The sequence below is a fragment of the Hemiscyllium ocellatum genome, chromosome 29 (genome assembly GCF_020745735.1).
Source record: "Hemiscyllium ocellatum isolate sHemOce1 chromosome 29, sHemOce1.pat.X.cur, whole genome shotgun sequence".
NCBI classification, from domain to species: domain Eukaryota; kingdom Metazoa; phylum Chordata; class Chondrichthyes; order Orectolobiformes; family Hemiscylliidae; genus Hemiscyllium; species Hemiscyllium ocellatum.
Window position 1 is genome coordinate 50582980 of NC_083429.1, and position 144179 is coordinate 50727158.

At 43.2% G+C, this 144179-nt stretch overlaps 2 protein-coding genes across 3 annotated transcripts in view; both read left to right on the forward strand.

Annotated features, from left to right (window-relative positions):
• The first annotated feature begins 23123 nt into the window (after nt 1-23123).
• On the forward strand, nt 23124-77431 carry tmprss13a (transmembrane serine protease 13a). Of its 2 annotated transcripts, XM_060846988.1 has the most exons (13): nt 23124-23320; nt 40062-40287; nt 43080-43190; nt 45421-45534; nt 45681-45810; nt 51351-51449; nt 52768-52811; nt 57131-57296; nt 61368-61546; nt 63381-63479; nt 70876-71018; nt 71940-72092; nt 76434-77431. In XM_060846988.1, exons 1-13 carry the CDS (start codon nt 23306-23308, stop codon nt 76446-76448), a joined length of 1494 nt encoding a protein of 497 aa, XP_060702971.1. In that variant the 5' UTR covers nt 23124-23305; the 3' UTR covers nt 76449-77431. The 2 variants fall into 2 exon arrangements, with proteins under 2 accessions (XP_060702971.1, XP_060702972.1); XM_060846989.1 differs by lacking the exon at nt 51351-51449.
• Nucleotides 77432-97361: 19930 nt separating this feature from the next.
• fxyd6 (FXYD domain containing ion transport regulator 6) overlaps nt 97362-144179 on the forward strand; it is a 69564-nt gene continuing 22746 nt past the window's right edge. The window contains exons 1-9 of the mRNA XM_060847016.1: nt 97362-97554; nt 122405-122458; nt 124081-124104; nt 126076-126096; nt 127210-127284; nt 127390-127426; nt 128804-128853; nt 131731-131753; nt 133246-133438. Coding sequence (XP_060702999.1) covers nt 122410-122458; nt 124081-124104; nt 126076-126096; nt 127210-127284; nt 127390-127426; nt 128804-128853; nt 131731-131753; nt 133246-133438 — 472 coding nt within the window. The 5' untranslated portion in view covers nt 97362-97554; nt 122405-122409. The remainder of the gene's footprint in view (nt 97555-122404; nt 122459-124080; nt 124105-126075; nt 126097-127209; nt 127285-127389; nt 127427-128803; nt 128854-131730; nt 131754-133245; nt 133439-144179) is intronic.

Below are 144179 nucleotides of genomic sequence, written 5' to 3' on the forward strand. Positions count from 1 at the left end.
CATTAGTGCTGTTGGAGCCTCGTGTGAAGCGCTGCTTTGATGTTTCTTCCGGTATTTATATTGGTTTGTTCTTGCCGCTTCCGGGTGTCAGTTTCAGCTGCAGTGATTTGTATGTGGGGTCCAGGTCGATGTGTCTGTTGATGGATGTTCTTGCCGTTTCCGGGTGTCAGTTTCAGCTGTAGTGGTTTGTATATGGTGTCCAGGTCAATGTGTCTGTTGATGGAGTTTGGGGATGAATGCCATGCTTCTAGGAATTGCTAGGAACAGACACATTGACCTGGACACCATATACAAACCACTACAGCTGAAACTGACACCCGGAAACGGCAAGAACATCCATCAACAGACACATCGACCTGGACCCCACATACAAATCACTGCAGCTGAAACTGACACCCAGAAGCGGCAAGAACAAACCAATATAAATACCGGAAGAAACATCAAAGCAGCGCTTCACACGAGGCTCCAACAGCACTGATGATGTTCCCTAGCCAGGGAATGAAACGTTTGCAGCAAAAACTTCCAGCTCGGCGAGCAGAACCACAACAACAAAGTTCAGAAGTGTCACATTTTCTAAAGATATTCTGCTTTCAGTTTGAATTGCCAATGTGAATAACCTCACATTTCCACCCATTAGTCTTTATCTGCTGCTTTGTTGCCCATTCACTTAACCTGTCTATTAATCTGTCTCTGATTCTTCGCAGCTTCTTTCTGACTTCAACACTTAGGTTAAACCTAGTTTTGTATTAGCTGTAAACCTACGTATGTTAGTCTTGCCACCTCTTTCTAAGTAATTGTCATAGATTGTCCCAGTTCCAGTTCCAACCTTCTGGCTCAGCACCACCCTCATGACCTGTCCTACCTGTCCATCTTAATTCCCACTTATCTGCTCCACCCTCATCTCTGACCTATCACCATTACCTGCCACCTCCATCCACCTATCGCACTCTCCTCCCAAGCCCCACCCTGCTCCCATTTATCTCTCCACTCCCTAGGGTCCCAGCCTCATTCCTGATGAAGGGCTTTTGCCTGAAACATCGATTCTCCTGCTCCTCGGATGCTGCCTGACCTGCTGTTCTTTTTCCAGCATCACACCTTCGACTCTGATCTCCAGCATCTGCAGTCCTCACTTTTGCCTCATAGATTGTAAACAGTTGAGACTTCAGCCCTTAACCTAGCAGTAGTCTGTTAGTTACTGTTTTCCAGTATGAAAATACCCCTCATCTCCTAACTAACCCCATATACTTCTCACCCCATGAGGCTGCACTTTCCCATTAAAGCTTTGTGTGGTATCTTATTGACCTTATATTGACATTGCCCAAGACACCATTGGCCAATTCAGGGATACCCCTCAAAACACACATCAACAAAGGGAAACTCCTCCAGCTCAAACCCAGGATGCCACTTTCTAATCTTGTCTTCTACTGCAGTGAATTGTAAAATAATGGGATTCACATCATGCCATTTGCAAACCCATCCTGTCTTGTGCCAAATTTCTGAGGAGACTGAGGTAGGAAGTACATGAGGCTTGGCTCACACTGACAATTACAGTTCACTTCGTTAACACTTTGTCATTTTTGTGACCTTGTTCCTGAGGCTTTCATCGCACTGAGAGTATAGGATGTTCAAAATCATTTCTCTGTTTCTTGATAAGAATATTTTACCAAGCAAAAACAAAAAGACATCACATTTGTGGGAAGTGTCAGTGTTAAGCTGCATGGGTGAAACTTTATTCCTTTAGTGTGTGTGTATACGTGTCTCAACATTGGGGAAGTGGATTCCACAAGAACTCACCCACTACTTCCAAAACTGAACAACATCTGTTGCTCACTGTCTAGACTCACAATGGGGACTGATTCCTTAGATAAAATAGTGATGAGTAGTCCATGACTGCAAATCTTGCTCCTCATTAGTCATTTCTAAGGAACAGAGAGAGAGCAGAATGATGGAGGGAGAAGAAATTGTCCACAGCATCTTTCCCCCACTGAAATATTAAAAGCTGATTTTAAAAATAGGTTCCAATCTAGAAAAAAATCTTTCATTTTATTCCGTCTTCTGGTCTCCATATACTACCTGAAACCATTGGTGACCTCATCCTTGATCTTCACCCACTTTGTTTAGAAGGGCTTTGAGGCAGAAATCTAAATGTCTTCAGGTGACAAGTCATTTTCATTGGGGTGAGCAGATCATGGTGAGAGATGGTTAAAAGATATCTAGGTTTTAGTTTATTCAAAATGATTTCAGGAGTTACATGTCATTCTAGAAAACAACAACAAAGCTGGGTATATTTATCTGGTGAAAAATCTTCTGCAAAGTTGCATTCTCCAAAATCACTTTCCATTGTTTCATTTCTCTGCAATTTTGACAGAAACAGACATTTCCTGTATTTTATACAAAAAGAGGAATTCACCTCAACCAGGCAGAGTTCCCCACTGTTCTTCACACACTGTGGAAAGTTCCAGAATTCCTCAAAGCCCAACAAGTCACATCAACATGGTGAGAGAGAAGTATATTGTTCTTGGGGCTATTAGCAGGATTAATCTCAACACCCTCAGAATCATTGACTGTCAGTGAAGTTGTTGAGTGAGCGAGACAATGGTCACATAGCTGATTTGATAGAGTAGGACTATTTACAGTCTTAATAATCATAAGATCTACAATGGCAATTCAGGACACATGAGTTTAAATACAACTTGTGTTTAGTTTTGATAAAAATCTGGGTATAAAAAGGCAGTTTCAGTAGAAGTGGCCATGAAGATATTCGATTGTTGTAAAATTCCAACTGTTTATGAATGTCCCTCCAGTGAAGGAATCCTGCCAGCTTTAACTAGACAATCATTCATGGTGCTCAATCTCATTCACAGCCACAAGGAAATTTGTAACCTAGTGGAGAACAGGAGTCCTTTGTAGGACTCATCTGATTTTCACTGCAGTCCAAAAACAAAATTCAAATCAGCCTTGAAGTTCATGGTTAGATCAACTCTGATCTAATTGGTTGGCAGACCAAGCTTGATGGGCTGAGTGGTCTACTCCAATTCTCACAGGGACTGTCTTACACCTTGTGCAGCCTCCATTGGCATAGCAATGATTGGGAACTTTGTCCAGACAGAAGATTGTGATCTCTGCTGCTTGTGTCACCAGCACAGTTTGGTGTCAGCCATTACTCAGTTGATAGAACTCTTGGCTTGGAGTCACTCTGTGGACATAAAGACCTCACCTAGACCAATACTTTCATGCCACATTGTTGGAAGTGCTTTCTTTATAATGAAATAGTAAAACAAAGTCAGAATGACATCAACAACACCATCACACCTTGAAGAAGAGTACACCCTAGCATCTTTTTCCTATCTGTTTTTTTAGATTACTTACAGTGTGGAATCAGGCCCTTCAGCCCAACAAGTCCACACCGACCCATCGAAGCGCAACCCACCCATACCCTTACATTTACCCCTTACCTAACACTAGGGGCAATTTAGCATGGCCAATTCACCTGACCTGCACATCTTTGGACTGTGGGGGGAAACCGGAGCACCCGGAGGAAACCCACGCAGACACAGGGAGAACGTACAAACTCCACACAGTCAGTCACCTGAGGCGGGAATTGAACCCGGATCTCAGGCGCTGTGAGGCAGCAATGCTAACCACTGTGCCACCGTGCCACCCACAGTGTTGGAGCTCACTGTGTGCAAATTGAGCCATTTCTTACTTTACAAAAATGATTTCATTTCAAAAGTACTTTTCTTGGCAGTAAAATGCCATGGGATGTTCTGCAGTGATGGAAAATGAAAAATAAATTAAAGTTTTTCTTTTTGGATTTGCAAAAAATCAGAGTAACAGTTCTATTAGGAGCTTGGCTATGAATCAGAAATGGATTGAAAGAGAATGCAGTCGGGAAGTGAGGAGCAACAGAAATCTTTTTAAATGTGTGTGCTCTAAAATTACAGTGAACAGCAGGTGTCTAACTTATAGCCAGTCCAGAATTTGAAGCCTGCTATCCAACACAGTCACGTGGCAACTAAAATTATCCACAGTTGGATTGAGAAGTGTCAGCAAATGTTGTTTGAATTCATTGTTGCCCTGGAGACAAAGCTTTCTGACCCTGCACAGAGCTGGCAAAAGAAACATATCAACATGACCAGGCTGATGAGTGGCCTCACGCACCCACTCCCCTCCTCTCACTTAAATGGCTCCCTGTTGCACTGAGCTCATGTTGTAACTGTCTCCTGCTCAGCCTCCAATCTGCACCCTCTACAAACCCAAGCTCATCCAAAACTCTGCTGCCCATATCTCAATTTGCAGGAAATCTTGCTCCCCTATCAAGTTTGTGCTCGCTCTTTGCTTCCAGTCTAAAAGCTCTTTGAGCTTTTAAAAATCTCCATCCTGTTTTCAAATCTCTCCATGGTCTCTCCCAGTTCCCCAATTTCTGTTGCATCTTCCACTCTCTGAACCTTGGGAACAGTTAAAATTCTGACCTCTTGCACGTCCCCAATTTTAATTGCTACATTCTTGGCAACCCTCTTTTCAGCTGCCAAAGCCCTCAGCTCTGGAAATAGCTTTCTAACACTTTCAGTTCCCTCTCTTCCTTTACGATGCCCCATAAAATCAACCCCTTTGACACAGTTTTTATTAACCTGCCCTTATATTTCCATTTGCGGCTCCTATCAAATTTTGTTTGATAAAGTTCCTTAGAAATGTCTGGGTTTTTTTTAACTACTCCAAAGGCACTATATAAATGTAGATTATTTTTGTTGTCTTGCTTTTCAAACATGAGAGCACCTCAGTATTGTCTTCCAACCTGGCAATGACTTCACTTTCAACAATACACACTGCTCCGGAATGCCTCCATTAGCGAACACAGGAGCTGTTTTTTCAGCCTGGCCATTTGAACTCAACTAATACTTAATTTAATATTCAATTTCATTTCAACTCATTCGCAATACAAGTACAATTCCAGAAGTTCAGTATTCTCCAACTCTATTCTATTCTTTCTCTGAAAACCTCCTGAAATCATCCCCATCCAACTCCTTCCAATGCCATCCTTACCATTCTCTACCATGCTATTTGCCCCAACTCTACCCACTGCATCGAGCTCATAAAGCCCCCAACCAGATACCCTCAGTGACATTTTCCCACACCAGGCTACCCTCCCTTCTTTCAATGCCAACCGCTCTCCTTTGTAAATAATCAACTTGTACCCCCAATCCGTCTCCCCACCATCCTCAGAACCTCCAGCCAGGGTAAATTAGTTGCTGAATACTATTTTTTTCCACTTTTATTCTCTCCCAATTCCCTTCCCCTCCACCCCCAGCACCAGCAATCATTGGCAGCTGCACATGAATCCACACGACAAATAATCTTTCTACTTGCAATTCTTGCCCACCAAATCAACCAGCAGGCAGACAAAAGCTGTGTATCACTATTACTACAGGTGAAATACTTGAATTTCTTCCATCTAGAATGCCAAAGACAGCAGATACATGGAAACATGCAAGTTCACCTCTATGCCAGTTACCATCCTGAGTTTGAAATATATCATCATTCCTTCACCGTTGCTGTGTCAAAATCGTTTAGGAATTCCCTCCTTAAGAGTATTATGGGTCCACCCACAGCAGGTGGATGCAGTGATTCAAGAAGGCAGCTCACCCCCACCAATTAGGGACAGGCAATAGATGTAGCCTTGGTGAAATTGAGGACTGCAGATGCTGGAGATCAGAGTCAAGATTAGAGTGGTGCTGGAAAAGCACAGCAGGTCAGGCAGCATCCGAGGAGCAGGGAAATTGACATTTCGGGCAGGAGTCCTTCATCAGGATAGATGTAGCCTGCCAGTGACATCCACATTCCACAAGTAAATTTTTTAAACATTAATCCGATCTTGTCATCCTAACATGGCACCCGACAAGGTAATTTTCGGGGCCACTGCTTTTAACATACGAACATAAGGAACGAGGAACAGGACCTCGCCATTCAGCCCTTTGAGCCTATTCTGATCCAATTGCAACCTCAAATCTACATTCCCATCTACCCCTGCTAACCTTTCACCCCCTTTCTTAATGACAATCTATCCACATCTGCCTGAAAAATATTTAAAGTCTCTGTATGCATCATCTTTTTCGGAAGAGAGACACAACTCTTTGGGAGATTTCTTTTGCTGAATCTCTCATTTAAATGGATACCCCTGCATTTTAAACCATGTTTCCAAGTTCTAAGTACCCCCATATGCTGAAACATCCTTTCCACCTAAATGCAGAAATATTATTGTTCATGAATGATGTCTTTCCACATCACGTACACTCACACAGTGAGCCCTGGCTCTGGTGACAACATTCATTGACAAAGTTGGCTTGTGATCAGATATGATCAGTCCCAACATGAACAGTAATTCAGAACATTACCTAGATTCAGGAGAAGCTGGTTCAACACTTACACTTATAAAATGGCTTAATTTGAATAAGGGTGGCCCAGTGTAATTGTGGGTACAGGCATGGATTAGTCTGCTGTGAATTTCAAGTAAACAAATATTAGCACAGTGGCTCAGTGGTTAGCACTGCTGTCTCACAGCGCCAGAGACCCGGATTTGATTCTACCCTCGGGTGACTGTCTGTGTGGAGTTTGCACCTTCTCCCTGTGTCTGCTCTGGTTTCCTCCCACAATCCAAACCTGTTCAGGTTAGGTGAATTGGCCAGGCTAAATTGCCCATAGTGCTCAGGGATGTGTTGGTTAGGTGCATTAGTTAGGGGAAATGTCGAGGAACCCCAGGTCAGGGAATGGGTTTGGGTGGTTTTCTCTTCGGTGGATTGGTGTGGACTTCTTGGGCCAAATGGCCGGTTTTCACACTGTAGAGATTCTATGAGAAATAAGACTAGTCATCGTTGGGGTTGGTTCTTGCAAATTGGCACTTTTATGGGTAATTAGATCACAGTAAATGGACAATCCAGGATCAAACTCTGTCCTGAAGTAGCAGGGTTAGACAGCGCAAGAAACAAGTCCCAACACCAAGTATGGGACAAGATACTGCTGAATTTAAGCATAATCTGTGTGTCGCTGGTGAAGAAAATTAATGTTGAAGGTAGTGCATGGGGTACCAATGATGTGGAGTGTGTTGGCCTGGATGGTGCTGAACATTGAGAGTTATTAGAACAGCACTTATCCAGGCAAGTGGTAAGTACATAAGGGAGGCAAAAGCCTTGTGGTATTATCACTGCGACTATTAATCCAGAGACCCAGGTAATGTTCTGGGACTTGAGTTCAATTTGTTATAGACCAGGTCAGATCCCTCCAAAACATTTCAAGAAAGTAGCCCAGACCTTGACTTTGCTAGTTGTTTTAAGCAGGTGTACAGTAGATATTCCAGGAGGGATGCAGCTGGTCAAACCACTTAATCTCAAACACAATAGAACTTATTTACAAGACTACCAACTGAAACACAAACAAAACAGAACAGAATATCGAATAACTTAATCTATCCGAAAACCCAACACATTATCCCAACTTAATAATGCTGTTCCCAGTACTTGCAATAATTCCCATAATCACCCCTTGGCACAAAAGATAAAATCAAACACAGGGTCTTACAGGAGAGAAGCCAGAGAAAAGCTGAGCTGGGAGAACTGGCCACTCCCCTTTCATTGTACAAGTTTTATTTTAATGGTGAAAGCTTTTTGCCTGAGGCAGTATCTGTTAGGTATTATCAAATTGGCCCTGAAACCCTTCAGCTTAACTTTCAGAGTCTGTGTGTGTTATGACTTCTCTGAAAACAATACCAAGGACAACATAACCTTGTTAAAGGAGCAGCATAATCACAAAATCCTACCACAGCAGGTGGTAGAATTTGGATTCAGTAAACAAAATCTGGAAATAAGAGTCTAATGACTGTGAATCCATTGCTAGTTTTTGGGGGAAAACCCATCTGATTCACTAATCTCCCTTTTGGAAAGAAACTGCCACCCTTACCTGTCCTGGTCTACATGTGACTCCAGACTCACAGCAATGTGGTTAACTCTTAACTGCCCTCTGGGCAATAAATGCTGCCCAGCTAGTGATGCCCTCATCCTGTGAAAGAATTTTTTTAAAGATTCCATCGCACTCTTGATTTGTATCTTGTCAGTGATGAACAAACTTTGGTGAAGCTCAGAAAGTTAGCTAAACTCCACAGAATTCCTAGTTTCGGGCCTGCTTCTGTAGCTATAGAATGTTCTGTTAAATGCCAAGTTCTGTTTTTTGGGTCTCTGTGGGTTTGGGGTTTGTGCCTGTGCTCTGGGATTATCCTGACCTTTACAGATCTTGTAACCAGCTCTCCACAGCTGATGCAGAAATATATGCAGTCTTCTCCCATCCCAGACTGCTTTATAACAAAAGAGCAAAGCATTTAAAATACGTTGAAAGAAAACAGAATCAATGACTATTCATATTAACTTTGTCCTGGGCTTTACCCACAACAGTTCCCTAGAGGTTAAATTTTAATTATTGGAGACTTCAAGGCAACCCTGATTAAACCTTCGCTCCCTTGCATTTTGTCATGGAGTCATAAAGCATGGAAGCAGACCTTTTGGTCCAACCAGTCCACGCTGACCAAGTTCCCAAACTAAACTGGTCCTATCTATCTGCACATGGCCCATATACCTCTAAATCTTCCTCTTCATGAACTTAACCAAATGTCTTATAAATAATGTAACTGAACCCGCATCCTCTACTTTCTTTGGCAGTTCATTCCATATAAGAACCAATCTCTATGTAAAAAAGTTACCCATGTCCTTGTTAAATCTTTCTACTCTCACCTTAAAAAAACTCCCCCATCTTGAACCCCCCTAGCCGAGGGAAAAGACCCTTGTCATACACCTTATCTATGCCCCTCACGATTTTAAAAACTTCGATAAGGTCACCCTTCAACTCCTATGCTTCAGTTAAAAAAGTCCCAGTCTTCTGAGTCCAGTTTTATCTCTCAAACCCTCCATTCCTGGTAATGTCCTGGTAAATCTTTTCTGAACCTTCTCCAGTTTAATCATATTCTTCCGATAACTGGGTGACCAGAACTGCACAAAGTACTCCAGCAGAGGCCTCACCAATGTCCTGTACAACCTCAACATGATGTTGTAACTCCTGTACTTAAAGGTCTGAACAATGAAAGCAAGCATACAAAATGTCTTCTTAACCATCACCACCTGTGATGCAAATTTTAAAGAATTATGTACCTGAACCCCTAGGTGTCTGTATTCTACAACACTAGCCTGGGGCCCTACCAATAATTATGAAGTCCTGTCCTTGTTTGTATTCCCAAAATACAATACCTCACATTCATCCACAAAAACCTCCATTATCACTCCTCAGCTCATTGACCCAATTGGTCAAGATTGCTTTGTAATCTTTGATAATTCGCTTCACTGTCCACTATTCCACCAATTTTGGTGTAATCTGCAACCTTACTAATCATGCCTCCTACATTCTCATCCAAATTATTTATATAATTGACAAACAAAAGTGGAACCAGCACTGACCCCTGTGGAACATCAGAGGTCTCCAGTCTGAAAAGCAACCTTCCACCACCACCCTCTGTCTCCTACCATCAAGCTAATTTTGTAAACAGCAAGGAAGCTCACCCTGAAGCCCATGTGATCCAACTTTATTAATTAGTCTAGCATGCAAAACTTTTCAAAGGCTTTTCTAAAGTCTAAGTAAACAATGTTTACCACTCTGTGATCATCAATCTTTTTGTTTGCTTCATTGAAAAAGTCAACCAAGTTTGTAAGACACTATTTTCCTCATACAAAGCCATGCTGAGTATCTTGAATCATTCTTTGTCTCTCCAAATGCATGTAAATCCTATCTTTCAGAATCACCTCCAACAATTTCCCCACCAGCAATGTCAGACTCATAGGTCTGTAATTTCCAGGATTTTCCTTATAGTCTTTCTTAAACAATGGCACAACATTAGCCATCCTCTGGACCTCCAGTACTTCACTGTGTTTATAGATGATACAAATGTTTCTGCTAATGACCCCGCAATTTCCTCCATAATTTCCCACCATTTCTTGGGACACACTTGATCAGGTCCTGGAGATTTACCTACGTTTATGCTTTTTAAGACCTCTTCCTCTTCTGCAACGTGAACTGTTTTCAAAACATCAATATTTATTTCCCTGAGTTCGCTAGTCTCCACTTTTCTCTCAACAGTAAAAACTGATACAAAGTATTCATTTAATATTGCACCCATCTCCTGAGGTTCAGCACAAACACAACCACATTGATGTTTAAGGGATCCTACTCTCTCTTCAGTTGCTTACTTGCTCCTAATGTATTTGTAGAATCTGTTTGGATTATCTTCAATCTTATCTAACAAGGCTATCTGATATTCTCTTTTTGCCCTCCTGATTATCTTCTTAAGATTGCCTCTGCACACTTCATACTCTGCAAAATAGTCAGTTGTGAATGCTCTTTGTTTGAATAGAATTTCCCCACATTCTGAAAGGGGAATTTGACAGTGGATCCCAAGTAAGTGGGGAATTTTGTCAGCTTCTTATGAATAAAACAGATTTCCTTTTAGAAACAGTAGAATCACTGGGACCTTACCATGGCAAATAGTTTCAGGAAAGCACCTCTGGAGTTGGTGGCTGCATTGACAGGGCCCCACTATTGACAGCTGTTTGTTCAGCTGTCCCACATTCTACAGTTCACTCCAGGAACCCCTTGGCCTCTCTCCTCATAAAACCGAAAACTTTCACCAAGTTCTATGTGGCGAAGGAGTCCAACTTTGATTAACATTGTTTTTTGTGAAACACTTTGAGACATTTTACTTTTTAAGATGCAATATAACTGGTGTAATTGTGACAGAACCAAGCTTGAATACAGTCTCATTCTGTGAGGTATAAGCATATAAAGAACATTACTCTGTATCTAATTCCGTGCTGTCCCTGTCCTGAGAGTGTTCGATGGAGATAGTGGGTGGAGAGTTTTACATTCAATGTAATAGAGTAAAGAAAGCTTTACTTACAGTTTAAAATAGTAGAGAGAGCTTTACTCTGTATTTGACTCCTGTGTTGCCCATGTCTTGAGAGTATTTGATGGAGTCAGTGTAGCAGGAGTTTTACTTTCAGTTGAGAAGAGCAGAGGGAGAGTTACTCGGTATCAAACTCTGTGCTGTCCCTGCCCTGGGAGTATTTGAAGGGACAGTGTAATGGGAGCTTTAATCATTTCCTGTATTTGGCCTGAACATGCTTAACATTTTATTTGGAAAACCTCATATTCTGCATTGCAGAAACAAATTGGAAGACACCTACCTGGAGGATCTAAATTAATTTGCGTGGCAAGATGCTGACCCAGTTCTATCTGTGGTCACTGACCGAAAATGCTATTTGGGATTTCCTACTGCAATTATTCCAGTAATAATACAGGGAGACTTTTTACTGGGTAGAGTGTGGGTGGTGTCCTTTTGAATTCTTCATACACTTGGCCCCCACCAGAGTGCATGCAGCAAGTACAACTCCACATGGCCCATACAGAGAAAATATACAGATCAGACCCTGAACTCTCAGTTGTTATCTGTGCCATGTCTGGACTCTGCATATTATGGGAGCATGCCATGCTCAAACTGGCTGACACATTTTGTAAATTAGAACAGTGACTTCCCTCCATAAAGTACTTACTGGCTGTAAACCGCTTTGTAACATTCTGAGGTGCAACATAAATACTGCTTCTTTCTCTTCTTTTTGCCAATACCCTATTCAGAGGTAATGCCCCATGTCTAAATCATGGGCAGATAATGAGTGGTGGAAACTGCATATCCAGGACATGAAACACTGTTGTGTCCTTATTTGTTATCCCATCCCCTTCCAACCAGGATCACCACACAACGATCAAGATCAAGAATTCACAATAATTTATTCATCACCTTTTTCACTGAATAGCAGAGCAGGCTGGAGAGTTGAATGGCCTGCTACTCTGTTCCTGTTTCTATGTACTTATGTTCATCCCACTAGGCCACCAACTGAGGCTCCTTGAACTATGGTCCCAAGTCAGACCAGTTTTGCAAATCCAGTTATAAATATCATCCTCTTCCACATCCCACCTTCATGTTGGGTTTGATTCACTTATTTCTCACTGTTATCACTTCTCTAAGTCCACAGCTCATTCCAAATCAGCTTAGGCTGGATGGAAGTCTGTGAGGTTGTTATGTGATTGCCTTCATTTAATAATGGGCTCCAAGCCCCCCTCTGCCACATATATCCCATTGGCCAACTGACATAATACCACTCAAGGGAGTCATGGTGGTCATAATACCCACAATACTTTGCACCTATGAAACCATTCTAATCCATTGGCTTTAACTTTGCACTAAAGCTACACTGTATCCTGACACCATTGCATATTTAAGATAGAAATAGAGTTATTTTTAATCAATCTGTTCAGACTGCTGATGTTAGAATCTGAAATACCTAGGCACTGGAACATCAGACTGAGGGGGTGACCTTATAGAGGGTTATACAATCATGAGGGATGTAGATAGGGTAACTAGACAAGGTCTTTTCCCTGGGGAGTCCTGAACTAGAGGACATAGGTCTAAGGTGAGAGGGGAAAGATTTAAAAGGGACCTAAGGAACAATGTTTTCATGCAGAAGGTGGTATGTGTATAGAACGAGGTGCCTGAGGAAGTGGTAGAGGCTGGTACGATTACAACATTTAAAAAGCATCTGGATGGGTATATGAATAGGAAGGGTTTGGAGGGATATGGGCCAATTCCGGGCAAATGGGAACTAGACAAATTTAGGATATCTGGTCAGCATGGATGAATTGGACCTGAGGGTCTGTTTTTGTGCCATACATCTTGACTTTATGACTTGCTAGGCCCAAGACAAAGCAAAACCAAAGGAGGACTGGTGACATAAAACTACTTTAAGCAACCCTTATCAAGTCCCACATACTGGCAAATACTACAAAGGTATCAGGATCATTTGTTGAAATACCCCAGGACTGGAACTAGCTAAACTATTCTTGTAGAGAGCCAGCATAGACACAATGGACCAAATGCTCATTTTATAGGCTGTAACCAATTTAATTAGTTCTGGGTCTTCTTGGTGACATGTGCCACCTGGTGGAGAGGATGGTGACTAACAATTACCAAAGCATTTTTTTCAACATTAAACCAAGAAAACCCACAACTGACAGCAGCTGCAAATGAATATCCCCAACCTTAAAACATTTTAAAAACTCAACAGCACTGTCAAAAGATTAGATATGACACACTAAAAAACCTAACAGAAATTAATTACCAAACAACTCTGCTGGTTAACAATGTCTTTTACTAAGATATCTTTTTTTTAATCTTGTGTCTCATATTTGTGAAATGTTTACAATAACAAGAAAAAAAAGAGGGATTTAATCATGCATTGCAATGATAATATGCTGATATGTTCAAGACAGGAATTATAATCGATGTTGTTTTCATGTAAATATTTTATTGCATTTCTACTCTATCAAAGGCCCCAGAACAGTTTGAAGAAACAATGCACCTGAGACTGTCCTTTATTTCCCTTAATCATCTTGATATTAACCCTATGAAATCAGTGTCCAGTGATATAGAAACCAATAGATGATATAACACTGAGAGGAATACTCAATTTTTGTTCTTATTTATATTACTTGACAGGGGAGGGAGTTTCATAACTTCAAGGAGTGCTGCTCTGAGTGAGGGGCTAATACATATATACACAAATGCGAGGTCCTAAAAAATATCTAAATTGGTGAGACATTGGCATATGTCATGTTCATGAGAGGGCTGTTAATTTCTGTTCAGGTGAAAGAACAGCACTATCTGTACAAGTGAGAGATCTATTAGAGGGGAATTATGTTCATACCTCAACAGGGAAGTGGTGTGTTCATATCTACAGTTGAGGGTGTATGCTTATACCTGTACAGGTGGGAGGTGTTTTCATCTCTGCATATCCCTGTAGAGGTGGGAGAATTCCATTGCCAGTGAGAAAAATGTTAATGTTGGATAATTGCACACATTATGGTCTTGCCCAAATTGATTCACAACTCAAATGTCAAACTGAGCAAACCTTTCCACTGTTTGATGTCTCCCTTTTCTACTTTTCAGTCAAGGCTCTTCTCTCCATGTATCACTAACTGATAGAATTGATGCTTACTGGGAATTAGAGTCTTCTTGTCTCATTCCATAACAGTCCTGCAAGCACAAGCACTGAACTGCAGTTCCCAGATTGGCTGACCTACTGATGCTGATTGTCAACTCCCTGACCTAGTCCCAGACCCAGACCCATTCCCCTAAGTACCTTCCCACCCCAGGCCAGTCCAATCCAAATGTGTGGACACTGGTGTTAGGTAGATTTGTTATAGTTTCTGTGGTCAAATAGTAATCCCACAATTCCTACCTAAACTCTGACATGAAATACATTTGGAAAGGATGCTGGGGTCCATCCAGCTTCTCTACACCATTGGTAATTGATGTCTTTAATATGATGAATCTCATATACACTGAAGGTGGTGTTGGTTGCGGCGGGGAGCGTTGGTGGTGGTTGTATATTTGTTCATCTGCAGATGGATATGCTCACCGTAAAGTATGTACCCCATTACACAGTTATGTTACAAACTGCACACAACAGCTGACAGCAGCAAATTGACCTTGTTCTGATTCTAGTCCCCATATCAGTTAAGCTGTAAAATCCAATCAATTCTCTGACACCAAGGGAAAGGATAAAAAAACACATTTCCGAGCCCTCATCTACAATCCCTGTCCCCCCCGAACCCCAAATTTCTGGACAGGTTCAATTTTTTATTTAGTTTGTGGTTACAATGAGGAAATTCATTCAATTTCAAGTCGGGGCTGACCTTTAGAAAATTAGTGTCCTGAAAATCTTTATAGGACACCCTTTCTTTGAATTAACATGTGCAGTTATATTAACAAAAGAACTGTAAACTTATTACTGTCTAAACCAAGTCATGCCCACTCGAGTCACTCTGCACATAGGTTTATATCTTTAGGTAAGTCTAACCTGCAACTGATGCTGAACACTGGCTGTAATCTGTTACAGATCCTGCTGTGAGATTCAGTTGCTATGGCAGTAAGTATATTTATCTGCATGTTGCAGTTTGGAGCCATGGAATTTCATAGAAGAAATTAAAATACTTTTCTCATCACATAACTGACCAGAAATCTCTGTTACCTACTTCCTCCCTCTAGTGTGTGTCAAAGGATTTACAGGTTTGGCTGCACCACCATGAATGCACTTTCTATGGCCTTCACACCCTGGGTCTAGACTTTACCTGCCCCTGCTAGGTGTGTTTCTGGTAGGGTAGGATGTAACATTTAAAATAGGGCAGGTGCCCACACTCCCATGATTTGGAAAGTGGGCACATGCCAAGATTGGCAGCCCTCCTGCCAAATGTCAACAAATAGTTAAGGGCCGGTTAAACTTGTTGAGAATTATAACAGTGCAGAAGGAGTCCATTCAGCCCATCGAGACTGCACCAGGTTTTCAAATGAGCATCATTATCGATTCAAATCGTTTGCTTGTTCCCCAAGCCCTTGCATGCTGTAAGTGACAATCCAATCCCTCATGAATGCCTCAATGGAACCTGCCTCCACCACATTTGCAGTCCATTCCATACCCCAACCACTTGCTGGGAGATAAAGCTTGATCTCATTGATTTTCATCAATGCTTCAAAATCAGGTTAAACCTACGTTTCGCTTGTTTTTTGTTTATTTTATGAGCAGCAACAATTTCTCCCTAAGTCCAGCTACTCATGGTTTTGAAAACTTCTATCAGATGTTTCCTCAGCCTTCTTCGCTCCAAAGAAAACGGTCTCAACTTCTTCAATCCACCCTTATAACTGAAGTTCCTCATCCCTGGAGCCATGCTCGTAAACTACTTCTGCATTCTCTCCAATGAGTTCACATCTTTCCTGTAATGGGGTGCACAGAACCATACAATACACCAGCTGAGGTCTAACAAGCGTCTTGTACAGGTTTAGCATTACCTCCCTGCTCTTGTACTCTCTGCCCCTATTAATAAAGCTGAGAAAACTGAACACTTTATTAAATGCTCTCTCCACCTGGTCCTGCCACCTTCACTGCACAGCTTTTTTGGAAATTGAACTGGCAGAATGGAAGGGTCTGTGTTGCCCCATTCCCCCCTTCACCCAGAGGACAGTAACCAGCTTTCCCTCCTCCTGTCAGGACCCTAAAAGCTAGACAGTTGCACCCCTCCTGGATCAGTGCTCCCTAACACCTGGGTCTGGGGATCTACTGAGGCCTTCACCCTGGGACTGAGGATCTACTGGGGCCTTCACCCTGGGTCTGGAGATCTACTGGGGCTTTTGTCCCGGGGCTGGTGATCTAATGGGGCCTTCACCATGGGGTTGGGGATCTACTGGGGCCTTCACCCTGGGACTGGGGATCTACTGGGGCTTTCACCCTGGGACTGGGGATCTACTGGGGGCCTTCACCCTGGGGATCTACTGGGACCTTTACCCTGGGACTGGGGATCTACTGGGGCTTTCACCCTTGGGCTGGGAATCTACTGGGGGCTTCACTCTTGGGCTGGGGATCTACTGGGGCCTTCACGCTGGGGATCTAATGGGGCCTTCATGCTGGGGATCTACTGGGGCCTTCGCGCTGGGGATCTACTGGGGCTTTCACCCCAGGGCTCGGGATCTACTGGGGCGTTCACCCTGGGGCTGGGGATCTACTGGGGCCTTCACCCTGGGGATCTACTGGGGCCTTTACCCTGGGACTGGGGATCTACTGGGGCTTTCACCCTTGGGCTGGGGATCTACTGGGGACTTCACTCTGGGGCTGGGGATCTACTGGGGCCTTCACGCTGGGGATCTAATGGGGCCTTCATACTGAGGATCTACTGGGGCCTTCATACTGAGGATCTACTGGGGCCTTCACACTGGGGATCTACTGGGGCTTTCACCCCAGGTCTGGGAATCCACTAGGGCCTTCACCCAGGGGCTTGGGATCTACTGGGGCCTTCACCCTGGGGCTGGGGATCTACTGGGGCCTTCACCCTAGCCACTTGCTGGTTGTAGTTCCGACAATGTCCACTACCAACACTTGCGTTGCCAGGACTATTGGAGATTTTGGCCAATTAGACTTGCTGGCAGCTCCAGTGGGTGGGAGTGCTGAGTCTGAGGGGCAGCTCCCACTCGGCAGGACTTCAGTCCCCACAGGGTGTTACAGCTGTGGAGTGCAGGCAAGCTTCTCATCAGCCTATCAGTCCACCTCCAACCCTGCAGAAGGACCTGGATCTACAGCTTTTGCCTCAATGCAGGGACACTACCCAAAGGAAGAGCAGGTACTAACTTTGGAGGCTTCCCTTTGTGCCTCCCTTCCAAAAGGATAGTAACTACGCTGTTCCTGCCTTGGCTTTAAAATCTATGTTTCAATCCCCTTGTACCTCTCTCTGAGGTGTTGAACCCTCTCTCCCCTACTACCCAAGCCAATAGATTAATAAGATACTGTCTCCCCTGCCACCCACAACCCTAACATACTGTGGAAACTAAACTCCTGCTGAGTGACACCTGCCAATCAGACACAGACCATCCAATAACCTTTAGTTTCTTCATCAATGACCTTCCCTCCATTGTAAGGTCAGAAGTAGGAATATTTGCCAATGACTGCACAATGTTTAGCACCATTTGTGACTCCTCAGGTACTGAAGCTGTCCATGTTCAAATGCAGCAAGTTCTGGGTAATCGAGATGATGGATGACAAGAAACATTCACAACACACAAATGCCAAGCAATGACCATTTCCAACAAGAGAGAATCCAATCATTGCCCCTTGATATTCAATGATATTATCAGCACTGAATCCTCCTCTATTAACATCCTGGGCTACCATTGATTCAGAACAGAATTGAAACAGAAATATTGCTCTTACAAAAGCAGATCAGAGGCTGAGAATTGTACAGCAAGTAACTCACCTCCTGACTCCCCCAAAGCCTGTCCACTATCCACAAGGCACAACAGGAGTGTGATGTAATACTTGTCTGGAAGTGTGCAGCTCCAACAACACTCAAGAAGCTTGACACGATCTAGGACAAAGCAGCCTTCTGAACTGGCACACCAACTAACACCTTGAATGCTCATTCTCTTCACCATCTACACTCAGAAGCGACATTGTGTACCATCCACAAGATGCACTGCAACAACTCACTAAGGGTTTTTGGACAGCTGCAAATGTGTTGCTGGTCAAAGCACAGCAGGCCAGGCAGCATCTATTCCTGAGATGCTGCCTGGCCTGCTGTGCTTTGACCAGCAACACATTTGCAGCTGTGATCTCCAGCATCTGCAGACCTCATTTTTTACTCGAAGTTTTTGGACAGCACCTTCCAAACCCATGACAACTTTGATCTAGAAGGACAAGGGCAGCAGATACATAGGAACACTGCCACCTGCAAATTCCCCTCCAAGCCACTCACCACCCTGACTTGAAAATATATTACCTGTTCCTCCATTGTTGCTGAGTCAAACTCCTGGAACTCTTCCCCCTAACAGCATTATGGGTGCACTCACACCACCAGATCTGCAGCAGTTCAAGATGATGCCTCACCACCATCCTCTCCCAGGCAACGGGAGATGGGCAATGAAAGCTGACCCAGCCAGCAACACCCTCGGTTAATCAATGAACGAAAAAAAGCAGAGTGACTCACTCCCACATTTAGATACATTTGAAAGACTTCTGTCCTTTAGACACGGTTCAGGGATCGTGTATTAAACACACAGTTCCATTTATTTGCTGTGTGAATTCATTTAGTTTCTTTAACAACCTCACTGGATTCACCTAAAGTCCACGGCATGCTTGTGAATTGTGGGCCTTGCTGATATTCTTGCTGGTCAGTGGTGCTGCACCCTTGGCTGGGAGGGGCTGTACACTCTACTCTGTGCATGTTGTAATCACACTCTGCTCCTACCTTGAGGTTACTCACCGCCCCACATTCCCAACATATTCCGCCCACTCACAGCTCTCCATGCAAATGCCTCCAGCACATTTCACAAGTATTTAGATGAGCCATAGCCTGCAAAGTTATAGATCTAGTGCTAGAAATTGGGGTTAGGATAGATAGATGCTTGATGACCAACGCAGACACAATGTGCCAAAGCATCCTTTCCCATGCTGCATAATCTCCATGACTCGTTATGGCCGCAGGATGCCATTCTGCCCCTCATATCCATGTCAGTCCTAAAGAAAGAGCAATCCAGCCAAATTGCACAGCTCTTTCTTGGTTTATGACAGTCAAGTACCTTTTAAAGTACTTTTTAAATGTAATGAGGGCAGCTGTAAGCATCACATTTTCACACAGTGAGCACCAGACACCCACCCACCACTGGGTGGAATGATTTCACTTCCGTTATCCACAGGCCTTTCCACCAATTACTTTAAAATCTATGACTGCAGGTTTAGACTCCCCTGCAAATGGTGATAGGTCTTTCCTACCCACTCTATCTAAGTCTCTCACTGTTTTAGATGACTCAATTAAATCACCCATCAGTCACTTCTGGTCTGAAGCAAAACCCCCAACTTGTCCAAATTGTTGTGAGTTTGAGAAGATTTGTAGCTCAGGTTGAGGTTCTGGATAGAGGTTTGCTCACTGAGCTGGATGGCTCATTTTCAGATGTTTCGTCACCATACCAGGTAACATCATCAGTGAGCCTCCAGATGAAGTTTCATTCAGAGGCTCACTCAAGATGTTACTTGGTACGGTGACGAAACGTCTGAAAATGAACCTGTTCAGGCTCTTCTCAGACCTAAACCTCTCCATTCCTGGTCACATCTTGTGTCAATCTCTTTTATATACTCACAGGTCATATCCTGCCTGTAATCTGTGACCAGAACTATATGAAATACAGTACTGTAGCTGCAGAGTTGGTAAGTGTAGTGCTGGAAAAACACAGCAGGTCAGGCAGCATCCAAAGAGCAAGAGAGTAACATTTTGGGAATAAACCCTTCATCAGGAATGTGCCCAACCATTGACTCTCCTGCTCCACAGATGCTGCCTGACCTGCTGCGCTTTTCCAGCAGCACACGATTCAACTCTGATGCTCCAGCACCTGCAATCCTCACCTTCTCCCAATGCTGTAGCTGCAGCCTAACTGATGTTTCCTACAGTGCAATCTCCCTTCTCCAGTGTTATGTGTCTTGTATGATGATAACTCACAAAGGCAGAATACTGGGGAGGTTGGAAATCTGATGGAAAGACAGAGAATGCTGGACAAACTCAGCAGGTCTGGCAGCAACTGTGGAGAGAGAAACAGAGTTAATGTTTCGAGTCCAGTATGACCCTGCTGAACCAATTCTAAAGAAACATTATACCGCACTTGAGATATTAACAAATAATAAAACTTGCAACCCAGACTTGGAATTCCGTGTTGAGAAGATGAGAGTCAACGCCACTTGCCAAGGTATTTGCTGCTCCCCTATCATTTACCATCTGTCTGAAATTAAATTACTCACTTCGCTTTCTTTTAATTTGTCTTTTATTACCCCACAATAATTTTTTTATGCAGCCTCCCCCTCCCCACTTATTGGCACCCTGCATGTCAGTTGGAACAGAAGTACTGCACCTATAAAAGCAGGTCAGAGGCTAAGAATTCTATAATAACTCACCTCTTACCTCCCCGAAACCTGTCCAGCATCTACAAGGCACAGGTTAGGGGTGTGTTGGAAAACTCCCCACTTGCCTGAATGAGTGCAGCTCCAACAACACTCAAGAAGCTTGACACATCCAGGACAAAGCAGCCACCTCAATTGACAGCCCATCTAAAACCTTGAATGTTACCCACATCACCAAACCATTAGGTCAGTCCAGTCTGAGAAACAAAAAGAGTTTCCGTTTTCAAGAATGAATCAGTTTCTGGTCTGCATTTGTTGAGGGCTCCATTGGCAATCCGAGGATAGACCAACCAGCAGCAACCATGAGCCTGTCCCTGAGCCAGTCCAGTGACACTTTACCTGATCCCGTCACATTGAGCCATTCCCTCCAGTTGTAGCTGTGACAAACAGCAGCCAGCCATAACTGCCTCTCAGTCAGTTGTATGAGGGCAGGGGGAAGGACATTGATGTGAAGGCATTACACATGCAGAGAAAATGTTTCCACTTCTGTGGGGAGATCAGAAAGGATCATAAGTATTGGTCAGTTGCTGATACATCCAATGGGATCTTCAGGAGAGATTCTTTTTTAACCTAGAAAGTGATGAGATTGCAGAACACAGCCAATGGTTGAGTTGAATGGTGCTGTTGCTTTTAAGATGCAGCAGAAAGTAAAATGAATTGTTGAAAGGGAAAGGTGCTGATGATAGGTCATTGAACTGAAATATTAACTTGCTTTTTCTCTCCACAGATACAGTGAAACCTGATGAGTTTTGCCAGTACATTCTGCTTTTTTTATTTCAGATTTCCAGCTGCAGCAATATTTTGCTTTTGCGTTATTGTCAAAGATTCATTTTTAGTGAAGGGGCTGAGGCTTTAGCTGAGCTGAGCTACCAGTCTAATATTCTCTCCATCTTCTGTGGTATCAAATAAAAACAGAAAATGCTGGAGAAACTGAGCAGGGCTTGTGGCATCTGCAGAGAGAGAAACAGTTCACAATTCAGATCAATGACCTTTCATCAGAAACACTAACTCGGTTTCTCTACACAGTTACTGCCAGACCTGCTGAGGTTCTCCAGCACTTTTTTGTTTTTATTCCAGACCTCCAGCATCTGAGGTATGTTGCATTAGCATCTGGATAAAATTGTCGGACTCCTTAGATGCCTCAGCCCAACCTGCTAATAATATCCTTGTCCACTGTGCTATTGCCTCCAGACTGGATTATTCCAACATGGATCCTGGATAATAATAGATTTCCACCCTCCATAAACTGGAGCTTATCTAAAATGCTGCTGGCTACGTATGCTAATTCACATCAAGTTATCTTCAGCTCTGTTTCCAACAATGCTTTGGGTTTAGAGGTGTCTTCCTCATGTTCAAATCTCTCGGCGGTCTCCTCTAATATCCCCCTTTCCCTCCACAATCCAATCCCCTACATTAACGACCTCCTCCTGCCCTTCAAGAACTCAGAGTCCCTGCAATTCTGGCCTCTTGAGTGTCTTTAATTTCCTTCTGTCAACACTTCCTGTCTTCGCTCAGCCAGCCTCCCACACCACCACCACTGTACCCTGGTTATGGCCTTGTCTTCAGCTGCCTGGGTCTTTTACAGTAAAATTTTCAGCCTATCCCTTTCTTTCTGGTCTCACTTAGAATTGGAAAGTTCCTTACTGCTACCACGACCTTGTAATGGCAGGGGCTGGGCTGAACAGAATGGTGTAACTGAGAAGTGTTGGGTAAATTCATTGCCACTAGTCTCCCTTATTGGGATAAATCAACACTACTGATTGCAAAAGGGGCAGGATCCCCACATGAAGTCTTCAGTAGATGAATAATCTTATCAATCTTGATAAGCAGGATAAGTTTATTCTTTGGTACTTAATAGCTAGTAACATTACATTGAGATCTCTTGTGGAGCCATCAAGCTTAACTTAAGTGTAAGTGAATATTACTGTTAGAGCTACACTGACTTAGAACTTGAACAGCTTAAATTGAACTGAATACTGCAATACGCTACTTCGACACTGGATTCACTCATTCCAATAATAGTCCTTTATACATATTCTACTCAATCTGTTTATAGATATTGTTACACTGGAACAGGTGGGACTTGAACCCAGGCTTTATGACTCAGAGGTAGAACCCTTATGGACGGAAGTTATTTTGTGATGTTGGTTACTCCCTTCAGGCATTAACTCCCTTATAAACTCGCTGTCTGCTTTCAGATACTCCCAAAAATGTTTCTCTTAATCTGTCTTCCCATGCAATTCATTGCCAGACTCTGTTAGGAAGTACTCCTGTGAAAAAATGCACAGGACTATTTCTTTACTGCTTTTTATATAAATATAAATATAATTTGTTATCATCATTTAAATTGTCTGTTAAACCTTGAATGTGCATACTAATTATCCTTTCCCTGCTGCAGCCACTCACAGGTAGATATTGAATAGGTGTGGCAGGATGTTCATTATACAAAAGCAAACTTTTCACGTCAAACTAGTTCATCAACTTTGATTCCGCTGAAGCCCAGGATAGCAGCCACCTCTTTCCTCAGGCAGAGCACATTCTACAACTCGGACAATGCGGGACAAGACTCTGCAGTTCCTGAGTTTTACGTGAACCCTTAGAAGAGTTCGAGTTGCTGGGACTGACTCTGAAGCTGTACTCTCAGGTTCAACAGACAACACAACCTCAGGACTTCAGGAATGACTTCATACCCAGTAGGTGACTGTGCTTGATCTGGGGTCTGACCACAGCGATCGTAATATTCTGTTTTTGAAAACAATGCTTTACTGTGAAATTCAGGAAGGCTTTGAAATGCATAATTTCTGGATTAAGAATTCATGGGGAGATTCCTACTAACAGGAGAAGTGTTCAGTCTGTCAGAGGTCAATAAAGCAGGAACTGGTGTAAAAAATGTAGGCGAATAGGGTTAAATGTAACAGAGTTTGGACACGGTCAGTGTCTGTGAGAGAGAAGAGAGTTTCTTATTCCTGTGTGGAATGTGGCTGATGTTGGTTAGGCTAGCATTTGTTTCATTTACCTAATCGCCTTGAACCGACTACCTCAATCAGCTCTTTTCAGAGGGCTTTATTAATAGTCAAATATATTGCTGAAGGTCTGGAGTCGCATGTTAGCCAGAACGGGGGAGGATAGCAGATTTCCTTCCCTAAAGGATTTAAGTGAATCAGATTTTTAAAAAATATATATTCATTAATGGGATATGGGTATTGCTGGCTAGGCCAGCATCTTTTGATCATCTGTCATTTTCCTGCAGAAAGCGATGGTGAGCTGCCTTCTTGAGATACCACAGTTCTTGAATTATGTATAATTCACGATGCTGTTAGTGAAGGCGATCCAGATGTTTGACCCAATAACAGTGAAGGAACAGCAAACTTCACCAAAGATCCTCAGACAGCACCATCCAAACCCACGACCACTTCCATCTAGAAGATAAGGGCAGCAGGTACATGGGAACACCACCCCCTGCAAGTTCCCTTCCAAGCCCCCCACCATTCTGACTTGGAAATATATCGCCGTTCCTTCTCTGTCACTGGGTCAAAATCCTGGAATTCCCTCCCTAATGGCATTGTAGGTCAACCCACGGAAGGTGGACTGCAGCAGTTCATGAAGGCAGCTCATCATCACCTTCTCAAGGGGCAACTAGGGATGGGCGATAAATGCTGACCCTCAAATATTTTAAAAAGTCATGGCCAGATCTGAATGGTGTGTGGGTCAGAGAGGAACTTGTAGGTAATGGTGTTCTGCTGTCCTTGTTCTAGGTGTTGGAGCTGGCAGTAAAGAAGATGCTGGAAAAGCACAGCAGGTCAGGCAGCATCCAAGGAGCAGGAAAATTGTCGTTTCTTCCTGATGCTGCCTGACCTGCTGTGCTTTTCCAGCATCACTCTGATCTAAACTCTGGTTTCCAGCATCTGCAATCCTCACTTTTGCCAACTCACAGATTTGACAACTCACTGAATGAGAGAATTGTTACATTGCAAAAGGATGACATTCAACCGATCATGTCTGCAAGGGAATAAAAATCACAAGCTGCAGTGCTGCTTCTGGTCTGGACCTCCAGCCCCCCTAGAGTCTCGCACACCAGTCATTGGATCCTGATAGAAACCTTGGCACCCTGGGCTCAGCCATCCTCACCTTCCCTCAGTGTCATTCTCCTGTCCTTTCCCATAATACTGCACATTGATTTGAATTAAATAACTAGCTAATGCCCTCTTCAATGTCTCACCACACGTCCAGGCAATGTAGACAAGACCCAACCCACATCTTGTTTGAAAATGTTTCTTCTCACACCTGCTTCTTATCCAGGATCTGTCCTCATGCTCTGTTTATGAGCAAAATAGTTGCTCCCTGACCGGTAGTTTTAAGGTCACCAAACTTGAGACTAGCTCATTCCTGGCATATTCATTAAATTCAAAATCTATTAGTTGCTATGGTGGGATTTGAGCTCACACTCCCGGGGCATCATCATCATTATTGTCGGTGGTCCCTCGCCGATGAGCATGACGCTCTTCCACTCTCAGGGTGAGTCCATAGGTGGCTGTACAAACCAAAAAAGGCTACTGCAGGCTCTGTTGCACTTGGGGCAGGTGGTGGTCATGGGAACGGGGTGGCTGGGACATTGGTGTGGCAGCATGTTCCTTTTGCTGTTTTCAACTGGGCTTGGGCTCTGGCCCGAAATGTCGAATTTCCTGTTCCTTGGATGCTGCCTAACCTGCTGTGCTTTAACCAGCAACACATTTTCAGCTTCCATTTTTTCCCAATGATACAGTTTGAGGTGTCCCGTGCTCTCCCGAATACTCCTCCTCTACTTTAGTTGGTCTTGGGCCAGTGATTCCCAGGTGACTGTGGGAATGTTGCACCCCTAGGGCATCATTCTGGGTGTCACAGGAATGCTAGTCCATTGACATAACCACTACATTGCGTGGTAGAGAAGGACTGTGCTCTTAAGAATGTCTGTGCTCAGGAGAGTGATTGCGCACATAGATTGGGTCCCTAAGCTCCACCAGATTTATACATCACTGTTGGGAATTTTACTTTAAATCCGTTGTTTGGGCTTTCACTTAAAATATTGGATGGGACACCATGACTTGTTCTTAACATGGGGCCCACTGGCTCCAGGACAGACCTTACCGCCTGCATATTTAAATCGCAATAATAAAGATCAAGAGATTTGGTCTCCTCATTTCAATTATTCCCCATGATCTCAAACCTTCAGCCTTCGTTTCTGACGGACTGAGATGGGGATGGCGAAGAGAGGAGTTAAAAATTGAGGCCAGTACACAGACTAACTAAAATAAACCTTACCCTAGATGTGCCTTGCTTTTGGGGAATTTGTGACATTTTGATAAACAAACAGCAAACTTGATCACCCGAAGACCTCAGTTGTTTAGTTTTGCCAAAGATAAAGCTGGGGAAACAGCTGCTAAATCAAACTTTTCAAATGTTGTCGATCAGCTCCCTCCTGTTTTGAATCCTAGCTTCAACCAGTTGCCAATCTGGATTAGATTAGATTTCCTACAGTGTAGAAACAGGCCCTTTAGCCCAACCAGTCCACACTGACCCTCCAAAAAGTAACCCAGCCAGATCTATTTATTTATTCCTGACTAATGCACCTAACACTAGGGGCAATTTATCATGACCAATTCAGGTAATCTGCACATCTTTGGAGTATGGGGTGAAACCGGAGCACCCGGAGGAATGCCACACCAACACAGGGAGAATGTGCAAGCCCCATACAGACAGTGACCTGAGGCAGGAATCAAACCTGGGTTCCTGGTGCTGTGAGGTAGCAGTGCTAACCACTGAGCCACTGTGCCACCCTAGTCTTCTTCACTGTCTGAAATAACTCATCAAAGTTCAACTGAGGTATTCAAGAAGGTTTTAGAAGATCATTTAGATTGAAATAAGGTGTAGGGTTATTGGGGAGAAAGCAGAAAATTGGCACTAGATAGTGTTTCTTATTTGAAGGAGAAAGTGAGGACTGCAGATGCTGGAGATCAGAGTTGAAAAATGTGTTGCTGGAAAAGCGCAGCAGGTCAGGCAGCATCCAAGGAGCAGGAGAATCGACGTTTTGGGCATGAGCCCTTCCCGAAGAAGGGGTCATGCCCGAAACGTTGATTCTCCTGCTCTTTGGATGCTGCCTGACCTGCTGCGCTTTTCCAGCAACACATTTTTCGTTTCTTATTTGAAGGGCTGGCACAGTATAACAGACTGAATAGACTCATTCAGCACCATACCACATCTGGAGTTCTGTAAAACAGAAAGAACAGTCAGACCTTCACAACCCATGGGACATCACGAAGTGCTTTCTGGCCCAACCAAATAGTTTGTTTTGAAGTGGTGTCACAGTTTAATGTAAGAAATATATCAGGAAACTCCTTGTATAGCTTTATTGTAATGGCCAGCCACCTTCATTCCGTGATGTTCATTGGGGGATAAATGTTGGCAAGACCAGATTCCCTGTTCTTCTCTGAATTGGTGTCGTGTGCTCTTTTACATCTGCCTGAGAATGCAGATGGAAGCTTAGTTAATATCCCATCTGAAAGATGGTATTGTATCTCAAACAGTGCACCCTCCTTTAATACTGCACTCGTGTGGCAGCTGTGAGTCTTGTGACCAAGTCCTGTTGTGGGATTTAAACCCAATCTCCACTGAAGTGAGTTTGGCGCATAGGAGCAGGAGACTATTCAGTATCTCAAACCAATTCCACCATTCACTGAGTTCATAAAAAGACTTAATTTGATGATCCCAGTATTAGACAAATTTTAATCACTCTTCATTGTTGGCCTTGTCTACAGTGGCCTATTTTATTCCCTGAACCTTTCCATCTCTGCTCTCTTCTTTTAAGACACTCATTAAAATCTACCCCTTTGGCCAAGAACTTGGTCATCTGTCTCAACATCTTTTCACTTATCTTGTTTGATCATGCTCCTTTGAATTATCTAACTACTACATGAATGCAAACTGTTAGCTTACAATGAAATTCAGAAGAAGTCATTAGGACAGAGTTTTAAGGAGGGCCTTAAAGATCATTGGGAGGAGGGGAGGGGGAAGAGAGAGAAAGAGAGAGAGCGAGAGAGAGAGAGAGAGAGAGAGAGAGAGAGATTGGGATGGTATTCCAGAGTATGGCCACCAATGGTGGAACAATGTATATTGGAACGTTCAAGGGGTCAGATTGGGACAAATATGGAATTTTCTGTGGGTTGTAGGTGTAGAGAGGGTGATGACGATTTAGAGGACCCACATATCTCAGGACAGAAACCTGTTTTATACAACTGACTACTAGTGTTTTCCTCATCCTTGCCATGATGAAAAGCTGGCTTCTGAACAATGGAGACTGAGACACTATTTTTATTATTGGTTCTGGAGTCTTTAGTTTTCCATCAATTCTATGTAGAATCTTTATTGATTTGCAATTTCCAGGAGGAACATTTAGTTCCTTTTTTTTCTTTCACCATCACAAATGTCTACAAAGATTATAGAACTTCAGGGGTGTCCAGTGTAAGACGTGAGTGAAGCAGATGAGCTTTTCATGACAATTGCAATGGTTGCCATTAGGCAAATGTTTGATGCAAACATTTTATTGAATTCCAACTTCACCACCTGCCATTGTGGGATTAAAGCATGTGCCTGAGAACACAATGTGAGTCTGAGATTCTGCATCTCTGGTCTGGTGATGTTAACACCACATCACTGCCTCTGTAAATTGGCTACAAAGTGCTTCAGACAATTGTGCAGCAACACATTGTTGTAGAAATGTAGGTCTTACCTATTTGTCATGAATGAAGCTGAAAGTGTGGGTTCTGAGATTAGGATCAGCATTCTGAGAGATATATTCAGTTGCCCTTGGGGCACCCTCTTTTTTCTGTGGTTTTGTTTTGCTTCCTTCCAATCCCTATATTAGTGCTGCAGAGTCCATGACTGAGTAAATGCCAGAGGATTTGAGAGCGGTTACATGTATTATAACATTCCCTTAGTTTATATAACCTCCAACAATTTATCAAAGCCAAAACGCAGCTTAAACAGTCTTAACAGTGTTTAATTAAGGAGTATAGAATTAAGGAGAGGATAGAGATTTGGATTATAAACTGATTAAAAGAGAAGACAGAAAATTGGAATTAAGTATCTAAGGTTTGGAAACTGGGTCTCATAGGATTCAATTTGAGACCACCTGTGTGGGTTGTTTATATCAAAAAGTTGGATACAGTAGCTGAAGGGTGTAGTTCCCAACTTGTAAGTTATACCAAAATAAGAGGCACAGTAAATCATTCTGAAAGATAAAATGGTTGTTGATCAGGTGAAATGTGACAAATATGTGATAGATGAAATTAAATGTCAGTAAATGTGATTGATACATTTTGTTTTTAAAATCAATAATTAATTATAACAAAAACAGAGTGCTGGAAAAACTCAGCAGGTCTGGCAACATCTTTGAGAGACAGAGAGCAGAGTTAATGATCAAAGTCTGGTGACTCTGCTTCAGAACTGTCATTCGGTGCAGATACTGCTAGGCTTGCTGAGTTTCTCCAGCGTTTTCTGTTCATGTTCCAGATTTCCAGTATTTTAGTCAGGAAGTATACTTTGCTTGGAGGGGGGTATTAAAAGAGGAGAGCAAAAACAATATATAAGGCAGCTGGTTTAAAGGAATATCAAATTGGGTCAGGAATTGCACAACTTCTTAATTTGCAACAAATGCAGCAGAACTGGCCATTGTCAGAGTGGGTCTTCAATATTAACGCTAGACCAATATTTGATACAGACCTGACCAGCAACGTACAAACCTCATCCAACAGATAAAAAACTCCCATTTCAGGGGAGGTTCCTTCAAGTGGAAGATCACAGAGATTAAAGAATCGAGTTCATAGAATATTAAAAGTATCACCAAATCAAATAGATACAACCAGTAAATTAAACAGGAAAAATTTTGGATGTTTCTGCAAAGGGAATAAAATATGGAATTGAGGAAGCAATGACAAATCCACATAAAATCTTCATAGGACACACTTGGAGGACTGTGAACAGGTTTGGGTTCATATTAGATGGTGAATGTTAAGGAATTAAGTGGCTGCAGTGTGGTGCTGCACCCATTTACAAGGGCAGTGCCTGGCCTGTGGAAATTCCAACACAGACATAGCAAATTAAAGAGAATTCGGGAAGAGTTTGATCAAGTGTCTGGATTGCTTGTCGCATGACATTACCACTCCATCACCACATCTGTCAACTCCACACTGAATCTGCAGAAGCCACATGTAGCTGCTTTGTAGTCTGATTAGATTAGATTAGATTAGATTACTTACAGTGCGGAAACAGGCCCTTCGGCCCAACAAGTCCACACCGACCCGCCGAAGTGCAACCCACCCATACCTCTACATTTACCCCTTCCCTAACATTACAGGCACTTTAGCATGGCCAATTGACCTGACCCACACATCTTTGGACTGTAGGAGGAAACCGGAGCACCCGGAGTAAACCCACGCAGACACGGGGAGAACGTGCAAACTCCACACAGTCAGTCGCCTGAGAATTGAACCCGGGTCTCTGGCGCTATGAGGCAGCAGTGCTAACCACTGTGCCACCATGCCGCCCACTGTCCTTAGCATACAGTCAATAATTATTTGGGAGTACCTTTAAAATAGGAAAATATCACATCGGAGCATTATCAAATGAAATTTGACACAAAGCCAAATAAAGAAATATTAGGGCAGTTGACTAAAGACTTAATCAAAGAGGTTGGTGTTAAGTGGGGGATCCAAAAGGAGGAAAGAGGTAAAACATGGGGATTTGGTGACTATACTCGAAACATAGGCAGCTCAGGCAGGGACCCTTGCCTCTCCCTGTAGCTATAACTTTCTCCAGGCCTACAGCACCTTCCAAAGCCACAATCTTGAAGGTAACAGATGCATGGGAACACCATCACCTCAAGGTCTCCTCCAATCCACACCACGTCTGGACTTGGAAATTAGATTAGCTCTATATCCCAGATATTGATCGGCTTCAAAATTCACCATCTATCACAATGGGACTTGAAGTAATATCCCCTGAAGATTGATACACTAGAAGAGAAATCGCTGGAGAAACTCAGCAGGTCAGGCAGCATCTGTGAAAGAAGAGTTTTTGTTTTGAGTTCAGTGATCCTTCTTCAGAACACCATCACCTGTAATTTTCCCTCGCCACTACCTGATTTGGAAACACATTGCTGTTCCTTCAGTGTCACTAAGACAAGATCCTGGAATTCCCTCTCTAACAGCACTGTCAGTCCACCTGCACCAAATGGACTGCAGCAGTTCAAGAAGGCACTCACTACCACCTACCCCAAGGTCAGTTAGGAATAGTTATTTATTGGCGTACTAATCAGCGATACTTACATCCAGTTTGGACTTTCAAAGAACCTGCAATGTTTATTCCTGATTTCCTTTTCTGCATCATTGTGACACCACCTTCAGCTGCCTGTGATCTCAGCTCTGAAATTCCTTTCCTAAACCTTGCCACTTCTCTACCTCTCTCACCTGCTAAACCACTCTGCTTAAAACCTACCTTTTTGACCAAATTTCTTATACACCTGTTCTAACATCGCCAAGGTTAGTGTGTCAAGGTTTATTTCATCACCCAGCTATGCAGGTTCAACTTGCAGGTGCTAGATAATGTAAGAGCAGGTTGTTATTTGAGTGTCATATTTGCATAACCTCTTTGTATGTTGCATAAGAAGCATGGCCAATTTTGCTGTCATTAGGTGAATCATACCTTGGTGTTGCCAACTGTAGTTAATTTTATTTCAGGTGGTTTAATTTCATGAACTCCCAATTCCAAATAGGCACACCCAAACCTCCCACCATCAGACTCACAAGGTATTAATACTCACAGCAATATGAGGAAACAACAAACTTATCTGTTAACTGATAGAATGTTTACTGATTGCAGATGAAATAAAAATTATTTGAAAACCCCAATCTCAATGACTGCTTTACCTCCCCTTCTGCCTTTTGCTCAGAGTAGTGTCCTCGAAATTAACCCTTCATTCTTTGGAGAAGCATCTCCAGGCAGCGTAGATGGGGAGAATCCTTTCCTCTTAGAAGCGTCTATCACCAGGGGACACAGGTAGGGAGTAGAAATTTATAAGGGATTTGAGTGAAACAAAAATCACCCATACGGATATGGGCCTGAAAGATTTGGGGAGGTAAGAATTCTCAAAATATTAAAAAAAAGTATTTAGGCAAAACATTTAAAATAGCATAACATACAAGGTTATAGGCCAAGGACTGGAAAATGGGATTAGAACAGAAGGGTGCCTGATGACTAGCACAGACATGATGGGCCAAAGGGCCTCCTTCCATGCTGTAAAATCTCTGAGACTCTCAGATCTGAGGCAACCTGGGACAGTTGTAGCCAGATTATATTCATGTAATGAAAGACTGCAACATGACAAGGTTTATTACATAAATATCTGCATTTTAACGATGATGCACAGAACAGGGTGTGCCTACATGAGACAATGGGAGGTATCACTTTGTAGCTACGTTGTAGAAAGGTCATCTGCACATGGAAGGTTGTGAATTGTTTGTCAGTGTTGTGGGTGTTCTGCTTTGTTTAAAGTTACTAATGTTACGCTGAGGATCTCTGGGGAGTTTGAACTCCTGGTCAAATAGCAGCAGGTGTAACCTTCTATATACCTGAGATTTTTGGAAACGTTTTACAGGAATGAACAAAACTGATGAACTGCAAGACAAGTGCTGCTCATTGACATCTGGCCTGGTTTGTTTTGTTTGAACCTACTTTGCTTTGGCAGTTATGCATGGGACCTGGCACAGGATGTGAGGATCATCTAGTAAAAGGTCAAACTTCTTCATCTACTGTCAGAACTGCTCATTGCTGGTTTACTAGTGAACTCTATCAGTTTGACTCAATAACACACCCTGCACTGAATCAGGAGATTATGAAGTTCACATCCCTCTTCTGTGATTTGAGCGTGTAATCCAGGCTAACTTGGCAAGTGCAGTAATATAGACATATTGGAGATTCCATCTCAAATGATGTTAAACTGAGATCCCGTCTCTCCTTCAAATGTCAGGGCACCCATTGACGAAGAGGATTCCTGGTAACCTGGCCAATATTTACCCCTCAATCAACATCTTTTCAAAATAAAAATGATTTGGTTGTTATCACCATGTTGTTTCCGGGAGCTTGCTATGTTCCAATTGGCTGCTACATTTCCTACATAACAACAACAACGTCATTAGCTGTAAGCTGTTTTGTGAAATGCACAATGTCAATTCTATGGTGTGGGATATTGGATGGACTTGGGGCTTGCAGAGAATGCAGGATGAGAGATGTCCAGTTGAGATGATAGTGACCTTTAGAGATGGGCACATGCCATCATTCCTTGGTCTGGTCAAAATGGGACTCCAGACCCATAGCTGTGCACTTCACTCTGAGTTGCCTTCTGAAATGGTCTGTCAGGTTACTCAGGTTAAGGGTAATTCAGGATGGAAAATAAATACTGGCTTTGACAGTGATGTTGCCACCCTCCCAAATAAAGAAAGAAAAAAAACACAGCTGCAGTTTTTCATTTTGGGATGGAAGTGGAACTGGATGTCTATTGTTCATAGAATCCCTACAGTGTGGAAGCAGACCATTTGGCCCATCGAGTCCACACCAATGCTCTGAAGAGCAGCCCACCCAGACCCACACCCTTATCCTATCCCTGCCTTTCCCATGGCTAATCCACCTAGCCTGCACACATTGTTTTTTTTAGTCTGGCCAATCCACCCAACCTACGCATCTTTCGGCCATGGGCAGAAACCAGAACACTCAGAAGAAACCCACCGGGGGGAGGGGGGCATCATGCAAACTCCACCCAGACAGACACCCGAGGCTGGAATCACACCTGAGTCCCTGCCACAGTGGCTAACCACTGAGCCACCATGCCACCCTTACTGGGTGTTTAATGTGAGAGGTATTGGTGTTGAATGTGATAGATATTGGGTGTTTAATGTGATCGGTATTGGGTGTTTAATGTGATAGGTATAGAATGCTTATTCCATCTGAACTTCAAGTCAGGGTAGAATGAAAGAAAAAGTGCATGCATTAACATAGCATCTTTCCCAACCACAGCTGCTTTACCACCTGTGAAGTGCTTCTGAAATGCAGTCATGAGTTGCAATGCCATAAGATATAGCAGACAATTTGTAACAAGCCCCCACAAAGAACAAGGGGTTAAACGCTCAGTTAATCTAGTGACATTGTTTGAGGGATTGACCAGAACACCAGGGACAATTTGCCTACTCTGTTTCAAAATGATACCATGGTATCTCTGATGGTTCAGTATCTCAATCAGTGAACAGCACTCTCTGCAATTCAACACTCCCACAGTGTTGCACACTCAATCTTCACCGAAATTTTCATGCTATAATTCCAGGAGTGAATCTTAAACTCATCCCCTGACCTTCAAACTCGGAGAGGCAGAATGTGTACAGGATGCATATGTATTGATTAATGACAGTGTGAGTTCCCTAACACAGTGAGCAGCAGTATTAAAGTGACCACCAGAGTCTTGAGCAACAGTATTCAAAATAAACACAATTCCATTCTATAGAAACTTGACAAACACTCCCAATTTGTTTCTAAGGTCAAACTCAGAACAGCTAAATGTCCAACGTACGTCAAATCACACCTTGTATAATAACTGGTACCTCCCTCCTCACTCTTACTCAGACCAGTGTTACTTGCTATAAATGGTTGACCTGTCATGGGTGTCACCGTGGAGACACTGTTTTAAGCAATTCATTTTAATGTGAAAAGCATCTCGCGCAGTATTCAAGATTAGATTTCACCTGATTATGAACTATTCAAAAATGAGGACTGAGGTTGCAAATCATTGCATGATCAGCAATAGTATCCATTCTTAATTTCTCTAATTCCTAATCAGAATGCACTGAACTAGATCTGGATTCACAATTAACCACATGTTGAATAATGTTCCAGACGACCCTGCACTGGACTGCAAATTTGCCCTCTCATATACAGAATTAGATTAAGTCAATACTACTGGGAAATGTTGCTGAACAAAGAGACCTTGGAGTGCAGGTTCATAGTTCCTTGAAAACTGAGTCACAGGTATACAGGATAGGTAAGAAGGCATTTGCTATGCTTTCCTTCATTGGTCAGAGTACTGAGTACAGGAGTTGGGAGGTCATGTTGTCACTGTACAGAATATTGGTTAGGCCACTGTTGGAATATCATGTGCAATACTGGTTTTCCTCCTATACGAAGGATGTTGTAAAACATGAAAGGGTTCAGAAAAGATTTTCAAGGATATTGCCGGGTTTGAGCTATAGGGAGAGGCTCAATAGGGTGGGGTTATTTTCCCTAGAACGTCAGAGGCTCAGGGGTAACCTTATAGAGATTTATAAAATCATGAGGGGCATGGGTGTGGTAAATAGACATGGTTGTGTCTCATCTAAAAGACAACACGTTTGCCAATGCAGCCTTGTCTCAGTATTTTACTGGCTGTCAGCTTGGATTTTGTGCTCTGTAGCGATTGGAACTACGTGGATCTTGTTGACCACCAGATCCTTGATTGGGATTATTAGCCCCAGTCAATCAGGATGTCCTGGCTGACCAATTTAGACAGGATATTGATTGCCTGCCCCTCTTCCGTGGTTACATCCTAGCCCTGGTGTCTCTGTACAAGAAGGACGTAGTGTCCACTAACACCCTTAAACTGTTCAGGGAGAGGTGGGCACCGCAGGGAGTGGAGTGTATTATTTACCCCTCTGACTCTATTTTGATTTAACCCCTGCCCTCCTCTTAACTGTTTGATCATGCAGCATATCCCTTCGATGAGAAGGACCCTGCTTGTCACTGGCCACCCTGGTGTTACCTTCCATCCTCATGAATAAAGTTTTATGCACTCATTGTTTATTCACTGTGTCTTGCACCTACACACACACACAAAAAGAAAAAACTATATGAACAGGGTATTTTGGAACCTCCTTACTTCAGGGACTGACCCTGAGCTGACTGGTCACAGCAGTGTACTGTGAACAACTAAATAAAGGATGACATGGCGAGGGGATACTGGCCTCTGTGCAGTTATTTTGTGCCCACTGTTTGGGGTAAGGAGAGAACCCTTTGACCCAATGAACAGCTGCCCACCAATTCATGCCTGGCACCAGGGCCTGTGTGGGGCCATGCTCACAGTCAGCCATGTTAACGAGCAATAGTGTGTTCATCTAGCCTCTGCGATTAAAATTATAGTTGTGTCCATTTGTAACCAATCTCCTGTAGTCACTGAATGAAGATTCACAGACTATGGTTGTGATTGGCCTTTCTGAAAACACCACTTACACTAACTGATTGTTAGTGCTTAATGAGACGCGTGTATTAATTGTTGTTCGTTACTCTAAGTTGCTGGTTTCCAGGGCAGCCAGAGGTAGGCAGATATTTACAGAGTAGTTTCATTGCTGTTAAATGTCAGTGCATTCCTATCATGCTGATTAGGCTCTAATCTTGAATGTTGCCTAGTCACTGCAGCAGTCATATCACCGGTTAAACATACCCCGATTTCAAGTTCTCCTCATTTTCTGTAATCTTCTGTAAACCTTCATGGCTAGATTGTGGAGCAAGTCTTATGTGTGCAAAAATAATTTGAGTCATAAAATTTGTTGTAGTACATTACAAATATTTTGACTTGAAATTTACAGGAAGTGTACTGAACAGCGTTTTCCACTTTTAGGTGTCTTAACACAATAGTAATGTTGTTAATATTTAAAATATGCATTCCATGTCCAATATACAGCCAATGGGTACATCATTTCAAATTTAAAAAGACAGAAAATGCATGAGAAATAGACTTTTCTCTATAGACCATGATCCACGCTATAGTGCCCTAATATCATTTCAATAGTCTCTATGTTCAACATTGTATATTCATTGTTAGGCATACAGCTCAAAGAGTTCTACAGAACCCTTCCCTCTGTACACAATGTTTGAAAGGCCTGAGACTGCAATTTTTCTCCATTGTATCTATGAGGCATCTGTCCTAAGCTTGAGTGCGTCTGTCAGCATGTTGTCCTGTAAATTGGAATGTGCCAAAATGCAACTCGTGGTCAAGGGTAATGCTTGCTCTGGAAGACTAGACATTTTGGGCAGAGCAAAGAGTATCTTTCATTGAGTTGACAGTCCCCCAATTGCAGGTGATTTTTATTTCAGTGTGTGTCCTTGGGAACAGCCTGAGCATTCCAGAGTCCTGTGTCACAGAATGTGGGAATCTCCAATGGTCATGAGCCCCACCAGTCATCAGTGTGAGTGTATCGTTATAGAATCTATCAGTGTGAGGTTAATGAATGCTGTTCACTTGTGTTGATTCTCTTTGGGAATACTATTTTGTTCACAATGTATATAAATGATTTAGCTGAGGAAACTAAATGTATAATCACCAAGTTTTCAGATGACACAAAGCTGGGTGGGAGAATGAGCTGTGAGGAGGATGCAGGAGGCTTCACTGTGATTTGAACCATGAGTGAGTGGGCAAATCTACAGCAAATGAGGCATAATGTGGATAAATGTGAGTTTATTCACTTTGACAGCAAAAACAGGAAAGCAGATTATTATCGGAATGATGATGGATTGGGAGAGAGAGAGGCACAATGAAACCTGGGTGTCCTTAAACACACTCGCTGAAAGTAAACATGCAGGTCAGCAGTGAAGAAGGTAGATGTTGGTTTGGTCTTTATAGTGAGGGGATCTGAGTATAAGAGCAAGGATATGTTGCTGCAATTATACAGGGCCTTTGTGAGACCACACCTGGAATACTGTGTGCAATTTTGGTCTCCTTACCTGAGGAAGGATGGTCCCTTTTTGGGAAATGCAACAAAGCTTTACCAGGCTGATTCCTGAGACTGCAGGACTAAACTAACTAAGGGAGGCTGAATTGGTTAGGATTATATTTACTGAAGTTTAGAAAAATGAGGGCTGTTTCCTAGAAACCTAGAAAATTCTAACAGGACAAGAAGGGTAAACACAGGAAAGATATTCCTGATGACTGAGGTGCCCAGAACCAGTGGTCACAATCTAAGTACAGGGGTAAGCCATTTAGAAATGAGATAAGGAGAATTTTCTTCACCCAGAGAGCGGTGAGCCTCTGGAATTCTCCATCAACATCTTGAATATTTCCAAGAAGGAGTTAGATGTAGTTCTTAGGGTTAAAGAGATGGGGTATGGGGAGAAAATGGGAGTGTACTGAGTTGGATGAAAGGCCAATTAGCAAACTCCTGCTCCTTTTATTATGTTTCTGTAAATTAATTTGACCTACTCTTTGATATTGGACCTGCACATCTCAAACTCTGGAATTTGCCATTAACAAAAACTGATCTCAAATATCTCCATGATCACGTCAAACAAAATCCTTTGCCATGAGTGTACAAGAAAAATATTTTACGTTTTTCAAAATTCCAAACAAGGGTGCACTCTGAAGCTGCGGGTGCTGAATTCAGGATCCACCCAAAAAGACGTCATTAATGCTACCTCTCTTTCTCTGCTGAGAATCATCAGCCCACAGCAACAAACTGTTTTAATTTAGTTGTGAAACAGTTTACCAGCCTCACCGAGGCTGAATTGGAGCATGGAGAGATATCATTTTTCAAGGAGTAGAAGAAAGTTTATATTTTTAATCAACTTGTTATACCACGTGTTCAAGGGAGATCTGCACCTCGTGGCTCAGAGGTAGGGATGCAACCATGACATCACGAGAGCTCTGGGCTGTGTTCTATGTGACTACTTCCAAGATCCCAAATGGTTTCACAACCAGTTAAATCTTCTTGAAGTGTCATCATTGATGTGATGTAAGAAAGGTAAGGGTCAAATTAGATCTCACAAAACACATAAAGTGTCAGATTATTTCATGTTGGTTTATTGGTTAGGACATTGGCATTAGTGGGCTAAAGCCCCTTGCTGTTCTTTGAAACCTTGCAATGGGGCCTTCCTACATTCACTGAAAAGGTCAGAAGGCCTCTGGCTGAATGTTTTTTCCAAAACACATCACTCCTGAGAGTTCAGAACTCCCTCAGCACAGCCCTGGGAATGAGCTGGAGACACTGCAATGGGATGTGAAATCACAGCTTGGAAACCTTAGGAACTAACCAAATGATTTTAACCAGCTCAAGTTCCATTTACTTTCACTTGATGAGTGTTTGTTTTTCCATTGTAACCTTTCCCATCTCTGTTAAATCTAGCTGTGATCGGCTTTAAGGAGGTGACTTATCGAAACCACACTGTACCTGACCAGCAGCAAGTGGTTGATGTTGAGGCTGTCCGTCCACAATTGAATAATGTTCGATTTTGTCATTAACATTACTCACCTTGCCATTTAAAAATATGCACAATTACTTACCAATATTTGCCAAGAACTATTTTAATCCTGACAAGTTTATTTGCATCTTTCCATCAACAAGTTATAATGCTAACAAAAGGCTTTGTCCAGAGGCTCACTGAAGATGTTACCTAAGGTTGTGACAAAACATCTGAAAATGAACCTTCCAGTTCAGCGAGCAAACCTATATCCACAAATTCATGATTTGGAGATGCCGGTGTTGGACTGGGGTGTACAAAGTTAAAAATCACACAACACCAGGTTATAGTCCAAAAGGTTTAATTGGAAGCACACTGGCTTTCAGAGCGACGCTCCTTCATCAGGTGATTGTCTGATGAAGGCACAATTACCTGATGAAGGAACGTCGCTCCGAAAGCTAGTGTGCTTCCAATTAAACCTGTTGGACTATAACCTGGTGTTGTGTGATTTTTAACTTTGTATATCCACAAAGGCTTGAATGTAGGCCATTGTCCTGGTGTTTATTTGCAACCTCAATATTTTCCTTTTGCTACTGGGGAACTTACAATGAGTTGAATTATAACAACCAACTGCAATTTATATGGCACTTTTGATATCAGTAAACCACCCAATGTTCCTTTCAGCAGATGTTTCCAAGCAAAACCACATAAAGCTTTAAAAAAAGGAGGACAGAGAGAAATGAGAAGAGGTTTAGCAAGGCAATAACTAAAGATTAAAGGTAACGCCACCATAGTCCAACACTTTCATTAGAAAGAGATAACCGATGGGGAGTTCAGGCTCAGGGTTACCATGCCTCTAGCGAGGGCAAGGTTAAGAAGGCAGGACCTCATGGTGACCTTAGCTGATGTGAGAATTAAACCTGCACTTACTCTGCATCACAGACCAGCAATGCAACCCAAATTCCCTGTCCAGACCTCCTCTGTAATGCCCAGGCATCAACACCTTACATTGGGCAATGAGATGGATATCAGTGTGAGATATCATTCTGACAGGCAACACATTCTGGCACAATGTGTTTCTGTCTCGCAAACAAGGGCCCAATAAGGAGACATTGAGAAAGATATCTTTTAAAGTCTAATATCATTCTTTCATTGCAGAATGTTTATGAGAATTACTTGCCTGAGAATGTTCAACCACCTGCAAACAGTAACACACCAGGACCATATCCTCCGCCACCTTATCCCAACGCAGGAGGATACCAGATCCCACCTTATCCTTACCCAACACAGCCATACCCCAATGCAGGAGCGGGGACATACCAACCCTATTACATCCCTTCTGCGGGCCCCAAGCATCCTCCAACTCAAGTCATCCAGAGTAATGGTAGGTTATTGAATATGCATGTGGAAGCACCATCAGTCTATTTGTGTGTATGTTAATCTCTGTGTTTACTTATCTACTGGACATTGGTGAGGCCACTTTCGAAATACTGCATTCAATTCTGGTCTCCCTGCTATGTTGTGAAACTTGAAAGAGTTCAGAAAAGATTTACAAGGATGTTGCCAGGGGTAGAGGGTTTGAGCTGCAAAGAAAGAGTGAATAGGCTGGGACTGTTTTCCCTGGAGCATTGGAGGCTGAGGAGTCACCTTATAGAAGTGTATAAAATCATGAGGGGCATGGATAGGGTGAATAGTCAAGGTCTTTTCCCCAGAGTAGGGGAGTCCAAAACCAATGGGTAATGGTTTAAGGTGAGGGGGGGGGGAAATTTAAAAGCAAGCTAACAGGAAAATGTTTCACACAGAGGGTGGTGGGTGTATGGAATGAGCTGCCAGAGGAGGTGGTGGAGGCTGGTACAATTGCAACATTTAAAAGGCATCTGGACAAGTATATGAATAGAAAGAGTTTAGAGGGATATGGGCCAAGTACTGGCAAATGGGACTAGATTAATTTAGGCATGGACGAGTTGGACCGAAGGGTCTGTTTCTGTGCTGTCATCTCTGTGACTTTATGGTTAGTGCGGGTGTGTGAGTGCATGTTAGCTTGCTAATATAAGTGCATTAGTCTGTACATGAATAATTCAGTCTGTGAGTTTTAATTCTTTCATTATCATTCATTGCTTTAGACTACAAAGCAGGTAAAAATCTACCTTGCCACAGAAGATCCAGATTTGCAGAGTAAACCGTAACATATCACGACATCTGTGAGTGTGTAACTGATTGTGTGTGCACAGAAGTGAACGCTGTGCTTAGTGAAGTAAAAGCTGGCAACTGTGATTACCAATGCATTTTTCTAAGCAAGCACATCACAAAACCCATACAGAGCCTGGTGACTCCAAATGCATCACCCCACTCTAATAGCCCACTGTTTTCTGCAGGTTGCGTCTTTGTTTCCCACTTTAGTATGTGTGGGAGTTACAGAATCTTCTTGATGAAGATCACCCTTCGGAAGCTGTGCTCATGAATGAAGTGTCCTATTTCTGGGATTTGCAAACCGAGATGTTCAGTGTGGGCATGAGTTTGTGGCTGGGAGACATTAAATGTCAGAAACGTTATAACTCAAAACCAATCTTTCAGTCTCCCAGTGAATTAATGCCACATACATTGTATCTTGCACTACTATCAAAAATTGACAGGTTCTCATTCCCCTGATGCACTCAGTGCCTAAGATGCAAAACAGATGATAATTATCAGGGAAAGTTGAACAAACTGGCGTGTTTTGGGGGCTCTTGAGGGGCAGTGCCCCTATCTCTAGACCAGGAGATCTAGGTTCAATACCTATCTGCTCTGGAGGTGTGTCATAACACCAATGAAGAGGTTGATTTGAAGATATTCAAACTGGGTTCACTTCTTTTGAGATACAAAACTGACTAGCTAATAAAAACAGAGAATGCTGGAAAACTCAGCAGGTCTGTGGAAAGAGAAAGAATGACCATTCTGAGTCCAACAGGACTCTTCTCTGATGTGATCAGACTTGCCACGTCTCTCCAGCACTTTCTTTAGTATATGACTTTGCTTTTAGAAGAGTAACAGCTTATCTAGTAAGATCCTTAAAGGTTTGAGAGAGTTCAATCGATTAGATAGAGAGAAAATGTTTCACTTTTAGGTGAGGCCAAAATGATCATAAATATAAAACAACCAATAATAACTCCACTTGCGGATTCAGGAGCAATTCCTTACCTGGAGAGTAGGGGAAAACATGGAACTTACTGTGACAGGAAGTAATAAAAACTGCATAACACATTTAATGGAAAGCTGGACAAATACCTGAAGAGGAAAGGAATTTCTTAAAAGTGGAATCTCAAAGATAATAAACTGGAGATAATTGTCTGCCCGTGAACGTGCCATGGGCAGCACGGTGGCACAGTGGTTAGCACTGCTGTCTCACAGCGCCAGAGACCAGGGTTCAATTCCCGCCTCAGGCAACTGCCTGTGTAGAGTTTGCACGTTCTCCCTGTGTCTGTGTGGGTTTCCTCCGGGTGCTCCGGTTTCCTCCCACAGTCCAAAAATGTGCAGGTTAGATGAATTGGCCATGCTAAATTGCCCGTAGTGTTAGGGGAATGGGTCTGGGTGAGTTGCTCCTCTTTGGACGGTCAGTGTGGACATGTTGGGCCGAAGGGCCTGTTTCCGCACTGTAAGTAATCTAAATAGCCTTAGGGTAAACACGACTGGAGAGATGAATGTACACCTCAAAGGCTGGTGTTGAGGAAATGTGTTTTGACTCCTGGGGCACTGGCACCGGTACTGGGGTAAATACTGGGCTGTAATGTTTGGATGGCCTGAACTCTGCTGAGACCAGATTTTTGGATGAATTGTATAACTACAGCAGGAGAGAAGAACAAAACAAATCCTGTTCCTATGTTCCTATGAGTAGGCAGATTTAGGCGAAGTAAGATGGAAGAGCAAAGAAGCTGGGGGACAAATTGATTTCTTCTGTGAAGTAAATTCTGCTTGATGACTTGGAGTTACCCTCCACAGACATTATGGGTGAATTTCTGTGGTAATCTCCCCTCTTGTCCACCGCAACTTTATGATGTTTCCCAGGGTTTCTGTCCCTCTTATGTCAAATATACACTACAGACTTGGGAAAAGAGGTTTGACCAATTGTGTTTTCAATGGATTGGGAATGGTGTGATTCCTTGCTGCGTCACCATAATCATTGCTCCTTTTTTTTGTCAGTCCCACACAGAAAACCCGAAAGCGTCTGTAATCCAAAGAGGAAGACTTACTGTTGTATCATTTCTCTCTTCTTGATTTTATCTGTGCTGGGAATTGGAGCTTGGATCATTTGTAAGTAACCATGGTAACTTGACCTGTTGGTGAGAAGTGCAACTGTCAGTAGATGGCAAAGCTGCTAATGATGGTGGGGGCATTTGGGAAGGAGTTGGGTGTCAAAGATAAAGTTTAAACACTCGATGAAAACTCAACCGTCACACAGATGCATTTAACAGGTACAGGGCGTCCGTGATTTGTGAATGCTCGTAGTTACGATGACAATCCCATACAGGGATGTAACTTTAAAGATCCGATATCCACCTGTTTCCTCTATATTATCCTGCACTGTGTTCTGACTTGTGTATAAATCAAGCTAAGAATGAACTCAAGAATGGAACCTGTTTTCAACATGGCACTGCCTGTACCCTATAATGGCAGAGAGGGATGGACTATAACCGTACTAACGGGTGTGATAAAATGTGCTTTTAACAGGGATTTGTTCTGTCCTGTTTATCTAGCAGATGGGTCTTGTAAACCTGGTGCTGAGATGTCTGCTCCATGGAAAGCAGAGTAAGAGAGCTTGGGGATTTTTAAAGTAGACAGAAGACAATGAGTGGCTCACACAGACCCAGGGATTTAGTTTTTCCTTTCGGTTGTTGAGTTGGGGTTTTGGGGTTGAAGCTGCTAAATGCAGCTTCCTCTCTGCTGCTGCAAAAAGTTTGAGCAAAAAGTATGGGCGGCACGGTGGCACGGTGGCACAGTGGTTAGCATTGCTGCCTCACAGCGCCTGAGACCCAGGTTCAATTCCTGACTCAGGTGACTGACTGTGTGGAGTTTGCACGTTCTCCCTGTGTCTGTGTGGGTTTCCTCTGGGTGCTCCGGTTTCCTCCCACAGTCCAAAGATGTGTGGGTCAGGTGAATTGGCCATGCTAAATTGCCTGTAGTGTTAGGTTAGGGGTATGAGTGGGTTGCGGGTTGGTGTGGACTTGTTGGGCCGAAGGGCCTGTTTCCACACTGTAAGTAATCTAGTCTCTCTGCTGCTAGACCCATCTAATTGGTGTTCTTTCTCCTGGAAATCTGTTTTGCTGAATTTGCCTTTGGCAAGGGTGTGATTATGGAATGCTGCTGTATTGGAAACATTGATGAGTTAAATAAAACATTATTTTGTTGAGTACTTTGACAGAGTCAAAGTTAAACTGTCTTTTCCTTTTGTATTCTAACCTCAGTGTAAGGATGAAGTGCATTTTGCTTAAAGCCTAGTAGTTTAATCAATCAAATCATATCTGGAACACAGCGCCTTACAATTTCCCGTAAACAAGATAAAAGTAAGGGTCTAGGCTACCTCCTGGATATATTTTGAGGGAGTTTGGTCTGGTCCAATACACAAGGGCCTTAAGTCTGTTCTACAATTCAAATGATCATACCTGATCAAAATTGCACTGACAACACCATTCATTTGAGCTCCCATGAGCTGCCTGTTATAATTGTTTATGTGCAATTGCACTGCGTAAAGTACTTGTATACATTATTTTATGCCTCTTTTGGGAATCATATGATGCTTGCTGTGAGAAATAAATTGACAAGGTGTCATCTGTACGTGTTAAGAGAGGTTTCAGAAACTCACGTCACGGTGGCAGCTGTAATCTGAAGAATTCCCTCCCCAAGGGCAATGTGGGCTAACCCACAGCAGGTGATGGAAGAAGGCAGCTCACCACCACCTCCTTGAGGCCAGCTAGAGACAGACAATAAATGCTGGCCCAACCAGAGACTCCCACATCCCACAAATGAATATAGAAAAAACAACACTCTCATGCCAGACGGATATATTTACAGATAGGAGGAGGCCATTCAGCCATTCAAGCCCATTCTGCCATTCAGTTCCATCATCTTATCCGTGTTTATCTGCCTCTGATCTATAACCTTTACTGACCTCACCTAAAAATCAATCTCAGTTTGAAATGTTCAGTTGATTCTCAGCTTTAACAAATGTTTTGGGAAGAGGGTTCCAGATTTCTGTTATGTTTGTGTGAAGATGATGTCACCCCTGAATGGCCCAACTCTCAGGTTAAAGTTATCTAACTGCTTGGTCTGGTCTCTCCCACTCCAGGAAACAGTTTGTTTCTATGAATCCTCTAGTTATGTGACGGAAGATCACCTTCTGTCTGTCTATGTTTTTGGGGAATCCTAGCTTAGTCAGTTCAACCTAAACTGATGATTTAATCTTTTCTCACCCTGTTCTTTGTATAATCTCCAAGAGTCTCCAACTTTGTTATTGATGCCAATTGACGTTGTTTCCTTCCACCAGTTAAATTTGTGAAGGACATTCCAACTACCAACGTTAGCCATTCCTGTTCATCCAGAGTGACCAGGTGTGATGGAGTCCGTGAGTGTACAGACAACAGCGATGAAGTGGGCTGTGGTAATGTTTCTCAACCATCAATAAAAATCTCCCACTTTAATGAAATTAAATGGATGTATTAATTTCCACCTGATTTTGTCTCTCCCCCCTCCCTCCCCCTGCCCCCACCACCTTCCCCTCCACCTCCTGCAAACTCCACTATACAGTGAGATTCCAAGGGTCCAGCTCACAACTCGAGGTCTATGCGTGGAAATCCAAGCAATGGTTACCTGTTTGTTACACAGCCTGGAACACATCTTTGGCAAGCAAGACATGTCAACAACTGGGGTTCAGGAGGTATGGCCATTCAGGGATTAAGGATGAGGTTTGGGATGTTACTGGCTTGAAAATTGGGTGCGGGTGGTATGTACATTAAGAATCTGTAAGTGGTAGATGGTAAAGGAAGACGTTCTTTTGATCAGATTGGAGTATAGAAGTGGATCGATTGTTCAGTCTTCATCTCTGCCCAATCGCCAATCATCGCTGCCGTGAAGAGACAGTCACTGTGCAGCGCCTCCTGCTGGAGAGTGTGTTTGCACACAGCCAATCAAGCCGTCTCAATTCTACCACTCTAACAATATCGACTGTGTCAGTTTACACGTGACAATTATGTGTGTGGTAGACACCATGTGGTCTGAACCCCAGCAAGGGTCTGTATAAGTTCTAATGACCCAGATTTCCTTAAAGAATTGATTTTGTTACCAAATAAACACCGAGGACGTTGAAATGCAGCGGGTGTGGCAGCATCGGTTAACAGAAGTAGCATTAATGGTTCAAGTGATTAAGACACCCTTAATCAGCAAAATATTAACTCCACAGATGCTTCCAGCCCTGCTGAGTTTCTCCAGCATTCGCTATACCTGTGTTAGATTTCCAGCTTCTGCAGTATTTTGCTTTTATTCAAATGAGTCACTTCCCAATGTTGTCAAAGGACAGAGCCGGGGCAGGACAAAGATTTTGAACTGCAAATGAACCCATGAGATCATGGATGATCTTCATCCTAACTCCATTCTCCCAACTTACATTGATGTCACTGAAAATCCCTGAACAGCAAAGGTCTATCGGCCATAGATTGAATATTATTTATTGAAATACAGCACCTGCTGCTTTCTGAGGCAGACAGCCCACACATCTACTGTTCTTTATGTGAAGAAATGTTTTCAAACTCATAGAGTAATAGAGTCATACAGCACAGAAACAGACCCTTTGGACCAATCCATTCATGCCAACCAGACATCCCAATCTGACCTCGTCCCATTTGCCAGCATTTAGTCCATATCCCTCTAAACCCTTCCTATTCATATATCCATCCAGGTGCCTTTTAGATGTTGTAATTGTACCAGCCTCCACCACTTCCTCTGGCAGCTCATTCCACACACACACCACTCTCTGCATGAAGAAGCTACTCCTTAGGTCCCTTTTAGATCTTTCCCTCTCACCCTCAACCTATACTCTCTAGCTTTGGACCCTCTAACCCCAGGATGGAAACCTTGGCTATTCATCCTATCCGAGTTCATTATTTTGTAAACCTCTGTAAGGTCACCCCTTAGCCTTCAATGCTCCAAGGAGAAAAGCCTCAGCCTGACCAGCCTATCTCTCAAACCATCCAGTCCTGGCAACATCCATTTAAATCTTTTCTGTACTTTTTCATTTTTAACAATATTCTTCCTATAGCAGGATGACCAGAATTGTACACAGTATTTCAAAAGTGGTCTCACCGATGTCCTGTACAGTCACAACATGGCATCCCAACTCCTATAACTCAATGTTCTGACCAATGACCACATTCCTGATGAAGGGCTTATGCCTGAAACATCGACTCTCCTACTCCTCGGATGCTGCCTGACCTGTTGTGCCTTTTCTAGCTCCACCCTTTTTGACTCTAATCTCCAGCATGTACAGCCCTCACTTTCTCCCTCTGACCAATGAAGGCAAGCATTCCAAATGCCTTCTTCACCACCCTTTCTACCTGCGATTCCACTTTCAAGGAACTATACACCTGCACTCATGGATCTCTTTGATCAATAACACTCTACAGGGCTCTACCATTAGCTGTATACTCTCTGCCCTGGTTTGCCTTACCAAAATGCAGCACCTCACAATTATCTAAATTAAACTCTATCTACCACTCTTTGACCCATGAGGGCATCTGATCAAGGTCTCAATTTACTCTGTGATAGTCTTCTTCACTGTCTACTAAACAACATACTTTGGTGTCATCTGCAAACTTACTAAACATGCCTCCTATATTCAAATCCAAATCATTTATGTAAATGACAAAAAGCAGTGGACCAAGCACCGATCCTTCTCTCACACTGCTGGTCACAGGCCTCCAGTCTGAAAAGCAACCCTCTACCACCATCCTCTGTCTCACTCCTTTAAGCCAGTTTTGTATCCAATCTGCTAGCCCCTTCTGGAACCCATGTGAACTAACCTTACTAACCAATCTACCACGCAGAATCTTGTCAAACGCTTTGCTGAAGTCCATACAGACAATGTCCAAGGCTCTGCCTACATCAATCTTCTTTGTCATCTCTTCAAAAAATTCAATCAAGTTAGTGAGCGATTTCCTATGCACAAAGCCATGCTGACTATTCCTAATCAGTCCCTACCTTTCCAAATGCATGTACCTCAGAATTTCTTCCAGCAACTTATCCACCACTGACATGAGGCTCACTGGTCTATAGTTCTCTGCTTTTCTCTTACCCCCTTTCTTAAATGATGGCACCTCATCAGCCACCCTCCAGTCCTCTGGCATCTCACTTGTGGCTGTCAGTGATACAAATATCTTAGTAAGGGAGCAACAATCTTTTAACTAAACTAAAGGAGTTGCCATGGGCACCCGCATGGGCCCCAGCTATGCCTGCCTCTTCGTAGGATATGTGGAACAGTCCAACTTCCGCAACTACACTGGCACCACCCCCCACCTTTTCCTCCGCTACATCGATGATTGTATCGGCGCTGCCTCGTGCTCCCACGAGGAGGTTGAACAGTTCATCAACTTTACTAACACCTTCCATCCCGACCTGAAATTCACCTGGACTGTCTCAGACTCCTCCCTCCCCTTCCTAGACCTTTCCATCTCTATCTCGGGCGACCGACTCAACACAGACATCTATTATAAACCGACTGACTCCCACAGCTACCTGGACTACACCTCCTCCCACCCTGCCCCCTGCAAAAACGCCATCCCATATTCCCAATTCCTTCGTCTCCGCCGCATCTGCTCCCAGGAGGACCAGTTCCAACACCGCACAGCCCATGATGGCTTCCTTCTTCAAGGACCGCAGATTCCCCCCAGACGTGATCGACGATGCCCTCCACCGCATCTCCTCCACTTCCCGCTCCTCCACCCTTGAGCCCCGCTCCTCCAACCGCCACCAAGACAGAACCCCACTGGTTCTCACCTACCACCCCACCAACCTCCGCATACAACGTATCATCCGCCGTAATTTCCGCCACCTCCAAACGGACCCCACCACCAAGGATATATTTCCCTCCCCTCCCCTATCAGCGTTCCTCAAGGACCACTCCCTTCGTGACTCCCTCGTCAGATCCACATCCCCCACCAACCCAACCTCCACCCCCGGCACCTTCCCCTGCAACCGCAGGAAATGTAAAACTTGCGCCCACACCTCCACACTCACTTCCCTCCAAGGCCCCAAGGGATCCTTCCATATCCGCCACAAGTTCACCTGTACCTCCACACACATCATCTATTGCATCCGCTGCACCCGATGTGGCCTCCTCTATATTGGTGAGACAGGCCGCTTACTTGCGGAACGCTTCAGAGAACACCTCAGGGACGCCCGGACCAACCAACCCAACCAGCCCGTGGCTCAACACTTTAACTCTCCCTCCCACTCCACCGAGGACATGCAGGTCCTTGGACTCCTCCACCGGCAGAACATAACAACACGACGGCTGGAGGAGGAGCGCCTCATCTTCCGCCTGGGAACCCTCCAACCACAAGGTATGAATTCAGATTTCTCCAGTTTCCTCATTTCCCCTCCCCCCACCTTGTCTCAGTCGGTTCCCTCAACTCAGCACCGCCCTCCTAACATGCAATCTTCTTCCTGACCTCTCCGCTCCCACCCCACTCTGGCCTATCACCCTCACCTTGACCTCCTTCCACCTGTCCCACCTCCATCGCCCCTCCCCCAAGTCCCTCCTCCCTACCTTTTATCTTAGCCTGCTTGGCTACTCTCTCTCATTCCTGATGAAGGGCTTATGCTCGAAACGTCGAATTCTCTATTCCTGAGATGCTGCCTGACCTGCTGTGCTTTGACCAGCAACACATTTTCGGCAACAATCTTTTCTCTAGCTTCCCACAAAGTTCTGGGAAACACTTGATCAGGTCCCAGGAATTTATCTACCATTATGTGTTTTAAGACCTCCAGTAGCTCCTCATCTGTAAATGAACTCCTTTCAAAACATCACTATTTATTTCCCCAAGTTCCTTAGCTTCCATATCCTTCTCCATAAAAAATATTGATGCAAAGTATCTATTTGGTATGTCACTCATCTCCTGTGGTTCCCCACATGGATGGCCACACTGATCTTCAAGAGTGTTGATTCTCTCCCTAGTTACTGTGTTGCCATTAAAGTGCATGTAGAACCTCTTTAGATTCTCCTTAACTTTATTTGCAAACATCTCTCCTGAGTAGCCCCCTAATCTGGTTTCATGATCAAAAAATGTGGTGCTGGATCAGGCAGCATCCAAGGATCAGGATGAAGGGCTTATGCTCGAAACGTCAACTCTCTTGCTCCTCGGATGCTGCCTGACCAGCTGTGCTTTTCCAACACCACACCTTTTGACTCTGATCTCCAGTATCTGCAGTCCTCACTTTCTCCTGACTCTGGTTTTATGTTGACTTGACCAAGACGCTGTCATCGGTAATAATTGTTCCTCTCTATCTACACTGTCAATTCCTTTCTAAGCCCTAAGAACCTCAGTCAAATCCACTTCTCACTCTTCTGTATTCCATTGAAAACAAATCTAACATATAATCTTTCTTCATAACCTAGCCTATGGACCATGAATGATTTTCTGGTGAATTAGTATTCAATGCTAATACATCCTTCATAATGTGTGGTGCCCAGAACTGTACAAAACACTTCAACTGTGGTCTGATAAGAGATTTATATCATAGCTAAGTTTCCTCCTTTATATCCAAGCCCTTGAGATGTAAATGTTAATGCTTTATTAACCAAAAATGTTTCCCCTCCTGCGATGGGGACTAAGCAGTAGGTTAAATTTAGGAAAACTGGATTATGTGAGAACTTTCTCACCCAAAAGAGACAAAGTTATGGAAAGAACTTTGAACTCACTTCATTAAAATGCAGCCTAGAGGAAAGTGGAAAGATAAAGAATTAAATGTTGATTGATTGAAATTGAAAGTGGAATTTACGTTCATTCAGCTCTCTCAGAGTCAATTCTGAATCACTTGGTGTAGAACAGCAAGTGGTGCTAGAAACAATTCTGCCTCTCACACATTGGATGGCATGGTGGCTCCGCGGTTAGCACCGCTATCTCACAGTGCCAAGGACCTGGGTTTGATTCCTGCCTTGGGCAGCTGTCTGTGTAGAGTTTGCACATTCTCCCTGTGTCTGTATAATGACTAGCACAGACTGATTGAACAAAGTGGCCAGTTTCTGTCTTCAATGTTATAAGTGATTGCACTATTTGCTATGTTAAACACATTACAGAGCTGGTTTTATAAGCAGCTAATGTTTTTGCTGTAAATGAGAGGGACAGCAGTATTTTTGAGAAGCGAACATACTGATGTTTTGCCTCTTGAACTAGCCTCTGTTCATCTTGTGTAACTATTTGGCAGTTCTTTCCAGTCTGGGAAAACAATCAATGATCAGTCTTCAAGCCTTGTGGTCAACTCAACAAAATCAGGAACAAAAATACAAAGCCTCTTGAGCAGCAGGTATGTGGTTGGATGTTAATTAGTGGAGATGCCGGTGTTGGACTGGGGTGGACAAAGTTAAAAATCACAGAACACCAGGTTAGAGTCCAACAGGTATATTTGGAAGCACTGGCTTTTGGAGCGCTGCTCCTTCATCAGGTAACTGTGGAGCAGGATCATAAAACTCAGAATTTGCTATAATTTTTTTGTTATGATCCTGCTCTACAGCTATCTGATAAACAAGCAGCACTCCACAAGCTAGTGCTTCAAATAAATCTGCTGGACTAGAACCTGATATTGTGTGATGTTTAACATTGGGTGTGAAATAAGACAAAAATTCAGGGTCTGGTCATGGAATAGGTTTCTACATCAAGGATGGAATTATAATAATAAATTAGATCAATAATTGCAAGATTAAATTATCTCTGAGAATCCCAGCACCCCTCTGTGAGGGGTGTGCCATACGGTGTGGGACTGAGACACACACAGCATGAAGCTAGCACTGTCTCATGCTTGACAGAGCTTTACAGCAAACAGCCAGGTTTGGATCCATTTGGGCTCCGTGCGGTACAAAGTCAGCATCACTCAGGCAATACTCCTCCTCCAGGTTCAGAGGAATCTGATTCCATTTGCTGCATGAGTGAAGACAACAGACAGTGGTTGCACCATGATCTGTGGCCCTTCTCCTCACTGGCTACGTGAATGTATTAAATTTGAATTCAAAGAGTGAGGCAGATAACTGCAGCCCGTAGAGCTGAACTCCAGCAGGAGAGGAAACAGGCAGGCGGGGTGGCACGGTGGTTCAGTGGTTAGCACTGCTGTCTCACAGCAGCAAGGTTCTGGGTTCAATTCTAGCCTCAGGTGACTCTCTGTGTGGAGTTTACACATTCTCCCTGTGTCTGTGTGGGTTTCCTCTCACAATCCAAAGATGTGTAGGTCAGGTGAATTGGCCATGCTAAATTGCCCACTGGTGTTAGGAGGGAAATGGTTCTGGGTGGGTTACTCTTTGGAGAGTCAGTGTGGACTGGTTGGGCCAAAGGGCCTGTTTCCATGCTGTAAGTAATCCAATCTGATTGCTTTAGGAAGCAATCAGATTTTTTTCCTAAGGTTAGATACCTTGGCAGAGTTTGAATGTATCATTTATCATTTATAAAAATACTGTCAGGTTTTCTCACTTGGTTTAATTTTTTTATTAAAAGAACCCAAGGCTACAGCTCAATTATTTACAATGACCTATCTTTGTCAAACTGATTCGTAATGACTTAACTCTGTTACATTGATGTGAATTGACCTGTTTGTGTTTTGTGCTGATGTCATGTGAATTACCTTTGTGTTTCAGTGCCCAATGTTCCACCAGAGATACTGTTTCTCTCAAATGCATTGGTAAGATTTCTTCCTTCAAGCCAAATAACTGATCCTGCACTTGTGTTCATTTAGATTATTAGTGTTAGACAATTAGATCCTTTCATGTCAGGAAATGCAGTTCATCTAATAAACCCAGAACCTGCACAGCCTAGGATTATGTACAGAATAAAGTTCCCTCTGTACTGTCCCCATCAAACACTCCCACGACAGAGACAGTATTGGGTAGATACAGTATAAAGTTCCCTCTGCACTGTCCCCAACAAACATTCCCAGGACAGGGACAGCATTGAGGTTAGATAGAGAAAAAAGTTCCCTCTGTACTGTCCCCATCAAACACTCCCAGAACAGGGACAACATTGAGATTAGATACGGAAAAAAGTTCCCTCTGCACTGTCCCCATCAAACACTCCCAGGACAGGGACAGCATGGAATTAGATACAGAATAAAGCTCCCTCTACACTGTCCCCATCAAACACTCCCAGGACTGGAAACCACTCAGAATTAGACACAGACTAAAAGGTCTTCAACAGTGTCCCTATCAGACACTTGCAGGACAAGGTCAGCACAGGGATAGATAAAGGGTAAAGTCCCCCTATACTGTCCTTTAGAAATACTACAAGGCCAATAAATGTTCATAATATTATTTAGCAAGATATACAAAGCTATGGGTCAAGTGCTGGAAAACTGTGGAAAGTTGTACTTGAGGAGAAAGATAGTTGATTTCACTGGCACAGACTCGATGGGGCAAAGGGCCTTTGCCTCTGCTGCAGACGTCGAGGATTATAATATTGCCAGACCAATAGTTTTAATGATATGACAGAGCCAATTACGTTAGTACAATGGAAGCAATTGTACAGGTTATGTTATAGAATTGACAGTATAAATAAACTTTTCAATAATTTTGCACAGACAATATTATTAATACTAGCAAGGTTTATTATGACTACCGAGCAATAATCGCAGTGGCAACATCCCAAACCTTGATTGATATTAACCTTTTAGACCTGGGTGTGCAAAGCACAATTTCAAAATATGCTGATGACATAAAATGTTGTGAGACTGATGGAAAGCCAGGCTAGTGAAGTGGACAGACACGTGGCAGATAAAATATAAATCAGAAAAGAATGGCAGGGAAGCAGGCAGGAGGAATTAGTAAATGCTTTATACAGAGCTCCCTTCAAAAAGGCCACCTGTGGGTTTACCTACACCGAACGGGTTCAAAAAGACAGCTCCCCACCGTTTTCTCAAGGGCAATCAGGGAAGAACAATAGACACAGGCCCAGTTTGTGATGCTTAGATCTCCCGAATTCATGATAAAGAAGGAGAGGGGTGCAGGAACAGGCATATTTGCAGACATATGCGTTGAAATTATTGAAAGTGGGCAGGGAATTTTGAGAAATGCCCAATGAGGTATGGTGGTGCAGGGTTTGGGGTGGGGGAGCTGGGGGAGGTGTTGTCTGCTCTCAGAAAGCAGCATGCTCCTCACCTCCACGTTCCCAATGCTGACTCTTGATTTTCAGGATTCATGATCACAGTTACTTACTATAAGCAGTCGACAATTTGTAATAACTTTCTGACACTTTATTGAGTTTGTTAAGAAGTAGCAGTTCAGACATGATACATTAATTAATTAGATAAAGCAACTTTACAATCATGGCTTTACAATCATACAGATGGCTGACTGATACAGAGAACAAACAGAATCTGTTGGTCTCATTAAAGTTACAAAGGTAGCATCCTGCTCCCTCACAGAAGTATTAAGGAACTCTTCCCTGGTTCTTTCACCTCTTCATCCAGTCCATCTTCCATCTGGAGAAGACCTGAGGACCTTTTGATGAAGATTATCCCCTGAGTAACATTACCTACAAGATCCTGATAAGCACTGCCCTCTGCCTGCGAGCACTTATTGTTCTAATTATCTTAAAGAGCAGGCTATCTCCTCTGTGTCAATTAGTTGTCTGAACCATTTTGGCCAATAGACATGGGCAGCCAATTATGATGTTGATTGACTATGTCCTCTCGCCAATCAGCATGTGAGAGTTACTTTTCATTCTTTCTAAAAGTAAAACCTTCTCGTTTATCTAAAACAACTCAGCCATAAGAAGGTTCATTTGGTGCCTGATAAACAGCTGACATTAGGTAATTGTGCATTTTGGTCTTTGTGTTTCTTATGATTCTACCCTTGCCTTTTCCCGTGAGAGGACTTTGGAAGGTCAATTACTGCTGTAATAGCTATTAAATGAAATCTCATGTTGCATAGTAAATACAAGGAAACTTCAGGTTTTAGAGGGACCCAATTTCCAATATGGGTCCCTTGATCAAATTGCGGGTTAGTGTAACAGCCCCATCTGCTGGTCAGTCACTACCAATAACAGCAGGACAAGGCCCTTAATTGCTCCATTGATTGGCAGCAGGAAGATTGTCCTATGGTCTTATGCTTGAGAAACAAATGAGCAGAATTAAACCATCAGGCCCATCGATTCTGCTCTGCCATTCAATCATGGCCAATATGTTTCTCAACCCATTCTTCTGCCTTCTCCCTATAACTCTGACCCTCTAACCAATCAAGGACCTATCTATCTCTGTCTTAAAAACACTCAATGATTTGGCCTTCACAGATTTCTATGGCAAAAAGTTCCACAGACTAATCACCCTCTAGCTGAAGAAATTCCTCCTCATTTCATTTCTCAAGGGTCATCTCTTCACTCTGAGGCTATGCCCATGGGTCCTAGTCTCTCCTACTAGTGAAAACATCTTCTCCATAGCCTCTCAATATTCTGTAAGTTTCAATTAGATCATCCCCTCATTCCTCTAGGCTCCATTGAGTACAGACCCAGGATCCTCAACTGCTCCTCATATGATAGGCCTTCATCCCCCGGATCATTCTTTAAAATCTTCTCCAAGGCCAACATGCATCCTAATCGAGAAACAAGTAGGAAGGCAAAGCAAACCTCACCCATGACCCTCCCCTCTAACAAACTCACCATCAGGGAGGGCATTATATTCTGCCCTCTGATTCTAAGCTGGGTGATTAGAGCATAAACCTTGAACAGAGACTGTATGGAGGTCACGGTGAAGGAACACATGGCTTTGGTTATTTTATACACACTGTCATGGAAAAGTCAATGGAACATAGGAACATGGGACAGGTCTGGCAGCATCCATGGGAAGAAAGCTGAGTTATCGTTTTAAGACTAGAGACTCTTTATCAGAACTGGACTTGAAACAGTACTTCTGCTTTCTTCCCGCAGATGGTGCTGGACCTGCTGAGTTTCTCCAGTACTCCTTTTGTTTGTCAGATCTCCAGCATTTGTGGTTCTTTATTTTATTAGTAAAAAAATCACACAACACCAGGTTATAGTCCAACAGGTTTATTTGGAGTTCTTCCAAATAAGAATAGTGTTGGACTATAACTTAGCATTGTGTGATTTTTAACTTTGTCCACCACAGTCCAACACTGGCACCTCCACATTATTTTATCAATGTAGGAGCAGGAGTAGGCATTTCAGTCCCTCAAGCCTATTCCACCATTCAACGAGATTGAGGCTGATCTCTAGCCGAACTCCATATACTTGCCCTTGGCCAATATCCCTTATTATCTTTAATTAACAAAAAAATTATCTATCTCAGTCCTTTAATTTGGAAAGATACATGTGAAATCCTTGGCTGCCTCCAATCCTGTTGATGTAATAGGAATCTCCAGCAACAACAAACATAAACAACCTTTTATTTTTATAAAAACCAAAAGAACTACAAATGCTGTAGACCAGAAATAAAAGCAGAAATTGCTGGAAAAAGCTTAGCAGGTCTGGCAGCATCTGTGAAGAGAAATCTGAGGTAACATTTTGGGTCCCATGACCCTTCCTCTGAACTGATGATGGCTAGGAAAATGTAGGTTTGTATGCAGAAGATAGGGTGGGGAGTGGGAATAAGGAATAAGTGATAGCCAGAGACAGAGCCCATAGTGGGAGAAGAACAGTTGGACAGACAAAGGAGTTGATAACGATTTGCTTGGGAGGGTGAATAGCTGTTAATGGATGGTGTTAATGGCGAACAATAGGTAGTGTGTAATGGCAGACTGTGATAACAAGGCCTGGTGTGTGGAGTCGGATGGCTAGGACATGGGAGAGCTCAGGCCCTAAAATTAGTGAACTCAATATTGAGTCATGCGGGGCTGCAGGGTTCCCGAGCAGATGATGAGGTGTTGTTCTTCCAGCTTGCGCTGAGATTCGTTGGAACTCTGCAGCAAGCCTGAGACAGAGGTGTTGGTCAGGGAACAGGGTGGTGCATTCAAGTTGGATGTCGCTTTCACTTCAAAGCAACCTGTTTGTTTGCAGACTGTGGCAAGAAGATCAAAACCTCCACAAGAATTGTGGGTGGAGTCCCAGCTCAGTTGGGGGAGTGGCCTTGGCAAGTTAGTCTCCATTACAAGTCAAGACACGTCTGTGGTGCAACGATCATCTCACAGGACTGGATCATCACCGCAACCCATTGCTTCTTCGAGTGAGTAAGAACCTGGGGTCTTTTTGAGGATTATGTTACTCTTCAGCCATCATACAAATGAACAATATTGTCCAAAGGGGATTGTGAGGGGTTGAGAAGGTGTGGGGAGGGGTTGGGGATGGAGGAAGCCCTAAGTTAAGTGAAAGGTCAATGGTGGGTTTTTTAAAAAAAACATTCAGAGAATGCGAGCATCATTGACTCGGCCAGCATTTAATACCCAGCACTAATTACTCAGAGGGCAGTTGAGTGTCAACCAGTTGTTGTGGGTCTCATGTCATATGTAGGCCAGATCAGGTAAGGATGGCAGTTTCCTTTCCTCAAGGGCATTAGTGAACCAGATGGTTTTTCCAACAATCCACAATGGTTATGTGGTCATCATTAGACTCTTAATTCCAGACATTTGTTGAATTTAAATTCCACCAAACACCATGGTAGGATTCAAGCTTGGGTCCCCAGGATAGTACCAGGGTCTCTGGATTAATAGTCAAGAGTGTGGTGCTGGAAAAGCACAGCAGGTCAGGCAGCATCTGAGGGGCAGGAGCAGCGACATTTCTGGTATAAGCCCTTCATCAGGATTCCTGACCTGCTGTGCTTTTTCAGCACCACACTCTCAACTCTGGTCTCTAGCATCTGCAGTCCTCACTTTCTCTCTGGAATAGCAGTCTAGTGATAATACCACCAGACCATCACATTCCCTCAGGTTGTGGGCCTGGATGAGTGTTAAAGGAAAACCCTAGAGAAAATTTCAAAACTGAATCTTTCTGAGTTCTTTCTGGCCTTCAATCCAGACTGCAGGAGGTCTAGACTGGTGGGGATAATGCCAGTGATACCCAACATCATTCAAACCTTGGGTTGAAATAGCAAATGAAGCTCGGGTGTGATTGGGTCTGAGGGGAGTTCACAGCTGGGGAATGGGCATTTTCGTCAGTCAGCAACATTGAGAGAGAGAGGGAGTAGGAGAAACAGGAGGGAGTCAGAGAAAACAGGCAGCAAACTGAGGAGACGGAGTGAAGATCCTTGCCCTTTGTAAAACCAAAAGAACTGTGGATTTTAGCAAGTTTTGAAAAGAATTGTAGCTCAGGTTGAGGTTTTGGATGTAGGATTGCTCGTTGAACTGCAAGGTTTATTTCCAGACGTTTCGTTACCTTACTAGGAAACACCTTCAGTGGGCCTCAGGCGAAGCAATGCTGAAAATTCCTGCTTTCTATTTATATGTTTGAGTCTCTTTGGGTTGATGAAGTCATTTCCTGTAGTGATGCTCTTTCCTGTGGTGAAGTCACTTCTTGTTCCTTTTCTCAGGGGGTGGTAGATGGGGTCTAACTCGATGTGTTTATTGATAGAGTTCCAGTTGGAATGCCATGCTTCTAGGAAGCTGCATCAGAACATTATTTAATTGAGCCAGCACACACTGCAGCACAGAGGAACTACGCAGAGCAAAGGAAAATCACCTGTACCATGTATTCAAAAAGAGTGGGTACCCAATGAACACAGTTCTCCGATTTCTCAGCAACAAACCCAAACAAGCAGACAAAACACATCCAGAAACTCTAGCCACTTTCCCCTACATCAAAGACATCTCGGAAATGACTGCCAGTCTACTCAGACCCCTTGGCATCATGGTAGCCCACAAACCCACCAACACACTAAAACAGCAGCTAATGAACTTGAAAGACCCTATACAGACAATGAGCAAAACTAATGTCATTTACAAAATACCCAGTGCAAAGACTGTAACAAACACTACATTGGACAAACAGGGAGAAAACTAGCCACCAGGATACAGGAACACCAACGAGCCACAAAAATACATGACACTCTCTCACTAGTATCCTTACATACAGATAAGGAAGGACACCGCTTCGACTAAGATTGATGAGGGCAGAGCAGTAGATGTGATCCATATGGACTTCAGTAAGGCATTCGACAAGGTTCCCCATGGGAGACTGATTAGCAAGGTTAGATCTAATGGAATACAGGGAGAACTAGCCATTTGGATACACAACTGGCTCAAAGGTAGAAGACAGAGGGTGGTGGTGGTGGTTGTTTTTCAGACTGGAGGCCTGTGACCAGTGGAGTGCCACAAGGATCGGTGCTGGGCCCTCTACTTTTTGCCATTTACATAAATGATTTGGATGCGAGCATAAGAGGTACAGTTAGTAAGTTTACAGATGACACCAAAATTGGAGGTGTACTGGACAGCGAAGAGAGTTACCTCAGATTACAACAGGGTCTGGATCAGATGGGCCAATGGGCTGAGAAGTGGCAGATGGAGTTTAATTCAGATAAATGCGAGGTGCTGCATTTTGGGAAAGCAAATCTTAGCAGGACTTGTGCACTTAGTGGTAAAGTCCTAGAGAGTGTTGCTGAACAAAGAGACCTTGGAGTGCAGGTTCATAGCTCCTTGAAAGTGGAGTTGCAGGTAGATAGGACAGTGAAGAAGGCATTTGGTATGCTTTCCTTTATTGGTCAGAGTATTGAGTACAGGAGTTGGGAGGTCATGTTGCAGCTGTACAGGACATTGGTTAGGCCACTGTTGGAATATTCTGTGCAATTCTGGTCTCCTTCCTATTGGAAAGATGTTGTGAAATCTGAAAGGGTTCAGAAAAGATTTACAAGGATGTTGCCAGGGTTGGAGGATCTGAGCTACAGGGAGAGGCTGAATAGGCTGGGGCTGTTTTTCTTGGAGCGTTGGGAGCTGAGGGGTGACTTTATAGAGGTTTACAAAATTATGGGGGGCATGGATAGGATAAATAGACAAAGTCTTTTCCCTAGCGTTGTGGAGTCCAGAACTAGAGGGTATACGTTTAGGGTGAGAGGGGAAAGATATAAAAGAGACCTAACTTTTTCATGCAGAGGGTGGTACGTGCATTGAATGAGCTGCCAGAGAATGTGGTGGAGGTTAGTACAATTGCAACATTTAAGAGGCATTTTGATGGGTATATGAATAGGAAGGATTTGGAAGGATATGAGCTGGGTGCTGGAACTAGATTGGGTTGGGATATCTGGTCAGCATGGTCAGGTTGGACCAAAGGGTCTGTTTCCATGCTGTACATCTCTATGACTCTATCTATGACTCTATGACTGGGACAACACATCCATCCTAGGACAAGCCAAACAAAGACACGCACGAGAATTCCTAATGGCATTCCAACCGGAACACTATCAACAAACACATCAAGTTAGACCCCATCTACCACCCCCGAGAAAAGGAACAGAAAGTGACTTCATCACAGGAAATAACATCACCACAGGAAATGACATCACCAACCCAAAGAAACCCAAACATATAAATAGAAAGCAGGAATTTTCAGCATTGCTTTGCCTGAGGCCCACAGAAGATGTTACCTAGTAAGGTAACGAAACGTCTGGAAATGAACCTTTCAGCTCAGCCAGCAAACCTACACCCAGAACTGTGGATGCTGTAAATCAGAAATAAGAACAGATATTGCTGGGAAGGCTCAGCAAGTCTGGCAGCATCTGTGGAGAGAAATCAGAGTTAAAGTTTCAGGTCCAGTGACTCTTCCTCAGAACTGATGGTAGCTAGTAAAGTGTTGGTTTTTTTTACAGATGAGAGGGTGGGGGCAAGGCCATAAGGAGTAAATGATTGGATAGAGTCCAAAGAGAGAGAAGAATAGTTGGACAGACAAAGAAGTGAATTACGGTCAGTCTGGGAGAATGAATAGCTATAATGAACGAATAATGGCTAACGAAGACTGGTGTGTAATAGCAGATCACGTGATATCAAGTCTGGTGTGTGTGTGGGGTGGGGTAAGGACATTGGAGAAGGTGCCTCAAACCCTAACATTCTTGAACTCGATGTTGAGTCCAGAAGGCTGCAGGGTCCCCGAGTGGAAAATGATATGTTGTTCTTCCAGCTTGCTCTGAGATTTGCTAGAGCACTGCAGTAAGCCTGAGACAGAGATGTTGGCCAGGGAACAGGGTGGGGTGTTGAAGTGGCAGGCAACTGGAAGCTCAGGGTCTTTCTTGCGGGCAGATCTGTGAAGCGGTCACCCAATCTATGCTTTGTTTCCTTGTGGTTTGTTCCTGAAACTGATGTTGCTTTGATTCCAGAGATGATAGCTATCGGCCGATTAATTGGAGAGTATACAGTGGTTTCATTTCCCAACGGGAACTATACAGAGCAACTCTCCGTCGTGTGTCGAGGATTGTTGTTCACAGCAGATATAGCTCAGACACCAATGACAATGACGTTGCTTTGATGAAGCTCTCAAATCCACTGCAGTTTACAGGTACTGTTCATGGTAATGATATTAGCCCTAACCAATGTCCAATCTATTATCATTCATGTGTCAGTGTGGTCTTGGTGGAGCAAAGGGTCAGTTCCTGTGCTGGACTATTCTTTTTTCTTTGTTCTATTATTACCAAGCCTCAGGACTAAGAAAACTCTGCAATCTGACGCATTCACTGCACCTCCACACAAACCATTAGGTCTCACTTACAGAGGCTACCATCAATGATTCAAATTAGACTCATAGAGTCATTGAGAAGTACAGCACGGAAACAGGCCCTTCGGTCCAACTCGTCCATGCCGACCAGACATCCCAACCTAATTTAGTTCCACCTGCCAGCACCCGGCCCACATCCCTCCAAACCCTTCCTATTCATATACCCATCCAAATGCCTCTTAAATGTTACAATTGTACCAGCCTCCATCACTTCCTCTGGCAGCTCATTCCATACACGTACCACCCTCTGCATGAAAAAGTTCCCCCTTACATCCCTTTTATATCTTTCCCCTCTCACCCTAAACCTATGCCCTCTAGTTCTGGACTCCCCCACCCCAGGTAAAAGACTTTGTCTATTTATCCTATCCATGCCCCTCATGATTTTATAAACCTTTCTAAGGTCACCCTGCAGCCTCAAACACTCCAGGGAAAACAGCCCCAGCCTGTCCAGTCTCTCCCCATAGCTCAAACCCTCCAACCCTGGCAACATCCTTTTCTGAACCCTTTCAAGTTTCACAACATCCTTCTGATAGAAAGGAGACTAAAGATTATGCTTAGAAATGCTTTCCATCACCAAGAAGCAGAAATGTATCAGTCTCAGTGAAATGAGGTTTCCTTCAAGACTGTCATCATCTTTAACACAAATTCAGTGAAGCATGGGTCCAATACAGAACACGTTGCCTGCTACACTGTCCCCATCAAACACTCACACGACAGAAACAGCAGTGTTGGGTGTAAAACACAGAGTAAAACTTCCTCTACACTAACCCCAACGAAATCCCACGACAGGAACAGTATGGGGTTAGATACACAATAAAGTTCCATCTACTCTTTTAAACTGAAACTAACACTTCCTCTACATTGTTGTCATCAGCATTCCCATGACAGGTAAAGCATGGGGTTAGATACAGAGTAAAGTTTCCTCTACTCGATCAAACTGAAAGTAAAGCTTTTTAAAACTGAAAGTAAAGCCCCTTGATGCTGTCCCCATCAAACACTCCCAGGAAAGGGACAGCACAGGGTTCGATACAGAATAAAGGCCTCTCTAGTCTTTTAAAGTGAAAGCAAAGCCTGCTCATAACTCTTAAACTGGGGATATTAAGAACTAGGGGTTTTTTTAGGTGAGTGAAGAAATGATTTGAAAAAGACATGATGGTCAACTTTTTTATACATAGGGTGGTTCATGTGTGGAATGAACTTCCGGAGGAAGTCGTGAATGTGGGTACAGTTACAATGTTTAAATGACATTCAGATAAATACATGAATAAGAAATATTTGGAGGGATATGGACCAAGCTAAGGCAGGAGGGACTAGTTTGGTTTGAGATTATGGTTGGTATGGATTGGTTGGACTGAAAGATTTGTTTCCGTGTTGTTTGACTCTATGACTGCAGGTGTACACGTGACTGCGTGTGTACACGTGACTGCGTGTGTACATGTGACTGTGTGTGTACATGTGACTATGTATGTACATGTGACTGTGTACATGTGACTGAGTTTGTACACATGGCTGAATGTGTACACATGACAGCGTCTGTACTTGTGATTGTGTGTGAGCAGAATTACGTGGTTGTTTGATCCTAATTTCCATGATGTGACTGGCCTTAAATCTTTTCTAGATAAAATTAGACCTGCCTGTTTGCCAACCTATGATCAACAATTTCCAGACGGGATGAGCTGTTGGATTACAGGATTTGGTCACACAGAGGAAGATGCACGTAAGTAAGAAAACATCAATCGGTGGATCAGAGGTACTCGGAGGCTGGGTTATGTGGGTCAGTTAGTGCGGTTGGCTGGATGGCTGGTTTGTGATATAGACTGATGCCCAACAGCCTGGGTACAATCCTCACATTAGCTCAGGTTGCCATGAAGGTTGCCTCCATCTCAACTGCTACCCTCACCATCAGGTCAGAAGTGGGGATGTTCACTGATGATTGCACAGCGTTCAGGATCACTCATGATTCCTCAGATGCTGATGCAGTCCACGTTCAAATGCAACAAGATCTAAATAATGTCCAGGCTTGGGCTGACAAGTGGCAAGGAACATTCGTGCCACACATCTGCCACGCTACGACCATTACCAACAAGAGACAACATAACCATTGTCCCTTGACAGTCAATGGTGTTACTATCGCTGATTCCCCCTCCCCCCAACACCCCCAAACTATCAAGATCCTGGGGATTATCATTGACCAGAAACTCGATTGGACTCACAACATAAATACAGTGGCTACAAGAGTAGGTCAGAGGCTATGAATACCGCAGCGAGTAGCTCATCTCCTGACTCCTCAAAGCCTGTCTACCATCCACAAGACACAAGTCAGGAGTGTGATGGAATGCTCCCCACTTGCTTGGATGGGGACAGCTCCAATAGCACTCGAGAAGCTTGACACCATCCATAACAAAGCAGCCCACTTGATTGGCCTCAAATCCAAAAACATCTACCCCTCCACCATCAACACTCAGTAGCAGCAGTGTGTGCTATCTGCAAGATTCACTGCAAAAATTCACCAATGACCCTCAGACAGCACATTCCAAACCCACAACTACTTCCATCTGGAAGGACAAGGGCAGCAGATACATGGGAACACCACCACCTTCACGTTCCCCTCCAAACCACTCACCATCCTGACTTCAAAATATATCGCCATTCCTTCAATGTCGCTGGATCCAAACTCTGGAATTTCCCTCCCTCAGGGTATTGTGGGTCAACCAACAGCAGGTGGACTGTATCGGTTCAAGATGGCAGCACACCCCAACCTCCTCAAGGGCAACTAAGGACGGGCAATGCCAGTGACACCCACGTGTGGCAACTGAATTTTTTAAAAATTGAGTTGTGGTGACCTACAGATTAAACTCACCACCAGCCATCTCCTTGAGAGAGTGGACCTAAGGTGCCTTTCCCTGTACCCTTCCCTAGTGTCCTGGAGGTTACACAGACGTAATCCCTTTCACTAAATTTAACACCAGTACACATCAACTTTAATTCAATGAGACAAACATTGTTTACCTACAGTTTTTCTGTAAAGGAATAGCTACATTTTCTTTAAATTTGCCTAATTTATTTTAAATTATCTCCTCAAAATATTGTTAGAAAGGTTATAGTTCTCTGCCATTGTGACAGAAGGTGTTACAGTTCCTGTGGAAGCAAACCTTTGCTTCCTGTCATCTCCATTAGATTGGAACTTTCATCTCACAAAGAGGTGACATCTTCATTGCAAAATCCACATTTTTGTTTGGCGGGTGATCAAAGTTTCTGGGTCATGACCGTGGTATTGACCTTGAGTAACTGACAAAAGAAAAACGTACCGAGAGCCTTAGTGGTAAATGTTTTCACATCAGAGTAAAGTCACGAAGGCATGACGTCATGAGGTCATGAGGTCATGAAAAGTGGCAGCTGGAACAGGCCAATTGGCCCCTCAAGCCTGGCCACTATTCAACAAGATCATGGATGATCTGCCCCAGGCCTTAACTGCTCTTTCATGCCAGCTCAGTATAGTCATCAAATTCCTGATCTTTCAAAACACTATTGAACTCTTCTTAAGATGCACTATAGTCATGTAGCCTCCACAACTCTGTGCGATCAGGAATTCTAGATATTCACTCCCCTCTGGGAGGAGAAATACCTTCACATCTCAGTTTTAAATGTTTGTCCCATTATTCTTTGAGATTCTTCCACTAATGGAAACATCTTCTTAACCTTTCCTCTTCAGAATTCATAGAATCCCTACAGTGTGGACATAGGCCTTTTGACCCAACAAGTTCACACTGACTCTCCAAAGATTGTCCCACCCAGACTTAGTCCCCTACCCTATTACTCTACATTTACCCTTGACTAATGCACCTTGCCTACGCATCCCTGAACAGAATGGACAACTTAGCATGGCCAATTCACCCGACCTGCACATCTTGGACTGCGGAAGGAAACCGGAGCACCTGGGAGAAACCCACACAGACACGGGGAGAACATCACACAGTCACCCAGGGCTAGAATAGAACCCATGTCCCTGTCAATGCCATGTAGCAGTGCTCACCACTGAGCTGCTGTGTGACACTATTTAATCCTGACTCTGTCTTCTGTGTGTTAACCAAATCTCAATCTGTGCCAATACATTAACTTCAATGCTATGAGCTCCTATCTTGTGCAATAACCTTTTATATGGCACCTTATTTAATGCCTTCAGAAAATCCAAATACACTACATCTACCAGCTCTCCTTTATCAACTCTGCCTGTTATATCCTCAAAGAATTCTAGCAAATTTGTCAAACATGGTTTCCCTTTCACAAAACCATGTTGACTGTTTTTAATTGCGTTAAACTTTTCTAAATGTCTTGCTATTTCCTCCTTAATAACAGACTTTTGCTTTTCCCCAGTGACAGGTGTTATGCTAACGGGCCTATAGTTTCCTGCTTTCTGTCTTCCTGCCTCATTGACCAGAGTGTCACGTTCACTACTTTCCAATCTACTGTCACCCTCTGATCCACTGAACTCTGAAATATTTTGTCTGATGCCTCCAATACTCTGCAGCTACTTCCTTTCAAAGCCTTGGATACAAACCGATAGATCCCAGTGATTTGTTGTCAGTCCTATTAGATTGTAAAATACTGTCCCTCATGATAGAGATTGTTATAAGATCATTCCTCCCATTTGCACTTTGCTTATTTGTTTTCTTTTGGATGTTTATTGTGTCCTCTACCATATAACCAATGCAAAACTTTGGTGCAAATTATCCATCTATTATCTGTTCCCCATTGTTAATTCCCCAGTTGTATCTTCGAGTAAAAAATGAGGTCTGCAGATGCTGGAGATCACAGCTGAAAATGTGTTGCTGGTTAAAGCACATCAGGTTAGGCAGCATCTCAGGAATAGGGAATTCGACGTTTCGAGCATAAGCCCTTCATCAGGAATGAGAGGCTAAGATAAAAGGTAGGGAGGAGGGACTTGGGGGAGGGGCGATGGAAGTGGGATAGGTGGAAGGAGGTCAAGGTGAGGGTGATAGGCCGGAGTGGGGTGGGGGCGGAGAGGTCAGTAAGGAGATTGCAGGTTAGGAGGGCGGTGCTGAGTTGAGGGAACCGACTGAGACAAGGTGGGGGGAGGGGAAATAAGGAAAATGGAGAAATCTGAATTCATACCTTGTGGTTGGAGGGTTCCCAGGCAGAAGATGAGGCGCTCCTCCTCCAGCCGTCGTGAAGTTATGTTCTGCCGGTGGAGGAGTCCAAGGACCTGCATGTCCTCGGTGGAGTGGGAGGGAGAGTTAAAGTGTTGAGCCACGGGGTGGTTGGGTTGGTTGGTCCGGGCGGCCCAGAGGTGTTCTCTGAAGCGTTCCGCAAGTAAGCGGCCTGTCTCCCCAATATAGAGGAGGCCACATCGGGTGCATTTTGGACCAGTTCCAACACCACACAGCCCAGATGGCCTCCTTCTTCAAGGACCACAGATTCCCCCCAGACGTGATCGACGATGCCCTCCACCGCATCTCCTCCACTTCCCGCTCCTCCGCCCTTGAGCCCCGCTCCTCCAACCGCCACCAAGACAGAACCCCACTGGTTCTCACCTACCACACCACCAACCTCCGCATACATCCGCCGTAATTTCCGCCACCTCCAAACGGACCCCACCACCAAGGATATATTTCCCTCCCCTCCCCTATCAGCGTTCCGCAAGGACCACTCCCTTCGTGACTCCCTCGTCAGATCCACACCCCCCACCAACCCAACCTCCACCCCCGGCACCTTCCCCTGCAACTGCAGGAAATGTAAAACTTGCGCCCACACCTCCACACTCACTTCCCTCCAAGGCCCCAAGGGATCCTTCCAAGGGATCCGCCACAAGTTCACCTGTACCTCCACACACATCATCTATTGTATCCACTGCACCCGATGTGGCCTCCTCTATATTGGGGAGACAGGCCGCTTACTTGCGGAACGCTTCAGAGAACACCTCAGGGCCGCCCAGACCAACCAACCCAACCACCCCGTGGCTCAACACTTTAACTCTCCCTCCCACTCCACCGAGGACATGCAGGTCCTTGGACTCCTCCACCGGCAGAACATAACAACATGACGGCTGGAGGAGGAGCGCCTCATCTTCTGCCTGGGAACCCTCCAACCACAAGGTATGAATTCAGATTTTTCCATTTTCCTCATTTCCCCTCCCCCCACCTTGTCTCAGTCGGTTCCCTCAACTCAGCACCGCCCTCCTAACCTGCAATCTCCTTACTGACCTCTCCGCCCCCACCCCACTCCGGCCTATCACCCTCACCTTGACCTCCTTCCACCTATCCCACCTCCATCGCCCCTCCCCCAAGTCCCTCCTCCCTACCTTTTATCTTAGCCTGCTTGGCTACTCTCTCTCATTCCTGATGAAGGGTTTATGCTCGAAACGTCGAATTCCCTATTCCTGAGATGCTGCCTAACCTGCTGTGCTTTAACCAGCAACACATTTTCCCCAGTTGTATCTACCAAGTCTCCGATGTTTTTCCTTATGTATCCATAGAAGCTCTTGCTGTTTGTTTTTATATTTCTTACCAATTTACTTTCATCATCAATTTTCTTCTTCATGATTAAATTTTAATCATCTACTGCTAGATCCCACAAACTTTCCAAACTTCTTGCCCATCTCTCATTTTCGTTGCTTTGAAAGCTTTAGTTTTTGATTGGATTCTCTCTTTGACCATCTTTGTGAACTTGTAGCTGATTCATCCTCTTATCAAATCATTCTTTTTGACTGAAATGAATTTTGCTGAGTATAATTAAATATCTGATGAAATATCTGCCTCTGTTCATCCACTGACTTTCCCCTTAGTCTACTTTAGATAGGTCTTCCTTTATACCTGGGTAGTTTTAGTTTTTTTCATGGGAGATGGGAACTGCATTTATTACCCATCCCAAAGGGCAGTCAAGAGTCAACCACATTACTGTGGGTCTGGAGTCACATAAAGGTCCAGACCAGGTAAGGATAGCGGTTTCCTTCCCGAAATGACATTAGTAAGCCAAGTGGGTTTTCCACAACAATCAACAATAGTTTCATGGTCATCATTAGACACTTAATTCCAGATACTTATTGAAGACAAATTCCACTGTCTATCATGGCAGATGGTGGGATTCAAAACTGGGTCCCAGAAAATTACATGGGTCTCTGGAATAACTGTCCAGTGCTAATTCCACTAGGCTATCATTTCCCCAGTAGTAAGTGGCTGTTATTTAAGTTGAAAGTACTAGTTTGAGCCCCACGTTGCTCTCCCTCAAACTGAATTTGAAGTTACAATTGTTGTGACTGTTATGATTCTTAACTTATGAAATCTCATGATACTCCTACCTCATTACACAATTCCAGATCTAAAAAAGCATGTTTCTGGGTAGGTTTGAAAACTTTCTGCTCTATTAAGCAATTGCTGATATGTTTTAGAAATTTTTCTTCCATGTAACCTTTGCTCGTCTAATTCAACCAGTCATTAAAATCACTCATGACAATTGTAGTGCCTTTCCTGCATGGCGCCATTATTTCCCAATTTAAACTTTGTCCTCTAATGGGAGAAATCTTCAGGAGCCTATGGACAGCACCTAGCTGAGACTTCTATCCCTGGCTATTCCTTATTTCCAGTAAAACTGATCCCATCTCATGATGTATTGGACTGATATCATTACTCAGAATCACACTGATACTGTCCTTCGAGTCATAGAGTCATAGAGATGTATAGCACGGAAACAGACCCTTCAGTCCAGCCCGTCCATGCTGAGCAGATATCCCAACCCAATCTAGTCCCACCTGCCAGCGCCCAGCCCATATCCTTCTAAACTCTTCCGATTCATATACCCATCCAAATGTCTTTTAAATTTTGCAATTGTACCACTCTCCACCACTTCCTCTGGCAGCTCATTCCATACACACACCACCCTCTGTGTGGAAAAGTTGCTCCTTAGGTCTCTTTTATATCTTTCCCCTCTCACCCTAAACTTATGCCCTCTACTTCTGGCCTCCCCCATCCCAGGGAAAAGATTTTGTCTATTTATCCCAATCCATGCCCCTCATGATTTTATAAACCTCTATAAGGTCACCCCGACTCTCCAGAGAAAATAGCTCTAGCCTATACAACCTTTCCCTATAGCTCAAATCCTCCAACCCTGGTAACATCCTTGTAAATCTTTTCTGAACCTTTTCAAGTTTCACAATATCCTTCCAATAAGAAGAAGACTAGAATTGCACGCAATATTTCAAAAGTAGCCTAATCAATATCCTTCATTAACAAAGCTGCCCTGTCTTGTAGAGCTCTCAGTGTTGGTCACCTTGATGGCACGGAACTTCACTTCCAGTTCTCTAACACCCTGAGAACCTGCACTCCTCCAAAACCCCTCCTATGCAGCACACTCAAGCATTGAACCAGAGAGTCATAGAGTCATACAGCACAGAAACAGACTCTTCGGTCCAACCAGTCCGTGCTGAACCTAATCCCAAACTAAACTAGTCCCACCTGCCTGCTCCTGGCCCATATCCCTCCAAGCCTGTACTATTCAGGTACCTATCTAAGTGTCTTTTAAACATGGGAACTGTGCTCACATCCACCACTTCATTCCACATGTGAACCACCCTCTGCGCAAAAAAATTGCCTTTTATGTCTTTTTAAAATTTCTCTCCTCTCAGCTTAAAAATATGTCCCCAGTCTTGAAATCTTTCCAATCATGTATCCATCCAAATGTCTTTTAAGCATTGTAATTGTACCTGCATCCTCCACTTCCTCAGTACGTATCTGAGTTTATTGTGCTACCATTGGTGTTTGTGCCTCCAGTTGCCTGGGCCCTAAGCTCGGAGTTCCCTCCTAAACCTTTTCTCATCTCAACCTCTCTCCTCCCTTTAATGGCTCCTGAACGTCCACCTTCTTTGATCAAACTTTTGGTCAGCTGGGCCAAGTATCTCTTACTATTACATGGGAAGCATCTCGGGATACTTTGCTATGTCAAAGGCCCTAAATACAAGTACTTACGGTCGTTGAGAACCCCTTCCTCCCAACTATGGTTTAAATTTCAAACCTTGTAGGCCGCGTCATTCTGAGACTGTGGCTGAATAACAAATCCCATTGTAACATCCTGAGCTTAACCTTTCATGCAACGTATTTCAGGTTTGACCTCTGACAGACTTCTGGAAGCTTCAGTCAACATAATTGGCACGAGGACCTGCAACCAGAGAAACTTTTACAACAGAGCAATAACAGACCGCATGGTCTGTGCTGGTAGACTCTCTGGGGGAGTCGATTCTTGCCAGGTATGTGACTGTCAGAAACCACAACATCTGTCTACTCATTTCTGGGACCCTGGGTTAGAATCAATGGACTGTCTGGATTCCTGCTCTGTAAGCCTTAAAGATCCCAAAGGAACTGAATAACCTCGAACTGATTGTGATAGGAACAAAAGATGCTGGAAATCACAGTGGGTCAAGCAGCATCCACAGAGAGAGAGCAAGCTAACATTTCGATTCCAGATGACTCTTCATCAGATGAAGATTCCAGCATCTGCAGTAACTTGATCCTAATTGCGATAGGTATTTCCTGAGCTGGCTGCAAGTGGGTCGTCTCATTCACAGAGTTGGGCATGCAATGAAATGCTGACTCCGTATATGTTTGGCGTTGGTGGTCTTGGTTGGGGGTGGAGGTTATTGGTTGGGAGGATGCTTTGGTTCGTTTCTTTACCATAAAGGAGACAGCTCCGACAGTGCAGCACTCACTCAACACTGCAGGCTAGATGCTCACCTCTGGAGCAAGGAAGGCACATTCTTTGAACCCAAAGATGAGGGTGATACTTACAGAGTATTTCAGTGGAAGATCCATTGAAATTCTTGGCTCAAAACTGAAGCTCGCTTCATAAAAGAATGGGCCGTCCAATCAGAGATGGCTGTGACCAATTTGTAGAACACCTTGATTTGCCAGGTCTAAGAAATGAGTTTTCGGAAAGTGAGGATGGCTGTTAATCCAGCACCAATTCCCCACGAGTGAATAAAGCCTCCCAATGTTCCTCCAGTTCTGTGCACTCACATTCCACAATTCCAGCACAGGATAAACATTCCTGTTATTCCCAATTAAACAAGTTGGCTGGTGCTTTGAGGGTAAATCAAAGCTTTGCACTGGGATTGTGGGTCTGTGTTCTAAGCAGTTTCCATTTCACTGTGAACTATTTCTCTTTAAACCAGGGTGACAGTGGTGGACCTCTTGTATGTGAAGTATCTGGTACCTGGTACCTGGCGGGAGTTACGAGTTGGGGGATTGGCTGCGCTCGGATAAACAAGCCAGGAGTTTATGCCCGGGTGACACAATTCACCGACTGGATCTTCTCACAGATGGAGGTACCAACTCATCCTTGTTACTGTGGCAACTGGCAAGAATATTTGCGATACGAACAATCCAGACAATAAGAGCCCACAGTTTAGGACCATCTGTAATGTAGGGATATGCCCTGATGTGTTTATAGGAATGAAGTCAGATGATGGGACAGCAGAGGGAGTCAGAAAGGCCAGACTGGGAGATGCATCCAGAGGTCAATGGGTTAGAATAAAGATCAAATAACATTAAACCACAGGAACAGGCCCTTTGACGCTCCAAGCCTGTGCTGACACATGGGTTGTGGGCCAGAGAAAGTTATAAAGATTGAGAGGTGGCGGGATTTGAAAACAAGGAGAACAATTTAAAATTCAGGTTCTATTATGTCACCCTAGACAGTAGGTGGGATCTTGGTTTAATGACTCATTTTGAAAGTCACATGCTGACAGCGCAGCATACCCTGTGTTGGGACCACAATTTTTCACTTTATGGATGTAGGTTTGCTCGCTGAGCTGGAAGGTTCCTTTTCAGATGTTTCATCACCATACTGGACAACATCTTCAGTGAGCCTCTGAATGAAGCATTGATGGTGTAGCCCGCTTTCTATTTATACGTTTGAGTTTCCTAGGGTTGGTGATGGTGAAGTCAAAGGGTTTTTTTGCTTTGGATTGACTAGGATCCCATTTACCACCCCCAAGAGAAAGAACAGGAAATGACATCACCATATGAAATGATGTCACTACAGGAAATGGCATCACCAACCCTCGGAAACTCAAACATATAAATAGAAAGCGGGCTACACCACCAGTGCTTCATTCGGAGGCTCACCGAAGAAGTTACCAAGTATGGTGACGAAATGTCTGAAAACGAACCTTCCAGCTCACTGAGCAAACCTACATCCAGAACCTCAACATGGAGCTACAAATCTTCTCAAAGCTCCATTTTCACTTTATACATTAATGATCTAGATGAAGGAACTGAGGGCATTCTGGTTACATTTACAGACAATACAAAGATAGGTAGAGAAACAGGTAGCATTAAGGAGGCGAGGTGGCTGCATAAGGATTTGGACAGGTTAGGAGAGTGGGCAAAGAGGCAGAAGATGGAGTACAACATGGGAACATGTGAGACCGTACACTTTGGTAGGAAGAATAGAGACATGGACTATTTTCTAAATGGGGAGAAAATTTAAAGTCTAAACTGCAAAGAGACTCGCAAGGTAAACATGCAGTTGAGTCAGTGGTTAGGAAGGCAAATGATATGATGGCATTTATTTTGAGAGGACTTAAGTATAAAAGCAGGGAATTACTTCGGAGGCTTTATAAGGCTCTGGTCAAGTCACATTTGGAGAATTGTGTGCAGTTTTAGGCCCCATATCTCAGGAAAGATATACTTCCTTGAAGCATGTTCAGAGAAGGTTCACAAGAATGGTCCCTGGAATGAAAAGCTTCACATATGAGGAATGTTTGAGAACTCTAGGTTAACACTCGATGGAGTTTAGAAGGATAAGGGGGAATCTAATTGAAACATATAGAATACTGAATGGCCCAGACAGAGTAGATGTTGGGAAGATGTTTCTATTGGTAGGAGAGACAAAGACCCAAGGGCACAGCCTCAGAATAAAGGGAAGATCTTTTAGAATGGGGATAAGGAGAATTTTGTTCAGCCAGAGAGTGGTGAATCTGTGGAATTCATTGCCACAGAAGGCTGTGGAGGCCAGGTCATTGAGTTTATTTAAGACTGAGATAGATAGGTTCTTAAGTATCAAGGGTTATGGGGAGAAAGCGAGAGGATAGGGTTGAGAAACTTATCAGCCATGATTGAATGGTGGAGCAGATTTCATGGGCTGAATGACCTAATTTCTGCTCCTATGTCTTATGGTCTTATGGAGAAGCCCGTGTTGGTTTGAGAGTACAGGCGTTAATGGATGAATGGGGCCTTGAGGTAATGATGTGTGTGCAGCAGTGAGTTAGATAAATAAGGTATGAGAGTAAGGAATGAGTCTAGGTTAAGCCTTTGGAGAGCTCTCATTGCAGACTCCCTTGTCTTGTACCTATGCAAACCTAAGATGTTGAAACAGAAGTTGGCCATTCAGCCCCTCAAGCCTGCTCCACTATTCAATAATTTAATGATAATGGACAATCTGTTTGTGTTTTGCATTTCACGTACCCACATACCCTGATAATCCTCAATCCCCCTGACTAAATCAATCTATTCACCTGTGACTTAAAAATATCCAATGGCTCCAAACTCCATTACCTTCTGAGGCAGAGTTACAGAGACTCTGACAGAAAACATTTCCCCTCATCTCTGTCCTAAAAGGGTGACCCTTAATTTTATAATCCTGAGCCCTGGTTTTGTGCTCATCCACAAAGGGGAAACATCCTTTCCACATCCACTTTGTCAACTATTCAGGATCTTTTACACTTCAATCACTCACTCACAATCTTCTTAACATCAGTGGAAAACAAGACCAGTTTATCCAACCTTTCCTCAAGGCAACCTACTCACTCCAGGTATTAATCTAATAAACCTCCTCTGAACCATCTCGAATGCATTTACATCCTTCCAATAAGAAGGAGACCAAATCTGTGCACAGAATTCAAGATGTGGTCTCACCAATACCCTACGTACATTGGTTAATGTACATATTTCTAAGAGTCAACAGCATTAAGCTAGGCTGCAAACACATTAGTATTTCCCTTTTAAACCTTTTATCACACACAGCTATCAAACCAGAGAAATACATTTCGAACAATAGTCACTGTCATAATGTAGGAAATGCCATGCGAATGCTCACGAACAGCAACAGGACATCAACCAGAAAGCCGGCTTCACCGTTCCTGATTCTGGTTGACGGAAAAGTACTCTGCTCTTATTTGAGAAGTGCCAAGGGATCTTTGACATCACCTTAGACAGCAGGAGGGACTCATCTTAATGGTTCATCTTAGAAGTTGAACTTCTGGCAGTGCAGCATACCCTCAGTACCATACTGGGAATTTTCACCCCGATTTTAGCCTCCACATCTAGGAGTGAGTCTTGAAAAAAAATCTTCCGGCCACGTTTTTTTTTGGCTATATTCAAGTTCTGTGCCACCAAGTGACTGTAAACTTTCTGACTCAGCAATAAGGGTACTGAGCCATGAATGGTGCCTCCTATAGATGGGATATCAAACTGTTCCCTTAGTTATTTGAGAATCTGGGTCATTGTTTGAATAATATGAGGATTTCCTCTAGGTTCAATACGTTGGTTCAAATTGGTTCAACATTTTCCAGGTTAATTTGAAACACAAAGCAACATTCATCTCAGTGGTGTGCAATGGCTGTCAAAGTTACTTAAGTAACATGAATATACTTGCGAAAGCCTTCAATATCTTTCAATGATATATCAAGCATTACATAAACAGGAATATTTATTATCTCCACTTCAACAACTCTCCAACTTTAGCTGTTCAGAATAAATTGCCAGTGTATTGCCCACACGATAAGGTTAAAAATTTATCTTATGATGAAATTGGGAGACTTCATAAAGTCACCCTACAGTGTCAGCTTAGGCTGAAGCCCTTTACATTTGAATTGGGGATATACACAGAACAGGGAGAAGGCTATGCAGTCCCTCAACCTTGCTCCATCATTTAGTCAAATCATGATTAATCTCTTAATACCATATCCCAGGCAAAACAATTTTTATTCTCTGTGTTTGTGTAAATTGCTTAAGCATTAAACCTTGACATGGATATGTGACCAAAAATCATGATGAAGGGAAGACCTTCACTAATATCTAAAGGAAGCATGTCTCTTATTTATGTTGTTAATTCCACAAATAGGTAAATGTGAAATGTTGGTTTTCTACCATGAAGGGTTACAGAGATAATGGATAACCAGAAGGTGAAACCATTAGATTTCAAACAGGGCTTGGGGTGGAGGAGCCAGACCCTGACTTTTTCAAGAGATGAGTCCTGGTGATTGCACTGTTGTCCCATAATTTACAACAACAGCCCGCATTTTCATAGACCTTCCAATGCAGTAAAATGTCCCAATGCATTTGGCAAGACAGAGCATTACTAAACAAAGTTTTGACACTGAGCCAAAAGCAGGGCAATTAGGGAGAGACAGAATTCCAGAGTCAGGATCTGTGTCAGAGGTCACCAGTAACGTCCATGTTTGTGGGAACGCAATTCTGTTCCATGTACTGACAGATTTGGAAACCATTGGCCCAGACCATAGTGAGTACCTGCTGGATATTGTTTTGTGTGACCTGCCTACTGCCAATCCATAAGAATAAGACCAATTTCTAAATAATGGTGAAATTGATGCTATAGAGTGACATTCTCCTCAGATTTGATGTCTTGTATTTGCCTTTTACAGGCCAACAGCAACTAATGAAAAGGATGGGCTTTGACCACACACTGGGTGTGATTGAGGTTGGCGCCTCTGATGTATGCTGCTTTTCCAAGAGACTGTCACTGGGGAGATTGGATTTCCCCCAAAGCTCGTTAAAGTACTGTATATGTTTAATGAAAAAGAGAGATGGTAATTGTATAAAATGTGTATTTGCTTAGTCAATATAGAGAAAAATGATTCATTAATCATTAGATGATACAGATCTCGACTCGGTCTTAAGATAATCAAAACTTTCTTGACCATGACTATTATCTTAAGTTATGTTATTTCAGGAACTTTCTCAGATCCTCATAGTTTCTGAGGGTTAAAATCTGTGCTGTGTGTGTGCACTGGCTGCATATTAAGTTAAGATTACAATTTAAGAATTGCTGCTTGGGGCTCAATCCAGTGGCAGTATGCACCCAAGATTGCACCTGGTTTGCAAAATATACATATATATATATCTACATATATATTCTCAGGTTTTCATCAAATGTTGCCAAATTTAAAAAAACACCCTGCTGTGAACAAACACAATCTGGCAGGAATTTTTAAAAAAAAGTTTGCTATAAAAATATTCCTTGATTTATTTAATAGTTGAAATTTGGTGCAATTTGGTTACTGAAAATGTGTTGCTCACAAACCAAAGAATTTTTAATCAGGGTTTATCCATCATCTGTGAATAACCTGATTTTTAAATGAGCAAATATGACTGTTAACTTCAACAGGAACTACTTGCTTGACGCTTTGGGGTACAGTAGTCAGTTTCTTAGTTTTTTTTTAAAAATGTAAATATTTTATAAAGTTTCTAAAATGTGCAATTAGTATTCTGCACTCAAAAGAACTGTTTAATTGTTATAGCCACCTTGAAATCTCACAGTGATGCACAATTGACAGAAACTTGCCATGGTGATACCTTAGATCCGGGGTGTGGCCAACGACATGTAGGTGTTGTTTGAGCTGACGCAAAGAAAACTCACAACAAACCAATTTGTGCTTAAAGGTCTGCCACATTTTGAGAACTTTAAGCGCAAATTGGTTTGTTGTGATATTTTTTGCATCAGCTCAAACAACACCTACCCCCCACATGTCGTTGGCTACACCCCAGATCTAAGGTATCACCATGGCAAGTTAATTTCAGGTGAAATGCACTTAATGAAGAGAAAGGAAACTTATAAAAAACATATGAACATTCTGCCAGCACCACCCTCTTTGCATCTCATGGCAACGCCTAATCCCATTCCAATTATGTTCGTGCGATATAATTAAGCTTTACAAGTTAAACAATTACAATAGAGGAGGATGGAATTACAGAAGCAGGAGGAAGCCATTCAGCACTTCAAGAGAATTCATTAATCAATGGGTGATACAGATCTCAACTGGTTTTAAGGTTATCAAACCTCTACTGACCAGGACCACCATCTCAAATGATGCAATTTCAGGAATTTTCTTGGATTCTCATGGTTTCTGAGGGTTAAAATCTCAAAGACTTTATATGTGCACATTTAGTGAAATCCTGAGCTGTATCTTAACCCCATTTACTCACCTCAGTCCTATACCTTTTAAGAATCTTAGCCCGCAAAAATCTCATAATCTCAATTTCAATATTTATTAATTGAGCCAACGTCTGCACCTTTACCATCCCTCACATGAAGGAGGATTTAATCTCTTCTCTCCTAATGGCCTTGCTCTTATTTCATTGACAGTCCACTCCCCTCAGGTTAACTCAAGTCTTTAATTTGGCGCACTTAGCTAATGTACTGAGAAGTATAAAATCTACAACAGATTGTGCACTATTTTTGTTAAGGTCTTTTGAGGTATTTCCCTGTGATTTCTAATTGCTGAAGTATAAAACAGAAAAGAATGTTTTCTTAAAAGAAATGGAAGAATCTAATGATTGGAGAAATGGAGGTTGAGTCCGAAAACAGTTTACAAAATACTGATCTGCATCCACCAAGTGCCAATAACTCCTGGAAACCAATCAGAACAATATATTTGAAGTGAATCTGATCAAACATGATTAAGAACATAAGTCTGTTTTTTTATTGTAATTATGAAGATGGTGCATTGATTTGTGTTTTTCACTGAAATTAAAGTGAGATACATTTTAATTCCTATTTCAAAGGGATTTTTGTTAATGGAGCAGAATAAAAATATTAGATGTGTGTATGTCAGTAAGAACAAAGCACTTCCAATTCCTTTTGCATTTTTTCTCCCTGTCCTTTTTCTCAAATGAAATCTTCAGTGTCTGACCATTCCCAAAGCCTTTGGCCCTGCCTTGCTATTAACCTGGTGAATGATCCATAAGTGACCATTCAGCCCATCAAACCTGTTCTGTTATTTAGTTAGATCATGGCCAATCAATGTCTTAATTTCACCTACCTGCCTTGATGCTGCAATCCTTTCTCAACAAAAACATATCAATTGCAGTTTTGAAGTTTTTAGTAGCTTTTTGTAGGTAAGAGTTCCAATACATTCTGAGAGAAACACAACTTCTTCCCATTGCTTCTGAAAGACCCAGCTCTAATCTTTAGGTTAAACCTCATTGTTCTGGACTCTCCAGGGGCAATATTTTCTCACTATCCACCCTAGGCAAGTCCTTCAATTAACTTAAACATCCCATTTAGATCATCCCTTTGTCTTTAATACTAAGATGTAGTCAATCCAACATGGATTCATAATTTAATATTATTTTGTCCCGTTATCCTTCTGCGGACTATGCGCTGTTTTGTAAGGCAAGTATACCCTGAGTTCAGAATTGATTGCAACATCCACATGGGGTCTCTCCAGAACACTGCACATTACTGAGTATTACAATCTCTGATTTTCAAGGTTGCTATTCCATCCACCTCTTGAATTGTAAACCTCCAGCCTTTATTCATTTTGTATCTAAACTCCCAATTCTCTCTGCACCACCAATTTCCAGCTTCTCAATATTTACAGGATGTTCTGACTTGTCTTTCTTAGATCCAAAGTCATTCACCTTTCCAGGCAAATTCAGTAGAGATATGGTGTATAAGGTCATGGTTCTGAGGACTGCATTAAGCTTCAATTAATCTGATGGATGTCATTTAGGTTCACGTAGAGATAGGGCAGACTATTTTCAATTCTTGAGGACTGCAGACCAATATCCCCAGTCTTTCTAATATTTTCTAACAAATGAATGTAACTTGTACCCATTTGCCATCATTCAATGAACTACATCTTGTTCAGACAAGGCCTTCATCTTGCTTAGATTCACTTGTAGATGATCTGCTATTGCTGGAAACCAATGAGACACTGAGACCCAGTCAAAGGGAAAATAATCTTTCTCCCCACAAACAGCACATGTCGCTTCTCACTGCCTTCCTGAATTGTACACCCAGAGGCAGGGCACACTCAAATTGCACTTAGAGTTGAAATAATCAAGAACAGCAGCGTACAGTTATAAACAAACACAGCAGGTCTGGCGGTATCAGCGGAGCAAGAAACAGAGTTAATGCTTCAAGTCTAGCTGTTGTGTTGAGGGCAATATTACATTCATGTCCAATTCTGATGTAAACCATAGGGCAGCACGGTGGCACAGTGGTTAGCACTGCTGCCTCACAGCTCCAGAGACCCAGGTTCAATTCCCGCCTCAGGCGACTGACTGTGTGGAGTTTGCACATTCTTCCCGTGTCTGCGTGGGTTTCCTCTAGGTGCTCCAGTTTCCTCCCACAGTCCAAAGATGTGCTGGTCAGGTGAATTGGCCATGCTAAATTGCCCGTAGTGTTAGGTAAGGGGTAAATGTAGGGGTAGAGGTATGGGTGGGTTGCGCTTCGGCGGGTCAGTGTGGACTTGTTGGGCCGAAGGGCCTGTTTCCACACTGTAAGTAATCTAATCTAATAATGGTGCATGAGCTTTGAGGTAAACCTATCACTGTGGCATGTTAGATTGTGGGTGGCACTGAATCTCTGGCCTCTGAATTATTGACAGAGACTAAGGTGACATTGAATAAATTGGTTGGAGATTCACCCCCACCCCACAGTCACAAATTTCCTGACAGATGGCTTTAGGGTTTCGCCAGCAGAGATGAGGTCGAACTTGTCCAGACATCCATCTACGTTCTGGGTAAGGTGTACTTTGCCTTCTAGCTGAACCCTACATTTGGAAACTCTCTCTTTAAACCTCCCAGCTTTTCCTTTAAACCCAGCTCCTTGACCAAGCTTTTGGGCATCTATCCAAATGTGTTTTTTTTTGACTCACTGTCATTTAAAAACAGAAAGTGCTGGAGAAACTCAGCAGGTCTGACAGCCTTGGTGGAGAGAGAAATGGAGTTATCATTTTGAGTCCAATATCATATTTCTTCAGACCAATTTCATACTGGTTGTTTACACTCCTGTGAGGTTCTTTGGGATATTTTACAATATTAGCAGTGCCTATATTTTTACACACGTATGTTGTTACACCACAGTAGTGAAAAATATCTTATAGGACAGGAACAATAAATAGAAGCAACATTTGGTCTGTCAAATCTGCTCCTCCAATAACATCATGGCTGACTTTCTGACTTCTTCACTTTCTAACTCGCCCCACCTATCCTTTGATATGTAAACAAACCAGAAATCAATCAATTAATCACAACCCTTGAATTCACTGATGATCCACAACCCTCTGTGTTTGGGAATTTTAAAGATTCATCACTGTCTGAGTGAAGAAATTTCTCATCACCTTGGTCCTAAATGTCCCTTCATTCCTGATGAAGGGCTCTGGCCCGAAACGTCGAATTTCCTGTTCCTTGGATGCTGCCTGACCTGCTGTGCTTTAACCAGCAACACATTTTCAGCTCTGATCTCCAGCATCTGCAGACCTCACTTTTTACCCTAAATGATCGGTCCCTTATCCTGAAACTGTGGTCCCAACCCATCCTGTGTCCCAGATTCGGTACCTGAGGAGAAATAACCTCTCAGTGTTGATTCTGTAAAGACCTTTCATAGTTCAATTTCACATTCTTCTAAATGCCAAAGAATAGACAAAAGCTCCAGTTCACTGTAAGAACCAGGCTCTCCATTGTTTGTACCTGGATTTTCCACACTTCTTTTATCATCCAAATTTGTGGGGAATGAATTAGGTTCTGAGCAATACATGGCTGACAGAACTTACACAGCACAGAAACTAGCAAGTTATATTCAAAGCCAACATTGGGTGATTGGCAGACTAGGTAGTACTGACAGCTGAAGGCTGATGCCTGTTTGTGCCAGTGTTGTTGCAGTATATAGCTTAGAGTGATCTGTTTGGCAGACAATCTGTTTAACCCATTCCCACCAAAAGAAAATGGCCTCCCCAGAGCTGCAGGAACTCATTGGCAACATCATTGTTCTCAACTTGTTCCAGATCCCAAGAGGGGTTCTGTTTGTTCGGAGCTGATGGCATTCAAGTCTTTCTCCAAAAATCATTTTTAAGCTTCCTTGGAGAGCTAGTTCCAATGTTTTGATCCTGTGTCAACACATACAGACCACAATTTCCTCTTACATTTCAAAAGACTCATTGTCTACATGACCTCCATCCAACCCAAACCATATGATCAGCTGTCTCTTAATTGTTTTTTCATCCATTCATGAGATGTGCATGACACTGGCTGGGCCAGCATTTATTACCCATCCCAAAAGACCCAGAGGACAGTTAAGAGTCAACCACATCCCTGTAGGTTTGGAGTCACATGCAGACCAGACCCAGGTAAGGAAAGCAACTTTCCTGCCTTAAAGGGCATTAAAATGACTCCGATGGGTTTTTCTGTACCATCTTGCTTCTTGACAAGAACTTCACTGTGAGTGACTTGAGCAATAACTCTCACCAGGCAATGTCAGCACAGGGTTGAGGGAGTGCTGGCCTGATGGAAGAGCCATTTTTTTTGATGAGACAATTATCTGATGTCATCTCTACCATCTCAAGCTGACATAAAATGTACAATGGTGCTACTTTGAAGAAAGTTCAGGGTCAACGTTAATATTTATCCGTGTTGAAAATGTGTTGCTGGTTAAAGCACAGAAGGTCAGGCAGCATCCAAGGAATAGGAAATTCGACGTTTCGGGCATAAGCCCTTCATCAGGAATGGCTGATGAAGGGCTTATGCCCGAAACGTTGAATTTCCTGTTCCTTGGATGCTGCCTGACCTGCTGTGCTTTAACCAGCAACACATTTTCAACTGTGATCTCCAGCATCTGCAGACCTCACTTTTTACCCATTAATATTTATCCTTCAACCAAAATGTGCTGATCTTTATTTAATTGCTGCACTGTGTGCAAGCTGTGTTTCCAACATTACAACAGTGAGTACCCATCAAAATAACTTCACTGACAATAAAGCACTTTGGTGACAGCCAAAGAATGGGGAATAAATGGCATGGTGGTATTTTCATTGTGCTCACAGTCCAAACACCCAAGCACTGTAGTAGAATAACATGTTCAAGAACTAACAAGTGAGGAAGCCTAATTAGATTTAGCATTGTATAATGAGGTGAGATAAATTAATGATCTTGCAATAAAGGAGCCTCTAGAGAAGAGTGATCATAGCATTGTAGAATTTCAAATTCAGTTTGAGGGCAAGCAACTGGAGTCTCACACTAGTGTTCTTAAGTTAAGCAAAGATTATAAAAGAGGCATGAGGGCAGATTTGATTCTGTAAGACTAAAATGTAGGCAGTGTCACATTTTTAAGGAATTTATCAATTCCTCCCAACTAAATATATATTCTAGAGAAGAGGAAAGACAGAGAGACAGAGAGAAAAAAAATACTCCCACTGATGAGAAAGGGAGTTAAAAATAACAAAGGCAAGAATAAAGGCATGACATGTTGCAAAATGAAGTCATGTGTGAGAAGATTGGGAAACTTTTAAAGATTGACAAAGGGTTACCAAAACGTCATAGAAAGAGCAAAGGTAAATTATGGAACAAAACTAGTGGAAAATATAAAAATGGATAGCAAAAGCTACTATAAGTATATAAAAGGGAAGAGAATAGCTAAAGTGAGTGTTAGTACTTTGGAGGATCAAATTGGCGAGTTAATAATGGGAAACCCAGAAATAGCGAAAATGTTAAATCATTTTGCCTTAATTTTCACAGCAGAGGATACAGGTACTTTCTCAATGGAAACAGATAATGCTGTGGAAGGAAGAAACTAGAACAATCAACATCACTGGGGATAAAGTACTAAGCAAACTATTGGAATCAAATGCAGGCAATACCCAGGGCCTGATGATGGTCTATATCCTAGGGTCTTATAGGAAGTGGCAGCAGAGATAGCTGATACATTAGTTAGAATATTCCAGAATTCTCTGGATGCAGGAAAAGTCCAATGGATTAGAGAAATGCTCAAGTAATGCCTATACCCAAAAAGGGAGAAAAGCAGGAAGTAGTAAATTACAACCAGTTCGGTGAACATTGTGTTTGGGAAATTGTTAGAATCCATTATTAAGGACATGTTAACAAGAAATTTTGAATATCAAATTACAATGCATTAAAGTCAGCAAGGTTTTATGAAAGGTAAAACGTGTTTGACTAATTTACTAGACTTCTTTGAAGTTGTAACAAACAAAATGGATAATGGGAATCTTGTAGATGTAACACATCTGTACTTCCAGATCACATTTGATAACATGCCATAGAAAAAGTAAATCTACAAGGTAAGATCGCATGGGGTTAGGGGTAATTTATTACCTTGGTTAGAGGATTGTTGAAACAATAGAAAGGAGAGAGTTAGGAGAAATGGGTCTTTGTCAAGATGGCAAGACATAACTCATTGTGATGTGGAGCAGCCGGTATTGGACTGTAGTAGACAAAGTTAAAAATCACACAACACCAAGTTATAGTTCAACAGGTTTATTTGGAAGTACAAGCTTTTGAAGCACTGTTCCTTCATCAAGTGGTTAGGGAAAGAGAATATAAAACACAGAATTTATGGCAAAAGGTTACAGTGTCATGGAATGTAGTGTTAAACAAATTCAGCTTAAGTCTTTCATCTTGTAAAATGATCATGTTAGTTTTGGTTCCTTCATATGTAAATCCCAGAACTTTTTAAAAGATACGTTCTCAAGATAGCTTTAACAATAAATCCCATCTCAGCTCACATAATGCATTGAAGGTGTACGGTTAAATTCTGTCTTTATCCCAATGTTAGGTCAGGCTGATTCTATTTCTAACGTGGAATTTACAGAATCTTACATGGATTTATGCGATTTTTGAGCAAAATAAAATGTAATTCTGCAACTACAAATTCACCCCACAAACTTACATGTATGTGCATGCAGGGGAGACCAAGTGAGTGTATGTGTAGGAATGTGAGTGTCTATGTATGTTGTGTGATTTTTAACCATAACTCATTGAATATCACAGGATTTCTTCCTCAGACCCCAACTATTTACAATCTACATGAATAATTTGGATGCAGGAATAGAAGGTACTTTAGCCAAAATTGCTGATGACTCTAAAATAGGTGGGAAAGTAAGCTGTAATAAAAAGAAAATTACAAATGGATATGGATAGATGAATGAGCCACAGTTAGGTATGTGGAGTTTAATCTAAAAAAGTGTGAGGTTATACATTTTGGTCAGAAGAATAGAAAGGCAACTTATTATCCAAATGGAGGGAAAACATCAGTATGCTTCGGTGCAGAGGGATCAGGGTGCCCTTGTGCATGAATTGCAGAAAATTTGTATGCAGGTACAGCAGGTCATAAGGAAGGCAAATGGAATTTTGGCATTTATTGATAAAGGAATAGAGTATAGAATGATTGATGCAATTGTACAAGGCATTAGTGAGACTATATCTGGAATGCCGTGTACTGTTTTGGTCTGCTTACTCAGGGAGGGATGTAATTGTACTGGAGACTGTTCAGAGGAGGTTCACTAGATTGATTCCAGAGATGATGGGTTTGTTGTTGTGGTTCTGCTCACCAAGCTGGGAATTTGTGTTGCATATGTTTCGTCCCCTGTCGAGGTGACATCCTCAGTGCTTGGGAGCCTCCTATGAAGCGCTTCTGTGATGTTTCCTCCGGCATTTATAGTAATTTATCTCTGCCACTTCCGGTTGTCAGTTCCAGCTGTCCGCTACAGTGGCTGGTATATTGGGTCCAGGTCGATGTGTTTGTTGATAGAATCTGTGGATGAGTGCCATGCCTCTAGGAATTCCCTGGCTCTTGTCGACAGTAGTATACAAAATCCCATGCAAGGACTGCACAAAACACGACATAGGACAAACATGAAGACAGCTAACGATCCGTATCCATGAACACCAACTAGCCATGAAACGACACGACCAGCTATCCTTAGTAGCCACACACGCAGATGACAAGCAACATGAATTCGACTGGGACAACACTACTGTTATAGGACAAGCCAAACAGAGAACAGCCAGGGAATTCCTAGAGGCATGGCACTCATCCACAGATTCAATCAATAAGCCACATCGACCTGGACCCAATATACCGACCACTGCAGCGGACATCTGTAACTGACAATCAGAAGCAGCAAAGACAAACCACTATAAATGGCGGCGGAAACATCACAGAAGCGCTTCACAGGAGGCACCCAAGCACTGAGGATGTCACCTAGACAAGAGACGAAACATCTGCAACACAAATTCCCAGCTCGGCAAACAGAACCACAACAGTGAGCACCTGAGCTACAAATCTTCTCACAAACTTTCAATGAAGGGTTTGTCTTTTGAAGAGAGCTTTAGCTGTTTAGCCCTATACTATCTAGAGCTTAGAAGAATGTGCAGAGATTTAGTTGAGTCATATAAGATGCTAAAGGGGATTGACAAAATTTACATAGAGTGGACGTTTCCTCTTTTGGGGTAATCTAGAACAAGAGATCATAGTTTTAGGAAAAGGAATAGCAGATTTGTATCAGAGGAGGAGAAATTACTTTAGTCATGAATTTATGGAATTCACTATCTCAGAGTACAGTGGACATTGAGTAAATTTAAGGAGGCGATAAAGAGGTTTTTAATTAGTAAAGAGTTGAAGGGTTACGGGAGGGGGCAGGAAAGATCTTTATGTTGTCATTGTCTGCCAAATAGTGCTAGAAGACTAGGAGATAGCAAATCTTGTCCTCTTGTTCAAGAAGGGGAGTAGAGACAACTCTGGTAATTATACACCTGTGAGCCTTACTTTGGTTGTGGGTAAACTGTTGGAAAGGGCTATAAGAGATAGGATTTATAATCATCTAGAAAGGAACAAGTTGATTAGGGATAGTCAACACAGTTTTGTGAAGGGTAGGTCGTGCCTCACAAACCTTATTGAGTTCTTTGAGAATGTGATCAAACAGGTGGATGAAGGTGTTATGAAGATGTGGTGTGCTGTACCTTTAAGAGAGTTAAAAGCAAGCAGAACTACCTGACAGCACCAAGTGTTCTGAATAAGATACAATGCAACAAGTGGTCCAGTAGCTAGGGTAGCTGGTTGCCCGGAGACAAAAACAAATTTGAAATAGGCCAATCAGTTTAAATTATACCCCCAAAATAACCAAACTCCAATCCAGTTTGAATTGAGTACATTGACAATATTAACAGCCAATGACACAATCCAATGCTTTGGGGTATAAGACCAGGAAAAATTGAACAATTGGAGAGAACCACCAAAAGACCAACAGATGTAGGCTGCTAGTCAGAACACTCTGAGAGGTACCTGTCTAGTAAAGGAGTTTGTACAGAGAAAAACATCAACACAGACCTCGAAAGAAGACATGAATAGAAGATTTGACTACTGGCTGGTTTTGATATTTGAATTTTTGGTAACTCTTAATCGGGGGTTTTATTGGACTAGTACTATAAAAGGGAAAATAAAAAATAGGTTAGAAGAAGGAGTTGTAAATAGTTGTTAGTTAATTATTCTCTGTTATAATTTAAGAAGTAAAGTTGTTCATTTATACTTTAAATAATTCTTGCCCTTTTGAATTTTTACAGATTACTGCAAGGGATAATTCTTTTCTATGTTGCTAGTTTCAATTAAGCAGGAGGGTTTAACCAGTGTCGTAATAGTTTGGGGGCACATCTGAGATTTGAATGGTCTGAAGGCTTTTGTCCACGATTTGAAGAGTTTGGGTCTTGGATTTGTTATTTTGAACTGGTTTAGACAGATTTTGGGGTACAAAAATCCCAGCAGATTTAAACACTTGCACGTTAGTGTCCTAGATCTTTCAATAAAACATAGGTGAGCCAATTTGTTTAATTTCGATGACTTGTGGTTGGTTAAATTAAAGGTGAGAGAAATGGCTCTTAAAATTGCTAAAGAGATTCTGTGATTTGTAGACGACTCTCAAATTTGTCAAGAAAATTTAGAAGGAGAAAAAGGCCATATTTTTAGAATAAGCAAATAAGTTAGATTTGGGCTTAACCAAGGACAAAAGTAAAGCTGAAATTGTAAGGGGCTTACCCCAATGCTTAGGTGTGTCATAGAAACAGACAAGTGCAGTAGAGGTAGAAATTACAATTGAGGAAAATGGAGTTAGAAGATAAACAGAGATAGAGAGGGAAGAGAGAGGGAGGAGAGAAAGAGAGAAAGAAAGAGAGAGGAAAAAAGAGAAAGAAAGTTCTTGCCTTGCAAAGAAAGAGAGAAGAAAGGGGGAAAAGAGAGCGAGAACAGAAAGGGAGAGAGAAAAAGAGAGAAAGGAAATAGAAAGAGAGAGAAGGTTCTTAGCTGAGCAAAGAGAGGGAGAACAAATGGAGGGACAAAGAGACAGAGAATTTGAACTTGAGAAGTTGCAACTTAGTCAGCAATGTCAAGTTAACAGAATGGAGATTAAAAGAGAAGGTTGTGATGTATACAAATATGTTAAAACTCTGCCACATTTTGATGAGAAAATGTTGAAGCTTCCTTTATTTCATTCGAAAGAGCTTGGCAGATGGAGTGATCCAAGGATTTATGGGTAATGCTAGTTCAGACTAAACTGGTGAGGTATTTTCCGCACTGTAAGATGAAGAGGTTAAACAGGCTATTTTAAGTGCTTATGAAATGGTACCAGAAGCATAAAGACAGCTGTTCAGAAACACAAAGGGAAAAAACAGGTCAGACTGATGCTGAGTTTGAATGAATTAGACAGAGTCATTTTGATAGATGAGTGCGTGCTTTAAAAATAGATAAGAGCTTTGAGGCTCAAAGGGAGATTATTCTGCTGGAGGAGTGTAAAACCTCACTTCCAGACATGATAGGAATTCACGCGGAGGAACAGAAAGTTCAGGAAGTGAGAAGGGCAGCAGAATTAACAGATGAAGACATGTTGGTGCATAAGACAAGCTTCCGGCCAGAATTTCATCCTGTGAGGGATAGAAGTTGGGAGGTGGGGAGATTCTACACTACTAAACCAAGAGTAGAGAGCACTGGTAAAACTTCACCACAGGCTAAAAAAGATACCCAAGAGGGTGGACAGGAGGTGAAAGGCCTCAGGTGTTATCCCTGTAATGGAGTGGGGCACAGAAAATGACAGCGCTAGGGTTTCAGAAGAGCACTGGGAGAAGTTGTTCTTATTGTCAGAAAGTGGGACATGTAAAGTCATAGTGTTGGTCGTTAAAGAAAGGCACTGTGGGAAAAGATGTGGTAAAAGAAGCTAAGCCAGTGACATTAATGAAGGTAATAAAGGAGACCCCAAGAAGGAGGAGCTGCAGGAGAGTGCACGGCCCAGGCAGGGACTGGGCGTGGAGTTAGTACCTGATCTCTCCAAAGAATTTGCCTCTGTGGGTAAAAAAGTTCACTCAAAAAGAACAGGGGGAGAAGGACAAGAAGTTATAATTTTGAGAGATACAGGATCTAACCAGTCGTTGATAGTAAGGGATGAGCAAATATACACTCTTTCTGATCTGTCACCCGAGAGTGTGGTAATTTATGGGATAGATGGACAGAGATTTGACGTTCCCCTATGTAAGATCAGGTTGGAGTGCCAACTCAGGATTGGGGAATTACAGTGGGAGTGGTTGACAGAGTGTCAGTCCCAGGAATTCAGTTTGTTCTTGGGAATTATTTGGCAGGATCCAAGGTGGGACTGACACCCTTTGATGTGGAGAATCCCAAGGAAGATTAAGAAACTGAGGAATTATAACAGAAATATCCTAATATTTTCTCAAACTGTGTGGTAACCAGACCCCACCACCATAAGTCACATCACAAAGCGAAAAGTAAAGAGAAAGATGAAGGAGTTGAGGTTCAGTTAGTGAACACGCTGTTTGATGTAATGGTGCAGGAAAAACCTGAATAGGCAGAGGGTCAGACAGAAGTGTTTAAGAGACTTGCAACAACAAGATGATAAAAGATATATATATATATGTGGATGCATACTCCAAAAAGAAGGCAGAGAATATTCCGGAGGATTATTATTTGAAAGATAGAATCCTAATTTGGAAATGGAGACCACAGCAGGTTAGTGCAGAGGAGAAATGGGCCAAAATGTACCAGATTGCATTGCTGGTTTTGTACAGACAGGAGGTGTTATGGGTAGCACATGAATTACCTGTAGGAGGTCACCTAGGGGTACGAATGACTCAGAATAAGGTACAAAAACATTTTTACTGGCCTGGAATAACAAGGATGTGGTTAACTTTTGCCGTACATGTCACATATGCCAAATGGTAGGTAAGCCACCGATGGTAATAAAACCAGCACCTTTATTGCGAATTCCTGCATTTGAAGAATCTTTCACGTGGGTTACAACTGATCGTGTAGGTCCCCTTCTGAGAACTAAAAGTGGGAACCAGTATTTTGTTAACCATAATGGACGTGCTTACCAGATTTCTGGAGGCAATTCCATTACAGAGTATCAAGGCAAAAAGGGTAGTACAGGAGTTTCTTCACACGGTATGCGCTACCCAGAGAGATTCAGTCAGACCAAGGGTGAAACTTTACTGCTAGTCTGTTTAAGGAGGTTGTTGATAGCTTAGGTATACTACACTTTAAATCAAGTGCATATCATCCTGAATCCCAGGGAGCATCAGACCTTGAAGACCATGTTGAGAGCACATCGTCAGGATTACCCGAATGATTGGGATAAGGTATCCCATTTGTATTGTTTGCCATTAGAGATGCCCCAAATGAATCTACTCAGTTCACTCCCTTTGACTTAATAATTAGGCATGAAACGAGAGGTCCTTTGAAATTAATTAAAGAAAATTGACAAGACCAAAGTCGGAGATCTCACACTTAGATTATGTATTGGAGGTGAGGGAGAGACTAAATCGAGTAGGTGAGTTGGCTAAACAGCATCTAAAGAGGGCACAGTAAAGAATAAATCAGGTGGCAGATATAAGCTCTGAGATTTGGATGTTTTCCTGAGGGGATGACATGTCAGTACTGTTACCAGTGATAGGAGATCCCTTCAAAGTCAGGTTTAGTGGTCCTTATCAAATTGAGAAAAAATTGCGTTGAAAAGTGTGGTGCTGGAAAAGCGCAGCAGGCCTGGCAGCATCCGAGGAGCAGGAGAATCGACGTTTCGGGCATAAGCCCTTCTTCATCTGCAGTCTTCACTTTCTCCTCCCTCAGATGAACTATCTAATAAAGTTGCCAGATAGAAAAAAAAGCTATTGGGCAATGTCATGCGAAGATGTTGAAACCGTATTATGCTAGAGAAGAAAACCTGGAGAAACAGGTATTAGTTACTGCCCCACAGAGTAAGGAATCAAATCCAGATGATGTGGATGTTGATGTGCCTCAAAACAGATTAAAAAATGAAGAAGTCCTTGAGGAGTGGGATAGATTAGTAAGCTATCTGTCTCAGGAACATAGAACACAGTTGAAAGATTTGTTACTGCAGTATGAGGACAAACATAAGAATCAGATGGGGAGGACAAATGCTATTGTACATGAAGTGGACATAGGGAATACTGCTCTGATAAAACAACACCCCTATCAGCTTAATCCTTTCAAAGCCAGACAAGTTCAGATGGAAGTGGAGGCCATGCCAATGAGGACATCATCGAACCAAGCCAGAGCGAGTGTCTTAGTTCCCAAACTGGATGATTCTTTGTGGATTATCAGAAGGTCAACACCATTACAAAATTGGACTCACATCCACTTCCTAGATTGGAGGACTGTATCGAGAAAGTTAGACAAACCAATGACATCATCAAGTTGGACTTAATGTGTGGTTACAGGCAAGTACCTTTATCAGGGACAGTGAAAGAAATTTCTGCATTTGTAACCCCAAATGGGCTATATCAGTTTGAAGTGATGTCCTTTGGAATGAAGAACACACCCGTCGCATTCCAAAGACTCATGAACAGAGTTGTGGCTGGGTTAACAAACTGTGCAGCCTATTTGGACAATGTAGTGATCTTTAGTAAGTTCTGGAAAGATCACATGGTACAGTTGGCAGAGCTGTTCGAACGACTACAAGAAGTAAAACTGGTGATAAATGTAAATAAAATGGAATGTGTGAAAGCAGAGGTGACGTTCTTAAGATGTAACATCAGTCAGGAAAGGTTGAGCCCATGGTTCGCAAAAACGAAGGCCTTCGAGGAATTCCACAACCAACCCTGAAGAAAGTGGTGCTTCAATTCTTCGGACTTAACGGATTGTATCGGAAGTTTGTTCCAAACTTCAGTGGTGTAGTGGCATGGTTAACCAATTTGCTGAAGAAAAACACAAAGTTTCGGTGGGCAGAACCATGCCAGGAGATATTAGATCTTTTGAAATCTATATTAACCACGAAACCAGTTTTAGCTACACCAAACTTTTCAAAATATTTTAAAGTTGCTATCGATGCTAGTGACGTAGGAGTTGGAGCTGTACTCCTACAGGAAGATGAGGATGGAATTGAACTGCCAGTTAGTTTCTTTTCGAAGAAGATCAACATTCACCAAAGGAAATACTCCACGAAAATAAACTATTGAGCTTGGTACTGGCCTTACAACATTTTAATGTGTATGTCACAAACAATTTTACATTGTTCTTATATTCTTTGAACGCTTTAAAGACTCGTTGGAGTTTTATGTTACAGACTTTTAATTTTAAAATCATGTTGCAGGTTGTTAGAATATAATCGCTGTTGAGTTATCACGGATTTAACTGGTCAAGTTTATGTGGTTTGTATTTATTTAAATATACACAGTTGCATGAGAAGACGTTAAGGTGAACTTAGATCAAAATTACCAGTATGTTAGGGTATTGTATTTAAAGAATGGAAAAAAATGTGAAGCTATCTTTTCATTACATTGGTTCATTTATTTCTTAAGGGGGGAGGTGTTCTGAAGATGTAGGTGTACTGTACTTTTAAGAGAGTTAAAAGCTAGCAGAACTACCTGACAGCACCAAGTTTAACCCATGTCATAACAAGGGTAAAGTGGGTGATGTGGTGTATATGGGTTTCAGTCAGGGGTTTGATAAGATTCCCCATGGTAGGCTATTGCACAAAATAGAGGCATGGGATTGAGAATGATTTAGCCATCTGGAGCAGAAATTAGCTAGCTGAAAGAAGGCAGAGGGTAGAAGTTGATGGGAAATGTTCATCCTGGAGTTCAGTTACTATTGGTGTACCGCAAGGATCTGTTTTGGGTCCAGTGTTGTTTGTCCTTTTTATAAATGACCCGGATGAGGGCAAAGAAAGATGAGTTAATAAATTTGCGGATGACACTAAAGTCGATGGAGTTGTGGATTGCGACGAAGGATGTTGTAGGTTACAGAGGGACATAGATAAGCTGCAGAGCTGGGCTGAGAGGTGGCAAATGGAGTTTAATGTGGAAAACTGTGAGGTGATTCACTTTGGAAGGAGTAACAGGAATGCAGAGTACTGGGCTAATGATGGATTTTTGGTCGTGTAGATGAGTAGAGAGATCTCGTGTCCATGTACATTGATACCTGAAAGTTGCCACCCAGGTTGATAGGGTTGTTAAGAAGGCATACGGTGCGTTAGCTTTTATTGGGAGAGGGATTGAGTTTCGGAGCCATGAGGTCATGTTGCAGCTGTACAAAACTCTGATGCAGCCGCACTTGGAGTATTGTGTACAGTTCTGGTCACTGCATTATAGGAAGGATGTAGAATCTTTGGAAAGGGTTCAGAGGAGATTTACCAGGATGTTGCCTGGTGTGGAGGGAAGGTCTGATGAGGAAAGGCTGAGGGTCTTCTGAGGGTCTTGAAGTTGTTTTCGTTGGAGAGAAGAAGGTTGAGAGGTGACTTAATTGAGACATATAAGATAATCAAAGGGTTAGATAGGGTGGACAGTGAGAGTCTTTTTCTACAGATGATAGTAACTTGTACAAAGGGACATAGCTTTAAATTGAGGGGTGATAGATATAGGACAGATGTCAGAGATAGTTTCTTTGCTCAGAGACTAGTAGGGGTGTGGAACACCCTGCCTGCAGCAGTAGTGGAGGACTTGCCAACTTCAAAGGCATTTAAATAGTCATTGGATAAATATATGGATGAAAATGGAAGAGTGTAAGTTAGATGGACTTCAGATTGGTTTCACAGGTCAGTGCAACATCGAGGGCTGAAGGGCCTGTACTGTGCCAGAATGTTCTATGTTCTAAGTAGAGTCGAGACTGAGACGAGTCATGATTCTAAAGAAATGGTAAATGGGACCTAAGGGACTGAATGGCCTATTCCTGCTTATGGTTCTTATGTTCGGGGGTTCTTAAACATGCAATATAAATGTAAGAACTTATTGTTCATGTGTGTACCTGTCTTCAAGATATCAGCATCTTTAATGTACAGTCCATGTATCTGAGTTACTAATGGTATCTCACTCAATGGACAAATCTCAAGTGGCTGCCTAGTTCAACTCTGTTGTCTCCTGACAGCCTCCTGCACTCCTCCTTGCCATTCGCTGTTCAAAATCAATACCTTTGGCTGATTTGTGTTGCCCTGTCCAACACTGCCTAGGCCAGCAGTGCAGAGGCTGTTTCACATTATCATGCTGGTTCAGATCAATCGCCCCCCCACCCACAAACTGTAACACCTTCTTGGCCTTCCACAGCTCAGTTTCCACACTATTGCACTATGTCACTGAGACAGAAATCCTTGAAATAAAGGATTAAGGCAGGCTCTCTGGAGCATCTTGGGCTCAATTGTTTAGCAGTTGAGTTGCTGGACTCGTGAAATAGAGACTCAGAATCAAATCAGTTCAATTTCAGCTTCCATAAGCCATAAAAACTGGTATCACTTAAGTGACCTTGAGAATTTGTAAATACCCAATTGGTTGATTACTGTAACTTACAGGAAGGAAACCTGTCACACTTTCTCAGTCCCCTTTACCTATGACTCCAGTCCTTCATTAAAATGGTTTACTCTTATTACTCTCTGAACGAGGTTAGAAAGTTACTGGTCGTACCAACCGCTGCTTAAGTTGGAGATTCCTTGCTACCTTCTCAAGGCAAAAGTGCCTTTGATGAGGAACACTGACTTGAGATTAACAGTGGAATTGATCACTGCTGTTTAGAGACTGTTTCATTTGAATGTTTATATTTGTTTCACCAGTGAGTTTAACTTGTCACTCTGGGAGTGATTTAACTTGTGGCTCTGGGAGTGATTTGACTTGTTTCTCTGGGAGTGATTTAACTTGTCTCTGGGAGTGATTTAACTTGTCGCTGGGAGTGATTTAACTTGTCTCTGGGAGTGATTTAACCTGTCTCTGGGAGTGATTTAACTTGTCTCTCTGGGAGTGATTTAACTTGTCTCTGGGAGTGATTTAACTTGTCGCTGGGAGTGATTTAACTTGTCTCTTGGAGTGATTTAACTTGTCGCTCTGGGAGTGATTTAACTTGTCTCTGGGAGTGATTTAACTTGTGGCTCTGGGGGTGATTTAACTTGTCGCTGGGAGTGATTTAACTTGTCGCTCTGGTAGTGATTTAACTTGTCGCTGGGAGTGATTTAACTTGTCGCTGGGAGTGATTTAGCTTGTCTCTGGGGATGATTTAACTTGTCGCTGGGAGTGATTTAACTTGTCGCTGGGAGTGATTTAACTTGTTGCTCTGGGAGTGATTTAACTTGTCACTCTGGGGGTGATTTATAAATGCAATAATTGGTAATCTTCAGACTGGGTTGATGAAGTGTTATTGGCTTGTATACATGTGGCTTTGAATCAATCTGCTGATAACCATCCCATCAGTATGACCTTTGATGGTCATTCCAGATCTGAGTGAGTGTTTTGTCGAAGGAATGTCTGTCTTGTGGATGGTCTACCCTGGGTTGGGAGGCTAAAGATCAAATCCCATCCGCTCCAATAACATCTCTGAACAAGTTGATTAGGAAAAGGAAAGTCACTCAGCCCCTCAAGACTGTTCCAATAATCAATGGATTTGGATCACAACTGTACCTGTATCTCAACTCCACCTATCATCTTTGACTCCAAACCCTTGCTATCCAATACAAATCTATCAGTTCTGATCTCTTGAGTTAGAACATAGAACATAGAATAGTACAGCATAGTACAGGCCCTTCAGCCCAAAATGTTGTGCCGAGCATTTATCTTATCTAAGACCAACCTAATCTACACACCCCTCAATTTATTGCCATCCATGTGCTTGTCCAGCAGTCGCTTAAATGTCTCTGACTCTACTACCACTGCTAGCAGCGCATTGCACACACCCACCACTCTACCTCTGAACTCTCCCCATACCTTCCTCCAATCACCTTAAAATGATGGCCCCCCATGACGGCCATTTTGGACCTGGGGGAAAGTCTCTGGCTAAACACACTATCTATGCCTCTCATTACCTTGTACACCCGTACAACGTCACCACTCTTCCTTCTTCTCTCCTGTGTGAAAAGCCTGAGCTCTCTCAACCGCTCTTCATAAGACATGCCCTCCAATGCAGGCAGCATCCTGGTAAATCTCCTCTGCGTCCTCTCAAAAGCATCAACATCCGTCCTATAATGAGGCGACCAGAACTGGACCTGATATTCCAAGTGTGGTGGAACCAGTTCAGAAGAAGAGTTTATATTGGACTCTTCAAAAGACCTGTTGAGTTTCTCCGGCATTCTCTATGTTTGGTACAGAGCTATCAATGTCAGTTTTGACATTATCAATTGACTATCAGCTTCAACAATTTATTTTTTTTCAGGAAGACAGTTCCAGCTATTCACTACCACCTGAATGAGGAAATGCTTTTTCAAATCAGTCTGAAGAACCTAGTTCTAGTTTTAAAGTTACTGTCCATCCTTCGGGATCCTCGCCAGAGGAACCAATTGCCTCTATCTACCCTGTCAAATCCTCCATCATCTTAAACACTGGAATCACACCCTGGACAGATCACACCTGGAGTATTGTCTGTGGTGCTGATGATGCAGAAGAATTTGGAAGATGAAGAAGATCTGCCTGCACACAAAACTTTTCACTGTACTTAGGTACAGTCAAGTCAAGATATAAAAGTGCTGGAGAGGTCATAAAGACCGTTTCCAGCAATTTACAGGAATTACTCCAGGAATGCTTGGGTTTATTGGTCAGGAAGGGATTGGTCTTCCCCTGTGTCTAAAATATGAGGCTGTGGAGTGGAGTGATGAGTGGTTTTTATCCAGTGGACCCAAAGAGAATGTTTCCATTTGCGGGGGATAGCAGTATGTCAGGTTTTCATAAAATAGCCCACAAGAAATGAAACCTCTACATTTGAGAGAATTTTCTGTGAGAATATGGAAGTCGCCACCAAAGGGAGGGGTTGAAGTGAACCGATTGAATTTAGGGTGAAACCACTCAAGCGTAGGGAACAGATAGGGGATTGATATGCGGAGAGATGAGAGGAGACAGGAGTGGTACCCAAACACCAGCACGGGCTGTGTGGGCAGAATGGCCTGCGGTACGGTTCTGTGCCTTTTATCCCGGGTCAATCTCAGTTGTTTTGTTTTCTATTCTCGAGAGAATAAAGGCATAATACAAAATAAATGAGCTGACAGCAAGGATAGACTATCTCCGGATAGGGTGGGAGTGGAAGTGGGTTAATCATTGACCATTTCCTGGGAGTCTCCCACAGAGGAGCAGCAGCTGCAGAGGTCGCTGCTATCGGTGTCTGTCTCTCTCAGTTGTGTGTGTGGGATGGTAACTCCACCGGCAAGGCATCCAGTGAATCCCTGTCCAACGGGAAGGCGGGGAGACTAGATCCCTGTCCCTGCGTGTGCTCACACAGCACAGCCCGCTCTGTTCCCCAACACCAGTCTCACAGCGGACAGCGTGCAGCAGGTAAGCCCCTCTGCTTGATATTAACAGGGAGGGAGAGAGAGGAGGAGGTGGGGAGTAAAACATCAGTTAATGGCCAAGCACCTTTCATCGAGAAATGGGATTTCAGCAGCAGTGGAGTTTGGATTCGCCGTGGATTTGCCTGAACGTGACATTCAGCAACAGGGACTCGGATTGTAAACTGACCGCCTGTAATTCGGGATAAATGTTTCTGAGATGTTGCATTCGGGGCTGGTGTCGGGTGTGTGGGGAGGGGGTCGCTTATGTGAGGGTCGGATTGTCAAGGTTCTAGGAATTTCGACATGAAGTCTAGCCGTGATTATTCCACCGTCTTTGCCCTCTGTTCGAGATGACATGTTTAATCTTATATTCAGTTCAGAGTCACCCCCCCAACTGCTCTAAAAGGGTGTTGTCTGGAACACGCGGTGTAAACAAGGGTTCTCTCTGCATCTGGACATAATTAATAAAACAAGAATGTGTGCTGCTCCGGATCACGTCTTGCCCCTTTGTCTGTCTGTGTGTGTGTATAATTCTCTCTCTCTATCTTCCCCCATCTCTCTGTGTACGTGCCTGGGTGCTGGGTGTGAGGTGGGGACCCCAGGGTTTGCCACTGAGTTAGTCAGACCTGGTGCCCCTCACGTTGCCCCTGGAACAGATTCTCATTGTGTTGATCTCCCGTTTCATTGAAGATCAAGCGATTTTTCCACCTCCTCCCCCTCTCTGTTGACAACCTGTTCCCTTTTCTTTACCAATAGCCTTCCTCGCTCAGCCCCATTTTCCTCCCCCTCCCAATACAAGATGTGTCTTGAATGAATAATAAGACAACACGAGATTTTTCATCTCCTTGATTTGGAAAATATGGCATGTCAGGAGGGGAACAATGTCACCATATTGCCCTCTCTCAGTATGACGTGCGTGTTTTGAAGTATTTCTTGATGTTTGTCAGGTGCTGAGGGTCTGTATTTTGGGGGAGGTTGAACATATTTTCACTGGAGTGACCTGGTGTCATTGAGGACCCCAGTGGGAAAGCTTTTACAATGCATTAATTCCAGACTAGGATTAATGTCTACTTTCAGGGTTTAATATCCATCAGTGTCTAGCTGAGAGTGCGCATTGCTGAGAATGAGAGAATTTCCACAGGATGTGTAATGTTGATTGTAAAAAATGAGTGAATATATTTTATTAGCACACCTTTGAAGATCGATTCACAGTTTTTGAACTGAAAAGGCTGGAGTGGTTTTCCCAGGTGCTTTTTGAGCAGATTGTAAGATTAGTTCAACAGGCAAATTGGATGCTGGAAATTTCAGCTTCAGCCCCTCACACTTAACCTTCAGTCTACTCCACTCCCCCCACTCCACCCTATGCCCTTCCTTGGTGGCCCTGTTACTGTCCCTGGGTTCTGCAGAGTGCAATGTTCCCCTGTACTGCTGCACAGTCACAAGCTCTCACCCCTCCCTCCCTCCCTCTCCACATCAACAACAAAATATCTCCATACCTACACACCCAAAATAACTGTCCTCATGAAACAGTCCCAGATGCAACCTGGGATTAAGGTACAGTGTAAAGCTCTGTCTATTCTTTTACCTACACAGTCTCCAACAAATACTGTCAGGACATGTGCAGCATGTTAGATACAGAGTAAAGCTCCTTCTATACTATCCCCATCAAACATTTCCAGGGCAAGGACAGTGTGGGGTCAGATCCACAGTACATCTCCTCTAATTCTTTTAGACTGAAAGTAAATCTCCTTCTACACTGTCCCCATTGAACACTCCCCGGACAAGTAGCCTGGGATTAAATACAGAGTAAATCCCATTCTACACTGTCCCCATTGAACACTCCCAGGACAAGTAGCCTGGGATTAAATACAGAGTAAATCTCCTTCTACACTGTCCCCATTGAACACTCCCAGGACAAGTAGCCTGAGATTAAATACAGAGTAAATCTCCTTCCACACTGTCCCCATTGAACACTCCCAGGACAGGTAGCCTGAGATTAAATACAGAGTAAATCTCCTTCTACACTGTCCCCATTGAACACTCCCAGGACAGGTAGCCTGGGATTAAATACAGAGTAAATCTCATTCTACACTGTCCCCATCGAACACTCCCAGGACAGGTATAGTCTGGGTTTATATACAGAGTAAATCTCATTCTACACTGTCCCCATTAAACAGTCCCAGGACAGGTATAGTCTGACTTTATATACAGAGTTAAGCTTTCTCTATTCTTTGAGAGTAAAGCTCCCATTACTCTCTTAAACTGAAAGTAAAGAATTTTCTACTCTTTTAAACTGAGAGTAAAGCTCCCTTGGCAATGTTCCCATCAAACACCCCCAGGCCAGGGACAGCATGAAGTTGGATGCATTTTCTCTGTACAGAAGCCATCAAACACCCCCAGGGTCAGGTACAGTACGGGGTTAGGTGCAGACTAAACCTTCCCTATCTCTTTTGAAATGAATGTCAAACCCTCAGCACCACACTTTTCGACTCTGGTTCGCAGCATTTGCAGTCTTCACTTTCTCCTAATCACTCTCCACTGTCCCCATCCTATACTCCCAGAACAGGGACAACATGGGGTGAGATTCAAGGACCTTTTAGTCTATCCAACAAGTTTGAATTTTAATTTTTTAAAATTTATTCAGCATTTATTACCCATCACTATTTTCCACAGTAGGTTTTGAGTGTCAGATATCAGTTCAGGTGTGTTCTGAGATATATAGTTCAGGCCAGATGCCAGAAAATATTGATTTACGCCAAAGGTGATCGATAGCTGGAATGGGTTTGCAGATGTGGAACTTGATGTTAGGACACTGTCAGACAGAGATTAATAAGGAGCAAGTTCAGCCTGGAGTTGTGGAAATATCAAGGGATTTAGAATTTCATTTCCCTTGTCGGCTAATTCTCATGGCTGATCTGAATGGTTTTGACAATTAGAGAGATAAGGTGTTCCTTCAGAATCATGAATCAGTTCACACACACACACACACACGAAGAGAGACTGCTGTAAGGTGATGGAGGGCTGCCTTAGCTTTCACTGAGTCCTCTTTACTAGACATTTCAGAGGGACTTTAAGGGTAAGCCAATTACATTTAGACCAAACTGTTAAGGAAAGATTTACGAGGATGTTGCCAGGGTTGGAGGGTTTGGGCTATAGGGAGAGGCTGAACAGGCTGGGGCTGTTTTCTCAGGAGCATTGGAGGCTGAGGGATGACCTTATAGAGATTTATAAAATCATAAGGAGCATGGATGGGGTAAATAGACAAGGTTTTTCCCTGGGGTGGGGGTATCCAGAACTGGAGGGCATAGGTTTAAGGTCAGGGGAAAGATTCAAAAAGGACCTAAGTGCAACTTTTTCACACGGAGGGTGGTGTGTTATGAAATGAGCTGCCAGAGGATGTGGTGGAGATGGGTACAATAACAGCATTTAAAAGGCATCTGGATGGATATATGAATAGGAAGGGTTTGGTGGGATATCGACCAAATGCTGCAAATGGGAATAGATTTATTTAGGATCTCTGGTCAGCATGGATAAGTTGGACCAAAGGTAATGTTTCCGTGCTGGACATCTCTATGACTCTATGACAACAGATTTAATTCCCCAAAGGGCACCATTAAACTAGATAAGTTTTCCCAACCATTCAATAGTTTCATGGTTGTCATTACCAAGACTAACTTTTTGTTCCAATGAACTGAATTTAAATGCGCATTATGATAGCAGTATTTGAAACTCCTGCCAATCAATCCTTAGACCCAAGCCTCTAGATTGCTGGATTGTTAAGTGAGCAACTGCTATCAACTGTCCAAACCTATTCAGTCAGGGTGCATACTTGTTTTTGGGTGAGCTGAAAAAGGAGTGTTTCCTCCCAGTTGCCTGATTTTGAAATCGGATTCTCATGTTAAGTGGAAAGTGATCCCACCCTTCCATTCACATTTTATATAAAAATATCATGCTGGCTACATAATCTATTTTTACCAGGATCAAGTTCTGGACTTGCAAGGTTTCTGTTACCAGTGCAGTTCAGTTCTGTTCTGCTAACATTTACAAACTCTGTACTGACATGTCTCCGAAAACCAAGGGCAAGTCATTTTCAGTAACCTGCTGGTGAGGCTAACACTTCCCCCTTCCCCAATCTTTCCGCTTGCCAATCTATATAAAGAATTGCAAACTGGCAAGACAAGGAGATTTGCCCAATACGATAGGGGGCACACTGTTCCTCCCCTGTACTCTGTTGTCCCTCATTACATTTGCACATGGATATCAGTGAGTTTAGGGGTGCGTAGGTTAAGTTATTATAACTTACATTAGGATTAAACCTCGGCACAACATCTTGGGTGAAAGGGCCTGTTCTGTGTTGTACCTTTCTATGTTCTGTGTTCTATAACCTGACTGTGTTAGAGAACTCAAGATTGCAGAGGGTAACAGGACTGTAGATTGCATCATAGCTTGGTTTAGCTCAGTTGGCTGGATGGCTGGTTTACAATGCAGAACAGTATGGGTTTAATTCCTGCACTGGCTGACATTACATTGAAGGGCTGTCCACTCATCTGAGATGTGGTGACCCTCAGGTTAAAGCACCACCACTTGTAAGTCTCTAATAAGAAAGTAACCTTAATGCCTGTTAAGACGTATAGCAACTTTGCAGCATGGTGGGACCCAAGTTCTGTTCCACCCTCAGGCGACCTATCTGTGTGGAGTTTGTACATTCTCCCCCTGTCTGCGTGGGTTTCCTCTGGATGCTCTGATTTCCTCCCACAGTCCAAAGATGTGCAGGTTAAATGGGCTGGCCATGCTAAATTGCCTAGTGTCCAAGATGTCCTGCAAGTGGATTGGCCATGGGAAGTGCAAGATTATAGGTTGGGATGTGGGGTCTCCTCTTTGGAGGGTTGATGTGGATTCAATGGGCCAAATGGCTGGCTTACACACTGTAGGGATTCATTGATTTACCTTTAGCTGAAAGACAATGTGCTATGAAACTTTAACCTTTAAAGCAGTCACAGATTCTGTAGAGTGTATTTAATTGATAAGTTAGACTTGATTTATAATCTTTGATGTTTAAAAAGCACCAAATCACTTCAAATGACCATGTTGTTCAACTTTTTAAAACTTGTTTTTCAAATCATTGGGTCCCATGAGAGAATTCTGTATCTTTAATTGCTCCAGTAGTGTTGGCTGTGGAATTTCCTTCCTAAGAGTAATAAGTGAGGATTCCTGATGAAGGGCTCTGGCCCGAAACGTCGAATTTCCTGTTCCTTGGATGCTGCCTAACCTGCTGTGCTTTAACCAGCAACACATTTTCAATTTCCTCCCTAAACCTGGTCCCTGTCTGGAAACTACCAATATGACCATTTGACCATGGTGTTGTGGTGTGGTGGCTCAGTGGCTAGCACTGCTGCCTCACAGTGCCAGGGACCCAGGTTCCAATCTTGCCTCAGGCGACTGTTTGTGTGAAGTTTGTGCATTCTCCCCGTGTCTGTATGGGTTTCTTCTGGGTGCTCTGGTTTCTTTCCAAAGACATGCAGGTTAGGTGAATTGGCCATGCTAAATTGCACATAGTGTTTAGGGATGTGTAGGTTAGGTGCGTTAGTTAGAGGTAAATGTCAAGTAATAGGGTAGGGGAATGGGTAGCTTACTCTTCAGGGGGTTGGTGTGGACTGGTTGGGCCAAATGGCCTGTTTCCAAACTGTAGGAATTCTATGATCTTAATATCTGCCCTTATGTTTAGTTTTGCTTTCTAATGCTCCTATGATGCACCTGTAGATGTTTTATTATTGTTCAAGATGCTTTAGAAATACAAGTTACTTTTTGGTATTGATAGGATGTGGGTGTCACTGACTGGCCCCAGCATTTAGTGCTCCTACTAATTGCCCAGGGGGCAGTTAAGAATCAACCATGTTGCTGTGGGTCTGCAGTCACATGTAGGCCAGACCAGGTAAGGATAGCAGATTTCTTTCCTTAAGGGACTTTAGTGAAGCAGGAGGGATTTTTCAGGAATGGAAGAGGGGACACGGTGGTATAGAGACAACATCACTAGATTGGTAACCTGGACACCCAGGCTAATGCTGTGGTGACACTCCCCTATGATGGCAGATGATGAAATTTAAACTCATTTAGTAAAGTCTTGAATTAAAAACTAGTTTAATGGTTACCACTGATTTAAAAAAAATCTGGTTTGCTACATTCCTTTAAGAGAAGGAAAATTTACATCCTTACATGTGACTCCAGGTGTGGCAGATGTTAACCTACCCTCTGTCTTGGCCAACACTTAATTCAGGACAATAAAGGTTGGACAATCAATGCTGGCCTGACCGGTGATGCCCCAGTGCTAGAAAACAATAAAGAAAAAAAATATATAAAATGCACATTTTTCTCGGTTCCTTCATTCGTAAAGGTAATGTGCAGTCCAGCGTTACAAATTGGCAATAAATCAGTGCTTGGCAGGAGTGAGCAAAGTAAGTCTGACAATGTTTTATAAGGTCATTATAGGGCTGAAGGAGTGAGGTAATGTGCCACTTTATAAATCATGGATGTAACTGCACTTAAACTAATGTGCATACTTCTCTTTGCCACTGTACTAACGCGGATAATGCAGTTACTAAAAGGATCACAAGCAAGAGCAGTCAGAGTAATTGAAGGAATGGAGGGATCCATTGGTTTGAAGGAGTAATTATCGTCCAGCAGGGGACCCTTGATAGTGACCTAGTTTAGTTAACATCCCCTCTCCCTAAGACCAATAGCTTGTATTTGTCTAACCTCTTCAACATAGTAATATTTTCTAAGGAGCCTCACTAGAGCACTATTAAGCAAAATTTGACACGGAGCCACACAAGGAGATATTCAAGCAGGTGACTGAAATCATGCTCAAAGTGGTTGATTTTGTCTGTTCTTGATGCAAAGTCGCAGGGTCTGAAATATGAAATCCATATATTGCTCTACAGATGCTGCATCGCTTGCTTAGTACTTTGAGGCTTCATTTCAGATTTCCAACATCCATTTTATTTTGCTTCAGGTTAAACTGCCACCAGTTGTAAGCCTCTAATAAGAGAGTAACCCTGTGGTCTGAAAAGACTATGGCACATTTAGCTTGAAGACAATGTGCTATGATATTTTCAGATGTCACATGACACCAGGTTATAGTCCAACAGGTTTATTTGAAATCACAAGCTTTCGGAGCGCTGCCCCTTTATCAGGTGAACCTCCACTCAGGTGAAGCTCTGGGAGCTTATGATTTCATATTAGTTAGACTATAACCTGGTGTCATGTGGCTTCTGGCTTTGTCTACCCTAGTCCAACACTGATACATAGAACATAGAACATAGAAAAATACAGCACAGTACAGGCCCTTCGGCCCTCGATGTTGCGCCGATCCAGCCCCACCTAACCTACACTAGCCCACTTTCCTCCATATGCCTATCCAATGCCCGTTTAAATGCCCATAAAGAGGGAGAGTCCACCACTGTTACTGGCAGGGCATTCCATGAACTCACAACTCGCTGTAAAGAATCTACCCCTAACATCAGTCCTATACCTACCACCCCTTAATTTAAAGCTATGTCCCCTCGTAATATCTGACTCCATATGTGGAAAAAGGTTCTCATGGTCAACCCTATCTAAACCCCTAATCATCTTGTAATATGGACACCTCCATATCAATGATAGTTTAACCCTTAAAATACTAACAAAACAGCAAGGAGCTACATAAACGAGCAGAGAGGGTTACAGAAGATTATAGATTGATGAAAATCATAGATTTGACAAATCCGTAAAATTGGAAGTGTTTGAGGTCCTCAGAGGACTGTAGAGCTGGAGGAGGTTATGGAAACGAAACCATGAAGAGATTTGAAAATGGGGATGAGAATTTCTGTGGTCAAGCATTGCTACACAGGAGAGCAGTGCAGGTCAGCAAGTGAAGCAGTGACTGGGACTTAACAGCAGTTTGAGAAGGTGAGAGACAGCCTGCTCTCTGTCCCAGCGGAGATTCCCAGCTGAGACATTGAGCCCCCGTTACTCTAAAGACACAGAGAATACAAAAACACTTGGTTTCATTTTGAAATGTGCTTCGTTACATTATGCTAAAAACAGGTTCCGATTCCATTTTGGGGCTTGGTATTGTATCTGTGAAAGCATTGGATGAATTTGGTTGCAAAGAAATGTATCACTAATTGACAATCAGAACAGGTGAACACCTAATGGAAGCTTGTTTCTGAGAGCTAGTAAAAGGATTCCAATATCTTATCTTTTTGCATTCTCCATTCCTGCTCCACTCCAGACCAGAGTCTGCAGTGAACAGACAGCAAGGTTACTGCAATGACACTGGATCTTTCACTCGCAGACGCTGGAATGAAATGATTTGCTAATTCAAGCACTAAGTCTTTTTTATTGTTTTAATTCTACATTTGTGAAGGGCAATAAAATTCAATAGATATATGGTTCAGTGATGTTGCAAATTGTCTAGACAGTCAGCATTTTCTATTAAACCATAGAGATAGTACTAATATCATGCATTTCAGTAACCACTTGCAGCTCGACAACCCTCCAAGGTCTGTGTGCTGGCCCAGTTCTGCTCACTTGTCCTGACTGTAAGTTGCTTAACCATTGATGGCTGTGGCTCCTGCTGCCAAATCCCTCATGTTCTGGAATGTTCTTCCCTGAACCTCTCTACCTCTCTTATCCATTAAGACAATCTTCAAACTTTTCTCCAATCAAGATTTTGATATCAAAATATCCTACTGTGGGTTTGTTTCAAATTTGCTTTGTTAATGTTCCTTTGAAGCAGCCTGGGACGATTAACTATGAAAGGATGCTAAATGTAAGTCATTTTGTTAAAACCTACTTCTTAATAATCTCCCTCATTAAAAGCACTGCTTCTTCAGCTGTCAGCTTGGCTCAGTAAGTGCCGCTGAGTCAGAAAGTCATGGGTTTGATTCCCACTTCAGTGCAAAGTCAAAAAAATCTGTGAAATGTGATAAAATACATCTCATTTTCCTCATAATCAGATTAGAATGGGGGAGGCTGGTGATGAGGAGGTATTGTAACTGGACTAGCAACCCAGAATCCCAAGCTAATACTTGAGGGACATGTTTACAAAGTTCACCATAGCAACTGATGGAATTTAAAATTCAACTAGTAATTCTGGAATTGCAAAATAGTCTCAGTAACTATAGTGATTGGAGCGAGGTAAGCCAGGTGTACCTCAAAGAATATGAGTTCCCTGATTGAGGCTGTTAATCTGGTCCAAGCAGGGAGCCCTGGCTGGCAGATAAATAGGTGTGTCAGGGGTTCTGCTCACTCTAAGAGCCAGCTCTGAGCTAGCTAGGTCAGTGTCATGTACTGTGCGCACGTAAATAAAGGGTTACTAACCTCCATGGAGTTATTTCCATAACTGTGACTGTAAAACTACCATTGACTCTTGCAAAATCCCACCTAATGTCCTTCAGAACAGGACATCTGCCAGCCTCCTCTGGTCTGACGTAGATGCGATTCCAGACCCAAAGCAATGTGGTTGATTCATGACTGTCCTCTGAAATGGCCTAGCAAGCCACTTAGTTCAAGGGCAATAAAGAACAGGCAATAAATGCTGGCTTTGCCAGCATCCAGTGAAAAATAAATAAATGAAATAATTAGATATTATTGTCATGACAGGAACAAAATATGGACTGCCAATTTTCTGCTTCCATCATGTGATTTTTATCCCCAAGGCCCTCGTGGACTACAATGGTTTGTAAAAGGTAGAAACATAGATCTAAAATGCTGCAATGATCTTCTGAGCACAGATTGAGGCATGTTCAGGAACCTATCGTGCAATAAATGAAGCCATCGGAAGTAAAATTTACCATTTTATCAAAATGCATAGCAACCGGCGAATTGAGTCAAGGGCCAAGAAAATTGTATGTTCTGTTTTAATTTACACAAGAGAAGCTGTTCATTTTGGAAATGAAAGAGTTTCCTGCAACCATGCAGCCACGTGCAGGTCTGGTCGCCTCACTTTAGGAAAGATGTGGAAGCTTTGGAGAGGGTGCAGAGGAGATTTACCAGGCTGTTGCCTGGAATGGAGAATAGGTCGTACGAGGATAGGTTGAGAGTGCTAGGCATTTTTTCATTGGAATGGCGAAGGATGAGGGGTGACTTGATAGAGGTTTATAAGATGATCAGGGGAATAGATAGAGTAGACAGTCAGAGACTTTTTCCCCGGGTACAACAAGGGGACATAAATTTAAGGTGAAGGGTGGAAGGTATAGGGGGGATGTCAGGGGTAGGTTCTTTACCCAGAGAGTGGTGGGGGCATGGAATGCGCTGCCTGTGGGAGTGGCAGAGTCAGAATCATTGGTGACCTTTAAGCAGCAATTGGATAGGTACATGGATAGATGCTTAAGCTAGGACAAATGTTCAGCACAATATCATGGGCCGAAGGGCCTGTTCTGTGCTGTATTGTTCTATGTTCTATGTTAAAGATAATGAAGAAGGATTTGGGATTACACAAATGAACTGTATTTCAGTGACAGTTTGCCAGAGGAGTATACAGAGAGAGAAAAAAATGGTTTAGTAACAACATGGACTGGAAAATTCTGTCATTCTCCCTGTTTTTCCCCATTCGCACAAAACTCTGCAGTGGTGATAGAACTGACAGCGAAACATCAACTCACTAAAAACCCAATGATTCAACACATTTCCTGACTGCTGAGGATACGAGACATCAACTGAACAGCCTTGGGCTCATGCTCGACTGTAACAACTCAAGACTTCTTGAGAACTTTTAAAACTGAATATTCTCTATCTTCCGACTGAATTAGCCCCATCCTTTTTAAACTTTCTATCTGTGTTTGATGTATTTTTATTATTTTTCTTGGTAAGTTGTAAAATTCCTCTTTGTTTTAATCAAGGAAATCTTGTAACTGACACCTTAACTTTGGTTAATGATTGTGTTTTAATTAAGATGTGATTTAACTGTGGGCTGAAAAAAAATTAAAACCTCTGTGACCGATCAGTTTGGTTAAAAAGATAGGAGCCAACTCACCCCTTCTCATCTGGTAACACTGTATTTTTGTTCAAAGATTTTGGACATGGTGTCTCATCAATGGTCAGGTGAGCACAATGCCCCGGAGGTGAGGGAACCCACATGCTTAATGCATTCTTGTCCCATGTTTGTATGCTTCATTCCTTCTCCCTTCCACACCAGGCTGGTCAGTCCAGACCAGTGTGGCCTGGTTAAATCTTCCATTGGACCCTTCCTTATAGGTGGCCTATTTATTGATTGGGTCAGCGGACATTGCTGATTTTAATCTACACTCTGTGACAGACAGGACAGAGAAGGCACTAGTTCTAGTGTGCATGTGCATCAGCCAGCACTTGGTCTGAAGTATCACTTTTATTCTATTCATTTGCCAGTTTTATTTGCTTCAGGATCTGCAGTACAGAAAGCATTTGCACAGGGACTGTCTGAAATAAGACAATGCTGTTGATCAGCCAGGTGTCAAGCGTGTCTAGGATGGTTGAATAGACTACAACCAACTGGACATTAAGCTGAGTGATATTACAGAACAAATCAATAACCTGCTTAAGGACTAGAGCCAGGAATTCTACCAAACTGATAGTGCGTGTCTAATGTCGAAAATATCCTCCGCCCTTGAATTAATACCATTTTCCTTCGCATGGATAAAAGCAATAAATGTTAGCAATTCTTTGGAATTATCCTTTATCTTAAATCCATCAAAGACTCTAGCTTTGGTCTGTGTAATGATCCTGCCTTCAGCTTTGTGCATTACTTTTTGGCACTTGCTGTGTTCTTGTTATCAGCATTTCTGCAGCATCAGCATGTGACTTCAACACAAGAAATTACATAGTAAAACCTCGACAAGTCCAGGAGTGTGAAGGAATACAGTCCGCACATCTGGAGAGATGCAGCTCACATCAATACTCAAGAAGCTTGACACCATCCAAGACAAAGCAACCTACTTCATTGGCACCATATCCACCACCTTCAACATTCACATCCCCCTCCACTGGCACACAGTGGCAGCAGTGAGGCCCACCTACAAGATCCAAAATGGAGGATCCTTGACAACACCTTCCAAACCCATGACTTCTAGCACCTAGAAGGACAAGGGTAATGGGTACATGGGAGCATCACCAGCAAGTTCCCCACTGCATCCCACACAATCATGACTTGGAAATATACCATCATACAACTTCACCACTGATGCTGGGTCAAGATTCTTATGAGCTCCCAAACAACTTAAAGAATTCCCTCCTCAACAACATGATGTGTGGTATTTAGGTGACATAGCCTGCAGCAGTTCAAGAGGGCAGCTCCACACCATCACTTTAAGGGCAATTGGGGATGGGCAATAAATGCTGTCCCAGCCAGTGACACCCACATCCCATGAGTGACTAAATAAACGAATCAATGGTTGAAAGTCTTAGATATGAAAGAAACCAGCAGATAGGAAACTCTTTGAAAACAAATATCAGTTTGTCTTCATCAACTCCATCTGGACCAGGACATTTATTTTTTGGCTCTGCAATTCAGGAAGGATGTATTAGCTTTGAATATTCACTAAAGTGACACTATAAATAAAACTGTTAAATGATATGAACAAGTTGCATAGAATATTTTCCTATTCCCTTGAGTTAGATGGTTGAAGTGGTGATCTAATTGAGGTCTTTATAACGATATTAAGGCATTAAACATGGTGGGTCCAGAGAAGTTATTTTCTCTGGAGGTTTCCTGACTAAAAATTAAAATTCCTGTGTTAAAATTAGAGCCGGGCCATTCAGAGATAAAACGGGCGGCACGGTGGCACAGTGGTTAGCACTGCTGCCTCACAGCGCCTGAGACCCGGGTTCAATTCCCGCCTCAGGCAACTGACTGTGTGGAGTTTGCACGTTCTCCCTGTGTCTGCGTGGGTTTCCTCCGGGTGCTCCGGTTTCCTCCCACGGTCCAAAGATGTGCGGGTCAGGTGAATTGGCCATGCTAAATTGCCCGTAGTGTTAGGTAAGGGGTAAATGTAGGGGTATGGGTGGGTTATGCTTCGGCGGGTTGGTGTGGACTTGTTGGGCCGAAGGGCCTGTTTCCACACTGTATGTAATCTAAAAAAAAAAAAAAACTTCCTCACGTGAAGGTGAATGAAAATAGTTCACTCTAAAATGATTATAGATTCTGGGATGTGTTGCTGGTCAAAGCACAGCAGGCCAGGCAGCATCTCAGGAATAGAGAATTCGACATTTCGAGCATAAGCCCTTCATCAGGAATAAGAGAGAGAGAGAGCCAAGCAGGCTAAGATAAAGGGTAGGGAGGAGGGACTAGGGGGAGGGGCGATGGAGGTGGGATAGGTGGAAGGAGGTCAAGGTACAAACCCACCTCCATCGCCCCTCCCCCTAGTCCCTCCTCCCTACCCTTTATCTTAGCCTGCTTGGCTCTCTCTCTCTCTTATTCCTGATGAAGGGCTTATGCTCGAAACGTCGAATTCTCTATTCCTGAGATGCGGCCTGGCCTGCTGTGCTTTGACCAGCAACACATTTGCAGCTGTGATCTCCAGCATCTGCAGACCTCATTTTTTACTTATAGATTCTGGGAGTCAACTGCAATCTTCAAGAATGTAAGCAACTGATTTTTTGTTTGTTCAGTTGAAGTTATAAAGTCGTAGAGTTGTACAGCATGGTAACAAACCTTTCGGTCAAACTAGTCCACAATGACCATGTTCCCAAACTGACCCATATCCCTCCAAACCTTTCCTATTCATGTACATCTTTTAAGCATCACTGTACTCGCAGTCACCACTTTCTCTGGCAGTTTGTTCCACACACTAACCATTCTGTGTGTAAAAAATGTTGCTCCTTTGTGTCCTTTTTAAATCTGTCTCTCCTCATCTCAAAAATATGCCCCAAGTTTTGAACCTCTCCACCCTAGGGTAAATACTTTTGCTCGTCACCTTATCCACGCCTCTCATAATTTTATATACCTCAATAAGGTCACCCCTCAACCTCCTTCACTCTGGTGAAAAAGTCTCAGCCTGTTTTTATTATTCAAACCCTCCATTCCCAGTAACATCCTGATAAGTTTTTTTCTGCCCCCTCTCCAGTTTAATAATATCCTTCCAGTAACTGGACGACCAGGACTGCACACTGTACTCCAGAAGAGGCCTCACCAGCATCCTATACAACCTCAACATGATGTCCCAACTGGCACGTAAATTTACACAAACACAGACACAAACACTTCAACACTCTTTCCTCTTTTAAGACACTGTTTAAGTTGAACTTCTTGGTCTGCCTCAGGCAACTGTCTGTGTGCAGTTGGCACATTCTCCCCGTGTCTGCATGGGTTTCCTCCGGATTCTCCGGTTTCTCCCACAATCCAAAAGATGTGCAGGTCAGGTGAATTGGCCATGATAAATTGCCCGTGGTGATAGCCAGGGTAAATATAGGGTAGGGAAATGGGTCTGGGTTGGTTATGCTTTGGAGGGTCGGTATCGATTTGTTGGACTCAAGGCCTGTTTTCACACTGTAGGAAATCTAATCTAATCTAGTGCTTTTGCTCAGTGTGATTTCAAGTTAGAGAGAAAAGGCTGCGTTTGAGGTATGGATCAGTTTGAGCCAATTAAGTAGTAGGACAACTCAAAGGGCGGAATAACATTGTACACTTGAGTGGACTTTGAAGAAGAGAGAGTCTGGAGACTGATCTGATATTGCTGAGTGATTAGCTTTTACTAACCATCCTGTGTGGATATAGAAGGAGAAAGAAAGGACTGCAGATGCTGGAGATCAGAGCTGACAAACGTGGTGCTGGAAAAGCGCAGCAGGTCAGGCAGCATCCAAGGAGCAGGTGAATCGACGTTTCGGGCATGAGCCCTTCTTCAGGAATGAGGAAAGTGTGCCCAGCAGGCTAAGATAAAAGGTAGGGAGGAGGGACTTGGGGGAGGTGCGTTGGGAATGCGATAGGTGGAAGGAGGTCAAGGTGAGGGTGATAGGCCGGAGAGGTAGTGGGGGTGGAGAGGTCAGGAAGAAGATTGCAGGTTAGGAAGGTGGTACTGAGTTCGAGGGTTGGGACTGAGACTAGATGGGGGGAGGGGAAATGAGGAAACTGAAGAAATCTGAGTTCATCCCTTGTGGTTGGAGGGTTCCCAGGCGGAAGATGAGGCGCTCTTCCTCCAGCCGTTGTGTTGTTATGTTCTGGCAATGGAGGAGTCCAAGGACCTGCATGTCCTTGGTGGAGTGGGAAGGGGGGTTAAAGTGTTGAGCCACGGGGTGGTTGGGTTGGTTGGTCCGGGTGTCCCAGAGGTGTTCTCTGAAACGTTCCGCAAGTAGGCGACCTGTCTCCCCAATATAGAGGAGGGCCACATCAGGTGCAGCAGATGCAGTAAATGTTGTGTGTGGAGGTGCAGGTGAATTTGTGGTGGATATGGAAGGATCTCTTGGGGCCTTGGAAGGAAGTAAGGGGGGAGGTGTGGGCGCAAGTTTTGCATTTCCTCAGGGGAAGGTGCCAAGAGTGGAGGTTGGGTTGGTGGGGGGTGTGGACCTGACGAGGGAGTCGTGGAGGGAGTGGTCTTTCCGGAACGCTGATAGGGGAGAGGAGGGAAACATATCCCTGGTGGTGGGGTCCGTTTGGAGGTGGCGGAAATGACGAAGGATGATACGATGTATATGGAGGTTGGTGGGGTGGTAGGTGAGGACCAGTGGGGTTCTGTCCTGGTGGCGATTGGAGGATCGTGGATATGGTGGCGATTGTGGATATAGAGGCCATGAAATCCCTAGCAGCTGCTTTTCCTCCTGCTGTAACTTTGCAAGTGCATCGTAGTTAGGGGTAGGGAATTTAGTTTCAGCTACCCCTTGTTTGAGGTCATTCCTAGCAGAGTGGGACTGTCTCAGTAACTGAAACTTCTCCCCATTTGAAAGATCACATTAACCTGTTCCGATCGCCCTTTCAAACTGCGCATTCCAGATTACAACAAATACTTTCGCAAAATGTTTCTTCTCCCTATCTGCCTCTGGTTAGGCCCTTTGGTCTGTCAAGCTAATGATAGCACCCTGAAAAGCAAGTCTATTCCCCCACTAACCATGAAGTCCAAAGCGCTTGCTTTTCTCAAGTGGAGGCTAATTCCCTTTAGTCTGTATGTTTGTGTATATGTGTGAGAGACAGTGTCAGTGTGTGTGTGTCTGTGTTTGCGTGAGAGTGTCTATCTGTGTGTGTATGTGTGTGAGAGAGTGTCTGTATTCGAGAGTCCATGTCTGTGTGTGCGCGCATGAGAGAGTCTGTGTGTGTGTCCACATGAGACAGTCTGTGTCTGTGTGTGTGCGCATGCGATAAATGTGTCTGTATGCGTGTGTGCACAAGAAAGTCTGTGTGCACGTACGAGAGAGTGCCTGTGTTTGTTATATGTGTGAGAGACAATGTCAGTGTGTGTGTCTGTGTGTGCGTGAGTGTCAGTGTGTGTGTCTGTGTGTGCGTGAGAGTGTCAGTGTGTGTGTGTCTGTATGTGCATGAGAATGTCAGTGTGTGTGTGTGTGAGAGTGTCTGTGTGTGAGAGAGTGTCTGTGTGTGTGTGCATGCAAGAGAGTCTGTGTCTGTGTCTGTGTGTGCGTGAGAGTGTCTGTGTGTGAGAGAGCATCTGTGTATGTGTGCACGCACACAAGTATGCCTGTGTGAAAGCATCTGTGTGGTGTGTGAGAGAGACCGTGTTAATGTGTGAGAGAGCATCTGTGTGTGAGAGAGAGCATCTCTGTGTGTGTTTATGTGTGTGAGAGATAGATCCGTGTGTGTGAGAGAGAGCATCTGTATGTGTCTGTGTATGTGTGTGATAGAGAGGGTCTGTGTGTGTATGTATGTGATAGAGAGGGTCTGTGTGTGTGTTTGTGTGTATGTGTGTGTGTGAGAGAGAGCGCCTGTGTGTATATATTTGTGTGTGCGAGATGGTCTATGCGTGTTTGTATGAGAGAGAGCATCTGTGTGTGTGTCTGTATGTGTGAGAGAGCGTCTGTGTGTGTGTATGTGTGTGTGAGAGAGTGTGTTAATGTGTGTGAGAGAGCGTCTGTGTGTATATGTGTGTGAGAGAGAGCGTCTGTGTGTGTGTATATGTGTGTGTGTGTGCATGTGCGTGAGAGAGAGTGTCTGTGTGTGTTTGTATGTATGTGATAGAGAGAGTCTGTGTGTGTACACGGTGCCTGTGTGTGAGGAGAGGCTCTGTGTTTGTGTGCACGTGCATGAGAGTGAGGGTCCATGTGTTTGAGTCAGAGAATGTGTGAGAGAGAGAGAATATGTATGTCTATGTATCTGTCAATATGAGTTTCTATGTGAGTATGTTGGATTACGTATTTCTGTCTCAAACTGCCTCCATTTATAACTCACAGCACTGGCTGTTGAGGGAGAATATTGGGATTGGATACAAAGACTGTGTATTAACCAGCCCCACTGCCAGATGGCTCTGCACCAGAGATTTTACACAAACCGTGAAAATTAGGTTTGTGACAGGTGATTGACATATTGGAAATCAACAAGAAATACCAAAACTGGGAGAACAGCAATTTGATTTGTACCTGAAAATTCAACTGTTGGTGCTACTATGGCCGGGGTCAGGGCTGGGGGAGGGGGGTATTCGGTGAGGGGGAGGGAGACTGAGTTATTCTGGGAAAGGAGGGGAGAGGGGGGAGTGGGTTATTCTGGGGGAGGGGAAGGGGGCAGTGAGTTATTCTGGGTGGAGGGAAGGGGGGAGTGGGTTATTCTGGAAGAGAGGGGAGAATGGGTTATTCTGTGGGAAGGGGAGGGGTGAGTAGGTTATTCTGGAGGGGGAGGGGTGAGTGGGTTATTCTGGGGGGAGGGGAGAGGGGGAGTGGGGTACTTTGCGGTTATGGGAGAGGGGGAGTGGGTTATTCTAGGGGGGGCAGTGGGTTATTCTGAGCAGAGGGGAGAGGGAGGAGAGTGGGTTATTCTAAGGGGGTGAGTGGGTTATTCTGGGGGGGAGGAGGGGAGGGGGGAGTAAGGTATTTTGAGGGTAAGGGAGAAGGAGGAGTAGGATATTCTAGGTGGGAAGGGAGTGGGGAGAATGGGGTATTCTGGGGGGGAGGAGGGGGAGTGGGTTATTTTGCATTGATTATTTTTCATTTCAAAATTGAAATTCGTCTCTTGAATTTTGATTTCAGATGATGGGATTTAAATAAAATACAAAATAACCCAACTCTGTCTCTTGATGAACTGACAGTGTAGGATTAAGGCTTCACAAACAGCATTTCCTGATATGATCTCTGTTTTATATTTTGTCCTTTTACTGCCAATAGCTGGTGTCCTCCACCATCCTCCTGTGAGAGACTGTACTGTCACAACAGCAGGAAGCACAGCACGCAGGCAGCAATGTGCATTGTCACACAGAACGATTGTTTCCAGAGTTATATTCATTAAACATCATGTTCAGATTTTCGGCTGTAATGGAGGGGGCAGGGATGTCATCTTGTTTGTGCAGTTCGGCTCAGATCTCTGCCTTAGCATTGAACCTGTTTTGTCAGAAGCCTTGCCACACAGTGTGGTCCCCAGCTGTTACATTCAGAAAGATCCCTTTTACATCTACGATGGTTTAGAGCACAATCCTAGTTGCTTTGAGATGTCCAGTCACTGTAAGGGAGGCTGGATCCAGTCTTATATAGAGTATCTGTGGATATTAGGGTGTAAGTGAGAATATGGAATTGAGACTACAATCAGATCAGCCATGAATTTATTGAATTGAGGAACTGTAAGGACTTTTCCTGCTCCTTATTCAGTGATAATATGGTGCCAAATGATTTAATTTCCTTTTGCTCTTTTGCCACCTGTGATGTTAATAACATCAACCATCCATCTACAGAAGCAGATGGGCACACAGCAAATCAAGACTGTTGAGAAAGGGGCAGCTTCATGTCATGGCCTTGTGTTGATGGGCAAGGGTCAATCTAAGAGATTGGCAAGTTCTGCTACAAGGCTCAGTTGTCGTACGGTTTTTTTTCAATATTGGCCTTTGTTGTCAACTCATAAGCACCTGTCATGTCAGATGACTGCTGCAGATACTGGAGAGACTCAGCAGGTCTGGCAGCTTGTGTAGAGAGAAAAGCAGAGTTAATGTTTTGAACCTTCACAGTTCTGGAGAAGATTCAGACTGGACTCAAACCCATAGCTCTGGTTCTCCCTCCACAGATATTGAGTTGCCGCAGCACTCTCTAGACCTGTCTCACTTCACACGATCACTTTCAATACAATGTCTGAACAGGAGCATTCAAATCTGACGACAGCTTACCACATGAACCACATGAAATATGAGAACAGATGACCAAAACTTTGATTTTGGAGGTAGGTTTTAGCATGTGTCTTAAATATGGCAAGGTATGGAGAGGTTTAAGGAAGGTGTTTCAGAGTTTGAGGTCCAGGCACAGCTGCCCATGGGACAGTCAATTGCAAACTCCACTGTTTAACTGGCTACACAGCCACGATGGCGGTGGAGGGAGATGACCCCTTGCAGGATTCCAGTATCAGATGTTAGTCTTTTAATATTAAGGATTGTTAAGGGTCAATCGAAGATGAAAAACTGGGATTTGCTGTTTCTGGTTGGTTTCTGACCTTCATTCTCGCATCCACCCATCTACAATCTCACTGCCTCCACAAGGGTTGTTCAGTACATCCATCCTCATGGCTCTAGACTGCTCAAGGTGATTTGGATGGGATCATTTTATGCCTTCCAGTTTTTGATTTGATTTATTATTGTTACATGTACCTAAGTACAGTGAAAAGGTCTGTTTTGTGAACAATACAAGCAGATACAAAGACATACAGATCATAGGATGATTGAACAAAGTGAGACATACAGTGTTATGGCTGCACAGAAGGTGTACAAAAGCAAAATCAACATTAGATTTGAAATTTGAGAGGTCCATTCAGCATCATTATTTCCCCCTGACTGCAGTGTTTTTAATGCCGAGAGAGAGACATTTTTAAAGAAGAACTTTACTTGATTAATGTTGCTTTGAATTTTCCTCCCAAATGTTGCTTGTAGCAGTGTCCAGGAGATCAATTTCCATTACTTGAAGAGGCTAGGTCCTCCTGGAGGGATGGTTGCTCTATTAACGTGCCACAGACGAGGACTGACTATAATGGGGGCACTGAACTGAAGCAGCTTTATCATTGAATTAAAACTGGGCAGACAGCCAAATCATTTTTCTTGCGAAAAAGAAATTGATGGTGTCTTTGGAATATGCTGAGGAGCCTGTTCCATCACACAAAAATCACAGCGTTATAATTCAGTCCTTCAAATGCAGTCAAGTGAAGACATGAGGGTCTCACAGCCTAATCAGCCTTTTCATACACACAAATGGATTCTCATTGTAATTTCCTGCTGTGTGTTTGATGCTGCTTCTCTGTAATTTGAAATGTCCTTTTGCAAATGGAAAAAAAAGTGCCCAGAACATTCTAGAAAGCTATATTTTGCTAAGTAATAAGAGAAAGCACAATATAGGAAATTACACTGATGTGTGTGTTTATTTGACTTATTACAGTGATCCCGTCTGAAATAACTCCACAGGGGCCAGTATCTCATCACCAAATCACCATTTATTGACACTGATCCAGCTCCTGTAGCGCCAGCTCTGAGTGAACCGAACCTCTGACACTCTCGTTCACATCTGTCAGCCAGGGCTCCCTGATTACACCAGGTTAACAGCCCCAATCAGGGAACTCATATTCTGTGAGGTCCACTTGGCTGACCTTATTATAATCACTATGTCCTTCCCTCCCCGAGCCTGGGGACACAGGCTGGCTCTTCTTCTAGTAGCATCTCTTGAGGTGTTCTAGTACTGGGTCAGGTTCCTCCAACCCTCTGTCAGATATGGGCAGCGTGTAAAGCAAAGGAGTTTACATGTTACGTACAGAGCATCTCGGGATAAATTTACTGTCTTCTTTGATGCAGTGAGATCCGCTGTATCCATCTCAGGTTCTGAGGTCTTTTCAGGGCTAGACGGAGGGGAGGACCCTTGGGTTCCTGAGTCTTTCTGACTGTTCTGAGGAGTTGGGCATGTTTTGCTCGTGCACTGTTTGTGAGTTTGCAGCTTTCATATGGTTCATGTGCTTGTTCAGAACCAGCACACCAACCCGAACTTTATATGTCACTGAACCTGACCTTGTGTTGACCATGCCTCTTACCCATACAGGGCTATTCCCGTGGTTCTTACACTCACTTGGTCCCCTGTAGTAAACTGTCTCTCTCGCTTAGCGGAGTCTGGTGTCCAGCATTGGTATTCCTGATGGCATTTCGCCCTCCCCACCCCAGGTCTGGGAAAATCAGGTTTAACCTGCTGTGGAGACTCCTCCCCATTAGCCCCTCTGCTGGAGCTATCCTTGTGGTTGTGTGAGGGGTGGTCCTGTAATCAAACAGGAACTGGGGCAGTTTGGTATCAAGTGAAGCTGTAGGCTATTTCTTTAAGCTTACCTTCAAAGTTTGGGCTCCTCTTTGTTGTGGTTCTGTTCGCCGAGCTGGGAATTTGTGTTGCAAATGTTTCATCCCCTGTCTAGGTGACATCCTCAGTGCTTGGGAGCCTCCAGTGAAGCGCTTCTGTGATGTTTCCTCCGGCATTTATAGTGGTTTGTCTCTGCCGCTGCATCGAACAGCTGGAACTGACAACCGGAAGTGGCAGAGAGAAACTACTATAAATGCTGGAGGAAACATCACAGAAGCGCTTCATATGAGGCTCCCAAGCACTGAGGATGTCACCTAGACAGGGGATGAAACGTTTGCAACACAAATTCCTAGCTCGGCAAACAGAACCACAACAACGAGTACCCGAGCTACAAATCTTCTCACAAACTTTGGACTGCTCTTTCTGCCAGACCATTGGATGATGGATGGTATGGATTTGCCATTACATGTCAAATGCCATTTGACTTTAGGAAATACTCAAATTCCCCGGTGATAAACCATGGCCCAACATCAGTGACCAACACCTCTGGGAGGCCATGCATTGGAGAAGATGCATGTAGTTTTTCTAACATCATCCCTGTGTGTGACGAATGAACTCTATCCACATCCAACCACTTTGAGTGATTGATAAAGAATGATTAAGAGCGTCGAGCCCATGAAATGACCTGCATAGTCAATGGAACCAAGTCCTGGATTGACCCAGCCCACTCCCAGAGCTGCTGGTGGTAATTTTTGTCCTTGTTGGCACTCTGGGCACTGCCCCATCTATGTAGCTATGTCTGCATCATATCTGGGCCACCAGACATAACATCTCGCGAACATCTTCATTTTGGAAACCCCTGGAAGACGCTGGTGGGGTTCAGCCAGTATCTGGCAGGGTCCTTTGCTCAGGACAATCACTCTCACTCCCCATAATAATATGCCATGCTTTCCTGTGGTCTGGTCTCTCAAGGTTTAGAAGGTTTCAATTCTGGTTGTGATGGCCCTTTAGTTTCCCCATCACGACCAGCTGTTTCAGTTTTGCCAGGACTAGATCTTTCTGCGTCCAAAGTCTGATATTATCAGCTGTGACTGGAAGTGTGTCCAGAAAATTTAAAACCATTACAAACATTTCCAGTGGCGGTACCATTGGATGTGTATCTGCCAGTGTGTACCCACTTGATGTGAGAGTTGGGGTACCTTTGATCACCTTCACTTTAACTTCAAAGGGTACATGTATCCCATGTAGGTCACTTGGGATGCCTGAACACACATATTTTTCCCTTCTAAGACATACACCTGCCTGGGAGAAATGTCTAAGGACTATGTGCTCCATATCGGTCTTCCCTGTGATTAGCATGCCATCTAGATAAATGGTGACCTGGAGTGGACTTTGCGAAATATTCTCAACCATCCACTGTAGAAGGCAGTCTCGTTTATTGATACAAACCCTTATAGTTATTAATTGTAGGATGCACATAGCTCATAGAGTCGTAGGTAAGTACAACATGGAAACTGACCCTTCGGTCCAACTCGTCCATGCCGACCAGAAATCCCAACCCAATCTAGTCCCATCTGCCAGTACCCGGTCATGTCCCTCTAAACCCTTCTTATTCATACACCCATCCAGATACCTTTGAAATTGTACCAGCCACCACACTTCCTCTCGCAGCTCATTCCACACACATACCACCCACTGCATGAAAAAGTTGCTTTTTAGGTCTCTTTTGTACCTTTCATTTCTCACCCTAAACCTATGCCCTTGAGTTCTGGACTCCTCCAACCCAGGGAAGAGACTTTGCCTATTTACCCTATCCATGTCACTCATAATTTTATAAACCTCGATAAGCTAACCCTTCATCTTCCGACACTCCAGGGAAAACAGCCTCCCATTCCACAAACTGGACTGGTCTGTGTGGGTTCAATGGACCAAATGATCTGTTTCCACACTGCAGGGATTCTATGATTCTATATTGCACCACACACCATGAGTTCTTGCTTTGCATCATGACCTCTGGCATAACACTTTGTCAAACACCTTCTGGAAATCTGAGTACGGGACATATCCTTCGTCAAAAAAATCTACAATATGTTAGTGAAATTTGATTTTCCTTTCACAAAACCATTTTAACTCTGCCTGACTGAATTTTAATTTTCTAAGTGCCTCAATATTCCCTCCTTTCATATACGATTAAGTATTTTACCCATAACAAACGTTAAGCTAACTGCCGTGTCGTTTCCTGATTACTGACATTCTCCTTTCACAATCAGAGGGGTCACAAATATTATTTTCCAACCTGATGGGAATAAAGAGAGATTTTAGAAAATTGAAACCAATGCGTACTTTATTTCAGCAGCCACTTCTACTAAAACCTTCAGATTAAGTCCGTCAGAAGCTGGGGTTTTGAGTTCTACAGAGGCATTTAGTACACTTTACCCGGTGTGTATAATTGTTTTACATTATTATCAGAAGGTATTAACCCTTTATGTTACATTTCCCCTCAAGTCTTTGACCCTACCTATTACATGATGGTACATCTCATCATATCATTTACATTTCCTTATCACAAATTTTAAATACCTGTAAATTTTTTTAAATACCTGTAAATTATTTTTAAACACCTGTTTCAGGTTATTCTCCCGATTTTGCATCTAGCAGGTGCTGAATAATAATCTTTAATCTCGGGAGCATTAGCAACTTAAATTGGAATTTGTATGGGATGAGGCATTTCAAACCCATCTGCTAACTATCGCCAAATGTGGACCCACGGTGAGGGGTGGCAATGGTCTAGTGGTATTATTGTTGGACCCAGAAACCTGATTTCAAATCTCCCATGGAAGATGGTAGTATTTGGATTCAGTAAAAGTCTAAAGTCTAATGATGAGCATTGTTGGAAAAACCCATCTGGTTCTCTGATGCCCTGATGTAGACTTGGTTTGGTTTATGTAACCCCAGACCCACAGAAGTATTCATCTGTTATAGAATAATGCTCATAGATTATCTTTATTTGTGCAGTCAGTGATGAGCAATAAATGCTGACCTAGCTAGTGACTCCTACATCCTGTGAATGAGTCTTGCGTTAATTCAAATCACTTCCATGTGAGAATTAGGGATAGCAGTAGCCATTCAGCCCCTTGAGTCTCCTCTGCCATCCAGTAAGGTCATATCTGATCTAATTGTTGCCTCCCCACTCCATGTTGGCATCCACCCCTTAACTATTGATTCCTTTCGTAGTCTAGAATTCACCCACCACAAAGACTCTGCCTCCATTGTGCTGTGGGGTTGAGAGTTGCAAAGAGCTACAACCCTCAGAATTTGCTTTCGTGAGACCCGTTGAATCATCCAAAAACTACCAAAATGCTGCAGGCTCGGCCTATAACTCAGTCAAGGATAATTCACCTGTTCTGGAGATGCTTTAATTTTAAAATGCCAATATTTTATTTATTTTTTAGACACCATGGAAGCGTGCATGCTGGTTCTGTGCTGCGGACTTGTTCATCTGGCTGGTAAGTGAGAACTTCCGGTAAGTGCATGGTCTCTGCTTTAATTCGTCATTGTTGTGAGGACTCAGCACATGCCCCACCAGTTCAGGTTTCTATTTGCACAAAGAAATTTCCAAGCAGGTGGTCTCTGAGCACATGAACATTTACACAGCTCCCTTCGCCTGCACAACATCTCAATAATTACTGTCCAGGTTTCATTTCATAACATTGGCATTTACTAACATGGCTGTCACATCTCGAATCAGACTGTGGGCTCCCAAACACCGAGAGATAGAGCATTAGAGGGAGGGAGATAGAGCATTAGAGGGAGGGAGATAGAGCATTAGAGGGAGGGAGATAGAGCATTAGAGGAAGGGAGATAGAGCATTGGAGGGAGGGAGATAGAGCATTAGAGGAAGGGAGATAGAGCATTAGAGGGAGGGAGATAGAGCATTAGAGGGAGGGAGATAGAGCATTAGAGGAAGGGAGATAGAGCATTAGAGGGAGGGAGATAGAGCATTAGAGGGAGGGAGATAGAGCATTAGAGGGAGGGAGATAGAGCATTGGAGGGAGGGAGATAGAGCATTAGAGGAAGGGAGATAGAGCATTGGAGGGAGGGAGATAGAGCATTAGAGGAAGGGAGATAGAGCATTGGAGGGAGGGAGATAGCAGAGCTTGGGGGGGGGGAGATAGAGCATTAGAGGGAGATAGAGCGTTAGAGGGAGGGAGGTAGCAGAGTGTTGGAGGGAGGGAGATAGCAGAGTGTTGGAGGGAGGGAGATAGCAGAGCTTCAAAGGGAGGGCATTATTAGAGTGTTAGAGAGAGGGGTTCAAGGTATATCAGTCTGGGGTTGATTTGAGAATACCATCCGTTAGGTGAATAAATGTGAATCTACATTGTCCAACACAATATGAATTCTGAACTTGTAACACTGGATCAGATTAGTTTAACTGTGACACATTGTCACATTTGAATCCAACCCTCTGCTTATCTGTTTCTCTGTATGTCTTCACATTCCTCTTTCTCTATTTTTCTGTCTCCTACTCTCTTCTTTTGGCTACTCTGTATCTCTAGAGTCACACGTATCAGTTTTGGGCTTATGTCATTGGAAATATACCCAGCTCAACAAATGGCTTTACAAAGAGTTTTGAGTATTGTGGGTGCATTTCGGAGTATGGTACCTCCAGGTGTTTGTCTCTCTGTCTCTGTGATATCTCTGTCACTTTATATCTCTCCCTTCCTCTGGTTCAACATCATTTCAGTTTTGCTACAATGAATTGCGTCATGCACCAGTGAAATAGCCACTCAGTTCTAATGAGCTGACCCTTATGTAAGCATTTTTGATATTCTTTACATAATGACACACAGGTATGATGTCCTGTCTCTCTGCTTGTCTGTCTTTGGATAATTTCAGTAAATAAATTCAAGTAACACAATAATGGGCTTCTTCTAAAATGCACTCAGTCCTAATTTCATTGAAATCTAAGTACGTATCTATCATATCGAATAACGCTCATAGATTATCTCTGTTTTTAATTGAGTTTCTGCAAGGATTCCTTCTAAAATTAAATTCTGTTGAATTAAACTCACAATCTATGTTCAATTCTATTGATGATAACTGATGATTAATTCTGTTTCTTTTCCAGTTGCTGGCAATTCTACTAATATGGGTAAGTATTCTGTTAACTTTCACTGATTACATCTTGTGCCACACATCTCTCAAACCCTCCACAAGCAGGACGTAGCTGGGGAGGTGGGGGGTGTAGGTGTGGGGTTGAGAGAAATGTTCCTGTCTACTCGATGACCTGTGCCTGTTAACAAGGAGATCTCCTGTTCATTAATTTATGATGAAATAATATTTCAGTATTCTTGTGACATTGTCCTGATGAGTCCAAGAAAAAAATGTTTTCACAGCATGCATTTTATTCAGCAATACTCAAACTAGATCTAGTTAAGGAATGGGATGCTTTTCCAAATGCTGAAAGCTAGAAATCCAAAGATACATGAGCTGGGTTGAGAGGAGTGGAGGGTGTAATTGAGGAACATAGATCATTAAACTATCAGATGCAGGTACAGAAAATAATCAAGAAGGATTTGGAATGTTGGCTTTTATGTTGCAAGGCAGCTGTAGAGGGGGATAGAGTCGCTGGACAGATCACAGCAGGTCAATGCAGAGGAAAGACAAGTTGGTCCAGCTTTCTGCTGCTCTTACCCAGCCCGGGTATCCCTGAAAAGGCCATGCAGTGTTAACTGATTCACTTGGGGCTTGCTGTGTTGAGCGGGATCCAGTTTAGATTAGATTAGATTAGATTAGATTACTTATAGTGTGGAAACAGGCCCTTCGGCCCAACAAGTCCAGACCAACCAGCCGAAGCGCAACCCACCCATACCCCTACATTTACCCCTTACCTAACACTACGGGCAATTTAGCATGGCCAATTCACCTGACCCGCACATCTTTGGACTGTGGGAGGAAACCGGAGCACCCGGAGGAAACCCACACAGACACGGGGTTGGACTGCAGTGGATCATCATTCCCTGGAGCACCATGAGAAGACAAGTAGACCAGAGGAAATAGAAACAGGGGTAGGCCATTTAGCCCCACGAGCATGCTCCACCATTCAATATCATCACGGCTGCCTCACGGCCTCTTTCCTGCATTTGCCCCATAACCCTTGATTCCCTACTGATCAGCAATCTATCTTGAACAATAATATAACAAGGACTCTGGAACTCCTTGCCACAGAGAGCCATGGGGCCAAAGACTCACAAGCCTCTGAGAGAAGAAATTCCTCCTCATTTCAGTCTTAAATTGGCGCCCATTTATTCTGAGACTGTGGCCCCTGGTCCTAGACATTCCCGTGAGGGGAAACATCCTCTCAGCATTGACCCTTTCAGGATCCAATAGATTTCAATGAGATCACCTCCCATTCTTCTCCTCCCCAATGGGTAGAGTGCCAACAGGTTTAACCTTTGCTCATAAGCCAATGCCTCCATACCAGGCAGGGATCATCCTAATGAACCTTCTCTCAACTGCTTCCAATGAAATAATATCTTTTCTTATATAAGGGGACCAAAACTGCTCGCAGTGCTCCAGATATGGCTGCACCAGTACCTTGTATGGCTGCAGGAAGATTTCCTGACTCTTAAACTCCTACTCCTTTGAACTAAGGGCCAACATTTCACTAGCCTTCCTGATTACCTGCTCCTGGGTACTAGCTTTCTGTGTTTCATGTATAAAGACTGCTGGTCTCTTTGTGTTGCAGCTTTCTGCAGTTTTTCTCCATTTAAATAATATTCTGCTCCTTTGTTCTCTCTTCCAAAATGAACAATTTCACATTTTCCCACATTATCCTGTATTTGCCAACATTTTACCCATTTACTTAACCTATCAAATACTACTTTAATTTTGGGCTTGTTAAGGTTCCTTTGTGATTTTGCTTTTTATTTTGTTACAATTTTGTTACCAGCTCATAACTAGTTAAAAACTCAACACAGGGTTCAGAGTTGGTCCATATTTGCAGTGCTGGGCACCACATCTTGAGAAGAATATATTGGCCTTGGCGGGATTGTTTATTCTGGCAGCTCTGAACACATGAACTGACATTTTGTATTCTTTTCCTTGCATTCTACACCTGAAGAAAAAGATGAGTTTTATTACGGTGAGTAACTTGTTTATTTATTTCTCAGTCTGTTTAGCCAGAATGTTTGGTTCGCTGTCTTTCAGGTCCTGTTCCTGCATTTCTGCACTCGACTGGTTCCTCTGGAAGATTTCCATAACTTCTTCTTAATCAATTTTAAAATAATTGACCCTTAGTTATTTGCTTTCCCCCTTCCGTCTTAAATAATGGAACACAATTAGCAATTTTCCAACCCAGCAATTACTGAATATTGAAAATGTTGGATGTTTGGGATGACTGCATTTGTAATCTCCCTGTCTGCCTCTGGATTGGAAAGCACCAACTTTGTGATCAAGGATGGGAATTCTGACTGTAACTCCCAGATTGATCCTCATTTTAAGCTAATTCCACAGATTTAACACCTTCCCATTTTATGTTGAGTTTTAGCATCCTGTAGGAAAGTGAAGTTACCCTGATGGTGTTGGGAAGATGCCTTATTGTTTTTGTACCTCCTGGGTGCGCTCACGCTGTCGAGTTGTTCTGATCTGGACAGCACTGAGATTCATTATTTAAAGGGAAATAGACAAAAAGGGGTTTTGTTTGGTAGGGCCATGGGACTAATTGAATATCTGAACTAATTAATAAGATTGCACAGACACAGTGGGCAGAATGGTCTCCTTTTTCACTGCATCATTCTACACCCACAGTCACATATATTTCCCCACAGCTCTTCTCCACCTGCAACACTCCCTTTCCTGATGAAGAGCTTATGGCCAAAACGTCGACTCTCCCGCTCCTCGGACGCTGCCTGACCAGCTGGGCTTATCCAGCGCCACCCTTTTTGACCCCCCCCCCACTTTACTGCATCTCCCACCCCACAATGCCTCACCCCTGCATGCCCTCTCTCCCCTCCGCTCCCTCCCTCTTCTCCCTCACCCTCTTGCTATACCTGCCACTCCCTTCCCCTCGACATCCCTTCCCCATCACAGCCTCTCTCCCACATCCCCTTCTCCCCTCACCCTGTCTCTCCCAAAATCCCTGCAACCCCTCACAGAGCCTTAACCCCTCTCCCCCAAACCGCTTCCCCCTCCCGTCATTTAATGGGCACTCACCTGGATTGTTATAGCGTTGAGCCAGTTGTTGTTGTGTTTACAGATTATGAGACTCTGCGGATTGGAGGCCTGGTCTTTGCTGTCATACTCTTTACTCTTGGGATCCTGCTGATCTTGAGTGAGTAGGATCCAATGATGCTCACACTAATCCGGTTGTAATTCTGTGTGACACATAATCCCTCACCTTGATCCTACAATCTCATAATTCTGTCCTTCCTTGCAGGTCGGAAATGTCGTTGTAGCTTCAATCAGAAGGCCAGGTAATGGCATAGAAGGAATGGAGAGGGTTGGAGTTGAGTAAAGGGGACACACACTGAGCCTGCCCTGAGAGGGCAGGACTCGGCTGCAATCAAAATGCATCAGAACATGTCCCAAGACAGGGACAGCAAAACGCTCCCAAGACAGGGACAGCATGGGGTTGGATGCATGATAAAGCTCCCTCCACCTCTAGCCAATGGTAGTAATGGAGCATCGACATGAGCTTATTTTGCATACAGGACTTTCATACAATGCAGAAATAAATCAAATACTTTGAATGAATGAATTTGATTTAATCCAACACAGTTTCACTGTGTCTGATCGTTTGCTTATGTACATGGCTGACTGTTTCCTCTGCCGTGGGGAGCACAGAACAAAGGAGTACTAAAGATAAAGTCAGGACTGTCTACAGGATTGCTGTTTTTTTAGAGAGAGAGAGAGAGAGAGAGAGAGAGGACTGGTGGTGGTTTCTCCTGATGGTCACCAGCCCTCAGGCGAGGGAATAGCTTCAGAAGGTGAGCTCACTCAGTGATGGGAATGAAACCCACATTGTTGGTATCACTCTGTATCACCAACCAGCCATCCAGCTAACTGAGTTAACCGACTAACCCCCTGGAAACAAGCACTGCCTTAAAGCTAAAGCTGGTTTATTTGGGGGTGATGTTAGAAACATTTCTTCCTCAGAAAACAAAGCAGAAATCTGGAGCATCCACCGACGAAATGCTGTGGATGTTGTACATGAAGGACAGAGATCTCACTGAAGGTAAGAGCAGCGAGGGACAGAAGATAAAAGGACAAAAACTGTCCCAATGATGTTTATCTTGGATTAAATCAAATTCATTCATTCAAAGTATTTGATTTATTTCCGCATTGTATGAAAGTCCTGTATGCAAGATATGTTCATGTCGATGCTCCATTATTACCATTGGCTAGAGGTGGAGGGAGCTTTACCATGCTGTCCCTGTCTTGAGAGTGTTTGATGGGAACCGTGTAGAAACAACTTTACTCTGTATCTAACCCTGGCTGTCCCTGTCCTGGGAATGTTTGATGTGGACAGTATAGAAAGAACTTTGCCCTGTATATAACCCCATGCAATCCCAGTCCTGTGAATGTTTGATGGAGATGGTGTAGAGAGAGCTTGATTCTCTGTCTAACCACATGCTGTCCTGAGAGTGGGAGTGCTGAATTTGACAACTTCACAATTGCAACAAATAAATATATTTTATAAAATGCAATGAATCCAGGGACAGTAGAACATGTCCCAAGGCAGGGACAGCATGGGGTTGGATGCATGATAAAGCTCCCTCCACCTCTAGCCAATGGTAGTAATGAAGGGAGAGTGTTCTAACAGCTTTTTGCATTCCTTTCCTTTCCTTTAGATCTCCCAGTGATGAAGAGGCCCAAGCAGAAACCCTGATCACCAACAAAGGTGAGACAGGCATACCTGGAAGAGACAGTATGGTGCAGTGACTATTGTCCTTTGATTCATCAGAAGATATGTGTTTAAATCCCACTCCAACACTCAATGGCCATGGAAGTTGCATTTGTAAGCAACCAATCAGGCTGAGTGCTAAGCAGTAACTCCTTCCTTCACCTACCAATGGCAGAGGAGAGATTCCTGGCCAGCAATGATATAGAACTTAAAACAGTACAGTGCAGTACAGGCCCTTCAGCCCTCGATATTGCACCGACCTGTCATACCAATCTGAAGCCCATCTAACCTACACTATTCCATGTACGTCCATATGCTTGTCCAATAACGACTTAAATATACTTAAAGTTGGCAAATCTACTACCGTTGCAGGCAAAGCATTCCATACCCTTACTACGCTCTGAGTAAAGAAACTATCTCTGACACCTGTCTTATATCTATCACCCTTCAATTTAAAACTATGCCCCCTTGTGCTTGACATCACCAAACTTGGAAAAAGGCTCTCCCTATCCACCCTATCTAACCCTCTGATTATCTTATATGTCTCTATTAAGTCACCTCTCAACCTTCTTCTCTCCAACGAAAACATCCTCAAGTCCCTCAGCCTTCCCTCCATACCAGCCAAACTCCTAGTAAATCTCCTTTTCACCCTTTCCAAAGCTTCCACATCCTCCTTATAATGCGGTGACCAGAACTGTACACAATACTCCAAGTGTGGCCGCACCCGAGCTTTGTACAGCTGTAGCATAATCTCGTGGTTCCGGAACTCAATCGATCTCTGAATAAAAGCTAAAACGATTTAAAGATCAATGCCAAAGGCTCGGCAATCTCCTCCCTGGCTTCCCAGAGGATCCTAGGATAAATCCCGTCCGACCTAGGGGACTTATCTATTTTCCCACTCTGCAGGATTTCTAATACCTCTTCCTTGTGAACCTCAATCCCACCTAGTCTAGTAGCCTGTATCTCAGTATTCTCCTCGACAACATTGTCGTTTTCTAGAGTGAAGACTGTTGAAAAATATTCATTTAGTGCTTCCCCTATCTCCTCTGACTCCACACACAACTTCCCACTACTATCCTTGATTGGCCCTAATCTTACTCTCATCATTCTTTTATTCCTTAAATACCTATAGAAAGCCTTAGGGTTTACCCTGATCCTATCCAACAATTTCTCAAGTCTCCTGGCTCTTCTGAGCTCTCTCTTTAGGTCTTTCCTGGTTACCTTGTAATCTTCAAGTGCCCTAACTGAGCCTTCACATCTCATCCTAACATAAACCTTCTTTGTCCTCTTGACAAGAGATTCTACTTCCTTTGTAAACCACGGCTCCCGCGCTCTACAGCTTCCTCCCTGCCTGACAGGTACATACTTATCTAGGACACACAGTAGCTTTTCCTTGAATAAGATCCACATTTCTAATGTGCCTATCCCCTGCAGTTTCCTTCCCCATCCTATGCTTCCTAAATCTTGTCGAATCGCATCGTAATTGCCTTTCCCCCAGCTGTAACTCTTGCCCAGTGGTATACACCTATCCCTTTCTATCACTAAAGTAAACATAACAGAATTATGATCGCTATCACCAAAGTCCTCACCTACACTCAAGTCTAACACCTGGCTGGGCTCATTACCCAGTACCAAATCTAATGTGGCTTCGCCCCTTGTTGGCCTGTCTACATACTGTGTCAGGAAGCCCTCCTGCGCACACTGGACAAAAACTGACCCATGTATAGTACTCATACTATAGTGTTCCCAGTCAATATTTGGACAGTTGAAATCCCCCATGACAACTACCCTGTCTCTCTCACTCCTATTGAGAATCATCTTTTCTATCCTTTCCTCTACATTTCTGGAACTATTCGGAGGCCCCAAACATCCTTTCTGCAACTATAATACTGTCCTTGACCAACAATGCCACACCTCCCCCTCTTTTACCACCTTCTCTGAAGTTGGAGCCTTCCCCACAATACCCACAGCTCCAGACTCCGAGGTGCATGGGAAATGTGCCACTCTGGTCTTTGCCAGGTCTAAGCAGCAGTACCACCACTCGATGTGCCCTCTGCAGAAATGAAGCTCTGAGCCTGAGGGTGCCAGAGATTCACTCGCCACACAGCAGCAAGGTTTTAACATTTGACAAAGAGAAGTTGATCGGTGTCCCAAAGAGACTGTCATTTTCTTTGAGTTTGTCCAATATTTTTAACGGGAAGGCTTTGCTCTGGTTGGAGCTTTGTCCTGCTGAGTCATGAATCCTTGGAGTGACCTCCTAACACACGTGAATCTTGATTGTACTCTGGCACTACACAACAACAACTTGCATTTGTGTAGCATCTTTGACATAGCAAAACCTTCCATAGGATCAATTCTCAAACAGAAATTGACATGAAGTGACATCAGGGGCTGTTGGAACAGCTGACCAAAAGCTCGGTACTTCGTTTTAAAGAAGGTCAGGATTGGAGACATTTAGGGACAGAATTCCATAGCTGAGGTAAAAAGCAGCTGAGGAATAAGATTGCTAATAGCAAAGTGATTAAATTCATGAATGCTCAAGGAACCAGAGGAGTAATCGCCATTCAGCCCTTTGCACCACCACGCGCTCTTCAAATGAACATCATTATCTTGAGCCAATCTCCTATCTTTCTTCATAGCCTTGCACAGTATTTTTATACAAATAGTCATCCAATGCCATTGAGAGGCAGTGCATTCCATTTTGAAATATAGGAGAACTCGACAGTCCATTGTTTCCCCATTCCTACTGGCCACAAGAGGGAATTCCAAAGTGAAAATCACTGGGTACTCCAGCCTTATTCCTGCTACGCCATTTTCCATCTTTGTCCCTCCTTCAGAAGTTAACAAAGCTGTTTTTTTTTTGCTTGTTCACAGAATGTGAAGTTATGGGTGAGCATGTATTGGGCGAGCATTTATTACCCTTGAGCCGAGTGGCTTGCTCATCTATTTCAGGGGACAGTTAAGAATCAGCCAAATTGGTGTGGGTCTGGAGTCACGTATAATTGTAGGGCAGGAGGAGGTTACAAAGATCTCATTTGAGACTGGCAGACAAGGACATAGAACATTGAACATTACAGTACAGTACAGGCCCTTCGGCCCTCAATGTTGTGCTGACCTGTGGAACAAATCTGAAGCCTATCTATCCTACACTATCCCATTTTCATGCATATGCCTATCCAATGACTATTTACATGCCCTTTAAGTTGGCGAGTCTACTACTGTTGCAGGCAGGGTGTTCCATGCCCCTACTACTCTTTGAGTAAAGAAACTACCTCCTACATCTGAACTATATCTATCACCCCTCAACTTAAAGCTATGTCCCCTCGTGTTAGCCATCACCATCTGAGGAAAAAGGCTCTCACTGTCCACCCTATCTAACCCTCTGATTATCTTATATGTCTCAATTAAGTTGCCTCTCAACTTTCTCTCTGATGAAAACAGCCTCAAGTCCCTCAGTCTTTCCTCATAAGACCTCCCCTCACGCAACATCCTAGTAAATTTTCTCTGAACCCTTTCCAAAGCTTCCACATCCTTCCTATAATGCAGTGGCCAGAACTGTACACAATACTCCAAGTGCGGCCGCACCAGAGTTTTGTACAGCTGCAGCATGACCTCATGGCTCCGAAACTCAGTCCCTCTACCAATAAAAGCTAACGCACCGTATGCCTTCTTAACAAACCCATCAACCTGGGTGGCAACTTTCAGGGATCTATGCACATGGACACCAAGATCTCTCTGCTCATCTACACTACCAAGAACCTTACCCTTAGCCCAGTACTCTTTATTCCTGTTGCTCCTTCCAAAGTGAATTCCCTCACACTTTTCCATATGAAACTCAATTTGCCATCTCTCAGCCCAGTGCTGCAGCTTATCTATGTCCCTCTGTAACCTGCAACATCCTTTGGCACTGTCCACAACTCCATCAACCTTAGTGTCATCCACAAATTTACTAACTCATCCTTCAACGCCCTCATCCAGGTCATTTATAAAAATAACAAACAGCAGTGGCCCCAAAATAGATCCTGGCAGTACACCACTAGTAACTGAGCCCCAGGATGAACATTTCCATTAACCACCACCCTCTGTCTTCTTTCAGCTAGCCAATATCTGGTCCAGACCACTAAATCACCCTCAAATCCATGCCTCTGTATTTTGTGTAATAGCCTACTGTAGGGAACCTTATGGGTATTGTCCAACATCTGCCTTCAAACATGCTCTGAGTATTCACTTGGATTGAAGAATGCATATTGAGCTGGGGAGGAATGGGGTGGATTGGGATATCAATGGAATATGGTTGCAGAGTTTATATACTCCTCTTGCCCCCATCCCTGACTGCATTATGATGGTGCCACATTAACATTTGTTGTTTTTCTCTCTCTTGGTTCACAGCAACAGAAGCAGCAGCCAAAGTGGAGAACTGATGAGTACCAAACATGTAAGACCTACACTCTGCTCAAGCACCTGACCATCCAGTGTTGCCTTTGGGTGCCACGTTGCCCCAGTTTCTGTGCCACTATTCACAGCAAATTCCTGGTCCAGCTTGACCCTGATTCTGTGGACACTCTGCAAATCATAGGGTTGGGTGAGAGGGGAGGGTGAGAGGGGATGAGGGGTGGGGGGTGCTGGTGGTTGCAGAAGATGCAAGCTGAGGTGGGGGAAGGTGGAGACTAAATGGAATGAGGAGAGGGAAGCAACCCAGAGGACACTGTCAGAGCACCATCTTTCAGAGGGGATAATTAAACATGATGCCAATATCTGCCCTCTTCGCTGGATGCAGTGGTTAACACTGCTGCCTCAAAGCGCCAGGGACCCAGGTTCGATTCCAGCCTCGGGTGACTGGGTGGAGTTTGTAATCTCTCCCAGTGGCAGCGTGAGTTTCCTCTGGATGCTCCAGTTTCCTCCAATAGTTCAAAAATCTATAGGTTAGGTGGATTGGCTATGCAGATCCTGGGCCTCCTCCTCTGCCAAATCAAATTCACCTGCCAATTGGAGAACAAACGCCTCATCTTCCACCTTGGGACCCTTCAAACACACGGCATTAACATCGACTTCACATTTTCCAAATGTCCCCTCTCTCCACCTCATTCTAGATCCAATCTTCCAACTCGGCACCAGCCTCTTGACTTGTCCTACCTATCCATCTTCCTTCCCACCTATCCATTCCACACTCTCCACTGACCAATCACAATTACTCCCTACCTGCATCCACCTATCACCATCTCACCCACCTCCCACCCCCCATCCCCTCCTTTATTTATCTCTCAGCCCCCGCCCCCCCCCCCCCCCCCCCCGACATTCCTGATGAAGGGCTTATGCCCAAAACATTGACTGTCCTGCTCCTCGAATGCTGCCTGACCTGCTGTGCTTTTCCAACACCATTCTTTTTGACTCTGACCTCTCCAACATCTGCAGTCCTCACTTGCTCTTGCATGCTAAATTACCCCGTAGTGTCCAGAGATGTATAGGGTAGGCGGGTTAGCCATGGGAAGTCTGGGGTTAAGGGGATATGGTGCGGAATGTGGGTGTGGATAGATTGTTCTTCAGAGAGTCAGTCCAGACTCAATGGGCCAAACGGCCTCTATCTGCACCGTAGGGATTCTATAACACAGCATGGTTCAGAAAATGAAGCAAAGCAGGAAATGCATTTGTTATCTTAGATATCCTCAGCTTTAGTATGATGTATAAATTTATATTCATGAGCTCAGCAGGAGTAGCAGAAGAGAAACATTTTTACCCAGAGAGTGGCGAGATTCTAACTCTGCAACATGGGGGGACATGATGTCAAACATAGAGAGATTAGAAAGTAATGAGAAAGAAAGGCAGAGGTTACATGGATAGGATTCGTTACAATGAATTTGCAGCATTAAGACTGACCAATGACCTGTTTCCATGCTGCAAATTCTACCTAACTAATCATTGAAAAAAAATGAGAACAAATCAGTCTCCCTTTCCCAGTATAAACTGACCACAATTTGACACAGGGCACTGTACTGTCCAAATACAGACTGTGAAAGGGCCATTTACCCCGATAACAGAGACTCACTGGAAAAATAAATGACACTACAGCTCAGCAAGAGAGACACCAAGGGATAGTGAGGGAAAACAGTGAAAATAATTCACAAAACTAATGCCTCATATAATCACCCCTTTTTGTATCTGTTAGCTCCTGATTACTCAATGATTTTCAAACGCACAATTGCCTTGTTTCTTTCTGATAAACAATGTATTTATTTGATGAGATGATGTAGTTGTCTGGGTCTGGTTTTGTGCAGAAAGTTGTAGCTGGGATGGGACGGTCAGTTTCTTCTACACCATCTTCCAAACCCAAAACTTCTATCATTGATGGGGACAGGGACAGCACGGGAACACCAATTGCAGGATGCTCCCTCCAAACCGCACACCATCCTGATTCAGAAATATATCAGCCGTTTCCTCACTGTCATTGGGTTAAAATCCTAGACCACCTTTATTAATGAAATCACAGGCCTCTCAACACCAAATGGACTGCTGTGATTCAAGAAGGCAGCTCTCCACCATTTTCCCCAGGGCAATTAGGGACGGCCAATTAATGCTGACCCAGCTAGCGATGTACGTCCCGTGAATGAATTTTGAAGAAAAACTAATGAAATAGTAAAGCAGGGGGCATACTGTTACCTTCACATCCTATTTCTTATATTCCTTTCATATATATCAAATGCTTATGAATGTGAAATGAATGAATTACTTATTTATTTTATTCCTCTTATCTTTGCTTTACTTTGACAGGAAGACATCGACATGAGAATTGAGGCCATTGAAATCTTTGACAGGTTTTCAAAGACCCCTCCAGCATCGCTCCCGACTTGCTGCACGAAGAATTGAAGCTTCGTTCAGTTTGTCTCACGGTTATTGAATTAAAATATATAATATCGATAGCAGTGAATGATGTATGAATCTTGTGATGTGCCATTAGCTTGTTGCACTTCACTTTGTGTTGGTCATTGCAAAGATGTACTGTTGGGTAGTAAGTAGTGTTTGTGTTAGTTTGGTGTTCTCCAGTCTTGCTAGATGGTAGGTCTGTACCAGTGAATGAAAGTATTTGTGTATGTGTGTATGTGTGTGTGTGTGTGTGTGTGTGTGTGTGTGCAAACACAGGTGAGTGGCTGAGGGTATAGTGGAACTCCATTACTCTCAGCCCTTCACAGTCTGGTGTTGCCATAGTAATGTCTCTGTGTCAAAAGAGTATTATTTATTATTCACGTATAGCACTATGAATTGGTTGCTGTATCTGCTCATGATCAAGTCACTCAGTCAAACAACTGATGTGAGAAAGCAGTATTGTAAAATAAATAATCAATAAACAGGACTGTTAGTGATACCCAGAATAATAAAAGAAAGAATTGCTAAACTGGGATGAATTGGCAACTGTTTGTCTTGTTTGGATCTGCTTTAGAACCTGTTGGGAGCAGGGCAGCTTTACAAAGGTGCAGTTTCACAACTCTCAAATAGAAACATTTCTTTAATAGTTGGTGTAGAAATTGGGTCAATGACAGTCTTGGGCAATTAGCAGTGGGCCAGTAAGCTAGCAATGCCCACATCCTCTGAATGAATTTAAAACCTTCAAAATCATTCGGATGAAGAATTGTCTCAAGCCACTTGTTGATCAGTGACTATTTCCGTATTCCCCACATTATCCAGTGACTGTGTAGGAACATGAGAGTAACTGATGGGTTGCATCAGTTTTTGAAAGGAAGAGGGACCCAATTTATATGAACAAAATCATCAAACATTTCGTGAGTGTCACAATGTCATGAACATCCTTCTCCATACACCAGAAAATTCAAATGTGCTCACACTATTATTTCCCCAAAGATTGTTTCTACATATTTTTAATGCAAGCATGACCACCCAGACTCCCCCTTGCTGTTCTCATGCCCAATTCCATTTTTAAACCAAGTTACCCCTCTATGTAATCGCTGCACTCCATTCAATCCAAGACTGACCCAGCCAGACTGATCGAACCAGTAATTGTTTATAGATTATTTCACAATAGGCAATGTTCATGTGGCTTTCTAGGACACGTGCTATTAAATCAATGAGTTTGAATTCTTTGTATCCTGGAATTCTTGCCACAACCTTCGAACCAACACTGAGATTTTCCTTATGGAGCTTCTGCCTGCTTTGTGCTGATAATGTTGACAGAAGCCTCCTCTGATTTCCAATAAATTTCCACTGAAGAGCAGGATGAATTCCAAGGAAATTCTCTTTGGGACTTCCCATTCTCTCCATGGCACGTGTGTTAGAAAGGAAGGACAATAGCAAATATCCTCTATGTTTATAGACCCTATTAAGGGTCTGCTATGCTTTTGTTTTCTTAGGTTTTCCAAGAAATCAAAATAAATGGATACCGGTTTACTCATTGAGCTGGACGGTTCACTTTCAGACAGTTCGTCACCATACTAGGTATCATCTTCAGTGAGCCTCCTGGTGAAGCACTGTTGATGATTCCTGCTTTCTATTTATGTGTTTGGGTTTCTTTGGGTTGGTGATGTCATTCCCTGTGCTGATGTCATTTCCTGTTCTTTTTCTCAGGGGGTGGTAAATCAGGTCCAAGTCAATGTGTTTATTGATAGCGTTCTGGTTGGAATGCCATGCTTCTAGGAATTCTCACGCGTGTCTTTGTTTGGCTTGTCCTAGGATGGATGTGTTGCCCCCAGTCGAAGTGGTACCCTTCCTCATCTGTGCATAAGGATACTAGTGAGAGAGGGTCATGTCTTTTTGTGGCTAACTGATGTTCTTGTATACTGGTGGCTAGTTTTCTGCCTGTTTGTCCAATGTAATGTTTGTTACATTTCTTGCATGGTATTTTGTAAATGACATTAGTTTTGCTTGTTGCCTGTATAGAGTCTTTCAAGTTCATTAGCTGCTGTTTTAGTGTGTTGGTGGGTGTGTGGGCGACCGTGGTGCCAAGGGGTCTGCTTCGTCCGGAGGCTCACTGAAGATGTTACCAAGTATGGTGACAAAACGTCTGAAAATGAACCTTCCAGCTCAGTGAGCAAACCCAGTAAGAGAACCGCAATCTGAGCTACAAATCTTCACGAAACTCGCTCACCAAAATAAATCTCCAGAACATCCTTGATCTTGCCATGAGGAATCCTTCAAAAATAAGGAAATACCGCACAGTTTGGTTAGATGGACCACCAGCATAAATGTATGGGGTAAATCTGCAAATGTGCATTTTACCCTCTGAGCAGGGCCAGCTCAACTCGATGTGTTTGGATGCACTCCACTTATTAAAGGGCAGCCGTTGCTGTGTGGATTGCGCTCTAACCTTGCTGTCAGAAGATTGGAGGTTTGAGTCTCACTCTTGAGCCTTGCACATGTAAATGGCTCACTTTCTGGGGTGTTCGTGAGGGAGTGCTGTACTGCCCTCTTGTGGATTTAACAGATTGGTTGATATTTATTGCTGAAGCAACACCACAGAGGTCCTGATCTCCACACTGAGATCTTGCTTTGTGCAAGTTTGTTGAGTTTTTTTTTATTATTAGATTCCCTACAGTGTGGAAACAGTCCCTTCGGCCCAACAAGTCCACACTGACCCTCCGAAGAGTAACCCACGCAGGCCCATTCCCCTACATTTACCTGACTAATGCACTTATACGATGGGCAATTTACATAAACCTGCACATCTTTAGATTGTGGGAAGAAACCAGAGCACCCGGACGAAACTGGGAGAATGTGCAAACTCCACACAGACAGTTGCCCGAAGCAGGCATTGAACCTGGATCCCTGGCATTGTGAGGCAGCAGAGCTAACCACTGAGCCATGGTGCTGCCCATAAACCATAGAAGGCTGTTTGTGCATGTAAGTTTTTTTTTTATTCTTACTTTTCCCATGTCAAACACAAACCAGGGGTCTCTGTCTCTTAGTGAAAAGCTGGGTATTCTACAACATTCCATCAGCTTCATTAATGTCCTGGATTCAGATGTTCAAAGCAAGCTGGAAAATTGGTATTTTATAAATTTATAAAATGATTCCAAACCAGAGACATGGGAATAAAGATGAAACTGAATCTGAGGAAGATGACATGAATCAATTTAATGGATTCACATACTGTCATGGGACGGTATGTAAATGCAGAAATTAAAACTTAATACAAATGAGTGTTAGATACCAGAAGTAAAACTGGACAAAGTTCAGTGAATAGTATCAAACAGCAAAAGGTGAATTTGAAAGAGATACAAAGCTTATAGTTGTGTGATCTGTACAGTCACTGCTAATCGAAATCAGTATAGCTGTTTTTTTAAAAACTGCTCTACCTTGAAGGTTTAGCAGTGACGCTGCGTCTGAGGTTCTTCTCAATTTATGTTATGGCCAACACTTGTCTGAAATGGTAAGTCACCTACAATCAAAAGCTCCAATCATTCACAGAAACCACCTGCTACAGGCTCATTAATAACTCACGGAATTGACAATAAAGAGCGAGTTAATCAGAGTGAGATGGCTCCTTTGTTTCACTGAGGGAGACCTTATGTGAAACATTAACCTGCCTCTCAGCGTTTGGTGTATTGGTGGACCAACTTACAACATAGTCTGAGCTGCTGCTCATGACAACGGTTACTATTAGCTTTAAAGTATAGGAAACTACAGGATCTACTGGATCCAATGTGGGAGAGGAAATCCACTTCCTGGTCTAACTAGAAGAGCATGTGTAGGTCATTGCAGGTTAGCAACTAATGAGAGATTACATTGAATGGTGGCGCAGGCTTGAAGGGCTGAATGGCCTAGTCCGTTCGTATTTCGTATGTTTCTATTCTTAGTTGCAGTTTTTTATGACCTAGTAACTTGTTGAGCCATTTCAGAAGACAGTTATGAGTGAGTCAATTAAAGATTTGACCTGGTGAGATCATCAGGTTTCTCAAAATAATTAACTTGTAAGTATTTCTGTAATCACAGTAATTTCTTTTAAAATCGGTTTTTGCGACCTGGCTGTAATACACATATAAATCCCACATTTTATTTTTCAACATCACCACTATATTCCTGCAATTAGCAGGTATGCGAGAGCTCTCAAATTTGGCTTATATCCACAGATCTGAAAAACTCAGGGATGGGTATGAAGGTCAGAATAACACAAATGGTTACAATAACGTTGGGTTGCAAGGTGGGTTTAAGTCAGATTGGGGAAGTCCATGATGAGGTGAGCTGAGTACAGGAACACTTTTATTGAGTAGTTGTGCTCACTTTGGTGGATAATTGAGGTTTGATTGAAAAACATTTCCACATCCTGAGATAGTACACAAAAGGGAGGAGATTGTGCTTGAGCAGAATCAGTAAACAGGCAATGGAGATTGCAGGTTAGGAGGGCGGTGCTGAGTTGAGGGAACCGACTGAGACAAGGTGGGGGGGAGGGGAAATGAGGAAACTGGAGAAATCTGAGTTCATTCCTTGTGGTTGGAGGGTTCCCAGGCGGAAGATGAGGCGCTCCTCCTCCAGCCGTCGTGTTGTTATGTTCTGCCGGTGGAGGAGTCCAAGGACCTGCATGTCCTCGGTGGAGTGGGAGGGAGAGTTAAAGTGTTGAGCCACGGGGTGGTTGGGTTGGTTGGTCCGGGCGTCCCAGAGGTGTTCTCTGAAGCGTTCCGCAAGTAAGCGGCCTGTCTCCCCAATATAGAGGAGGCCACATCGGGTGCAGCGGATGCAATAGATGTGTGTGGAGGTACAGGTGAACTTGTGGCGGATATGGAAGGATCCCTTGGTTCCTGATGAAGGGCTTATGCCCGAAACGTCGAATTTCCTATTCCTTGGATGCTGCCTAACCTGCTGTGCTTTAACCAGCAACACATTTTCAGCGATGGAGATTTGAGCAGAGTTATTGAAAGAGGAAACTTCAAGTTGCCACACTTGATTGATGTGACTTATATAACAATCACCAAACGAACTTCTATTAACAGAGCCTGACTATTTGTGTCACATGATGGAATGGGGAATGGTAACACAATGTTAATCCATTAGAACAGTGTACACCTCTGAGGAAAAGTGAGAGAGGAGGGAGCACAGCAAAGGAGGGAGGATGAATACTGGATCTGTATGGTGAGGTCACATCACCTCTGAATCGATACAGAGTAAGGTGTGTCATTGCATATCGCATGAGAATTCTTAGAGGCATGGCATTTTAACCAGAACTCCATCAATAAGCACATCAATTTAGATCCTATCGTGAAAAAAAAAGAACTGGAAATAACATCATCCACCTTAAGAAATCAAGACCTATCAATAGAGAGGTGGGACATGCCACAGTGCTTTACCAGAGACTCTCATGGATGATGTTATCGGGTATGGTGACGAAACATCTGAAAACAAACCTTGCAGTTCAACGAATTAACTTACATGTTTAGATTTCACCTGTCAGCTCTACACTCTTAAAGAGTGATGACTGACTGAACTCACCAACAACTTGCTCAGAGATGTTATTACGCACCTCTGGAGCTAGTGGGATTTTAACTTGGGCTTCCTGGCTCAGAGGTAGGGACATTACCATTGTGTCACAAAAGCCCTAAAATAATTGTGCTTTTTTGTCATCTCTGCTCCTGTAGGAGTTTCTCAGGATCGATGTTTCTAATCAGCCTATTCGGATGTATTTTGATACAACTCTGCAGCAAGTGGGACTGGGGCCCAGGCCTCCTGGTCCAGAGATTAACACAATTCAAAGTCATTGTTTACATTCCAATCCTGACTGAAGGGCTGTTGTGAGACAGTGGCAATGCTCCTGTCTGTCTCTAAGCTAGGAGGCTGGTGTTCAAAAATTCCCACCTGCTTGGAATTGATTGATTGGAAAAGTATCCACGCCTGACTGCACCCATCCACTCAAAATGTACATGATCGATGAAGAAAAGAAGAATGTTCATGCATTTATATAGCCCTTTTCTCAACCACAGAATGTCTAAAAATGCTTTACAGCCAATTTTGACCTATAACTACTATTCTGAGAATCTTTGCAGCCGATCTACTCTTAGCAACTTCTCACAAACAGCAGTGAGATATCTGACCAATTGATCTGTTATTGTGGCGCTTGCCAACAGAAAAATTTTTACCAGAACATCAGGGAAAATTCCTCAATTCCTCTTTAAATGACGCCATGGGATCTTTTGCAGCTCCCCTGAGGGAGCAGGTGAAATCTTCGGCCAAATGAAGTTTAAAGCCCTGTATGCAGGTACTCCTACCTGTCCTCCATCACCAATAGCAACCAATTAGTTCATTTAGTGTTCAATTAGTCATAGAGTCATAGAGATGTACAGCACGGAAACAGACCCTTCGGTTCAACCTGTCCATGCGACCAGATATCCCAACCCAATCTAGTCCCACCTGCCAGCACCTGGCCCATATCCCTCCAAACCCTTCCTATTCATATACCCATCCAAATGCCTCTTAAATGTTGCAATTGTACCAGCCTCCACCACATCCTCTGGCAGCTTATTCTATACATGCACCACCCTTTGCGTGAAAAAGTTGCCCCTTAGGTCTCTTATATCTTTCCCCTCTCACTGTAAACCTATGCCCTCTAGTTCTGGACTCCCCCAGCCCAGGGAAAAGACTTTGCCTATTTATAATTTTGTAAACCTCTAGAAGGTCACTCCTCAACCTCCGACACTCCAGGGAAAACAGCCCCAGCCTGTTCAGCCTCTTCCTATAGCTCAAATCCTCCAACCCTGGCAACGTCCTTGTAAATCTCTAAGCCTTCAAAATTTAACTGAGTGATAACGAAATGGGTAAAGATTATGGCTGTGAGGATGAAACTGCAACCAGCCAAATCTAGAGGTGTTAAGGCAGGTACCAATGTTATAAAATGAGATACATTTTTATAATGAAATGCCTGGATACCAACCAATGGTGGTTTGGGTAGATTGCTTCCATCAATGTTCCTTCCTATTGCCAGTCTAAGGGGTTTATGTTGAATATTCTGTGGTGGAGGATTGACTGCAAATAAGTTTATGCAGAACAGGATCTTGTCTTTGAGGACAGAATGCAGTTCATTCCAGTTCAGTAACAATATACAGGTTCCAATAACCTTTTGCCATATTAACTGAAAAGAGTAGGGAGGAAACAATGTGTACCTCCCTGACGGGGACTGTGTCAGAGACCTCCAACTGCCCTGTACCCATCCAATGGCTGCATTATCCGGGAATGGACAAAGGCAAGAATCATACAACACCAGGTTATAGTCCAACAGGTTTATTTGGAAGCACTAGCTTTCAGAGCACTGCTCCTTCATAGGATAACACAGCTACCTGATGAAGGATCAGTGCTCTGAAAGCTAGTGCTTCCATATAAACCTGTTGGACTATAACCTGGTGTTGTGTGATTCTTAACGTTGTACACCCTAGTCCAACACTGGCTCCTCCACATCATATCTAGGAGTGGGCAGAGCTTCACCTTAATCCTATCGTTAACCCATTCAAAGCCACAAATCTGCAACAACCACATGGTTAGTCAAAGAGGTTTGTTTCAAGGAATGATCAGTGGAGAAGAGTTTGTTATGGGGTTTGACTAGAATGTTACCTCTGCCACATCAGCACACATTGTCAAAGGTACAGTCTGATAAAACCAATTTATGAATAATCTAACTGGGGTTCTCAAACTTTCTATCCCTGTGTTATTAAAGATTCCATAGGCCTCCTGTGATATAGGGACTTTCTTTCTGTACAAAAATTAGCTTTATACTTTTTTATTACTTACAACTTGAATCCCTTTTTTGGGTAAAGATTCTCTCTAATGGACGAGAGACATCTAAAACCCTTCTAACTCATAATTTCCTTGTGCCTTAACTAATCATTTCTCCAACAAAAAAGCTGGCACATTGTAAATGTGACATCGAAAATATTTTTAATTCCCAACTGTACAGCAAATGGTAATTCAGTTGTAACTTTCCCGTTCTTGTAAACACAATCGTAACATATTCGATTTTCTTCTAATTAACTCAGTTTAATAACACTCAGTTCCCCAGTCACTGCCAGAAGCCTTGTCTCAAGTCATATTTTCCCACTCAACTGGCGTATGCACTCACTGATTCCAAAGTCAGGAGGAACAATTTTCCAAATGCCGGGTTTTTGTGTAATGGGCCTGACATTGATTGGCAGTGCCTCCCCAACAACATAAAACAAACACGTTACAAACAAGGGTGGGATTTGTGAAGTATCACTGCTTTATTGGTAACATGGCTGATCAATTCATAATTTGAATTATTTCAAGGGTTTGGTTTTAAGGGATTGAGGAATTTATGTTTAAGATATAATGGAAATTGACTAAATTAAATGATTTAAGCATGGAGTGGGTGCAGGATGAGGTTA

Coding starts and splice junctions, on each gene's coding strand:
- tmprss13a (XM_060846988.1), top strand. Junction 52,812..57,130: donor TGTTTCTCTCAAATGCATTG/GTAAGATTTCTT, acceptor GTTTGTTTGCAG/ACTGTGGCAAGAAGATCAAA. Junction 57,297..61,367: donor GCAACCCATTGCTTCTTCGA/GTGAGTAAGAAC, acceptor CTTTGATTCCAG/AGATGATAGCTATCGGCCGA.